At 40.9% G+C, this 130620-nt stretch overlaps 8 protein-coding genes across 12 annotated transcripts; 5 read left to right on the plus strand and 3 right to left on the minus strand.

Moving 5' to 3' along the window:
• Positions 1 to 12680: 12680 nt before the first annotated feature.
• Positions 12681 to 33288, plus strand: cngb3.2 (cyclic nucleotide gated channel subunit beta 3, tandem duplicate 2). The gene is made up of 17 exons (XM_033638322.2): positions 12681 to 13058; positions 13660 to 13717; positions 15640 to 15769; positions 18556 to 18716; positions 18862 to 19385; positions 19464 to 19514; positions 19744 to 19830; positions 19929 to 19993; positions 20156 to 20278; positions 22176 to 22317; positions 22713 to 22872; positions 23052 to 23149; positions 23242 to 23325; positions 23500 to 23618; positions 23843 to 23995; positions 32529 to 32679; positions 32769 to 33288. Exons 1-17 carry the CDS (start codon positions 12954 to 12956, stop codon positions 32790 to 32792), a joined length of 2235 nt encoding a protein of 744 aa, XP_033494213.1. The 5' UTR covers positions 12681 to 12953; the 3' UTR covers positions 32793 to 33288.
• Positions 33289 to 35074: 1786 nt separating this feature from the next.
• On the plus strand, positions 35075 to 49606 carry LOC117264403 (cyclic nucleotide-gated channel beta-3-like). Its single transcript, XM_033638323.2, has 18 exons — positions 35075 to 35275; positions 36840 to 36992; positions 37406 to 37554; positions 40979 to 41136; positions 41220 to 41519; positions 41602 to 41810; positions 41934 to 41984; positions 45006 to 45092; positions 45283 to 45347; positions 45619 to 45741; positions 45865 to 46006; positions 46129 to 46288; positions 46452 to 46549; positions 47838 to 47921; positions 48031 to 48149; positions 48426 to 48578; positions 48686 to 48827; positions 49010 to 49606. The coding sequence occupies exons 1-18, from the start codon at positions 35183 to 35185 to the stop codon at positions 49019 to 49021; spliced, it is 2298 nt and encodes a 765-aa protein (XP_033494214.2). The 5' UTR covers positions 35075 to 35182; the 3' UTR covers positions 49022 to 49606.
• A 1348-nt stretch (positions 49607 to 50954) lies between these two features.
• nsmaf (neutral sphingomyelinase (N-SMase) activation associated factor) lies at positions 50955 to 70062 on the minus strand. Its single transcript, XM_033639084.2, has 31 exons — positions 69935 to 70062; positions 67602 to 67688; positions 65355 to 65433; positions 64774 to 64835; positions 64367 to 64403; positions 64109 to 64159; positions 62652 to 62723; positions 62415 to 62462; positions 62156 to 62208; positions 61921 to 62050; positions 61758 to 61829; positions 61546 to 61654; positions 61045 to 61221; positions 60731 to 60810; positions 60104 to 60194; positions 59646 to 59709; positions 59310 to 59361; positions 58896 to 59016; positions 58276 to 58407; positions 58153 to 58195; positions 57903 to 58069; positions 57347 to 57458; positions 56983 to 57041; positions 55368 to 55435; positions 55212 to 55279; positions 55005 to 55128; positions 54727 to 54810; positions 54191 to 54344; positions 53572 to 53674; positions 52992 to 53101; positions 50955 to 51817 (listed from the first exon to the last, which is right to left on the minus strand). The coding sequence occupies exons 1-31, from the start codon at positions 69970 to 69972 to the stop codon at positions 51723 to 51725; spliced, it is 2742 nt and encodes a 913-aa protein (XP_033494975.2). The 5' UTR covers positions 69973 to 70062; the 3' UTR covers positions 50955 to 51722.
• A 1590-nt stretch (positions 70063 to 71652) lies between these two features.
• On the plus strand, positions 71653 to 82792 carry slc35d4 (solute carrier family 35 member D4). 2 transcript variants are annotated; one of them, XM_033639085.2, is made up of 16 exons: positions 71653 to 71928; positions 74364 to 74410; positions 74760 to 74837; positions 74952 to 75033; positions 75136 to 75213; positions 76808 to 76833; positions 77165 to 77216; positions 77344 to 77392; positions 77564 to 77609; positions 78302 to 78337; positions 79452 to 79486; positions 79615 to 79684; positions 80660 to 80753; positions 80934 to 80998; positions 81518 to 81533; positions 82582 to 82792. In XM_033639085.2, the coding sequence occupies exons 1-16, from the start codon at positions 71857 to 71859 to the stop codon at positions 82753 to 82755; spliced, it is 1020 nt and encodes a 339-aa protein (XP_033494976.1). In that variant the 5' UTR covers positions 71653 to 71856; the 3' UTR covers positions 82756 to 82792. The 2 variants fall into 2 exon arrangements, with proteins under 2 accessions (XP_033494976.1, XP_033494978.1); XM_033639087.2 differs by lacking the exon at positions 81518 to 81533 and having other exon boundaries at positions 71665 to 71928.
• A 78-nt stretch (positions 82793 to 82870) lies between these two features.
• On the minus strand, positions 82871 to 93558 carry rbbp8 (retinoblastoma binding protein 8). 4 transcript variants are annotated; one of them, XM_078162730.1, is made up of 19 exons: positions 93442 to 93558; positions 91022 to 91170; positions 90873 to 90915; positions 90642 to 90737; positions 90471 to 90562; positions 89878 to 89950; positions 89516 to 89697; positions 89326 to 89421; positions 88841 to 88914; positions 88618 to 88685; positions 87686 to 87872; positions 86420 to 86588; positions 86196 to 86284; positions 85812 to 85953; positions 84310 to 84450; positions 84131 to 84185; positions 83924 to 84011; positions 83702 to 83843; positions 82871 to 83557 (listed from the first exon to the last, which is right to left on the minus strand). In XM_078162730.1, the coding sequence occupies exons 2-19, from the start codon at positions 91119 to 91121 to the stop codon at positions 83454 to 83456; spliced, it is 1941 nt and encodes a 646-aa protein (XP_078018856.1). In that variant the 5' UTR covers positions 91122 to 91170; positions 93442 to 93558; the 3' UTR covers positions 82871 to 83453. The 4 variants fall into 4 exon arrangements, with proteins under 4 accessions (XP_078018856.1, XP_078018855.1, XP_033494412.2 ...); XM_078162729.1 differs by having other exon boundaries at positions 84131 to 84176; positions 87593 to 87872; XM_033638521.2 differs by having other exon boundaries at positions 87593 to 87872.
• Positions 93559 to 95490: 1932 nt separating this feature from the next.
• On the minus strand, positions 95491 to 102568 carry fam168b (family with sequence similarity 168 member B). Its single transcript, XM_033638121.2, has 7 exons — positions 102392 to 102568; positions 99692 to 99783; positions 98981 to 99064; positions 98592 to 98734; positions 98262 to 98460; positions 96672 to 96796; positions 95491 to 96023 (listed from the first exon to the last, which is right to left on the minus strand). Exons 2-6 carry the CDS (start codon positions 99759 to 99761, stop codon positions 96684 to 96686), a joined length of 609 nt encoding a protein of 202 aa, XP_033494012.1. The 5' UTR covers positions 99762 to 99783; positions 102392 to 102568; the 3' UTR covers positions 95491 to 96023; positions 96672 to 96683.
• A 517-nt stretch (positions 102569 to 103085) lies between these two features.
• On the plus strand, positions 103086 to 105891 carry fbxo45 (F-box protein 45). Its single transcript, XM_033638406.2, has 3 exons — positions 103086 to 103595; positions 104415 to 104771; positions 104870 to 105891. The coding sequence occupies exons 1-3, from the start codon at positions 103269 to 103271 to the stop codon at positions 105053 to 105055; spliced, it is 870 nt and encodes a 289-aa protein (XP_033494297.1). The 5' UTR covers positions 103086 to 103268; the 3' UTR covers positions 105056 to 105891.
• A 9686-nt stretch (positions 105892 to 115577) lies between these two features.
• On the plus strand, positions 115578 to 122217 carry nrros (negative regulator of reactive oxygen species). The gene is made up of 3 exons (XM_033638413.2): positions 115578 to 115809; positions 117323 to 117437; positions 120170 to 122217. Exons 2-3 carry the CDS (start codon positions 117336 to 117338, stop codon positions 122123 to 122125), a joined length of 2058 nt encoding a protein of 685 aa, XP_033494304.1. The 5' UTR covers positions 115578 to 115809; positions 117323 to 117335; the 3' UTR covers positions 122126 to 122217.
• Positions 122218 to 130620: the final 8403 nt, after the last annotated feature.

The following is a 130620-nucleotide window of genomic DNA, read 5'->3' on the forward strand; positions in this document are numbered from 1 at the left end:
GACATTTGATCTGGTCCGCTTGTAAATGCTGCCGTGAGAACACAAACCAACTCTAAGCAATTATACAACTTTGGAACAAAATTAGTCGCCCCCTATGGATGACAGCGTCCTTAGTATTCGTTTAACTGCCTGTGCCCAGGGCCGGCACTGTGCATGGTATATTCATTAGGTGAAATAGTCTTTTTCAGTGCAGTACATTCATATAAAGAATTACAATAAAAGTGAGAAAATAAAAGCAGCACTGGAGGGTTTGTTGGTGTGCACGTCCACCTGCTGCGCACAGGCCTCAGAAGTTGCACCCTGATAACACTATCATAAGCAAAACAGTGTTTTATCACTTTTAAAAACCCAATTGGAGGCACAATATGTATCCTTAAGCTGAGGTCAACTTCCCTTTGTTAGTCTTTCATGGCTGCTTTATCTAGAGATCGTTTTTACATAAAAGGCAGTGCTACGTGTTACTGTATTTCATGTACACACAGTCTCAACAATGAAAGGCTGCCCTATATTCCTCACATATAACACACACACACACACACACACACACAGACCTGACAGATTACAGTTGGCATCCGTAGCCTAGATATGAAGATAGTCGGTGCTACAGCTCTTATCCAGAGGAAGTGGAGCTCAGCGGGGAGGCAGCCGGGGGCCAGAATGTAGCCGAGGCTCGCAGAGGAGAGGAAAAGGGAGGATGTTATCAGTGTCTCCATCTGTGGAGGGTGGCACAAGACAAGATGAGAGACACACCTTTCATTAACCTTCACCTTCCTCCTCTTGTCCTCGCATGTGTGTGTTTGTGTGTATGCGGTCAGATGGCAGATAACGCTGCTGGAGCAGTGTGTGTGTGGAAAGTTACTCAGAGATGGGAGTAAACCTTGCTCTTAGTCATACAGATATGTGAGATTTATCTTTACTGTATCTCCATTGATCGTGTTCTGCTCGTTTGTCGCATGTTTCAGGCAGATAAGCCCTCTCAGCTGTTCCATATGTTCCATCCTCGCTGATTTATTACACACAGCCCACTATGTGTTAATTAATTTTACATTTAAATCCCATCTAATTCCATTGCAACAGCATAACAAACAATAAAAAAGAAATTAAATGTCCTTATCAAATACACACTTGAACATCTTTACTCATGTACATTGTATAATTTGTTGAAATGACACAACAACGGTCAGTGGAAACCTACTGAAGGCTGGATGTGACTCAGTAGTGTGTGTGGCCCCTGCATACCTGTATGCACTGCCGACAACATCTGGGCATGCTCCTGATGAGTCGGCAGATGGTGTCCTGGGGGATCTCCTCCCAGACCTGGATCAGGGCATCAGTGAGCTCCTGGACAGTCTGTGGTGGTACTTCGTGGTGTCAGATGCACCGATACACAACATCCCATAGGTGCTCAGTTGGATTTAGGTCAGGGGAATGAGAGGGCCAGTCAATGGCATCAATGCCTTCATCATCCAGGAACTGTCTACACACTCTGGTCACATAAGGCCGGGCATTGTCCTGCACCAGGAGGAACCCAGGGCCCGCTGCACCAAGAGGAACCCAGGGCCCACTGCACCAGGAGGAACCCAGGGCCCGCTGCACCAGGAGGAACCCAGGCACCGTTGCACCAGGAGGAACCCAGGGCCCACTGCACCAGGAGGAACCCAGGCACCGTTGCACCAGGAGGAACCCAGGGCCCACTGCACCAGGAGGAACCCAGGGCCTGGAGCTTATTGAGGGTGGTATGAGCCATAGAGTAGACTGTTGCAGCAGTCCAGATGGGAGGTGATGAACGCGTGGATGAGGGTCTCTGCAGCTGAGGAGGTGAGGGATGGACAGAGGCGGGCGATGTTCTTGAGGTGAAAGAAGGCTGTTTTGGTTATGTGTTTAATGTGCTGGTCGAGAGAGAGGGATTGATCCAAAATGACACCAAGAGTTCAGATATGAGGGGAGGTGGATACTGTGGAGCCGTCGATGTTGAGGGTGAAGTTATGGGTGGATTTGGTGAGTGCTTTTGGTCCAATAATGATAATTTCAGATTTGTCGTAGTTTAATTGGAGGAAGGAAGTTGGTTTGATTTTATTTCATTTATGCTGTTTGTCGGGGTTGAGTGGGTGGCAGTGGAGATTGTCTTGGTGGAGATGAGGAGCTGGATATCATCAGCAAAGCAGTGGAACTGGAGACCATGACGGCAGATTATGTGACCAAGGGGAATCGGGTACAGGATGAAGAGGAGGGGACCGAGAACTGAACCCTGAGGGACACCTTGGGGGAGGGGAGCAGTGGAAGGTTTGCAGTTATTGATGGAGATGAACTAAAGTCTGTCAGAGAGATATGATTTAAACCAGTTGGGAGCAGTGCCAGTGATGTTAAAGATGGTTTCAAGTTGGGTGAGAAGGATGGGATAATAAAAAACATCAGTACACCTACAATTCTGACTGAGGCCTCTACAGCAAATTATCCTCACAGCACATCACCCAGCACTGTGAGAGCTCACTATAAACCTTAAGATCATCCAAGAGTTTGAGTCGATACAGAGTATTTTATCATTTTAATTTTCCAAAATGTTGTCATTTTTTTCTAGGCTTTTAATTCTCCTTACTGTATTTGTTTTAGTAGCATTCAGCAATGCCTCACACTGGTGTTTATATATAGAAAGCAAACAGAGAAAATATATAATCTGTGCTCTATATCCTCCAGCTGTTTCCTGCTGAAATGTCCACTTCCCCACACGCATCATTAAAGTTTCATCCCATCATATCCGCCACAGTCAGTGTAACTAATTCAGGCAGTGTTGACCCAGGCAGTAATATTTTTCAGCAACAGTTGACCTTTGTCAGGCTGGAAGTGTTATGATGAGGAGACCTGTAGCTTAACGCCGGCTGACAGCCTTGTCATGTAAGATTTGATTGGTCCCAGGGGGTGTGTCAGACACTGACATGAAAAAGAGAAAAAAGAAATTGGGTTGTTAACATTCATGAGAAATGATCACGATGTCAAAGGGAGAGCATCAACTTGTCATCTGTGCAGACAGCCCTGATCTATTTGACTGTCCGTCTCTCTCCCCCTCAGTCTGTGATGTGTGGACCCATCTCGTCTGCTCTGTCCTTTCTTCCTTTCTTTCTTTCTTTCTTTCTTCCCTTCTTTCCTCTGGCCTCCCTCCTTTCCTCCTCCCCTTCACGCCCTAACACCCTTCCTATTATCCTTCTGTTACTTTCTCCCTTCTTTTTCCTTCCTTCCCTACCGTTCCTTTTCTTCCTTTCTTCCTTCCTTTTCACCTTCCCTCCCTTTGCTTAATGTTGCTTTGTCTCACTTCCCTTTCTTTCCTCCCTTACTCCCTCCCTCCCTTTCTCCACTCCCCCTTCACACCCTAACACCCTTCCTACTATCCTTCCTTTACTTGCTCCCTCCTTTTCCCTTCGTTCCCAGCCCATTCCTTTTTTCCATTCTTCCTTCATTTTCTCTTTTCCTCCTTTTTCCTTCCTTCCTTTCTTTCCTCCCTTCCTCCCTCCATTTCTCCCCTCACCAATTTCCACCTTCATACCCTAACACCATTCCTTCTTTCACTTCCTCACCTTTTCCCTTCTTCCTTTCCCATTCATTTTCTTCCTTTATTCCTTCCTTTTCTCCCTCCCTACCATTTCCTTTCTTTTTCATTGCCTTTCCTTCCTTTCTTTCCTCCATGTCCCCCTTACCCCTTCACGCCCTAACACTTTTCCTACCATCCTTCTGTTACTTGCCCCCTCCTTTTCTTCCTTCCTTTCTTTCTTTCTTTCTTCCTTCCTTTTCACCTTCCCTCCCTTTCCTTGATGTTGTTTTGCCTCTCCTTCTTTCCTTTCTTTCTTCCCTGCCTCCCTCCCTCCCCTTCTCCGCTTCCCCCTTCGTGCCCTAACACCCTTCCTACTATCCTTCCTTTACTTGCTCCCTCATTTTCCTTCCTTCCCTATCCGTTGCGTTTCTTCCCCTCTTTCTTCCTTTTCACTTTCCCTCCCTTTCCTTTGCCTTTCCTTATTATCTTTCTTCCCCTCTTCATACACTCACAACCTTCTTTCCTTCCTTGCTCCCTCCCTTTTCCTTCACTCATTCCCTCCCCCTTCCTTTCTTCCATTCTTCCTTAATTTTCTCCTTCCCTCCATTTTCTTTCCTTTTCCTTTGCCTTTTCTTTCTTTCTTCCTTCCTTTCCTCCACGCCCTTACACCCTATCCTATCCCTATCCTTCTGTTACTTGCTCCCTCCCTTTTTCCTTTCCTCCCTTCCGTTCCTTTTCTTCCTTCCTTTTCTTCCTTCCCTCCATTTTCCTCCGTCCTTTCTTTCCTCCCTGCCTTACTGCCTCCCTTCCTTTCTTCACTCCATCACTTCCCATTCATACCTTAACACCCTTCCTTTTTTACTTGCTTCCTCTCTTTACCTTCCTTCCTTTCCTTTCCTTTTCTTGCCTTCATTTCCCTTTCTTTTCATTTCCTTTTTCTTTCCTTTTTCCTCCCTGCTTCCCTCCCTTCCTCCACTCCCTCACTTCTCCCTTTGCAACCTAACACCTTCCCATTCCTTTTTTCCTTTCTTCTTTCCTTTTCTCCTTTCCTCCCCTTTCCTTTGCATTTCCCTTTTTTTCCTTTCTTTCCTGCCTGCTTACCTCCCTTCCTTCAATCCCCCACTTCCCCCTTCACACCCTAAAACCCTTCCTACCTTCCTTCTTTCACTTTCTCCCTTGTTTTTCCCTCCCTCCCATCCCATTCCTTCTCTTCTTTCTCTTCCTTCGATTTTCCTTTCTTTTCCTTTGGCTTCCCTTACCTTTCCTTCCTTGCTCTCATTTAATGCTCCAATTTTTACATCGGTCTTTCTACCTTTAAAACTGTCCAGTCCAGAGTCAATCTGAGCATCATCATCCTCCCCTGATGACTTTTTGCCGTCACTTTGCGGTGAGATCTGAATCTTCCCACAGTGCACGTATGAGCATTATAAATAGGCAAAGTGGAAAGAGGAACGCAGACTTACTGCAGATATGAATAAATACACCCACAAGAGACGTTTAGCATCACGACGCAGATCTCTAGGCCTGACGTGAAATGCTAAGTGTTAGCGTATCCCTGCTAATCAGCCACCTGTCCATCCAGAACCCTCCGCTCAGCAGGCGGCCCAGAGCACCTGAGCTGCTGGCCGATCCCTCGCAGCCCGAAGCTCCACTGTTGTGACTGCGGGAAACGTGTGACTGTAAGCTTTAATGGGCAGTCTAAATCACAGGCCCGTCACTTTGTGCTTTCATTCAGATTAATGTGCACGGCAAGCGGCCAGGCATTAAGCCTCACAGGCCCTCTCAATGACACACCTCAGTGCTCTGTGGCTCTCTGCTGCGCACCTGCCGCACAGAAATACACACTGCAAACCCACACTGAGGCTCGTCATGTGCTCGCTAAGAGGCACTCAAAACACAAACACATCTTCACCAGGAAAAACCAATAAACCGGCGCTGTGAAACTTTGGGAAGAGATGAAATGGAAAGAGTGAAACAATGGGAATGTCAAGGAATCAAACGTATCTCAACTGTGGCCAATAAAAACACAACTATGACCTCGTTTACCTCAACTCACCCTCTGTTGGCGGCTGAAACACACTTCACGAGTTCCCATTCAACCATCCAGGAAATCTGAAGTTGATTTTTGACGTGACACGAAAACCTGATGTGAATCTGGGGTGATTTGGTGACAAATAAAAGCGGAAGAAGTGGCCCAAGACTACAGAGGAGAAATGCTAATTAGCTTCATATACCATGGATGGAAGCATTAAATTGGAAATTATCTTCAGGAATGTCTCCTCTGTTTAGCCCTCAAACTCCTTTTTGAAACCAAGCCGCTGACACCCAGAATATCAGAAGTCGCAGCCATTGCCCAAAATACGCCTCACCCAAGAGAATCAGATGTTAAGTATTATTTCTTGGGTTCGACGATGAATTAGTGGCTCTTTTTATTTTCCTGGGACAAGTTCTGTCATGCCACCAGATGTTGCTGTCTTTAAAACACTCATAAGTCACACTGGTGTCTACTTTCTTGAAGTTCGGGGTAATTCTCAACAGCAACTGACTAATTGTAATGAAAATGGTTTCATCATCTGCAGGAGAGGAGACGAGAGGCGAGATATGAAAGGATGCTCTGCCCCCATTTGGCAGCAGACGGAAATGCAGCGCTCAGCATTGAGGGATGAGACCTCATATAGCACCAACACTCAGCCCTTTTCAACTTTTCAGACATTTCCTTTGAAGATAAATTTAGTACCGTTCCCAAGCTACACTCAACACCGCCCATGTGCAAAGTGTTTGATCCCCCAGAGTTGAATTATAGACCAATGTCATGATTATAAATGTAAGGTACATTAGTTCTCAAAGGCTGTGAAGTAACCTAAATGTATAATGTGCCATATTATCCAGAAATATATGTGTATGTCCTGACAAATATGAAGCTCTAAACCACTGCATTACACCCAATACTGCTGGTGCACCGTCATTTTTAGCAGAGATGTTATGCAGTAAATATGATGCAAGAGAGAAGAACTTGATATTTAGCACGAGCAGCGAGGGCCACCGTGGCTGATAAGATTAACAGCTATACCTATGAAAGTCAAACTTTCTCAACAGAAAAGCAAAAATACCACAAAATACCAGAATGCTTAGCAACAACATTGCCAAAACACCCCCTACAAGGATTTCAGGGATTATTACTTTAATCCTTGTGGACCTGCTTTGAGGTTTACGATATAATATTTGTCCAGCACCAGTGAGAAAGAGGAAAAAATAATGTTCAACTTGTAACAATTTAACAACTTACAACTCGGCTGCATCCTGAATCCAAATTCATTCCAGCACCCAGAAAAGCAAACTAATAGATGAAGCTGTGAAGTTTCACAAACTTACAGTAGTATCACAAAGCTGGTGGGCAGAGCGGGCCCTACCCATAAAGCGATATAAGCAGCTGCCCATAGGGCCCCTGGTCTAGAAGAGATTTATGTTTTTTAATGGAAAAGGGGCAATAACAAAATAAAAACTGAACCTCCCCAACAAAAAATTGGGCATAGCGTTAGTTCAGACAGGACACAATGTCAAGCTCAGCTCACATCCCAGCTACATCAGCTGATCTCAAACAGCCAATCAACTGATGGAGCAGCTGATTGATGAAGGGAGTCAGCTGATAGATCACATGATTCCTTTCTATGCAGCCAATTGGCGAATCTCATTCGGGGCGCCAAATTTAAACTGCTCTGACCTGCCTACCATTCCTGCTTCCTCTGCAAGCTGCTTTGCAACCCGCCTCCACCCCAGCTCCTCCTTTTCATGCTGTGTCTGACTTGTCAGTGTCATTTCTGTTTGTCATTGATGCTGCCCTGTTCTGTTCCCGGGGGGGTCTTTGCTGCTGCTCTCCCTGACTTTGGCTTTCCATGTAGGCGCATGGAAGGGCAGAGAGGTTTGCTCTCTGTGCCTCAGGCTTTCCTCATTTGAACAAAGTGTTCCTGACTGAGAGGACATTTTGTGCCATGTTTGCCAACAAATCGTAACAAAACAATAAAAACAAAAATCAGTTGTAACACAATGTTAAGCAGAATTTAAACTTCTTTGTCGAATCGACACTGTACCTACAGCATAGGCTCTGTGTTGACGCTGAGCCTATGCTGTACCCTACGCCATAGCCTGATGTGCACCTTCTCAGAAATGGTACTACATGTTGCTGTGATGCAGACCTCCTGTCTATTTATGTAAGCTGAGACCATTTCCCTCAGTGGAAACAAAGCTTTTATTTTCTTTAATTTCACAGATAAGAAACAATAAATTGTGAAGACAGTAAAGCCTCCACAAAAATAGCATTTTAAGTCTTGTGTGTGATTTATCCTGGCTTCATATGAACAGAGGAAATCTCTGCTAGTTGCCAGGCTAATTTATACAATGTAAAACGGCATAGGCTTGTGCTAATAACGTTAGCATGTTGTATTTGTTTGGAAAACATGTTTCGTATAAGACATTTGTTTTGTCTGTGAACCTTGTGAGTTGTAATGGAGCTGAATTTTGTAACGTTACCTTTGTTAAATGTTGCTGTTGTCCCTGGCGTCATTTGAGTAGAGGAAAAGTCCGCTAGCTGCTAGGCTAATTTATACAATGGAAAATGCCATAGGCTTGTGCTAAAAACATTAGCATGTTGTATTTGTGGGGAAAATGTGTCCAGATAAAGACAAGTGTTTGTCTGTGAGTGCTGCGAGTTACAGTGAAGCTGATTTATGTGCTTGTGTTTGAAATTGTTGCTGTTAAGCCATGTTTAATGTGTGTTTAATGTGTGTTATGGGTGTGTTTTGAATCAACTCAACTTTACAGCACTTCACTGAAACCCCACCACTGACTAGTGTTTAGGAGGTGTAACTGCAGAGTGACACAGACACACCACCGCACAAATATAAATGCTCACAACGGCGTAGGGTCTGCATAGAGCTGATGCCCAAATATAAATCTGCTTTTACAACAAATGTACCACCCATGACACAAGCTACTTTACTCGCTAGAAACAACATGGCTTATATTTGACAAACATCAGACAACAGAGTGGCCATCAAAACAGTGTAGATTTAAAGTCAAAGACATTAAAGGTTAAGTTAAGACAGGATGAAGAAAATACTGCAGATTAAAATTTTTTACTTTGTACCTGAGACATCAGTGTGTCCTTTGGCAGGCAGAGAGGAATCATCACAGACCATGTGCAGAATAAGTTTATTGTTCTGTCTCATTTCTTTGTAATTTGAGATGTTATAATTGCCACTGGTCTCCTCTATGTATAATATAAAAAAGGTCACTCAACGTTTTAGTATCTTTCAGCTCATTGTTTTGGTTTTCCTACCTGCAGCTGTGTTGTTGTTTGGGTTTTTCACTCTCACTGCTCTCATCAGGGTTGTTTCCAGCTGTTAAAACCTCAGATAAACCCTCTGCACATTACCTGTCCAGCACCTGAGATTAAGACACCTGAGAGGAGATTTTCAGGGCCTTTGTTGTTGCCCACATCCAAAAACACTTAGAGCTGAAATTAGACAGTACACAGTCACACAGTGCTTTCTGTGGTCATGTGAGGCCACACATACTCAATCACAAGCCGTTTAATCCTTTAATTAAAAAAAATAATTTGTTTAATCCAGTCAAACCAAAGCTGAATGTTTCAGTCAGCTACAGCCAAAATATAAACACATTCAGGCTTACAAGTCAAAGCCTCCTGTCCTCAAATGTCGAGACCTTTTTCATACATGACCATGTTGTTTAGGCCGACTTCATGTAACCCTAAACAAAAACAAAAATAGCCTTGAATATTTCAAACAACCGAAAACCCACTCTGATAAATGTTCTCTTCCAGTAAACGGAAATAGTCCTTCATTCTGCCTTTTTCCCAGAAACAAATCACTGCCACTTTCCCTCCTACTTCTCCGCACTGAAGGGAGACCCCTCACATGGTAACTGAACAGTGCTTGATTTTTATGGCATTGTTAAAGAAGTAATCATTGTGGCATTTGCCACTCTATGAATTGGCCTCCCTTGGTTCGGCCTTCTTATAATTTCCAGACCCCTGGTGGAGAGCAGCTCTGTATGACACCAATTAGAGCGTGAGTCATGTGTCACTGGCCGCCTGAGATGTCAGCCTCCTCCACTTCAGGCTATAAATTTACCTCCAGCCGTTACACTGTCAAGGTCTATTGTCATTCTGCTGCTGACTGACAGCTGAAACTGATCTGTTGCCTACACGCTGGTGTCAGGGCAGCGTGGCGGAGTGCATGGGAGGAGGTGAGAGGTCAGGGTTTTATCGGTATTATATTGCACTTGCCGTCATTCATCCCCGTGAGTCACTTTTCTATTTTGCATAAGTCATGTACCGTCTCAAGATGATGTGCTGAAAGTTCCACAACAAAACAAGTACAGTGAAGGGTTTTCTTCAGCATCAGTAAAACAACAAACCAGACAAATTATTTGCTCTTTTTAATATGAAGAGAGCTCTTCCACAGTGATGTCAGGATCTAGACCCAAACCCCAGAGGCTTAATTAGATTAATGGAAGAGATGGCGAGGATCTAATGACCTATCTCGCTGCATCACTGGACAAAGGAAAGATGGAGGGGCATGAGAAAGTGCATCGCCACTCGCCTGCTTCCTCCTCCACTCATCCTCTCCTCTCTTCTGCCAGACAAGTCAATGGTCCTTGAGAAACGCTCGGAGATACATTACACGAAACCCACGGCTGAGTCAAGCCCCGTCTGCGTCACCGTGGCATTTTGTTGGTCGTTCCCCAGTGTGACAAGAGGAATGGAACACAGAATATGGGCTGAGTGGGTGGGTGATAGTGGTGTAATTTTATTCTTAACGACAAGCGAGGGTATGAGTGTCTTTCTGAGATAAGGGCTGAATGAAAACAGCAAAGTATGCACAGATAATGAAAATGACAATGGAGAGAGATTTCTGGGCGGAAACAGCCACACTCATAGTTTCCCCCTACATGTATCATGCTGATTATGAAATCATCTTAATGTGTACGTGATGTGGTGTCCATTTACTGTGTCACTGTGCAGTTTTGGTGGGCACTGGTGGACGGCTACAATGACAAAGCAACCTCACTGGACAAAGGAAACACAGAGCCTGGAGAGACTTTATTCGTTACCACTGGTGTTGCTATGGAGCAGTGTTTTGATAAGTGGATCCTCATTTGGTTTTGTTCTTGTGCTGCCCACAGCATGTGCACAAACCAAACCTGGTACTTAACTGTACCTAGAGTGTAGGCTCCGCATTGTACCCTATGCCGTAGCCTGACGTGCACCTCCCCAGAAATGTAACTACATGTTGTGGCAACGTGGACTTCCTGTCTTTTTATGTCAGCTGAAACCATTTCCCTCAGTGGAAATGAAACTTTTATTTACTTTAATTTCACAGATAAGAAACAATAAATTGTGAAGACAATAAAGCCTCCAGAAAAACAGCATTTTAAGTCTGTGTGTGTGTGATTTATCCTGGCTTCATATGAGCAGAGGAAATCTTTGCTCATTGCTAGGCTAATCTATACAATGTAAAATGCCATAGGCTTGTGCTAATAATGTTAGCATGTTGTATTTGTTTGGAAAACGTACTCGTACTCGTCGTCCTCCGCTTATCCGGGTCCGGGCCGCGGGGGCAGCAGCCTCAGCAAAGAAGCCCAGACAGTCCTCTCCCCAGCCACTTCCGTCAGCTCTTCCGAGGGAACCCCGAGACGTTCCTAGGCCAGCCAGGCGATGTAATCCCTCTAGCGTGTCCTGGGGCGGCCCCGAGGTCTCCTCCCGGTTGGACATGCCCGAAACACCTCCCAAGAGAGGCGTCCGGAAGGCATCCTTACCAGATGCACCACCTCAACTGGCTCCTCTCGATGTGGAGGAGCAGCGGCTCTACTCCGAGTCCCTCCCGGATGTCCGAGCTCCTCACCCTATCTCTAAGGCTGAGCCCAGCCACCCTGCGGAGGAAACTCATTTTGACCACTTGCTCTTGCGATCTCGTTCTTTCGGTCACTACCCAGAGCTCTTGACCGTAGGTGAGGGTTGGAACGTAGATCGACCGATAAATTGAGAGCTTCGCTTTCTGGCTAAGATCCTCCATCTGCTCCATCCTACCCTCACTCGTGAACAAGTCGTGTTTAGTATAAGACAGTTGTTTTGTCAGTGAACCTTGTGAGTTGTAATGGAGCCGAAATTTAACATTACCTTTGTAAAATGTTGCTTTTGTCCCTGGCTTCATATGAGTAGAGGAAAAGTCTGCTAGCTGCTAGGCTAATTTAAACAATGTAAAATGCCATAGGCCAGGACTGGGACCTCTGCCATCGGATGGGCAGGGATCTCCAGGGGAAGTCAAACAACGTTCATCTGCACACAATAAGATGACACACAGCTGGTTGAATATGAGCAAAGTTTCCCTGCTTCCCTTCACTGGTTCCTGTACAGCAGGGTCGGTCTTTGTTTCACTGTTATAATCATTAAAAAGCAAAAGCAGCATGTGTATACATTCAGTAGGCTATATCTTCAGTAGCTAGCTAGCTAACCCTACACTTTTCAGGGTTTGATTTTGGTTTTGGAACAGGGAAGAAACGTATATCTTTTTCCAACCTCTCCAGGTAACGAGTATCATTAATACATGACGTGCCCCAGGCACAACATTTAGCTCCAAATCCACAAAACCAGTCTGAAAATGATGGAAGTCTAAATCAATGGAGCACAGCTGTGTTGTTTTCAGACCCTGGTCTGAGCCGCCCCGATACTATGCTATGATTGGTTAGCCTGCGTCTGGGGGAGGGACTTAGTAGTGGGTAAATTGGTTGATAGTAAGACGGATTACAAACGCAAACCAGAACACGTCTGATACCCAGATCAGCCTGTTTTCTACAGATTCTGCACACGTATGCAGAAATGTGTTTATAGAGGTTAATACGATAATTAAAGGCTTTCATTTTGATCACTTTTGCTCATCACACTCAGCGCTGTTGTTACAGCCAATGTATGGAGCACATTATATGCTGCAAAGCATTCAACAAGATGTGGGCTGAGGCATGATGAGTAGTCGCATTTCATTCACTATAAGTGCAGGCGTAAATGCAGTCTGTATAGGCGGCCCTTGAGTGTCCCAGCCCTGCTTTAGTGGTCACCTGTAAGCCTATTGGGATCTTATATGAGATGGTGATGGGCTTAGATGCCACTGTTGGTGGTGGTGGTGGGGGCTGTTCTCTGTGCAAGAGTATTAGTGGTGCTAAAAGCAGTAATACCATCGGAGCGAAGTTGGTTATGAGGACGTGTTGCTTTAAAAGAACAGGAGAAGAAAAGGTAGACGGATCGAAAAGAGAGGGTTAATCCAGGAGGGGGATTTTTTAGCTCCTGAGGAAGTCTGACCGTCCCGACATAGTTACTTGCAGACAGCAACACGGATGCACCTTTAGGTTTTTAGACATGTTTGGCAAGTTGAAGGGCCTCCTCAGTGGCCCGCAGTTGCCAGCGGCTTCAGGGACCCCTGACCCAGCTCCAGCTCCAGCTCCAGCTCCAGCTCCAGCCAAGGTAAGACCTGTTTGAAGGTAGAACAAAGAGTGTGCTCTATATTCAGTTGAGTAAATACAAATATTCTTTATAAACTGTAAGATATTTTTATTCATGTAGTGTCTCAGAGAGTATTGGATTCTTGTGTGATGCTCTTGAAAGCGTTCAATAGCTTTCATACTGTTCACTTTGTGTCAGTAACAGCAGTAGCAGCCAAGACTGAAATCGAGCATGACCGCAAAAAAATGAAGTATTTTATCCAGCCTGTAATGCAGCGACTTTGGTTACATTTTTCCCCCTAAGATCACAGCAGTGGCTTCTTATCTGCTCCTCCATCCATTCAATTGCTCAGTACTCTCGCCAACAAAGAATCAAATAAAATTGTTTCATTACACCGACCTCATTGAAATCGCTCATTACCCAACGGGCACTTTTAAATTCATTTCATCTCAAACACAGCTTGTTTTTAAAGGAGTCCATCAGGCAGGGGAGTCATTTGTCAAATGCTAAATTCACTTTTCTTTAAAAAGGCTCTCTAAATTAAAACGTCTCTCTAATGACCGTGGTTTGACTAATGAGGCCGAGCATCTGACTTTGTGGAAAATGTTGATTTGTCTTGTAGGAGGAGAAGCCAGCAGCCGATAAGGAGAATGAGGACAAGAAAGTGGACAAAGCGCCGGGTAAGGCGGAGGCTCAAATGGCATATTTAGAAGCTGAGATATTGCACGTCCCTTTTGCTTTTGTGTGATGTTTCAAATTGAGTTTATTAGCTTTTATGTCTCTTGCACCAAAGCCTATAGGAATATGTTGTCACTCCTTACACTTTCATGCAAGCTCACCAATGTCTGCAGCTGTGCTCAAAGCATTTCAAATGCTTATTACTGTCACTTTTCAAAACAAAAGTCTGAAGTATCGAGCAGCTGTAATCAGCTCTGTGAGCACTTGTAAGGCTGAGATATCGATCAAGAAGAAAATCCGATTATTAAGACACCAGACAACACACAACAATAACACACACTGACTGGTGACAGCTTATCAATATGAAAAGTTCACGTCGTTCGACTTCTCTTGAGCTCATTGTCTGTCCGAGCGTGATCGTGCCTGCTCTCTGAGGTCTATAGCATGAATTGAGTTTCAGCGACTTGTTGATTGTGTTGCTCACAGCTTGGACACCTGTCTCAGAGCGATGCTGGCATCAAGCACAATGGGTGGGTCATCCATCTCGGTCCTGTCACCCAGTACAGCTAATTATTCTCTTACTTAATGTCTCTGAAAACCTGAGAGCTGCAACTCATGCACCAAATCTGGCTATATGGACGTAATATATGTAAAAAAAAAAAACCCATCACATTCTTAAACTACAGTTTATATAATTAATTATACTTCCCTGTAAAATAATTGATACTGGATTGAGATTCTTTAGAGTCACGTGAACTACATGTAGACAGTGTCATTCTGAGGGATTTGTTTTTCAAGGAACTTAAAAACTTGTAGAAACTAGGAAGGTACACTATGCAGGTATTGTCGGCTACTGTTTGTAAACACTATCAGCATTGAAGGTGAAAGTGAAGACCTACAGCTTGGCGTTTGACCTCACTATATATGACTTTTTTTTTTTTTTTTTGGTGCTGTGTACTACTGAATAGTTCTGTTGCAACCTTCATTTAGCTAATTTTGATTTTGTATAATATTTGATTTTGTTTGTATTTGTTTTATTTTATTTTTTATGTATTATTTATTTTATTATTTATTATATTGTTTTATCTTTCTTTTCATTTTATTTTGTCTATTTAATTTTCACACATATATATGTATTTATATTTACATTTTAATAAATGTGCCTTGGAGGGGCCTCATACACACATTAGGTATGTACCTTGTTTATTCATTAATATTATTATTATTATCATTATTATTATTATTTTTGTTTAATTTTTTTTTACTATTTATTTTATTATTTTATCTTTTTAAATTTTATTTTGTCTATTTAATTTTCAACATATATATATTTTTTATTCATTCTTATTATTAATAATCATATTTTTTATTATTATACTTTTATTATACTTTTATGTTTATGAATAATGTGTTCTTTAATATACTTCTGCAATCTTGTGATTTATTATTATATGTACAGGTAACTATGTGTCATGGTGGAGGTTGCTGTTCGCTCATTTTTTTTTCTCTTTGTTCTCAAGAAAACAATAAAAAAAAAGTATAATGTATAAACGTGTAAAAAATAAATTCATAAAGTCCCTGCCCAACTTGCAGCAGGGTCTCTGCAGATGTTTACATTTCCACACACTTCTAGTGGGTCATAAGTGATGATTGAGAGGAATTACGTTCGCAAGAATCTATACATTGCCAGATGCTTCAGCTAACCCACTTTAAACGTAATTAAAAGACATTGTTTGTGTGGCACTGTTTTTTTTTTCAAAAGCAAAGTTACAAAGTGATTTACAGGGAACAAATGTGTAAATGAAATTCAACATGCAAAAGAAAAAACAATATATTTCAGGGGTTTAAAAACCTGCATTCCAAAAGAAATCAGATCTGGTGGAGATGAAATGTAACTATGATTGTTCCCCTCTCTCAAAATCAGACCCGGCTCCAGCTCCAGCTCCAGCAGCGGCCCCAGCTCCAGCTCCAGCTCTGGCTCCGGCACCAGCCTCTGCTCCAGCACCAGCCCCCGCAGCAGCTCCAGCTAACCCTGATCAAGCCAAACCTGAGGGGTAACACCTACACCTTTCTGTAGCTGCATTATTTTACCAACGGTCACACCATCATCATCATCATCATCACCCAGTGTTTCTCCTACCTGCTTTGTTCACGCACGTCTAATTGCAGGGTAGACATTAGATATATATAGCATGGGCAATTAAAGAGAGTAGATGTTGTGTATTTATCCCTCGAGCCTCCAACCTCCACTTTCACTTACCAAAACCCACGCCTGCCAAGACACTGACACCACAAACCAGTATCAGATTAATCACCCAGTGGACACTAATTAATCAGATTCCCTGGTGAGATGACAGAGCAGGACAGAGAGAGCCCTCAGAGATGAGTGCAGCATGTGAGATCTTTATCCCCTGCTGCAACATGCATATAAGGAGGGGGATGACCCCAAAGTGGATTAAAAGCTTTTCAGCTTTTAAGGTTTAAGAAGCTCACCGGGGCTGCTTCTGGACCGGCAATAAAAACCATGAAGGCGACAGATTCGGCTGATCCTCGCAGCTGTAAACACACGTTACTTCTCCAAATGAGGAGACATGTTGTACATGTTTCAGCAGTGGATCATGTGTGGAGCACAGGCAGAGGTGTTAGCCATCATCGTGAGTGACGTGTGGAATAAATAGCTCTCAGCTGTCTTACATACTGTGCTGTGCAGCAGGGCCAGACTGATATAGGTGTGTTATAAAAAGATCTTGTGCACCTCTGCAAAAACTGGCTGATTAAAGATGGGGTATGCAGGTTTTGTTGCTCTTGTTTTGGTGATTTGGGAAAAAAAAACATGTGAGCATATTCTAATTAAAGTTGTGTGACAGAATAGTAGACTTATGCACTTCCTCTTGGCTCAGTTTTCAGGCTTAAGAGAAACCTAACCTGGGGTAGGAGACTCATGTTTATGTAGCTAGCTTTAGCCTCGAATCATAAGCCCTGTTTCCAGCAAACACTTTTGGTATAGTACTGACACCCGTTACCACCTGAGGGTAGACTCAGGTAAAGTTTGGGCCAAAGGAGAGAAGCATCTCACTCACCTTTGAGCTCAGTAGTAATGCCCACTCTCTTTCACTTTGTACCCCAAACTCACGTGGAGCGCCCCACTGTGGAGGACAGCTCTCTACATCAGCACAGTGCACACACAGTATTGTTATAAAGACCACATCCTACACTGTCAGTGGAAACAAGGCGGTGTCATCTTTGTGCCTCTCTGTTTAGCCTGTTGTAAACTACTAAAACATTTTTTTATTGTCTTTCATTTGATTAAAAGTGCTTAAAGGTAGGATCTGGAGGATTTTCAAACACAACAAAACATAGACATATACAAATGAAATCCTGCTTAATCATCACCTATGGGCTTCTACTCATGTGTGGTGGTGACTCTGTTTGCAGAGCTCCTGCCCTTTAACTGTATTTTGATGTTTTTGTGAGCTCGGACCGCTTCTGGGCGGAGATTTCCCCAGCCAGTGAGAGAGCGCAGATGCCGTGCCCGAACGTGTCCAAGCGTGCACCAGCGCGAGCCTTGCCTGAACCTCTTCTGTGAAGCCTTCTTCCGTACCACCGGGCTCCGTACACCCGGGAGAGTTGAGCCTGAGAGGAGGGGCCGAATTTGAATGTGTGTTTACAAACAGCAACTGGAAAATCCTCCAGACCCTACCTTTAAGTTAAACATGTTTCTAAATACTGTCGAGCTTCAGGCAGTTATGACGCACTGCTGATTTATTTCAGATGATGTGACATAAATACATCCACCTCCTTCTGTCAGCCACATGTACTGCTGAATTGTGTCCATTAGGGGGCACCACATGAGCACAGATGCCCCCGTCCTGTCTGTGCTGCTGAAGCTGCCTGTGTCACAGTCAGCTGAGCCTCTCCACTTCAAATGTCATTTCACAGTAGGAATGTCTTTATCTGACATCATAAATCATGATTGATGACCCTGTAGCCATGATATAACGTTCAGATTATTATTATTTTTTTTCAATTTACATTTAGATTTAAACCTGCAGTAACTGATTTTTTTAGCCACTTGCAGGCAGCAGAAAAAAAACTGTGAACACAACAGTGACATATGAGCTTAACTAGATATTTTATTTATTTATTTATTTAACCAGGATCAGTTGATTCAAATTAAACATCTTTTTTTCAGAGGAGTCCTGGCTAAGATAGTCAGCAGCACGACATGTACATGACAAGTACATGTAAACAAAAAGAACAGAAGAACAGACTTTGGGGGAACCAAATGCAGCACAGGCCGTCTTTCAAAATAGATTTAAAGGCATTTGATGAGATGGGCTCATTGAGTTTTAGACCACTTTGCAAATAAATTCCAGTCTGACGGTGTGGAATATATAAAAACCACTCTTTCCACTCTTTGTACGAACTTTTGGTACAGACGACAAATACAAGTCCTATGTTCAAAGAATACTGTCCAGCACATAGATAAGATGGGAGCAGCCCAAGACCCAATGTCACCTCTGTTTCTGGTCTCTACTTTAGCTGCTAAATGCTCCACCATATTCACCAGCTAGTAAATAACTGTGACAGATGCTGTTTGGTGCTGAGCAGGGTGTGCACAGTGGGTTTTAGAGATTTTATTTAAAGCAACAGGTGCCTGCTGTGGCCAGCCGTGCTAAGAGAGAGGTGAGAGCGAACCAGAGCAAAAAAGTTGTGGTGTAGAAAACCAAAACAATGAGCTGAACGATGCTAATTTGATTGAGCATGATCACTTCTGTCTGAGCCTATACATTGTTTTTTAGGAAAATCCTAAATTTCCTGATGTATTTTCCAATTTCAGACAAGAGGAGGCACCTCCTCCACCTCCACCCATCGTCATCAACAAGTACTCTGACGAGCAGCTCAGAGCCATCGTCACACGCATGAGGGAGAGACTGCAGCTCTATAAGGACAAAGTGATTGATCCCCATGCTTCATCCCCAGAGATCACCCCTCCTGTCAGTGAGTACAAACACAGAATTATTGGAGCTTCACTTCAGCTGTGTTAGGAAGCACAAAAACTGATGATAGTTATCATTAGTTCTTCATAAGCCACAAATATTTAAATTGCATCACACATCTCTGAGTCGTAATACTGTTCTGTCAGCACCCCTGCTGCGCAAAGACAACTACGCAGAGGTCATAGAGGAGAGGAAAAGACAAGCAGAGGAGGACCGGATAAAAAAGGAGGAGGCTGAGAAGAAGAAGAAAGAGGAGCAGGAGAAGAAGAAGAAGGAGGCCGAGCAGAAGAAGAAAGAGGAGGAGGAGAAAAAGAAAGCAGAGGGTAAAGAAGAGAAGAAGGAGGAGAAGGACATAAAGACCAAGCTAAGAGAAGCTGCCTGGTACGCAGTGGACACTATGCTGAAGCCAGTTGAGGACATGATGGACCCAGTGCTGGGAAACACCATGGACCCCTTTACAGACCGCCGCTACATCGCCTGGCTGAGCTTGGTGACTCTGGCCTTCAACTACAACACCTGGTTTATGACGGCCCGTCTGTGTTTCCCATACCACACTGAGGACACCATCCCTTATTGGTTCGCCCTGGATGTGCTGGCAGACCTCATCTACCTCGTAGACTCCGTCATCTTCCAGTCACGCAAACAGTTCGTCAAAGGAGGAGACATCATAGTAAGTCTGATGTGACCCTAGGAGATGGAGTCTGATGCTGAGAATGACTTTACGATTTATTTATTCTTTTTCTTTCAGAAAGACAGAGCCATGACGAGGAAGAACTACAGAGAGTCGGATAGATTCATGGTACTGGAATATTCTTTAAACTATAGGCCTGCACAGTCTGTCCAACATTTACCTTCATCACAGTATCAACATGGTATCTGAACCGCAATAATTAGTATGTTGAATGCATTCACACGCTACATGTCAATATATTTGGCCAATCAGACGGAGCCCTACGGAGATTGTGCAGCCCTACTTTGAACCTACAAACTCATGTCAGTGACCTCACACATGTGTCTCTCCCGAACAGATGGACATGGTCTCCCTCATCCCATTCGACCTGCTGTACGTCCAGTTTGGATTCAAATCCATTTTCAGAGCCAATCGCCTCCTGAAGGTGAATTTACTGGGTGTTAGCTCTGCTGTGAAAGACAGTAGTGACTTTGTTTCCTTCCTGTGGTGACCTTGGCTGACATTTTCATGCTCATTCTCAAGGCAGATACGTTTTTTGAGTTCAGCGATCGTCTAGAGAGCATCATGGCCAAGGCGTACATCTGGAGGTCAGTCACAGTTAATAATAATAATGCCATCTTTGTTGTTGTCATACATGCATCATTAAAATAAAGACTAGACTAGGCCAGACAGAAACTCCCCTTTAACTTCATGAAGATGTGGAAAAAGAAACTGAGAAAGAGACAAACTTCTCTTTATTTTTCCATCAGAGTGATTCGGACCATCGGCTATCTCCTCTTCATGCTCCATATCAACGCCTGCTTCTATTACGTGGCGTCAGACTACCAGGGCATTGGGACAACTAAATGGGTCTACTCTGGTCTGGGCAGTGCGTAAGTAAAAAACCTTTATATCCTTACTTGTGTTTGAGTGAATCACATTCTTGTTTGTTTTTTCTCCTGATTGCACTCTTCTTAATACGGAAGCGTATTGCATTCACCTGACAAATTTTTAAAAAATCTGTTTAATTGAGTAATTTCTTCTGTTTTTCGGAGTAATTCTTTTATTTTTCTGTTTTACGGTGTAATATTTTCTGTTTTTTGTGGTAATTTTTTTTCTGTTTATCGAGGGAATTTTGTTTCTGTTTTTCGCGGTATTTTTTTAAATTTCTCAGGGTAATTTTTTTCTGTTTTTCTGAGTATTTTTTTCTGAGTTAAGAGAGCAATAGAACAACAGACGTTTGCATTCCTTTCTTGAGAGCTCGATATAATGGAAGCAAACATGACCCGCTTGTTTAGTTTAATCCAGTTTCACTTTGTTTTGGGTTTGAGACGCTGGGAGATACTCTTGTCTTAACGTCATATAGATGGTGTTATCATTAGTTTGTCGACTTTACGCAGGCACCGGTCATTTGCAGGTGCCAGATGGGAGCTTCTCCCGAGATTTTGAAGTATCTCGTCTCCTCGTTCAGGAAAAAAAATTACCCCGAAAAACAGAAAAAAAATTACCACGAAAAACAGGGAAAAAATTACTCAGAAAAACAGGGCTTTTTTTATTTGTCAAGTGAATGCAATACACTTCCGTATCTTAAACATTGTTCTAAGAACATTTAATGTGCTCTTTCTGACTATAATTTACTATACTATTACTACAGTCACCACTACTAGTAAATTACCATAGGGAGGCCCTGAGAGGCAGGTGGGTGAAAAATATGTTTATCCATTTTCTAAGTCTGATCTAAATTCTCTTTATCCTCTTTCTTTTTATGACTTAAAAAGTTTTTTTTTCTTAGTTCTTTTAATTTTTTTGCCATGTGAAAAAAAAACAGTTTTGCTAGGATCATTTTTAAAGGTTGGTTTGTTGTTGTAATGCTCATTTTGGCCACAAGAGGCTGAAGTGCACCTCCACCCAAAGTTCTAAACAGGCCTGAAAGCAATCTTATTTTCTTCCAGGTGAGTTTTAATTTCTCTATGCAGTCTAAACAAACACACAAAGATAGAAAAATGATCCTGGGAAAAAAAATTCTCTCTTTTTTACTTATTTAATTATTTATTTTTACAGAAAGTCCAAGCAAAACCAAGCAATATCATTTTAATAAATTATGTTTGCGTATTTGTTAAAAATAGCTTCATGTAATTATGTTTTTACGTTGAGTTAGAGTTAAAAAGGTTATCTTTGGCTGTTAAAGACAAAAAACCTGCTGTGTTGATCATATATGGCAAAATGTGACATGAATATCAAAGACAACACAAAGCTTTTAGAATCCTTTCAATGCTTGCTGCACTGCAGCAGAGTGTCAGGTGTTTTCATCTTTGAGACACACACAGAGATTTACAAATTAAAAATGTCCTGTATGTTCCATCTCTGCTGCTGCTGCAGTTACCTCAGCTGCTTCTTCTATGCGGAGAAGTCCCTGCTGATGATCGCTGAGTTGCCATTTCCAGAGACCATGTTCGAACACATCTTTCAGATGACTAACTACCTTTTTGGGGCATTGTTTATGTCCATCATTCTCGGCCAGGTAGTTCATTTGTAATATTATCTTTAATCTTTTTTTTTTGTGTGGCTTTTGGGCAACTTGTTTTTTCGTCTTTCTTTTCTTTTATTTTGCAAGGGTTTTTTTTTTGGCATTTTGCATTTTGGATTTTGCAGCAAGACATCAAGGGAATCAAACTTGGAAAAAAAAGGAGAAATAACAATAATTCCTCCCAAACACATGCACACACACATACATCTATCTACATAGCGTTGTTTGTGACAGCCCCTCTAACGCCCCTATCGTCTCCACAGGTACCTGCGTTGTTACTACCATGCTGTCCGCAGTCTGATCAACATCGGGGGTCTTAGCGAACCCCATACCGTCTTTGAGATTGGCTTTCAGATGAGTAACTTTTTCGTGGGCGTCTTTGTGTTCTCCAGTTTGATTGGACAGGTAACAGAGACACACCCTGCCCGTAGCATGAGTCCCGGCGTTCTCACTTCCTCTGGACACCTGGTAGAAATTAGCATCTCTAAATTAGCATATCTTTTCCCAGTTGTCTCATCAGTGTAGTGATGTAGTGACACATGAATGACACCTGTCGTGTTAGAAATAACTGACAATCCTCAGTCATGTAACCGTAGTATATTCACTAACATCCCATCATCCGTCATTCCACCCATTGTTGTATTTCACTGGTTCCCTGTGGAGTCTTGACTGTCAAAAACCTTGTTAAATGTGCTAAATGTAGCATTTTAACAACAAACCCCAGCTGACAGCAGAAGTTAACCAATTAATCAAAGTTTTCCTCAGGTCATGTTTTGATTCTCACCATCATCTTGCCTCAGATGAGAGATGTCATCGGTGCAGCCACAGCAGGACAGACCTACTTCCGATCCTCCATGGATGGCTGTGTGGCCTACATGGTGAACAACCGCATCCCCTCTTTGGTTCAAAACCGAGTCCGCACTTGGTACACCTACACCTGGGACGCTCAGGGCATGCTGGGTCAGTAATACGGGACAAAGTGTTACTTTGAAAGCCTTGAAACTGACCAAACCACTCAGTCCTTCACATGTCCTATATCACCTTCAAAAAGGGGCACTACTGCCCTCTGTAGCTCCAGACTTATTTGGCACTCACTTATTCCCCACAATAATCTTTTCTGTTTAATCTGATGCTTTCAGATGAGTCCGAGCTGCTGGATAAGATGCCTCTGGTGATGAGGACTGCCATCGCTGTTGACATCAACCTGGCCACCTTTCAGAAGATTGATCTTTTCAAGGTGCCTTTTCAAGACGCCACAAAACATGAATCAAAAAAACATGAATCCTGCAGTTTGGACAATGAGTCAGTCAAATGTCTTTTGTCCCACAGGGCTGTGACCAGCAGATGTTAGTAGACATGTTACTCAGGCTGAAGTCTATTGTCTATTTACCTGGAGACTTTGTCGTAAAAAAAGTGAGTTCATGTTCTTATTATCACTCTCCTAGATTCCAGATGTGAACGTTTTATTTGAATCAATCATCCTTCAAAACCCTTAAGTACAGCCTTTGTGTAAATATCTGCTGTCTAGTCTTCTGTACAGCATTTGTAGTTTTTCGGCATTTGTTTGTGACTTTGCCCTCTCTGCAGGGGGACATCGGTAAAGAGATGTACATCATTAAAAGTGGAGCGGTGCAGGTGGTGGGAGGACCTGACAACAGTATTGTGTTTGTCACACTGAAGGCTGGTTGTGTGTTTGGAGAAATCAGGTGAGAAAAATTTCACCCTTTGTTATTTTCAGACTGAATACACAGTCTAACGACAGAAATCTCAGAGCATTGTAAATTTAAATTTTTACACTTTGATAAACATCAGCAGAGGCGTTTAATGTGTAACGATGTAATGCTCCTAATTAGAAGATAATAGATTAAAATCCACAAACAAAGAACACTGTCTGGGGAACTTTCAGTCATAAAATGTTCTTATTTCTTAGTCTGTTGCAGTCGTCCAAAGATGGAGGGAACAGGCGGACAGCTAATGTCAAGGCCTACGGCTTTGCTAATCTCTTTGTGCTGGAGAAGAAAGATCTGTTTGACATCCTGGTCCACTACCCAGAGTCTCAGAAAGTGTTGGCCAGGAAGGGAAGGTGAGTCAGAGGCCGAAAGGCAAACAGAAGGTCAAGAGGGTGGTGATGCAGTAATAATACCGTAATAGTGGCAGTCTAAACAAATTAGCAAACTAACTGACATTCTACAGACCTTAGGCCTGTAAGTAGTGATTATTTTAAGTATTGAGTAACCTTTTATAATTTTTGCAAATTATTATTCCCCAATATAAAAATGACTTAAAATAATTAAAATTGTTCACCTCCTAAATATCCTCTGAAAGTTGGTAAATTTAGAATTATGTAAAAAAAAAAAAAAAAAAAAAAAAAAAAAAACTGGGAAAAGCATGTATTATTTTCACTAGATAAGTGATAAGAAATTCTTAGAATACTGTGTCATAAAAAAATGACGTAGTGTAGTAAGTCATGAATAAATGCAATATTGTGACATAAATATTCATAAACAGTTGCAGTATTGCATGTTTTAAAGATGTTATTGTATATTATGTCTGAAAGTGTTATTAAAACATCTTAGTGTAGTATGCCATTAAGCAAAGTCATAGTCTAGTACATAATAAAAAAGTCATATAGCATACCATAATGATACAATGGTATGTCAGAAAAGTCATATTATAGTGTGACGTGAAAAAGACATAGTATAGTATGTCATTAAAGGACAAATAAAATCATACTATAGTAAAGTCATCAAAAAGTCATTGTATAGCATATTATAAAAGAATAGTATCGCTAAAGAGTCATAATATACTATGTCAGGAAAGTATTAAGCCTCATAGAATAATATATCACATAATAACTCATAGCATAGCATGTCAAAAAACACTAAAAAAGAAATAGTATATAGTATATATATATTTATAATTGTAAAAATGTCATGTTATGGTATGTCAAAATAGCAATAGTATAATATGTCGTTCAGAACCTTGTCAAAAGGTCATAGTATAATATTTTGTCCCAAATCATGAAAAAAGTCATAGTATAGTATGTCGTCCCAAATCATGAAAAAAAGTCATAGTATAGTATGTCGTCCCAAATCATGAAAAAAGTCATAGTAAAGTATGTCGTCCAAAACCATGAAAAAATGTCATAGTATAGTATGTTGTCCCAAATCATGAAAAAAAATCATAGTATAGTATGTCATCAAAAACCATGAAAGAAAAGTCATAGTATAGTATAGTATAGTATGTCATCGGAAATCATGAAAAAAACTTCATAATATAGTATGTCGTCCCAAATCATGAAAAAATGTCATAGTATAGTATGTCATCCAAAATCATGAAAAAAAGTCATAGTATAGTATGTCGTCCAAAATCATGAAAAAAAGTCATAGTATAGTATGTCATCCAAAATCATGAAAAAATGTCATAGTATAGTATGTCGTCCAAAACCATGAAAAAATGTCATAGTATAGTATGTCGTCCCAAGTCATGAAAAAAAGTCATAGTATAGTATGTCATCCAAAATCATGAAAAAAAGTCATAGTATAGTATGTCGTCCAAAACCATGAAAAAATGTCATAGTATAGTATGTCGTCCCAAGTCATGAAAAAAAGTCATGGTATAGTATGTTGTCCCAAGTCATGAAAAAAAGTTATAGTATAGTATGTCATAAAAAGTTATTTAAAAATGTCATAGTGTACTATGTCGTTCCAAGTCATGGAAAAAAAGTCATAGTATTGTATGTCATAAAAACTTATTTAAACAATGTCATAGTATAGTATGTCGTCCCAAGTCATGAAAAAAAGTCATAGTATAGTATGTTGTTCCAAATCATGAAAAAAAAGTCATAGTATAGTATGTTGTTCCAAATCATGAAAAAAAGTCATAGTATAGTATGTCATTTCAAAACCATGAAAAAAAGTCATAGTATTGTATGTTGTCCCGAATCATGAAAAAAAAGTCATAATATAGCATATCGTCCCATATCATGAAAAAAAAGTCATAGTATTGTATGTCGTTTCAAAACCATGAAAAAAAAGTCATAGTATAGTATGTCGTTTCAAAACCATGAAAAAAAAAGTCATAGTATTGTATGTTGTCCCAAATCATGAAAAAAAGTCATAGTATAGTATGTTGTTCCAAATCATGAAAAAAAGTCATAGTATAGTATGTCATTTCAAAACCATGAAAAAAAAGTCATAGTATTGTATGTTGTCCCAAATCATGAAAAAAAAGTCATGGTATAGCATGTCGTCCCAAATCATGAAAAAAAAGTCATAGTATAGTATGTCATTCCAAATCATGAAAAAAGTCATAGTATAGCATGTTGTTCCACATCATGAAAAAAAAGTCATAGTATAGTATGTCGTTCCAAATCATGAAAAAAGTCATAGTATAGCATGTTGTCCCAAATCATGAAAAAAAAGTCATAATATAGTATGTTGTTCCAAATCATGAAAAAAAAGTCATAGTATAGTATGTCGTTTCAAAACCATGAAAAAAAAAGTCATAGTATAGTATGTCGTCCCAAATCATGAAAAAAAAGTCATGGTATAGCATGTCGTTTCAAAACCATGAAAAAAAAGTCATAGTGTAGTATGTCGTCCCAAATCATGAAAAAAAGTCATAGTATAGTATGTTGTTCCAAATCATGAAAAAAAGTCATGGTATAGCATGTCATTTCAAAACCATGAAAAAAAAGTCATAGTGTAGTATGTCGTCTCAAATCATGAAAAAAAGTCATAGTATAGTATGTTGTTCCAAATCATGAAAAAAAGTCATGGTATAGTATGTCGTCCCAAATCATGAAAAAAAGTCATAGTATAATATGTCGTCAAAAACCATGAAAGAAAAGTCCTAGTATAGTATGTCATTGGAAATCATGAAAAAAACTTCATAGTATAGTATGTCATCCCAAATCATGAAAAAAAGTCATAGTATAGTATGTCGTCCCAAATCATGAAAAAAGTCATAGTATAGTATGTTGTCCCAAATCATGAAAAAAAGTCATAGTATAGTATGTCATCCCAAATCATGAAAAAAAGTCATGTATGTCATCCCAAATCATGAAAAAAATTCATAGTATAGTATGTCGTCCCAAATCATGAAAAAAAGTCATAGTATAATATGTCGTCAAAAACCATGAAAGAAAAGTCATAGTATAGTATGTCATCGGAAATCATGAAAAAAACTTCATAGTATAGTATGTCATCGGAAATCATGAAAAAAAGTCATGTATGTCGTCCCAAATCATGAAAAAAAGTCATCGTATAGTATGTCGTCCCAAATCATGAAAAAAAGTCATGTATGTCATCCCAAATCATGAAAAAAAAGTCATGGTATAGTATGTCGTCCCAAATCATGAAAAAAAAGTCATAGTATAGTATGTCGTTCCAAATCATGAAAAAGTCATGTATGTCGTCCCAAATCATGAAAAAAAGTCATAGCATAGTATGTCGTCCCAAATCATGAAAAAAAATCATAGTATAGTATGTTGTCCCAAATCATGAAAAAAATTCATGTATGTCATCCCAAATCATGAAAAAAGTCATGTATGTCGTCCCAAACCATGAAAAAAAGTAACAGTATAGTATGTCGTCCAAAACCATGGAAAAAAGTCATAGTACAGTATGTCGTCCCAAATCATGAAAAAAAGTCATAGTATAGTATGCTGTCCAAAACCATGAAAAAAAGTCATAGTATTGTATGTCGTCCCAAATCATGAAAAAAGTCGTAGTATAGTATGTCGTCCCAAATCATGAAAAAAGTCATAGTATAGTATGCTGTCCAAAACCATGAAAAAAAGTCATAGTATTGTATGTCGTCCCAAATCATGAAAAAAGTCGTAGTATAGTATGTCATCCAAAACCATGAAAAAAAGTCATAGTATTGTATGTCGTCCCAAATCATGAAAAAAGTCGTAGTATAGTATGTCATCCAAAACCACGAAAAAAAGTCTTAATATAGTATGTCGTCCCAAATCATGAAAAAGTCATAGTATATTATGTCGTCCCATGTCATGACAAAAAGTCATAGTATAGTATGTCGTCCAAAACCATGAAAAAATGTCATAGTATAGTATGTCGTCCCAAATCATGAAAAAGTCATGTATGTCGTCCCAAATCATGAAAAAAATTCATGTATGTCATCCCAAATCATGAAAAAAGTCATTGTATAGTATGTCGTCCCAAATCATGAAAAAGTCATAGTATATTATGTCGTCCCATGTCATGACAAAAAGTCATAGTATAGTATGTCGTCCAAAACCATGAAAAAATGTCATAGTATAGTATGTCGTCCCAAATCATGAAAAAGTCATGTATGTCGTCCCAAATCATGAAAAAAATTCATGTATGTCATCCCAAATCATGAAAAAAGTCATTGTATAGTATGTCGTCCCAAATCATGAAAAAAATTCATGTATGTCATCCCAAATCATGAAAAAAGTCATAGTATAGTATGTCATCCCAAATCATGAAAAAAGTCCGAGTATAGTATGTCATCCCAAATCATGAAAAAAGTCCGAGTATAGTATGTCATCCCAAATCATGAAAAAAATTCATGTATGTCATCCCAAATCATGAAAAAAGTCATGGTATAGTATGTCGTCCCAAATCATGAAAAAAAGTCATAGTATAGTATGTCGTCCCAAATCATGACAAAAATGTCATAATATAGTTTGTAGTCCAAAACCATGAAAAAACTCATGGAATGATATGTGTCATAGACCAGCTCATAAGCTGCAACAGAAACGAGAGACCAAACGAAGTTGCTGACAACAATGATAGTTTAATTACAACAACATGAGTTAGATTAAACAATACAACATGTAGTGTCAGTAGCTCATTGATGAAATACATATGAGGGTGCGTAGCAGTGTATGTGCATGACAAAGAAGAAAACACAGGGCTGTCCTCATGCCGACAGAGTTGGATACTGACGATGGGAGGATGTATTTTTCCCAGACCAGACAGCGGGCCCAAATGTGGCTCAGTCAGCCGTAGACCCTCCTCTCAATTCCTGCGACACAAGAGGAGCACCAGCAACACAGCTATTTAGTGAACAGGAGGACAGTTGTCACATATGTCTTAAAAAAATCATAGCAAAGAATGTCATCAAAAGTCAGTGTATAATATGTCATGAAAAAAGTCACAATATTTTATGTCAAAAGTCATAAAAGAGTAATAGTTTAGTGTGTCATAAAAAAGTCATTGTGTACTATGTAGACCAAAATCATGAAAAAAAGTCATAGTATAGTAGCCTGGAAATCCAGACCCAAATCTAGAAAGATTTAGGGTCTGGCCATGAGTAATGAAAATGGCCCAACTCAAGGGGGGGCACCAAGCATGTATTTGTAAATATCACTGCACGCAATTGGATAACACTACGACCAATCAGAACAATACACGGGGTGACGTATACGCTTAGCTACCAGCGGAGATAACTGGTAGGTTAGACTCTTAACGTATCCGGTCGACAAAACAGCAATAACGTCCTTCTTGCAAAGGAAATACTTGAGCACCGTCTTCTGTTCCTCTTTTAGAGAAAAAGCCAAGTCTAACTCGTTCATTGTAGCGGCCAAAGCCGTTTCAAACAACTGGTGTTCATCCATAGCCATCTTGCAATGTTTACTGACTGATTCCAGACTTCATCATCACAGCGCTGTCGTCATCTGTTTAGCTTGCGTCTGGCCCGCCTATATCAGATACACCGATGTGATTGGTGCAGCTCGGTTTCAAGGGCATACATAATGAGCATCATTACTGATTGCCAGAGTCGTCCCAAATCATGAAAAAAAAGTCATAGTGTAGTATGTCGTCCCAAATCATGAAAAAAGTCATAGTATAGTATGTTGTTCCAAATCATGAAAAAAAGTCATGGTATAGTATGTTGTCCCAAATCATGAAAAAAAAGTCATGGTATAGCATGTCATTTCAAAACCATGAAAAAAAAGTCATAGTGTAGTATGCCGTCCCAAATCATGAAAAAAAAGTCATAGTATAGTATGTTGTTCCAAATCATGAAAAAAAGTCATGGTATAGCATGTCGTTTCAAAACCATGAAAAAAAAGTCATAGTGTAGTATGTCGTCCCAAATCATGAAAAAAAGTCATAGTATAGCATGTTGTTCCAAATCATTAAAAAAAAAGTCATAGTATAGTATGTTGTTCCAAATCATGAAAAAAAGTCATAGTATAGTATGTCGTTTCAAAACCATGAAAAAAAAGTCATAGTATAGTAATTTGTTCCAAATCATGAAAAAAAGTCATGGTATGGCATGTCGTTTCAAAACCATGAAAAAAAAGTCATAGTATTGTATGTCATCCCAAATCATGAAAAAAAGTCATGGTATAGCATGTCGTTTCAAAACCATGAAAAAAAAGTCATAGTATAGTATGTCGTCCCAAATCATGAAAAAAAAGTCATAGTGTAGTATGTCGTCCCAAATCATGAAAAAAGTCATAGTATAGTATGTTGTTCCAAATCATGAAAAAAAGTCATGGTATAGTATGTTGTTCCAAATCATAAAAAAAAAGTCATGGTATAGCATGTCATTTCAAAACCATGAAAAAAAAGTCATAGTGTAGTATGCCGTCCCAAATCATGAAAAAAAGTCATAGTATAGTATGTTGTTCCAAATTATGAAAAAAAGTCATGGTATAGCATGTCGTTTCAAAACCATGAAAAAAAAGTCATAGTATAGTATGTCGTCCCAAATCATGAAAAAAAGTCATAGTATAGTATGTTGTTCCAAATCATGAAAAAAAGTCATGGTATAGCATGTCGTTTCAAAACCATGAAAAAAAGTCATAGTATAGCATGTTGTTCCAAATCATGAAAAAAAAGTCATAGTATAGTATGTTGTTCCAAATCATGAAAAAAAGTCATGGTATAGTATGTCGTTTCAAAACCATGAAAAAAAAGTCATAGTATAGTATGTTGTTCCAAATCATGAAAAAAAAGTCATGGTATAGCATGTCGTTTCAAAACCATGAAAAAAAAAGTCATAGTATAGTATGTCGTCCCAAATCATGAAAAAAAGTCATGGTATAGCATGTCGTTTCAAAACCATGAAAAAAAAGTCATAGTATAGTATGTCGTCCCAAATCATGAAAAAAAAGTCATAGTGTAGTATGTCATCCCAAATCATGAAAAAAGTCATAGTATAGTATGTTGTTCCAAATCATGAAAAAAAGTCATGGTATAGTATGTTGTTCCAAATCATGAAAAAAAAGTCATGGTATAGCATGTCATTTCAAAACCATGAAAAAAAAGTCATAGTGTAGTATGCCATCCCAAATCATGAAAAAAAAGTCATAGTATAGTATGTTGTTCCAAATCATGAAAAAAAAAGTCATGGTATAGCATGTTGTTTCAAAACCATGAAAAAAAGTCATAGTGTAGTATGTCGTCCCAAATCATGAAAAAAAGTCATGGTATAGTATGTCATACCAAATCATGAAAAAAAGTCATAGTATAGTATGTTGTTCCAAATCATGAAAAAGTCATAGTATAGCATGTCGTTTCAAAACCATGAAAAAAAAGTCATAGTGTAGTATGTCGTCCCAAATCATGAAAAAAAAAGTCATAGTATAGTTTGTTGTTCCAAATCATGAAAAAAAGTCATGGTATAGCATGTCGTTTCAAAACCATGAAAAAAAAAGTCATAGTATAGTATGTTGTTCCAAATCATGAAAAAAAGTCATGGTATAGTATGTCATACCAAATCATGAAAAAAAGTCATCTTATAGTATGATGTTCCAAATCATGAAAAAGTCATAGTATAGCATGTCGTTTCAAAACCATGAAAAAAAAGTCATAGTGTAGTATGTCGTCCCAAATCATGAAAAAAAAAGTCATAGTATAGTTTGTTGTTCCAAATCATGAAAAAAAGTCATAGTATAGTATGTTGTTCCAAATCATGAAAAAAATCATGGTATAGTATGTCGTTTCAAAACCATGAAAAAAAAAGTCATAGTATAGTATGTCATCCCAAACCATGAAAAAAAGTCATAGTATAGTATGTTGTTCCAAATCATGAAAAAAAGTCATGGTATAGCATGTCGTTTCAAAACCATGAAAAAAAGTCATAGTGTAGTATGTCGTCCCAAATCATGAAAAAAAGTCATAGTATAGTATGTCGTCCCAAATTATGAAAAAAAAGTCATAGTATAGTATGTCATAAAAAGTTATTTTAAAAAAGTGAAAGTACATTATGTCCTAGAAAGTCATCATATTGTTTGTCAAAAAAGTCATAGTATTGTTTGTCATGAAAAAGTCATTAAAAAAGTCGTAGTATTATCTCATAAAATGTAAAAAAATAAAAGTAGTGTTCTAAGAATTACAATTGTAGTATGTCATAAAAAGGAATTTTAAAAACAACTCTTAAAACAGTCACAGTATATATTTTGCCATACAAACTCTTAGTGTGTGCACTCTTCCTGTGCAGCCCTCAATCATACACTGGCTCCCTAAATTGACACTCAATCATCAAAACTTTGAGGACCCCTGATATATGACATTTATATTTACCAATATATTTCAGTCAGCTTTACATTTTAATGGTAATGGTATCAGAAGACATTTGTTCAGTCATTCTCTCTGTGTCTGTTTGTACAGGAAACTCATGAAGTCCAAGGGTCCAGCAGCAGCTAAAGCAGAAGAGGACAAGAAGAAAGGCCTGGCCCTGTTCGGACCCAAACCGCCCACACCCAAACTGCTGCGTGCTATTGGTGGAAACGTGAACAGGAACATTATTGAGAAGATGAAGGTAACAACATTTACTTTTCAGTCTATATGTGGTCATATAAAAACCATTGCAGTTATGCTGACTGTCACATTTTGTATTGTTTCCCCCAGGCTGCTGCTGCTGGTGGCCAGTGAGAACTGTAGTGGGCTTACTTTTTCTTATAACTCCTTTTTGGGAGTGAATGTACAGTTTTGTTTTGAACATCTTACTACTCTTTTGTATTGAGTGTATTTCAGGTTATGTTAAAATAATGTTTAAAGCTGATTACTTCTGTATTTCCTGGGGTCAGATATCTGGTTCGATATGCTTAGACCACCTGACAAAGCCAAGCTAACTGAGACAACAAGCAGATTTAAACACCAAAACTGTATTTAAAGATATATTTCTAAACTATTATGAGATGTGCAATATTTAATCTGTCTGTGAACCTCAAATACGCTTGTTGTACCTTGTTAACTTTTGTCTGTCTGCTTTTATTGACTGTGTTTATTTGGTTTGCCAATGCACAGTGGTTGTAAAAGCCTAACAGAGATTATCTGTCATGACAATTGGTAACTGTATTGTTCACAATGAATTTGATCGATTTGGTCCCCATCAATATTTGCTTAAATAAATAATTCCCTTGCATAACTTCAGTTTGCTGTCCTATTTGTTTGCTTGTTGTGTATCTGTCTGCCGGCTGTGTATTTGTATGGTAGGAATTACAGTTCAGAGAAAGAGCTGACTAATCCCGTGAGCCAGAAGGAGACACTGTAAGGGTTAATTAACTAAGTGGGCAGAGTGGACTGAAATAACCCCAGCAGGCTAGTTTTACACCAGCTGCTTTCAAATTACTACCACGTAATTCATGTGTTATCGTCATGATTAAATATTGAGAAAAGTGTGCTGTGTTGTGTGTGAAGTGCAGAGGAGTTGTTTTGACTGATTTCAGTAAATTTAATTGTCGAATTAGTAACCAGTTTGTAATAATGATCTAATAAGGATAAGACTGGCTGTTATAATGCTGTCATGACAGCCAGTCTTATCCTTTATGATATCTTAATGACAAATCAAAATGGTACCACTTTACTTTAGGTCAAAGAATTTATTCATTACACTGTCATAATGGTGTCATGACAGCCAGTTTTGTGTCGTATCCTGTCAGACATCTATCTGACCAAGTGTTAGAATCGGTCTGTAACCTTGGACATCTAATTATAACAATCATTATGTCAACTTGTCATAAATACAAAAAAGAGGTGCATTTTTTTTTTTTTTTTTTTGTTAATGTCAAGTTGTCATGACAAAGACATCTTCTGGTAATGTCATTATGAGGACATCCCAAACAAATTTAATGTCAAGTTGTCATGACAAAGACATCTTCTGGTAATGTCATTATGAGGACATCCCAAACAAATTTAATGTCAAGTTGTCATGACAAAGACATCTTCTGGTAACGTCACTTTGATTAATGCCAAGTTGTCTAAATAGGGACATCCCAAACAAATTTAATGTCAACTTGTCATGACAAAGAGAACTTCTGGTAATGTCATCCTGGTCAATGTCAAGTTGTCACAATAAGGACATTCCAAACCAATTTAATGTCAAGTTGTCATGACAAAGACATTTTCTGGTAATGTCATCCTGGTTAGTGTCAAGTTGTCATTATAAGGACATCCCAAACAATGTCAGCTTGTCATTACAAAAACCAAATGACACTTAATGACAGCAGTCATGAACGTTTATGACATGTACATAATGTTTATGACAAGTTCATGACAGTGTCATGTCATTGTTATGACAGTGTCATGTCACCCTTATGTAGATACTTTCAAGTAAAGTGTTACCCCTTAACTATTCCATATGACAACTTTGACCATTACTTCAGTTTTTATATGACGTACACTTTTAGTAATGACTGGATCTTCAAGTGATTATATATATTAATTTTGGTCAGATTATGTGAACTGCATATATTCTGATCCTCACTTGGAGAAAAAAAAATCATTGCGGAGCACCATTACATTTTTATTGGCACTGTTGCGTGCCAGTTTATTTTATTTTCTGTTAATTTATTTTTGAAGCATTCGTAATGTGAAATTGGTGTTTGTATACTGTCAATTTGTGACTGTGTGCTTGATGTTTTAAAAAACTAAACTAAAATATATATATATAAAAAAAACCTCACTGACTTAACAGTGATTCATCTTTTCATTTAGTCACTGATTAATCAGGAGATACGCTTGTAATAATTATTATGATGTGTATTTGCCAACAAATGATAAAGTAATCAAAGGTCTCTAGACTGAAGTCAACACAGGACAGTCGTCTTGCCTGGCAGAGACTGGTGGCTAATCTGGTGGTGACTCCAGGAAAAGGGGAGTGCCCAGAGAGAATTAAACTCTAAGATATTTAATTGCCTCAGTCTGTGGTTTGGATGAGAGACAAGGACTTCTTTTAAGGATCGGAGAGCCACATCAGAAAGTGTTTTCAAGAGGAGGAGAAGTGGATGGCCTGTTCCCTGTAGCCCGCACCAAACCTCACCATGTTCAGCAGGTTTAAAAAGTTACTCAGTGCTCCTGAGCCTCCGCCTGCCCCGGCTGCTACCCCGCCTCCCAGCGCAGCTCCACCAGCTAAGGTAAGGCCTGATATCTTTTTTTATTTCTTTCTGAGTTCTTTTTTCATGCTGTTTTTAACAGTATTTTGTATTTGTTGCTCCCTGAACAGCTGTCTAGCAGTTGCCATGCATGCACCATTCCAACCATTAAATTAATCAGGTTCTGTGCTCAGTAACTACTCGTCACACGTGTTGTTTTTAAGGTCGACCATAGCAGGTGACTTAGACCAGTAAAGCAGCTTGGCACTGATGGAGAGCAGTCACTGCATCTTCACCAGGGAAGCATAGGTGGATTTTCAGGGGGGAACATAAGCAATATTTTTCCTGCTCTTAAGTCTTTAAATTCCGCTCTGAAATCCTTGATTTGGCCAGAGACAGGTCCTTTTAATTCCACAATTAACTTTTTTATCTCCCCATTATTGATGCCATGCTTTCTTTTGGGTTACTTTTATGTTCTTGTCTAATTTCTCCTGTCTTCTCATCTTTTCCTTGTTTTGTTTTTTAACTTCATTCATTCATTCATCTTCTAAACACTTCATCCTCTTGAGGGTCGCGGGGGGGCTGGAGCCTATCCCAGCTGACACTGGGCGAGAGGCAGGGTACACCCTGGACAGGTCGCCAGACTATCGCAGGGCTGACACATAGAGACAAACAACCATTCACACTCACATTCACACCTACGGACAATTTAGAGTTATCAATTAACCTAGTCCCCAATCTGCATGTCTTTGGACTGTGGGAGGAAGCTGGAGTGCCCGGAGAGAACCCACGCTGACACGGGGAGAGCATGCAAACTCCGCACAGAAGGGCTCCCATGCCCGGGGTCGAACTGGCAACCCTCTTGCTGTGAGGCGACAGTGCTAACCACCACACCACCGTGCCGCCCGTTTTTTAACTTTCCTTTTTAAATTTTAATCGTGTTTAGACACTTAATTTTAAAATTTTAGGGATTATTAATTTAATGTTAAAAGTTTGGGAAGTCGAGGACAAAGCATTTAGATGCTGCCGCCATTGATCACGTGACATAAACCCTAGATCAAGTTTTCAAGAACTTCAGTATTTCTCCTGAAGCTGAGGGAGGGGACAGCACTGAGAATGAACTACAAGTTTGGGGAGACAATGGGCGAGAGGCAGGGTACACCCTGGACGGGTCGCCAGACTATCACAGGGCTGACACATGGAGACAGACAACCATTCACACTCACATTCACACCTATGGACAATTTAGATTCACCAATTAACCTGCATGTCTTTGGACTGTGGAGGGAAGCTGGAGTACCTGGAGAAAACCCACGCTGATACGGAGAGAACATGCAAATTCGCACAGAAGGGCTCCCCTACCCCAGGATTCGAACCAGGAACCCTCTTGCTGTGAGGCGACAGTGCTAACTAATGCACCAACGTGCTGCCTCTTAATCATTAGCAAATACCAACTTTAAAGCCCAGGGCTGTGGCAGTAGCATTGAGCACTTTGACTTTTTTGGATCCATGACGAAGTAGATGAGTCTTACAACTGATGATTGGCTGTGTCCTCTTTGTCTCAAGACGTCTGTCTGCTTTTGTTACCATTATTGTGTGTTTACAGGAGGAAAAGCCCCCCGAAAAGAAGGATGAAAAAGAGGAGCCAAAGAAAGATGAGGAAAAGAAAGAAGAGGTAAAGAAAGAGGAAGAGAAAAAAGAAGAAGAGAAGAAAGAAGAAGAGCCCAAGAAGGAAGAGGCCAAACCAGGTGAGAAGTGTGTTTGGATCCAATTCGAATTCATCCATCTCCTTGTCTTTCTGACTAGAGATAAAAGGAATTATGTTATCTTGGCAGAGGACAGGAGACAATAAACTCAACCATGCTATGACCTAATGTGTCTGGGGGATTATCCAGGTGAACACAGATTACATACAGACTAGAAATAGTCTTTGCAGATGATTAACTGATTTCAGGAAGAAAAAAAAGCCATGTACATGTCCCATTATTATCACTGTTTCACCAAGTACAATAAATGCACAGGAACATCGTGTAGTGGCATTAGGACATAAAGTGCACCTTGATCGTACATTTAAGAAAGTATACTCTCTGTTGCTTTAATTTTGATTTCCATGCTAGGACATTATGGCTTTTTGTTCTTCGGTTAGTGTTTGTGTCTAATTGTTAGAAACAGACTAAAGAGTGCTGCTGTGTTTTATTTCCAGAACCTACCCCAGCTGCTCCTGCTGCTCCTGCTCCAGCTGCTGCTCCTGCTCCTGCTGCTCCTGCTCCGGCTGCTGGTCCTGCTCCTGCTGCTCCTGCCAATCCAGAGGGGGCTGAAGGGTAAGAATGCACCATATACTGCATGTATTGCACTTGTCACCCAGTTGGGATCGGCTCCAGTCCTTTGCTACACTGCAGAAGTCAACTAAGTCAGTGGTTCCCAACTGGTCCAGCCACAGGGTCCAGATTTCTCCTTCATCATTAGTTGAAGGTCCACACAGTTAAATACATTCAGCATCTTACTTGTGTTTGGCCATGTCGTCAAGCTAGTTTGCAGTCTCTGTTAAGTAGCTTGTATCATATAGGCTACATTTATCTGCATGTTTCCATTAATGTGCAACAGTGAAATAAGAATCTGTCGACAGTCACAGTCGCAGCATACGTGTGGTGAGGTTAAGCTCACAGCTTGAGCAGCAAGTACATCATACGTTTCTGATGTCATATGAGCAAACCTGGAGATTTGCAGTAAAGTATTGAGGCTATTTTCCTTCCCTTCGTCCTCTTCTAACAACTAGGGCTGCCCCCGACTAAGAATTTTCTTAGTCTACCAATAGTCTTCATTTAGCGCCTTTAGTCGAGTAGTCGCCCACATATTTACGATATTAATTTAATTATTAAGTTATATGTTTTGGGCAGGTCAACACAATGGTTTGAGTTCAAGGTCTGAGAAGCCATGAACGAGATGATATGGCTTGTTTAATTCTTTACAGCATGGTACATTGTGTCCGTATGAGCCAATGTTACAAAGAATATGCAAGAGGAAGATGGAGAGAGATGTTGCTGCTTTGCTGATAGTTGATAAAATGCTCATGCTGAACATTGCTGCCTGGGGACAACCTTGGAAACAAAGACCTACACCTGCGGAAATGAGAGCGCAAATGTTGTGATACACACTATGGTGAATCTTTCCAGTCTGTTGTGTTGCCTCTGACATGAGATTCGGGAGAAGAGGATGTTTTTGTTGGAATATTTAAAGATCAATGAAGAAAATCCTTCTTGAAATTACGTTTGTTTACTGTAGAATAATTGTGAGAGGTGATGAGACTCTCACAGTGAGTAGCAGCTATACAGATAAACTTGGCTGGACTAAGAATACCTTGACCTGGAGCTTGAGCTCTGTCCATTTAACTCTTCTTGCCTCAAGTTTCCAGGTACCAGTGTATCAGCTTCAGTGTAGCACTACACTGTGAATAAGAAGAGCTGTGCCAGGTTACAGTGATGTATTTGGCTTTGTAGCATTCAGCATTTACATAATTACAAAACTTAAAGCATAGCTGTTGCTAATATCTGACATCTAACTTGAAACTGGTTATAAATACTCTCCAGACACACATTAACCATTCTGTACTGATTGTGCAGATGGACAGTTTACTATGAGAGGCTGCTGCAACATCTGCTTAGCTGCACCACCTTTGTTTTGGCTTTGCTAACAAGAAGTACAACGTCTGGACACTTTGTGTGTGTGGCAACAGCAGCCATGATCACACTGCCACTTGCAGCCTGTGATTCCTAAAGTAGGAAAGGAGATTAGGAGCTTAGTGTTATTTGTGACTGAGAAAGATCAGGGATAGTGTTCACATGCAAATAGGAGCTGGTTTCAAGGAAGTGATTTTGTTGATGATTTACACACTATTTGAGGTTCAAATAAAAGTGGAAAAGAAATCCAGCATGTTTGTAGATCTCATGTAGGGTTGTGTGACTGCCTGATTTTCCTCAGTTTCAGCAGACTGACCTTTAGAGACCCACTGTAGATTCTTTTTTAGGAGGGAACAGGGAATCTTTAGGGCAAGACAGCAGCCATATAGAAGTGGTATACATCATTTGAAAGCAGGGAAGATTAGTTTGAGATGCCTGGTGTGTCAATTTATTCTGGCTGTAACAAACACTGGGCCTCATGCAGCAACACTCTCTTAAATTTGTCTCATATTTTCACTTAATTTTCTGTTGCGAGAAAAAACGAGAAGTCAGCTCCAGATACAGCAAAAGTTCTTGACCATGCAGATCTGCTCTGACCCAGGTGCTGAATGATGAATACCACTTGATCATGAGTAACGTATTAGCATAGGTAAAGCCCTCCTAACACTCTGTAAGGGCAGGTGTTGTGCCATGTGCAAAGACTCTGGCACATGCCCAAGAGCTGGAGAGGTGCCACCAAAAAAGGCTGCAAGACGAAGAAGACGTTCTGCAGAAGTGAAACAGATTTAAACAAGTGAACATGTGATTTTCCAAAGTGCAAATGCCATGTCAGCAGTAGTGATGGAGGAAGTACTCAGATCCTTTACTGAAGTAAAAATACTAATACCACGCTGAAAAAGTACTCTGTTACAGGTAAAAGTCCTGCATTTGTTTGTAAACCTCTTGTGCTTTGGACAGGTGCCTATTAATGCTTTGAAAGTCTCGAGTGTGTAGGGGCTTAGAACATTATGATAGAAGTATATGATGGTAGTCAGGCGTTCAACTATGCTTCATAAGATGTTGCATCATGTTTTTGTGTAGATACCATTCGTTACACAGATTTGGTGCAAAATAAAAGCATTTTTGACAATCCAAGAATTGATAAAATTGTCAAAAATCACTCAAAAATACAACATTAAGACTGCAAAACCTTGACAAACACTATATTAAAACCCATGCTCTGATTTGTTATCAAAAACTTCTGACATTTGGAGATTTACAAGGAATGGCAAACACTTCTGTTCTGATCAATATAACTATGAAAGCCATACATTCTCTGAATCCTCCATGTCTCTGGTTTGGCTGTAAAGTTTCACGAGGCTGTGATTATCCCAGAGGTCACAACAGGTCATTTGATACAGTGAGGTCAGGTTCCAAAATATGGTCTCACTACAATAAAATAATTACTATGGGGACTAGCATCATCACACACAAGTAAAGTTGAGCCCAGTGACTCCACAAAACTTTCCAGTCATACCCAATTCATGCAATTCTAATACTGTTTAGGGACCCCAGTATGCAGAAATATTCAAATACACAGTTGTAAGAATATAATGCATGAAAGAAAATGCATGATTTTTGCCAAAAACTGCATGAGACTAACATAAAGTGGGCATATATGTAAAGGAGAGATTCATGGGTACCCACAGAACCCATTTTCAGATATCTTGAGGTGAGAGGTCAGGGAAGGCAAAGGAAAAACTGTGATGGCTAACTCTGGAGTGTTATATAGCCCCCTGTACAACAAGCTAGCATGATATGGTTGGTACCAATGAATCATGCTAGAAAAACAATGGGCGCAAGTTGCGCAACACATCCTCTTAAAGACAGTAGTGTCGGCCGAGATCAGCAGCAGTCCTTCATGTCTTTTAGGGTTAATCGTTATCATACTTGCAAAATTGTCCAATATTTTTGACCACCACTAAAGATTAGTGTCCAATTTAGCCCCCTGATTTCCCTCCTCTTGTATTTAATGTCATTTTCTGTGGTATTCTTTTATTCACCTTTTTTGCTTCTGCTCTGTTTTCAGTGAAGAGGCCCGCCCTCCCACTCCACCTGTTGTCTACTTCCATAACACAGATGACACACTCAGAGCTGTGATCAAGAACATAAGAGAGCGGACAGAGATTTTCAAAGAGAAAGCCATAGACCCGCACGCCTCCTCGCCAGAAATCACCCCACCTGTCAGTAAGTACGAACACTGTCAGACCAACACGCAGACAGAAAACAAGCACGCAGCTATTTAACTCACCGTCACTCTCTTTGTTCAGCACCTATTCTGAGGAAGGATGACTACATCAGACTGAAGGAGGAGGAGCGAATAGCAAAAGAAGAAGCGGAAAAAAAGAAGGCGGAAGAGGCGGCCAAAAAGGCAGAGGAGAAGAAGAAAAAGGACGAGGAGAAAAAGCTGGAGGCCGAGAAGAAAGCAGAGGAGGAGAGGCTGGCGGAGGAGGCCAGAAAGAAAGCGAAGCTCCTCCCCGACATCAGCTTCTCCTGCTTTGATGTCATCTTCCATCCAATCGAGACCCACGTGGATAACATCCTGGGAAACACCATAGATCCTTTCACAGGTAGGTGAGGCACACATGGGAACAGGACAGCTGAGATAAAATGAACATACATGATCAAATGTGTATATCTGTCTCTCTACAGATCGTCGCTACATTGCCTGGATGTCCCTGGTGGCATTGGCATTCAACTACAACACTTGGTTTTGCACCGCCCGGTTGGCCTTTCCTTACCATAACAAAGCTACAAACCACTACTGGATATTTTGCGACATTGTTAGTGACTTAGTGAATGTTATTGACATCGTGGTTTGGCAGTCCCGACTTCAGTTTGTCAAAGCTGGAGACATTATTGTAAGTCACAAAGCATTATCAAGCATCAGTATTAGTAGTCTGTGTCTCATCTTTACCTGTGATACTTCTATGCCTGTTCTTAGATCCACCTGAACTGTGATATTGTGTTTAATTCTCCTGCAGAAAGACAGAGCCTTGACTAAGTTACATTATCGGAAATCACATCGATTCAAGGTGAGAATGACAATTATACGTCTAGTGGTAGAAAGTAACTAAATACATTTACCCAAGGGCTGTACCCCATTTTTGAAAGAAAGGGGACAGAGAGTGTGCTCCAATTATCAGGGTATCGCACTGTTTAGTCTCTGGGAAATGTTTACTCCAGGTTGCTGGAAAGGAGGCTCCGACAGATTGTCGAACCTTGTATTAAGGAGGAGCAATGCGGATTCCGTCCTGGCTGTGAAACAGTGGACCAGCTCTTTCCCCTTGCAAGGCTGCAGGAGAGGTCTTGGGAGTTTGCCCATCTAGTCTACATGTGCTTTGTGGACTTGGAGAAGGCCCACAACCGTGTCCCTCTGGGGGTCTTGTGGGGGGCACTCTGGGATTACGGGGCACAGGGGTCGCTGCTACGAGCCATCCAATCCCTATATGACCAAAGTGAGAGCTGCATCAGCATACTCAGCGTTAAAGGGATAGTTCAACATTTTTGGCAAATTCGCCTATTGCCGTAATCCCTATAGTCATATGGGTAGGTACATTACCTTTAATTGTCAGTGCCTGCAGTTTTGAGATCGGTGGGGCAGAGCTGCCCTCTGAAATGGAGGTGAACGGTACAGCCCCCTCTCTCCCTCAAAACTAATCAAATACACCATCAAATGACTCCAAAACGCTCTAGTGGACAACACATGGCTTGCGCATTCCCCACGCTATGAAATAATGATGTATAATTAAGTAACATTACGACACATGAAGCAAATACTCAGAACTACTTTCTTGAGTAAACCACTGGGCAGAATGACACAGTACGCACCTGAGACAGTGCCGTAGTTATTGCTTGCAGCCTTGCATTTGCGGTATTGTCAGCTAGACGCAGCAGAAAGTTTGAGAAAAGTTTACAGAGTGCTGTTGTAAATCATGGTTTACACATGTATTGTAAAAGGTTGCGGTACCAAGCCGAAGAACAAGCAGAGTTTCACGTAGTACCAACCCAAAATACGGACAGGATGAAACAATGGCTATTTGTGCTGGACATCGACCCCAACACGCCTGTGGAAATGGTCCGGAAAATGTTTGTGTGCTCCTGCCATTTTTTACCGGAGGACTACAGTGAAAGGATGGAGTGCAGAAGCTCAGGAATGGTTCAACCTCCTTTCTTGAGAGACACTGCCATATATCTGTCGGCATCACTAAACGAGCAGACCTGGTAAGTGATCGTTGTGTATTTGCTCAGCAATCTCTCTGCTGTAACGTTACCTCCATGTTGAGTAACATTAGCCTACAACCCAAGCATGGTAAATAAGGCTAAAATGCAAATGTTGTTGTGGTTATGTTATGGATAAGTGCTTGCCCAGAGCATATAGTGAAGTGACTGGCATTACTTCTCATTGTTGGGAATAAACGGACTGCTAGGGAACATTTTATGTTGTTGTTCCTTCAGGAGTTGTGGTGATTTATGAGTGGGGAGTTAGCATGTTCTCCACGTGTTCCGGTGATTATTTTGAGGCGTACTCTATATTTATATTGCACAGGTGTACCTAATAAAGTGGCCAGTAGGCCCCACATTTACACCACCGGCTCTGGGTCTCCCCTCAGCCCCTGGTTGCTCGGCAGCCTCAGCCTCTCTTCTTGCTCTCTCTTCTTCCAAAACGTGTAACTCTTCCTCTGTATATTCTGGCTTCTTCTCAACAAACTTGTTGTTTTGATGACGAGTAACTGCACTAAACATACGCTGTTTGAAATCACTCCGCCCAGCAAGTACCGTATGTCTGGAATGCAGTTCCGGCTCTGCATTTGGCTTCAAAACAACTCTGTCTCGTAATATTACATTATTATTTCATAGCGTGGTGAATGTGTAAGCTACATGTTGTCCACAAGAGCGTTTTGGAGTCATTTGATGGTGTATTTGATTAGTTTTGAGGGAGAGAGGGGGCTGTACCGTTCACCTCCATTTCAGCGGGCAGCTCTGCCCCACCGATCTCAAAACAGCACGCACTGACAATTAAAGGTAATGTACCTACCCATATGACTATAGGGATTACGGCAATAGGCGAATTTGCCAAAATGTCGAACTATCCCTTTAAGTCAAACTCATTCTCAGTGGGTGTTGGCCTCTGCCAGGGTTGTTCGTTGTCACTGATCCTCTTCGTGATAGTCATGGACAGGATCTTGAGGCGCAGCCAGGGGGAGGAAGAGGTCCAGTTTGGGGACCTCAGAATTGCGGCTCTGCTTTTTGCAGATGATGTGGTTCTGTTGGCTTCATCAAACCATGACCTCAAGCATCCACTGGGGCGTTTTGCAGCCGAGTGTGAAGCAGATGGGATGAGAGTCAGCACCTCCAAGTCTGAGGCCATGGTTCTCTGTCGGAAACCGGTGGATTGCCCCCTCTGGGTTGGGAGAGTTACTGCCTCAAGTGAAGGAGTTCAAGCATCTTGGGGTCTTGTTCATGAGTGAGGGTAGAATGGAGCGTGAGATGGATCGGCGGTTTGTTGTGGCTTCTGCAGTGATGCAGGTGCTGTGCCGGACCTTTGTGGTAAAGAGGGAGCTGAGCTGGAAGGTGAAGCTTTCGATTTACTGGTCCATCTACGTCCCAACCCTCACCTATGGTCATGAGCTCTGGGTAGTGACCGAAAGAATGAGATCACGGATACAAGCGGCCAAAATTAGTTTACTCCGTGGGGTGGCTGGGCTCAGCCTTAGAGATAGGGTGAGGAGCTCAGACATCTGGAGGGAGCTCAGAGTAGAGCCGCTGCTCCTTCGCATCGAAAGAGGTCAGTTGATGTGGTTCGGGCATCTGATCAGGATGCCATTTAGCTGAGAGTGGGTGCAGCTCTGGTTTTCTTTTAGCCAGCATTTGACCTTTGTTATGAAGGATTTTAAATCTGTAATCAGTTTCATTTTAGTTGGTAATATATTCCAGAGCCCGTTATGGAAAAGGCTACAATCTACAAAAGCTACAATCTACCACTCACTTTAACCTCAGAGGTACAAAAGTTGTTGTGAAACATAACCAAGTTTCTTTTATTCCTCTGTTCTCAGGCTGATGTCTTCAGCATCCTCCCCTTTGACCTTCTCTGTCTGTACTTTGAGTTCTCCTCCATATACCGATTCAACCGCTTTATCAGGGTAGGCAGCCAACTAACTACTAATGATGTGTGTGTATATGTGTGTGTGTGTGTGTATATATATATATATATATATATATATATATATATATATATATATATGTGTGTGTGTGTGTGCATGTATTTGTATTTGAATAAGCTTCCTATTTTCTAAACAGTCTTTCACCGGTTTGTTTCCTTGTGTGTTCTAGATTGAATCCTTCTTCGAGTTCAGTGATCGACTTGAGAGTATCATGGCCAAGGCCTACATCTGGAGGTAAATGCTGCTGGAACAGTGACAGGAGCAAATCAATACTGTTTTTTTATCTCATTTTAGTTGGCTGAAATTTAAACTTCTGTCATTAGATAAACTGTTACTGTTGAGTTCTTGAGCTGGCTTTAAGCAGAAAAGGATGCTTGTTGACCGTTTTTAAACCACCACTTTTTAAATGCTTGTCTTGTCCAGTGTTCATTTGATTGACGAAAACGATGACAAAAAAATTTCGTCGTCAACCTAATCCTTTTATATGTTTCTCTTTCAAACGCAGAGTGGCTCGCACCACAGGTTACCTGCTCTTTATGCTCCATCTCAACGCCTGTGCATTTTATGTTGCCTCGATACATCAAGGTCTTAATACGACCTCATGGGTGTATGATGGAGAGGGCTCAGCGTACGTACTTTTTACTTTGTCTTGAAGAGTTTGTGATGTTGTGGGAGCTCTCTGTCGTTACATCAGTTACGCAGTGTGCCTTGTTATCACTATGAAATAAAGATGCACCCTGTCCCTTCACAGGTACCTGCGTTGTTACTACTTTGCAGTCCGCAGTCTGATCAACATCGGGGGTCTTCCAGAGCCTGTGACCACCTTTGAGATTACCTTTCAGATGTTGAACTTTTTTATTGGCGTCTTTGTGTTCTCCAGTTTGATTGGACAGGTAGGTCGGAGGAGGGTTTTATTTGTGACTCCAGCATTACACATTTAGCTTAAAGCTTTTGTTCACAATGTTATGTATTCTAATGCAACACTCTCTTGTCCGTCTGTCTTTCTTTCTCTTAGATGAGAGACGTCATAGGAGCAGCAACAGCAGGTCAGACATATTTCCGGGCATCAATGGACGGCTGTGTTGCTTACATGAACACCTACTCAATCCCCAAGCCTGTCCAGAACAGAGTTCGGACCTGGTACAACTACACCTGGGCAGCTCAGGGCATGCTGGGTGAGACTCAAACATTTGTACCAGAAATAATAAACCTGATGAGACACTAAAACTCTCTCCTAAAAACCAGACTAATATTTAACTAACCACACAATTTTTTAGATGCGTTAAGAAAATGCTTTTGACAGCTTACTGTATGATGAGATATTCATGTCTTCTCCAGATGAGTCCGAGCTGCTGGATGCGTTGCCTCTGGTGATGAAAACCGCCATTGCTGTTGACATCAACCTGAGCACCTTCCAGAAGATTGCACTGTTTCAGGTGACTCAGCATTTTTTGTGTCCTCCTGTAATTTGAGACAATTAAATCACATTTTGACAGACATCTGGGGTCATGGATGGATTTCTGAATGGGTCTACTGGGCATAGGTCCAGGGCCCCCCTGGCCTTCACCTGCAAAATGTCACTCAAATTCACATGCACCAGCCAGGAAGAGAGAGAAAAAGACCACAAACAGGAACTGCAGAGACACAAAAGAACTACAAAAAGGGGCAAAACAACTACAAAGAGACATAAAACAACTATACAGACACAAAACAAACAAAAGAAGACACAATTTGACTACAAAGAGACACAAAACAACCACAAGGAGACACATAATGACTACAAGGCAACACTGAACAACAAAGAGACAAAAAATGACTACAAGACACAAAAGAAACACAAAGAGACACAAAACAACCACACAGATACAAATAGATAACCATAAACAGACAAAATAACCAAAGAGACACATAACAAATACAAAGAGACACAAAATTACTACAGAGACAAAAAACAACGAGGCAACACAAAATGACCTCAAAGAGACACAAAATGACTACGAAGAGACAAAAAAAAAAGAGACAATTGACTACAAAGAGCCATAAAGCAACCACAAATAGACACAAAATAACTACAAAGAGAGACAAAATGACAACAAAAAGTGACACAAATCAACCACAAAGACACATAAAACAACCGCGAAAAGACACTTAACAAACACAAAGTGAGACAACATGACAACAAATTGAGTTGTCAACTACAAAGAGACATAAAACATCCACATGGATACAAAAAAATAACTACAAAGAAAGCCAAAACAACCACGAAGAGCCACAAAATGACTATGAGGCGACACATGATACAATGAGACACCAAACAAACATAGAGACACAAATCAACTACAGAGAGCCATAAAACAACCACAAGGACACAAAACTGACACAAAGAGACTATTAAGGACTACGGGGCGACACACAACATGACCTCAAAGAGACATAAAGTTACTACAAAGAGACACCAAAAAAACACAGAGACTTGAATCAACTACAAAGAGACAAAAAACAAACCAAAAAGAGACATAAAAAAAAGATGCATAACAACTACAAAGAGCTACAAAACCACCACAAGGTTTGAGTCTTTTTCCTATATTGGAGACATGGTGGGGCCTCTTCCATGTCTGTGCCCAGGAGCCCATTGCATCATAGCCCACTCATGTCTGGAGTCACACACATCTCTGTGAACACAGCACTGAATGCTCACCTGTCAATCTTCTGTTGCCTCTTCAGGGCTGTGACCAGCAGATGTTGGTGGACATGTTGCTGAGGCTCAAGTCAATCATTTATCTACCTGGAGACTTTGTGGTGAAGAAGGTGAGTATACGAGTTTGTGTTGGTAAAGGATAAACCTCAGTGATCAACATGATATATAGAAGGTTATATCATCTGAGAGTGATGCTGACCTCTGCACTCGCCTCCACAGGGGGACATCGGCAAAGAGATGTACATCATCAAAAGCGGGGCGGTGCAGGTGGTGGGAGGACCTGACAACAGTATTGTGTTTGTCACACTAAGGGCTGGAAGCGTGTTTGGAGAAATCAGGTTAGTCTACCTTTATGTACGACAACTTGAACAGAAAAGAAATACAAGTCACATATTTATCCCTTATTTTCATCATCCTCTCATCCAGTATGTGACACTGATGAGCATGATAATAATAAGTATCATATCTGTAAGGAGAACATATTTACCTTTGCAGTTACCTTGTAAAGACAAAGACAACATCCCTGTTGCGCAGTTTGTTGTCTTTACCCGACCAATGTGATTTGAAATGGACACTCTGGACACGATATATTTTGACTTCTGTCCCCGTCACAGTTTACTACAGTCTGCCAAAGATGGAGGCAACAGGCGCACAGCTAACGTGAAAGCCCACGGCTTTGCTAACCTTTTTGTCCTGGAGAAGAAGGACCTGTTTGACATCCTCATCCACTACCCAGAGTCTCAGAAAGTGCTGGCCAGGAAGGGAAAGTGAGTCATTAACACTTAGAACAATCATTTTGATGCTTCTAAAATCCAATTGTGCAAATTAGATTCTAAAACGCAGCCCATTATTGTCTCTGTGTGTGACTGTGGAGGAAACTGATCAAAGCCAAAGGCCCTGCACCAGCTAAAACCAACGAGGAAAAGCCAAAAGGTTTGCTTTTGTTTGGACAAAGACCACCAACACCCAAGTTAATGAAGCTCTTTGGCAATTTCCGCAAAGCAGAAGCTGCCAAGGTAAAGTCCTAACTGTGATGCAGCATCCTGCATACAGAGATCAGTGGGATAGTTTGATTTGTACTGACGAATAGTCTTGTACTTCTACAGAAAATGTTGGCACTAGATAGCTTAAAAACATGATGTCATCATGGATAATAAGCAGTGACATGACATTGTCTTATTTTGTCTTCTGTCCGCAGAAAAATGCCTAGTACAAGAAATCAAAGCGGGACGTGTGGGGCTGCTCCTGAGCTCCACCACTTCAGCCTGTATCATTATGTTCATTACACCTTCCACTGCCTACTGAAGGAATCACATGAATACAGAAACGGGACTTCTGTAATTATCATCTATAATATTCACCTCGTAAACTTTTGTAGATTCATTAATAGAGTCAAGTTTGACCTGATCAGTGCGAGTAGCCAAATTTAAAGGTTAACATTATGCTACAGAAGGAGCTCGGAGTAGAGCCGCTGTCAGTTGAGGTGGTTCGGGTATCTAATCAGGATGCCTCCTGGGCACCTCCTGTTAGAGGTATTTCAGGCACGTCCCACTGGTAGGAGGCCCCGGGGCAGACCCAGAACATGCTGGAGGGATTACATATCTCATCTGGCCTGGGAACACCCTGGGGTCCCCCAGGAGGAGCTGGAAAGTGTTGCTGGGGAGAGGGACGTCTGGGGTGCTTTGCTTGGCCTGCTGCCCCCGCGACCCGGCCCCGGATAAGCAGATGAAAATGTATGGAAATGTTTGTATGTGTCATTTTTCATATTAAAGAAATTAAAATGTTTACTACAAAATGTGTCCTCAGTTTAATACCTAGAGGATGAGCTCCTCCACACCTCAGACTGGTTTCCAATCTTTAGTCAGTTAGTTTTTAGTTTAAAATTGGACAAACTGGAAAGGTAGTATGTGCAGCAACAGCTCCCATAGCTGAACAGGTAAAGAGCAACACCTACTGTCTGACATTTGAATTTAAACTTCTGTGAAAAGAAAATTAAAGGGAGACTTTCCCTTAAAAAATAAAATGAGATATTCTTCCTCTTATCTGTGGAGCTATTTATCAGTCTAGATTGTTTTGGTGTGAGTTGCAGAGTGTTGGAGATATCAGCTGTAGAGATGTCTCTTGAATATGATGGGACTAGTTTGCACTCAGCTTGTGGTGCTCAAAGAGCCAAAAAAATGAGTTAGAAAAACTCTACAGCAATGTCTCTTTCTAGAAATCATGACCCAGTTACTCAAGATAATCCACAGACCTTGTTGTGAGCAGTTTTTAAATAGGGACTATTTTCTTTGTACCAAACTACACCCACCAACTGTAGCCCCTTTTACACTGCCAGATTTTCCGCGAATGTTGGGCTGTTTTGCCGGCAAGCTGCGAGCGTTTAGACACACAGAGCCAGATTGGCGAGTTGATCTGAGGTGCCCAATTTTCCGCCCCGTAGGGTAGACATATTGACGGAATGCTTTTAGTTTAAAAAGGCCGAGGTGGCCTTCCACAAGAGGAGGGGCTGTTGAAGACTTGTGGGAGGAGCTGTTGACGACGATGCACATGCGAGCCACTGGCGGTGGATAAACAGGAAACAGCTGATAGCAGGAATTAGCGAGCAGCTAGTAGCAACAGGGAAACGCAAAAATGACAGATACTATTGTGCGCCCTGCTTTCCTGCAAATTTGCACAACACCTATTTTCACAGTGCAGAGGAAAGCATGTATCTACTGCTAGCTCACCTAGCACCACCGAACTAGCTAAAGCCGCAGCTCAGCAGAGGCCATTAAATCTTGCGCTGTCATAAGCACAAAACTCTCATCCATGAGTAGATGTACGCTTCCTTCCACAAACTGAGTGCCATCTAGTTCCATCATATTCAAGAGAGGGCAGACATCTCTACAGCCGATATCTCCAACACTCGACAACGCACAGATGAGCTGGAGAATGTGTTGAATTTAGTGTTCGAAACATATGGCACTGCCTATGACATCAGAGAAATGGTTTATGTTTTCATGTTTTTAAGACAGTTTATGGTCACTACTTTTTTCCACTTCCACTTTCCACAACTGGTTGCAGCCTGTGAAGCTGATCATAACTAACTTTCTAGAAATCTGAGGCCTTAAAAAAGGTAACAAACACGAGACAGGAACGATTACTTTTACAGATGCATGTTATTTGGATAATGATAACACCTGAGCAGCCTGAAGCTTTTAAGTCCACTTGCACATAAATCTACAGAGACATGATCACTAATTAAAAAAGGTAATATAACATGATGCATAACAGAAAAAAAAAATCCACACACATTTAAAATAATAAAACTGAAGTGAAATATAAGGCGTTTACATGGTTTCAGCTTCCTGCTCCTCTTCCTCTCTATTTCTGTCTCAATGCATCATTTTGTCATATGGATCACTGAACATTTATTATGCTGATACACGACATCTATTGCACATCTGTCAGTCCTGATCGAGGGGTCCCTCCTCAGTTGCTCCTCCTGAGGTTTCTACCATTATTGTTTTTCCTTGTCTGCCAAGGACAGACAGAGTGATGTTGTATGTATGCTGTGAAGCCCTCTGAGGGCTTAATAAAATAAATTAAATCAAATTGAATTGCTCCCATGCACAAACTGCAACTGGACATTTTCTCTCAATATGCAGCTATGAACTAACATGACTGTATGTGACCTTTTGGTTGGTTTTTCATTAGAGAACAGCTGAGAGAGATTTAAGTCCTCTTCTCCCTCCAACTGCTCTGCGATACTGTACGTTTAAAGTTTGTTTTCAGCTCCTCACAAGTCTTTCATGAGTCTCTGTTCAAAGTCAGATACTGTGGTTGGGTCATGTGGTCTGCAGGATACTTGGCCGGTATTGTAAACTGCACTGGAAGTCTCCCCAGCAGATGGGTCATGCAGAAACGGTGCTTTAACTCTGGAGCTTCCAGAGGATGATCTGTCTGTCCTCTCCGCCTGTGATCACTGTGGAGCACAGCTCACTCATCCACATGGCGGTGACAGCACCTGTGCAAAGACAACATGTTTACAGTGGACATTTACAAGTACATACTTCTCTCACTTAGTCATACTGCAAGGATCTTTATTTACAGGTACTGGCAAGCAGCATAAATACTAGGGCTGCCCAAACATTAATCGGCAAGATTTCATTTGTCGCTTAGTCGCAGACAATTTTTTTTTTTAAAAAAGAAGAAACAATCGTGAAACTCTATAAGGAGCTGCGCCTTGTTAAAATAAATCACATAGTACAGGTGGTTAAAGATGCACCATGGGTACAGCCTCTAGTGTCAGACAGGAAATCCAAAGTGTGGGATCATTTTGAGAAGGTGAAGGACGAACCCAAGGTGATATGTAAACTCATCTTCATTGGTCGACTACAAACATGACGTATCATCTGAAACATGGAAGTAGCTACATGCCCATTAGCCCACAGCGTCATTAACAGGCGGCTCGCTCAGTGTGTGACGTGCACTTGTAGATAAAATATAGGCCTATATTAATGAAGGCTCATTAGTACGGTTTTGTATTTCTCTGTAATGTAGCACAGTGTTAACAATGTTACTGATACTATTCTTTCTCACACCTTCAACTCAAACCACCAAAATATATCATTTAATCATTAAATTAATATCGTAAACATGCGGGTGACTAGTGGACTAATGGCCCTAAATGATGACTATTGATCAACTAGGAAAATTCTTATTCAGGGGGCAGCCCTGATTAATACCTTGAGGAAGTGGTACAAAGGCTCAGTTAAAGCTCAGGTAGGCTGTGTCTCAATCGCTGCTCATTAACTGCAGTCACACTGTCAAACTTGATTCAAGTATGAGTCAAGATTGTGTTACTGCACTGCCTTTTTCTCGCCTCAGATGTTTTCAGAAACATATTTTAGCGTACTGTTTAGCTGTCAAATGAGAACATTTGAGACCCTGCTGCCATGTTGGAATCAGTCAAGCTGAAACAAACTATGAGGAGGCAAAGGAGCATGATTGTTTTCACAGACTGTCTGCCACATGTACTGCTGTCAGGATACATTGAGAGTTATAAAAAATCTTTGTCACATTTGGTAAAAAAAAAAGTAAAAGGTAAAAAGTTGAAATATTGTTGTGAGTGACTCAATATAAGAAGCAAATAGAATATTTACTATATTAGCTGGTGCATGTGAGAAGATGAGGTGTACCTGAGTGTGCAGGGATCCTCTGGGTGACTGTATTGCTGAGCAGGTCCCACAGCAGGAGGTCACCTGACTTTCCCCCGCACAGCACCGAGTGCCCGTCCCAGCAGAAACACCTGGACCCACACACACGTTTGACTTGTAGCATCAGTCAGCAAAGTGAATCAGTTTCTATTTTAAACAGCCAAGAGCTGAGGTGTGAGAGCTCAAACACAAGCCACATCACATCAGTGTCTGTGTAGCTAACGTATTAGTTAAGTTAGTGGCTCCTGTTTCACTTCAGAGCCCTTTAGAGCTGTAGGGCTACATTATGATGTCAGAGCCCCAGTCTCCATTGCTGTTCCTCTAGGAAGCTTGTTACTGTGTGACTTACTCCCACCTCTGGCCGAAACTATGTAGAAACTATTTGACCTAAATACCTGTACTGCAGTGCAGTCTAATCCCTTACATGTACAGTGTAGCTCAAAGAAACCTACTTATGAAAATAAGATTTATAACATACATTCTCAATTATATATATGACTCTCTGGCTTTATAAGGAGCTTCAAATGCTGTGAGCTTTATAACTGTGACTGAGCGACCTCACCTCTGCTCCTCCTCAGCTTTCACAGATGAGATCACCATTCCCGTCTGGACGTCAATAACCTTCATGCAGGAGTCAGCACCGACACTGAGGACGTGTCGGCTATCTGAGGATGTAAAAACCAGAATCATCACTTTAGTCATGGTGTCTGGGTCACTCAGATCTTTGAAATGTTGTGATGTAATTTCTCAAGTTCAGCTTTGAAAACTAGTAATGCAAGAGAAAATGGCCAACTAGCAGACTGTCATATAACCAGGTTTTTATAGGGCTTAGAGACAAAGTTCTACAACACAGATTTCCAGGACTTTATAATGAGGTATAATGGAGCAAAGAGCGCTGCTGGAGATGTATTGTTGCCGTTCTCTCTCCTGCAGTAATGACTCACAGCAACACAAATAAAAGCGCAGCCAGCCACTTGGCTGCAGTGTGATAAAGTTAGTCTGTAGGTGCAAAACAATAAACAGCAAAGCAGAGCCAATTACTGTTCTCAGCACTGACCCTTGAAGGCAACATTTATACTGCACCAACTGAAAGGCTGCTCTGATAAACCAATCAAGAAGCTCCATCAGATAACTCATAACACACACCAGTTTCACATGAGGTCAGATTCTTTGACACATACCAGGGCTAAAGGCCATGTGATGGATGGTTCCAGTGTGGCAGCAGTGGACCTGCTGCAGCGTCCCGTAGCTGCCGGTGTCCCAGATGGTGACGGTCCCATCTTTACAGCCGGACACCAGCAGAGTCCCCGCTGGATTCAGACCGATGGTGTTCACCTGTACATGCACGTAAGAGACGTTTCAGTGTTCAGACTCAGGCTTTGCCACATTTTATTTCCTCCGTGTTATTAAAGTCAAGACTGTTTCACTGTAATTGCATTGCTAGGCAACAGCTTGGGTCCATGGTTACTTCCTGTCAAAGGGACCAAATCATTCAGTTTATGTTTAAGCTTGAAACTGGCCGTTAGTTGTGACATCACAACTTCACAGAAGTCCCGTCAGCTCGTTTAAAGCCACAGTTTCTGATACAATCTGTGAGCATTTCTCTGTGGACTGACCCTTTTCATACTATTAACATATTTTACAAAGGACATGGAAATCAAACATGTTTTTTATAATATGGGATGTTTAAATACAAAGCTAACATCTGTGCCCTCACCCCAGCATCATGTTCCAACTCAGCCAGTAACTGAAACTGGGATCTCTTGTGACTGGAGGAGCTGTCAGAGGCACACTGCCACACCTGTGGAATAACAACATCATCTCAATCAGACACCAACACACCCCAGGAAAAACATAAAAACTAATATCTGCACCACATCTGTCAACAATGATGTCATGTTGTGTTATTGGCATTTTTACAGACTCTCAACTTGTCCAGATATCAAAATGCCTGATAATGTCATAGCTTAACAACAGCAGAGTTTTAGTTTCTACCTTGACGGTGGAGTCCCAGGACGCCGTGTACAGCCGGTCATCAAACCAACACATTTGACTGACGGCATCATCGTGACCCATCAGTGTGTCCTGCCGCCTGCCGTACGGGATGGAGTAGAAATAACTGAGGGGAGAGAAACACGCAGGTCAGTGTGACGTCATGGAGATAGTTTTGAAAATCATTATGTTCATATATGATATACATACACGTTGTTGTCCCAGGAAGAACACACCACAGTTTTACCGTCTGCCAACATCAAACATGAAGATAATGCCTGAAAAACAGCAGAGTGATTTACTGCTCAGAGTGAGTCTGACATTATCAGAGAGGAAGTGAGGTAAACAGCAAATACAGCTTTGTACCATGTTAGAGAAGGACATGCTCCTCTGGAAGTCCTTCAGCTCTTTGGAAAACATCTTAAGTGTGGAGTCTGGAATAAAGAGTGATACAGCTGAGTAAGTGCAGCACAACAGGAACAAGACAGATAAATCAATTAATAATAATAATAAAAGATAAATATATTTTATTTTATTTTTTTTTTCCCCCCGTTAAAGGCAAACTGTGATTTGTGATATTGAGCTTTATAAATAAAATTGATTGAATTAATTTATAAAAAAAAAACCCTAAAAAGAAAAAAGAAGACAATAAATTTAAAGCACCCTAAAAACCAGACAAAAGAAACACAGAAAAATAAAAGAAAAATACAAACATGACATTTATTAACATGAAATGTTAATAAAAAAATAAAAAAAATTAAAATAAAATAAATAAATCTTAAAACTTTTTTTTTTTTAAAGAGAAAGTTACCATACTGTCAAGCCCACAAAGTTAAATCACACTATGTCACTAAATATAATAAATTATAAAACAAGCCCAAAAAATTATATAAATTAGGACTGAGGATCCACCTGCAGGACAGGCCCCGAAGTCTGAAGTTTTATTACTTAAAAAAAAATAAAATAAAATTAAAAACCTCTGAGCTATTAAAATAAAATCAAAATAATTTTAATAATTCAATTATATCATTATTTCATTATTGGTGTTTTTTATTTAGACAACCATTTTCATGTTGACAAATCACAGATATATAGAAGAAACACATCACCGTGTTCGAGGCAACTGATTTCTATGTGGGTGTGTTTTTAACAGTTTTTTAATCACTAATATTTTATAGCACTATTTATAAAAGTATTTACTGTTTGTTTTTTGTTTTTTTTACTTGTTAATGCACTTATTACAAACATACAAGTTGATAATACTTTCTTCTCTATATCTAACAAGACATGGGAACCTGCAGTTTTTTACAGGCATATTAACTCATACTAATATAATTTCAATTTTGTCAATATTGTACGGGGTGACTGTCAATTTAACAGTGCTCAATATCAGTAAACCATTTTGAGGAGGAGCTGTGTAAACAGGACATATTTTGTCTGCCCCTCCTGAGCTGTTGGAACTGTAGAGGTTTTATTTTTAATCTATGAATCAAGCATGGTTTTAACAAAGAGTAATTTTAAAGTATACTTCATATTCATGCCTCCTGTGCCCCACCAAACAGTCATCTATACTGTTGTGCTTTAAACCATAATACATTACAAAACAAGTCTGACTCTGGTTCACAGGTCTATTCTGAATGGACCACAAGAAACACACTTTATTTTGAAGTACAGTGAATTTCTGCCACAGAGCTTTTATTTTGAAGTGCATTTCCTGCTGTAGAGTGAGTGACTAACTGACAGCTACTTGACTGAGATGGTAAACTAGCTTGATGACATGGCCAAACACAACTATGACACAGAGTACATTAAACTGTGGACCTTGATCTAGTGACGAAGGAGGAATCTGGACCAGTTGGGATCCACTGGATTAGAGTTGATCAGGTGACACTTCACTGCAGATCTGTCTTTTGATCCTGTTCGGACCTCTACAATGATCAATATTTGTCTCAGATTTAAGATGTTAAGATATTTTCCAGACCTTGAGATGTGGAGAAAATAGCTGCTCCATCTCGAGTCACGGCGATGCCCGTCAAAGCCCTGCACATTCAACACACAGACAGAACACATGTATAAATACCTACAGGACAAATGCAGAGGGGAGGATGTGCTTAGCTTAATGTAGCAGTCACACTACAATTACTGAAGACAGAACAGACAGTGACCTCACAATACATTTTAATAGGTTTCTATTTTCCTTCCTGCAGCTGCCTGCCGCCTTCGAGCTTTGCATGCACTTCCTCATATTTTCAACAGAGCTTTCATTTCAGCTGTAAGTGGACCGGCACTGCAATTATGTTCGTGCTTTGTCATTACTGCAGCTATTCGGACACATCCTGACTTACTCTTTATGGATCTTGTGGCTGGAGATGGGTTTCAGATTTCCCATGTTTGCCCAGGCTAACTTCCTGCTCTCCTCGGTCAGGTCCTCGAAGGACGAGTCCTCGCTCGGAGAGGCTGCAAAGACACACAGGGATAACTGCAGTAAGGGTATATGGAGACGAAAATGACACTTTTATGTGTTAGATGGTGGTGGATGCTGCTTATGCACATTCACTATGATGATTTTAATCACTGGAAATAAAATAAATCAGGAGATTATTGACTGTTTGTGACTTTATTGGTTAAAAAAAATGGTTTGGGTCAAGTCATGATGCGACACAGAAATTTCTGACCACACTACTCGAACAGGGAGGATTCACTGAAATACAAATTCCCTCCCAAACTGCACGAGTCAAGTGCTGCATTATTCAAAGAAACCTGCACACTAAGGTGTGAATCACCGTCGGCACCATTAGTCGGTTTACAAATATTATAACACAACCTCAAATTTGAAAGAGCAGCCTTGTTCACAAGCTGCTTTGATTCTTTTTAACTGTGTGTGTGTTTCTGCAGTCCTACCTGGAGACAGTTCACTGACTGTTGAGTTGCTGCTGGGGCTCCGAGTTATGTTGTGAAACCTGGGTGTGATCCTCTGAGGGTGGGGGATGGTGAACAGCTGTTTGGGCGTCTGGCCGAACTCCAGGATCTGCGTCAGCATGGCAATCCTCTGGTCGGGGTCCTCGATGCTTTGCAGAGAAATGGAAAGTCAGCTCCACAGTGTAATGTTAAATATCTTTAATAGTGATTTGCGAGTGTTGTTCTTGGATACCTGTCGCAGTCGATGCCTCCTTCGTAAGTCAGTGGGTGAAACACTGAAAGGCAAAGAGATAAATATGAGTCTTTGTCCAGTTTTGGCTGGTGTCATGTTGACAACAGATGGCAGTTATTTTACCATTGTGGGCTGCGACAGATTCACTGCCTCTCTGTTTGAAGCCAAACACCAGGTCGATCCACTCGTGAAGGTGCTCCGACACGAACTGACTCTCCAGAGCCGTCCTGTGCTTCTGAAGAAAATCACTGGTATCTGGAGTCAAGACAAACAGGACGGAGTAAGGTGAAGGAGAGGAAATGACACCTGGATCCAACAGAGTTCACATGCAGACACAGACTGCATGAAATAGTGGACGTAGCTTTGGGGTCTGAAAAATAAAGCCAAAGATGAAGTGCTTTAACATGGTAGTCCTTCTAATGGCCAGCAGGGGGCGACTCCACTGGCGTCAGTAAGAAAATGACCCGACTTCTCACTTAATTTATTTACTCAGTAAACATTTTCCTGATGAGTTTATGGTCCCAGTCGCTAGGTTCAAGTCTTCTTCAACACAGCATGATGCTCATTTTGTAAATTATGGTCCCATTTAAAGTAAAACAGACGGTAAAGCCGGGGATGCTTTAGGGCTATGGCCAAAATGCCGAACTCCTGCTTCCAAACTGTAGTCCACAAGGTGACGTCACGGCAGCTACATCCACTTCTTTAATACAGTCTGTACAGACATACCATGATCAGAAAGTTACCTGAGGCCCACGGTGGGAGAACAACGTCACTGACTAAGCTTCCGTTCTGCCTTCTGCCCAAACTTAGATTCAGTTTGTTTTCCAGGAAGCTGCAGTCGTTCCCATAAAACTCTGGAATCAGCTGCGTTAGTGCAAAGACATTCACACAAAGCACACAAGCCATGAAACACTTCCACAGAAAACATATGAAGACACTCTAGATACTGCTTTGTCAGGGAGACACAGTACATAAAAGTGAAGATGGCAGCATGGATACTGTATATGGATCATTTTACATCGATGACTATGTTCATGTTGGTGTGCAACTCTGATATGTCTGTACTGACAGCACAAACTCTTCACTTGCAGGAAAATATCTGGTGAAGACAGCAGTAGTGTCTCACTGACATAATACACAGCTGAGTCATATTTTACCTCTTTGAAGTCAGTTGCCCCCTCTAAGCAGTTTTTCCATGTATCAGCTATGCTGTAAGAAATCAAAACAGGGCTGTTAATACCAACATGTGAAATCATTTTTCATGTATTAATTAGTTTTCTCCCCTGATAATATTCATAAACTGTCAAAAATAAACATCTAACACAGTATGGGATCAATAAATATTCTTATCATTGACACGTCATCCTAAAAATTCAAGGTTTATCAAATGTGTCGTGGTGACAGACAAGATAAGAGAACAGAAATTCAGCACGTTACATAAATGAACTCATTTAAGGTTTTTCTGAGTGTTTGATTCGACAGAAATAACGTACCTATTAAACATGCGATCTGCGTGGTCGTAGCGTCCGTTCTGGAGACACAGCATGTGCTCTGGAGCTGCAGGGGGGAGGACAGAAAGCATTAACACAATATTAGCTCCATTTTTCAGCAGAAGCAAAGATGGCAGCTTCACATAAACAGGCTCTGAGTCCCAGAATACATTTATATTTGTGTGATGACACGTTAGACTGCTGTAGTGTAACACATAAACAGCTGCTCTGAAAGTTGCTCCACAGAGATTAAAAAAGAAACCCAGAAAAGTGCATTTGATATATTTTTTAAAATCATTTTAATGGTCTGTCTCCAGTGTGTCAGAGAGACAGAGACAGTGTTCTTGCAGCACAGACAAGCATGCAAACAAAAAGAGAAAGTGTCTGACACACTGAATGTACACTGTGTGTTCTGTGCTTCCATACACACTGTAGCTTGTGTGATATTGTGTGTGACATACCGACTCTGACCAGGTAGAAGAGGACGTAGCCTGGAGATGAGTAGTGACTGCCGTACATGAAGCGAGGTTCAGGCATGCCTCTGTAGCGAGCCTGTGGACACAACAACTCTGTTTACTGATGTTTACTGACACTCGCAGCAAAGAAACAATATGTAGCAAATATTTAAATATATCCATAATAAAACAACGATCATGTAATTTCATTCTAACATAGCCCCAAGAAAGTTTGTCACGTAACATAAACAATTACGTAAACCTGGTGTTTCCTGTGTTTCACTCTATTCAGAGCAACTTGAGTGGGTAAAAGGGATTTGACAGCATTGACAGGCGACCAAATGAAACACACTGCTACCTTGAGTAAAGGCCTTTGCACACCGAGTCCGTTTTTTCAGGTCAGGACAGCATTATCAACTGTAGCTGCCACATGAGCGCAGTGCAGAGAGACGGCAAATAGCCAGCCAGAGGGACACACTCACCGAGACCCACATGCACTAACAAGCACATGCAGTTGGACCGTCTACCACATTACTCCACGATATCTTTACATAGTAAATAGTGGTTTGCTGCTGTCCATCCAGTCACTGGGTTACATATAAAAAAAAAGACACAGGAGCAGCAGAGTCTCACCAGCAGTCGGTCTAGTCGCTCCTTGTTTAGGGCTCCCACAGGTTTGCCCAGGTCCCTGAACGTGGCAGCATTTGTCATGTCTGTGAAACAGAGAAAGCAGTTCTGACAGTTGACTACTGATGCATGTCTAATATGAGCCGCAACAGTGAGAGTGAAACCATTACTGCTCCTCTCACTATGTTTTATAATGCCAAACACTTCAAACACACAATATCAGATATGAGAACAATTGTAAGGTAGCTGGGCTCTGATCCTGATCACATTAGGCCTCTGCAGTAACATGTTATGTAAATTAATCTTTGCTATTAACTCACCCAGCTGCGCGCTGGTATAGTCAGCGATGACCCAGGGGAAGACGGGATACTGGGAGAGGTCGTTGCAGCTGCGGTCAGCCAGGTTGTTGAGGTGAAGGAGGTACTGGTAGTTGCTCAGGTGGCCGCGCTGCCACTGCAGCATGTAACTCTCTGCTGTGTGCTCCGTCATGTGGTTCTCTGAAAGACAGCAGGGTTCAATCAGTCATGTTTCACGTTGTTTTATCAGTAACGGTTTCCAAAGGTGAATGCCAATATTTGGATCAATGCTAAGAGCTGAAACTGTCTTTGAAGGCCAGTAGTGTTGAAATGAAAGACAGATTCAATCAATACAAAACTTTCATATCAGAAGTCTGCGAAAAAGGAAAAGCAGCACACAGAGAAACTAACTTACATCCATGAGACCTGATCATCAATACTGTTGACCTTGTTTTTAAGACTCAAGATCATTTTGGAAGTCAAGACTCTCTGAAACAGATTACAAACGGCCTGAAGTTTTCTCACCCAGGAAAGTGGCGATGTAATAGTAGATTTCATCTCTGTCGGCCGTGTTGTAAAACTTCAGGTAGATGTCAGAGCAGAAATCGTTCTCAGTACAGAACACCTCCAGACCCTGGGTGAGGAGAAACATGAGCACAAACATGAGCATTTGAAATTATTAGACCCTTCCTGCCTACATTATTATATATTGACTCACACTGACTAGCTGTACTCACCAGAGGTCTGAGTCCATGCCGTCTCTTGTAGATTCTCCTCACTCTGTGGAGTTTGATTTGAATCACCTGCTCCTGAAATGACAAGCCATAGAAACATGATGTTATTTTATTACCGCAGCTCAATAACAAAGCTCAGCATGTCCACTCAGATGTGGCGGCTCACCGGATATCCATTGAGAGGCTGGAAGTAGAGGCTTTCATCTGTTATGCAGACGTGGCCGGGATTGGACACGAGAGGCGTGACCATCTCCACCACGCACTCCATGTGAGGCTTCTCAGCAACACTCTGAAAGCTTCACACAGAGTCCCAATGTTATCTTTACCAGCTGCATACTCCAACAAATTATTAATACTAAAACTGTAAATGTTTTAAAGCACTTCTTTTTAAGTCAACATACCAGTTTTTGTCGAAGGACGTCCTCGCCAGCCGTGACTGTAAATTGGCTGCAATCTGGAAAAACACAAGAACTGTATGTTTGATCACAGATGATTATATCAACAGTTTAAAAAATATTAATGCACTTAAGGAAGTACGATTAAGCAGAATAAAGTACAAGGAGCTGAGTGGATCTTTAACACTTGTGATTATCATCACTCATAATATCCCAGGCTTTAGATGCCCACTGTGTGTTTGAACTTTAGCACCGACTGACTCACCATTGCAGTCTGGTCTCCAAGTTTCTCCAGACAGGACGCCCTGTGGAGCTGCAAATTTCACCAGTCAAAAATAAGTGGAGCAACACCAACACATACCAGAGCTGCAAGTATCCGAATTCATGTACTCCTGAGTCAAGCTCCATCTAACAGCTCAGTTTATTCAAACAAACACACTCAGTGGGAGTAAATTTATCTCCCACTCCTGCAGCAACTATTGTTTTGAAGTAGCTGACATACCTGAAGTAATGTCTGAACGACATCTTCTGTTTTACTCCAACCCTCCAACTGAAAAGTCACTTTCTTCAACCCCTGTCAAAGTGATGAGAGAAGTTTAAGAAGTTGAATAGATGAGCAAATCTGGAGCCTTTTCCGAGCTCTCAGCACTTATTTTTTTCTTGAAATGTATTCGACTAACTCATTATAGATCTTAATTTTGACATAATGGGTGAGAAGTTGTGTTGTAGTATGAGAATAAGCATGACCACACGACATGAAGCCTAGTGCGATGCCTGGAAGAGCAAAGTTTCCAAATAGCTAAAATCCACATTCTGTGAGAGGCTGCAAGAAGTCAAGTGTGACTAATTGTTTTTCACACACTATTTAAGCAGGATTTATACTTGTGCGTCAGCTCTAAGCAGAGCCTATGCACACCGTTGTGAGCATTTATATTTGCGTGGTGTGTCTGTGTCACTCTGCAGTTACACCTCCAAAACACTAGTCAGCAGTGTGGTTTCTGTGAAGTGCTGTAAAGTTTAGTTGATTCAAAACACACATTAAACACACATTAAACATGGCTTAATAGCGACAATTTCACACACAAGTACACAAATCAGCTTCATTATAACTCGCAGCATTCACAGACAAACACTTGTCTTTATCTGGACACTTTTTCCCCACCAATACAACATGCTAGCATTATTAGCACAAGCCTATGGCATTTTACATTGTATAAATTAGCCTAGTGGCTAGTGGACTTTTCCTCTTCTCATATAAAGTCAGGGACAACAGCAACATTTAACAAAGGTAACAGTACATAATTCGGCTCCATTACAACTCACAAGGTTCACTGACAAAACAACTGTCTTATACTAAACATGTTTTCCAAACAAATATAACATGCTAACGTTATTAGCACAAGTCTATTGCATTTTACATCGTATAAATTAGCCTAGTGACTAGCTGAGATTTCCTCTACTCATATGAAGCCAGGATAAATCACACACAAGACTTAAAATGCTATTTTTGTGGAGGCTTTATTGTCTTCACAGTTTATTGTTTCTTATCTGTGAGTAAAGTAAAATAGCTTTGTTTCCACTGAGAGAAATGGTTTCAGCTTACAAAAATAGACAGGAGGTCTGCTTCACCGCGACGTGTAGTTACATATCTGGGGAGGTGCACTTTAGGGTAAGATGTAGGCTCTACATCGACGCAGAGCCTACGCCATAGGTATGGTGTCGATTTGACACATAAGTACAAATCCCGCTTTACACTCAACAGGACCATCACCCTCCACATGTTTACAAGTAGAGAAAATTAAAACCAGACTAAACTATGATAAATTGTAGATCTGCATGAACAGATTTTCACACTGAGAACAAACAGAAACATATAGAGCACAGTCCATTCTCTGGAAACAGCTCCTGGCATATAAAAAACATCAGAGGAAAACCCCCGTCGAGCTTCAGTTGACTCACCCTTTCATTTCTGTAAGGTGCTATGACATTGCTCTCTTTGATGTAAATAACCTGAAATTAAAGAGGAAGCGAAAGTTGGGTTTTACTTTGAAAAGCCATCATGACAAATAACACACTGCTGAAACCATTAAAGATAATAAATCTGGACAATCAAAGACGAATGAAACAAACTATCACCATTAATTACAGTTCAACAGATCAAGAGGACTCTGAAGATCAACATGTCAAATACAAGAAGAGATTCTGAAGATGACTCACCTGAACACACTGAATAGAGAGGGCAGATGGTCTTGGCCTATGAGTAAAACACAAAAAAGTTAAAACATCACAGTAATTCATCACTTGGAAAGTTTCAACCTAAACTAAATCAAAAATGAAAAAATCTGCTAATGACTTTAGCGATTCTTCTGAAAAACATACAATAACCAACATCAAATCTGCTCCAAACTGAACTACCTGGCGATGTCACCTGAAAGCGGTATCACAGTCTATGTTAGGTCTAAGTAATTCGATACAGTACACTCAATCATTTGTAGATGTTGGTTTCAATATTGGCATCCAGGTTTCGTTAACATTTGCACAACATTTCAAAGTCACCAGACCAGTTCAAGAGTAAACAACAGTGTGTGAGCTGAACGTGTCCGCTGAAGATGAAACCAACTCACTCGTTGAAGGGGTTGTTCTCTCTCTCGATGAACTCGATCTTCTTACAGTCTCGAAGAGGAATCTGCAGAAACAGCAACGAATTATTATGAACCATGATTTACAAAGACCTGGGTACTACATCTACAGGAAAACAGACACACAAAGTACAATAACACGTCCATGCAAAACATGCACAGTAGAAAAGGGATGGGCAATATTTGATTTCATGACATGAGACTAGATTTTGTCTTAGGTTTTCGATACATAAAATCTGAACTGTTGTCTTTTCCTGGCTTTAAAGGCTGAATTACAGCAAAGTAATGTAATTTTCTGAACTTATTTTCTAATGTTCTAGCTATTTTATTATTTTCCTTCATACACTCAGTCATTATATCCACATTACTGATTCTTCTTCCTCCAAAAGCACCAACAGTCACCCCATAATATAGTTGCAATATCAGTATCGAGGTACTTGGTTATAAATTTATGGAAACTTCTCTCTCTTCTCTTCTCTTCTCTTCCCTCATTTTTGGGTTGGAAAAAAACATCTGGTGGCAAGAGTTAAAAGACATGCTATACATAAAATATTATTAAAACAAACCTTTAAAATTGGCTCTCCAAGATCATCTGGATCAAATATGACAGATCTGGAGCAGATCTTGAACGAGCCTCGGACTTTTCTGTAAGGAAAACAGCTAACGTTAGCATGTTAGCACTCTTAGACACAAGACTCTTAAATATATCCACATTAACTGCAGTAAAGAATAACACAAATATAACCTGATACATGAATGAATATGCTACGTAACAAAGAAACCAGTATAGCAAAAAGACATTATTAGCAGTCCTTTTAGAAAAGTCAGGGAAACAAATGCTAATTAAATGCTAGCTTGCTAAAAATATATATTTTCTCCTGAGCCAGAATGAATTCAGACAACAGTTTTAAAAAGCAATATTATAAATTGACCAAGTGCAATCAATGTGCCGCCAGCTGGCCTGCCTCATGCACCTCCCTCGCTACGTGTATGTGATGGAGGTGGCCTGGCCGACCACCTCAAACCCAGGCTCGCGGGAGAAGGGGGCCCGGGAGCCGCCGGCCCTCCCTCTTCCCTCTAACATTTACATACTGTAAAATATTTCATGCACAACAATAGATAGATTAGTTTCCATCCTAGACTTGTATGGCTTTTTAAATTGTTTTATTTAAGGTGTAAAAAAAAGAGAGAAGACGATACCGCGATATCATACCGTCACCGCATCCCCCCAAAATAATACCGTGATATTGATTTTAGGCCATACCGTCCAGCCCTACTCACGAGCCCGTCACGTTTGTATAAAACACACTTTATTTTGAAGTACAGTGACTTTGTGGCACACAGATTTTATTTTTGAAGTGCTGTTTCCTGCTGTAGAGTGAGTGACTGATGGACAGCTACTTGACAGAGACAGCAAACTAGTTCGAGGTCATGGTCAAACACAAGTATGACACTGATTATATTAGACTGTGTGGACCTTGAACGAAAGACTAAGGAGAAATCTGGACCCCAAGGCTGGACCAGTTGGGAACCACCGTTCAAGACGACTCTGACATGTAGTGTAAAGTTCAGTGTAAAGTTCATATCACATGTCAGTGTGAGAACACGTCTTCTGGCATCAATCAATCAATCAATCCATCCATCCATCCATCTATCTTCATTGGCTTATCCAGGACGAGTCACGGAGGCAGCAGGCCAAGCAAAGCACCCCAGAAGTCCCTCTCCCCAGTGACGCTTTCCAGCCATTTCTTGGGGACTGAGGTGTTCCCAGGCCAGATGAGGTAAACCCTCCAGTGTGTTCCCTCTGACAGGAGGCGCCCAAGAGGCATCCTGATCAGATGCCCGAACCACCTCAACTGACCCCTTTCGACGCAAAGGAGCAGCAGCTCTACTCCGAGCTCCCTCCTGATGTCCGAGCTCCTCACCCTATCTCTAAGGCTGAGCCCAGTCACCCCTGTCCCTTCTCCATATTGGACACATAATCCATTCGCTTTGTGCTGTGGAAAAATGATGAACTATATATGAAAATATGTGAATGTCATCATGAATAATAGTAACTGTATGAAGGTATATGATTCATCCATGGTCATGGTTGAGATACTTTCGGAGGCCTCAGAGTCCTTCACTGTCTGCATGCATGTGAGGAGGCTCCAGGATGCCTGAAGGTTAAAGTAAGACAGGGATCTTGTAGATGATCACACACCATCTGTATGACGTGTGAAATACACTTTATAAGACTGACCATGACAATAAAAAAACTGTCTCACTACTCTTGTTCTGAGAGGCTTGTTACTGTTCTCTGGTTTGCTCAGACCTCCATAGCAAGTATCGATGTTTGAACAGCTGCTTCTCACAGGCTGACACAACCGCCTCAAGCTTTTAAGACTTTGTCCACATATCAGTACCTGCAAACTGCAAACACCTGATAAGTACAACAAAGTCCTGCAGGCATATCTGCGCAGTTAACAACTTATTCTGGTTTTTAGACATTATTGAGGTTTGGCATCACCACATGGTGGTCAGGATTATCACATATCATATAATACTATATTATATATGTAGAAAAAGGACATAGAGACTATAGTGGACTGTACAAGATGTAATTTTGGAAGGACTTGTCAATGTGAGTCTCATGTGAGTACTGTGGATCTCCAAGAAAGGAACAGAAACACGAGTCAGAGCCGAGACACCTCACAAACTAAGTAACCGAGGAGACGGCCACTATGCTAAAGATTCACAGAGAAACCACATTCATACAGTCACATATGGTGAAGTGACTGATGTTATTAGTTGACGATGTTAATCTGAATTACCTCTCCTTCTTTGAGCTGGTGGTCACATGGTACGCAGTGTGCTGCTCAAAGTAATACTCCTCCAGATCCAGCAACAGCAGAGAAAATCTGAGGAAAGACAACAGAGGAGTGTGAGATGACATCATCAACAACAACAACATTAGTCATTCCTACAACTTTGTCACGTCACAGAAGGTATTTGGTCAGAAATATTGTTATGTTCAATTTTATCTTGCAGTCCGAGCATTAATGAAATGCTTTTAGGGAGATTTAAAAATATTGAGACATAGCTGTGAAATATCGTGACATGATTTTCAGGACATATCGCCCAGCCCTAATATCCTCCTGAGACTCGAACTTTTGTTTGGTATGCATTTTTAATTTCTCCTAGCTGTTTGGGATCAGTAGGACCCAATAAGTATAAATAAACAAACAATGTCAACGATAAAAAGTCCCAATGTCCTCAAACGAGACGACAATAAAGTCTCAATGTCCTCAAACAAGACGATAATAAAGTCTCAATGTCCTCAAACGAGACGAAAAAATCTTAATGTCCTCAAACGAGACGAAAATTAAGTCTCAATGTCCTCAAACGAGACGACAAAATCTCAATGTCCTCAAACAAGACGATAATAAAGTCTAAATGTCCTCAAACGGGACAACAAAGTCTCAATGTCTTCAAACGAGACGATAATTAAGTCTCAATGTCCTCAAACGAGACGACAATAAAGTCTCAATGTCCTCAAACGAGACAACAAAAAAGTCTCAATGTCTTCAAACGAGACGATAATAAAGTCTCAATGTCCTCAAACGAGATGACAATAAAGTCTCAATGTCCTCAAACGAGACGACAAAAAGTCTCAATGTCTTCAAACGAGACGATAATAAAGTCTCAACGTCCTCAAACGAGACGACAATGCCCTCGTTTGCGAGATAACCCTTGATGAGGGAAGTGAGAAATATTAGGGTGGAGATCTTTCCCTAAGAAAAGAGACGCCACTTTATACAAATCGGCGTGGCCGACGTGCAGGCCTACGTCACACGTAGCAACAATGCAAGATACCGGTAGTCATTCAGATTTGAAAACGCTTGTGTCGTGGCATGTGCTATGTTTATTCTTCTGCGTCTGATGAATCAACGGAGAAGAAATGCTGAAAACAGGAGGCGCCTACGACTTCTAGTTGTGATCGATTTTGTTCGGGTAAGTTTAAATATTTTGACGCTGTGTTCAACCGAGTTGCTGATGACTTTACGCTAGTCCAACCATCTGTTGTTTGTATAGCCTACATTCCGAACGTAGAGTAACAAATTGTCTTCCACCAAAACTTGTCAAAGTTGCTGACTTTGCAAGGTGTTCTGGGAAATTCCATCTTTCACTTCGTTGAAAGTGTGGGTCGGGGCTCCCTTGGAATCCAGGGCGGGTTTTAAGTGTTGGAAACCACTTCCACTACCTCAATTGTGTTTTGGGACACCACTAGCCTAAACGTGAACGCACACAACCATGTGCAAGTGGGTATTTCTAGGGGAAGTGTGGGTATTGGGACAGGCCCTAAGTCTCAATGTCCTCAAACAAGACGACAAAGCTTCAGTGTCTTCAAACCAGACGTCAATAGAGTCTCAATGTCTTCAACCGAGACGACAATAGAGTCTAAATGTTCTCAAACGACTACTTCTTGATTAACAGTGTCTTCGCTCGTTACTGTTGCTAACATTGGTCAAATTTGTTGCCATATCAATCTACAAATAAACCAGTTTCAATCATTAAATGTGATCAGGTTTTGGACCTTGTCCACTTTTGTGTCGGGATCGGCTGCAGACTGACTTGACAGAGATGGCTGCCATCTTGTTTTTACATGGATTAGTGTAGTGTGCTCTTACTACCACTAGATGGCACAAAAAGTGTCCATGAACGAGGACAACAGGTCTAAGTGAAGTAGAATTAAGTATAAGGTCAAGTAAACCCAAAATGTGACGTTGTCATATGAGGACACATGGTCTTAGGGGGACAATGGCCGCCTGAGGGTTTACTTAAGGTTATAGAAAGTCATACAGTACTTTAAAATATGTTTTTACATATATAAGACATGTCCTGACAGGTTACAATGAGCAGACTGGACTGTGTTGTATTAGACTCTAATTTCCTGCTCCTCACAGACGCGTCTCATTGTGCCTTTAATAGCAGGAGTGCATCAGACAGCTGACAGTGAAGCTCTCATTATGTGAGTGTCCCGGCCTGAGGAGGAGCAGGACTCCCGTCTGCAGCCCGACACAAACAACCCGCCGCAGAGCTGAGACTGAGCCCTCAACAATACCGAGTGAAATAATGTCGCGTTAACACCAGCAGCAGCACCAACCTTTCTTTAGTCCGCTCCTGCGTCTTTAAAAAAGCCATGACTGCACACCATCCTCCAGAAACACCGACCTGCCGCCGTCTCTGTTCACATCTCTGTAAACACGGAAACTTGCTGGACACCACGTGACTGACCCTGAGACAGACGATCCCCTGACAAAGGAACGAGGGAGGTATCACTCTGACGCTGTTTCAGGAGACCGTGACGAACTAACAACATTTAGCCCAGGCTGAGGTTTCATGTATGGTGTCCCTGAGGTCCTGAAAGGTGATTTTTTTTTTTTAAAGCTGTGTGCACAAGACCAATTTTATCAGTAACAAAATGACGTAATAATATTTCTATTTTAGTTTTGCACCATGAAGAGTTCGTCTTCAGTTGATTGTTTCTTCTTTAAAATGTCACAAAATACTGGACAATGTTTATAACCACTTTCCAGAGTCCAGATCTTACAACTTGTTTTACCAGCCAACAGTCCAGAATTCAAATAAATTATATAAATACTTATATATTCATTATAGGTTTTACTTTGGCTACTCTTTACTTTTTTAGCTTGTGCATTGACTTTGTGCTGCATTTTGTGTTTGGAAAGTGCTATACAAATAAAGTTTATTATTATTATTAATACATTGAAATTGATATAAAAGTAATAATAACAATAATAAATTAATAAATTCTCATATTTAACAATATTACCACCAAAATGTTAAGATTTTACCACCATAATTTATTCACTTGAGAAAGAAAATTGCCCTGTTTTTCTGAATTATTATTATTATTATTGTTATTATTATAATTATCTTTCAAATCTGCTCTTGTACTTTTGAATTAATGAGATAATAATCTTGATTATTCAGAAATACTAGAATTTATAAGATGATGATCTTGATAATTTAGAATACGAGCACATTTTTTACATATATATATTTTTTTTTCAGAATTCTGAGATGATGATCTCATTAATCCAGAAAAACAGAGTAGATTTTATTTCCATGAAAACTTTTCTGACATTCTACTTTTAGATTTATCACCGAATCATTTTACCACAAAAATGTAAGCAGTTACACATTTTTCTCATAATTCTGAGATGATAATCTCATTAATTCAAAAAACACAGGCCATTTTTGTGAATTAATTACAGTAGTTAAATTTCAAAAATTCTGTGATAATGTCAGAAAAGTTTTTCATAAACAAAAACTGCTCTGCTTTTCTGAATTAACAATATTATTATCTTATAAATTCTTCTTTTTCTGAATAATCAAGATTATTATCTCATTAATTCAAAGATACTTGAGCAGATTTTTTTTTTTACATGTAAACATTTCTCATAATTCTGAGCTATGAAATCTCATTAATCCAGAAAAACAGAGAAGATTTTTTTTAAGTATGTAGTACCATAATTAAGTATGGTGGTTGGCCGATTAATTTAAAAGTAGAATGTCAGAAAAGTTTTTCATTAAAAATAAATTTGCACTGCTTCTCTTAATTATCTCAGAAGTCTGAAAAAAATATGAAAAGAAAATTGCTGGTATTTTGCATTATCAAGTTCATTCTCTTATAAATTCTTGTTTTTCTGAATAATCAACATTATTATTATCATTATTTTGTTAATTCAAAAATACAAGAGATGATTTTTTTTAATATGTAAACGTTTCTAATAATTCAGAGGTAAATCTGACTCTCCAGCAGTGTTCATCCCAACATGTCCTGCAGAGATGTGGAGAAGCGCCTGCAGGAAGCAGCACAGTGACTGATCACCCCGCACATAGACGATCTTGGTCTGACAACGTCTTGACGTGTCATCGGGGACAGTGAGGGAAGTTTCCGATCTTAAAAATGTCTCTAGTTTGAAACAGGCTCACGGTGCATGTATGAAAGTCAGCCTGGTCTAAAGCCATGTCCTCGCTGCAGGCTGTGTGCAGGTCAACATGCAGTGGAGGAGACACGTCACTGGGCTCGCCTTCAGTCTCGTGTTCGTTGTGTCATATTTCACTAATAAGGTGAGTGTGAGAGGATGTGGTGTTTTCCCTGCAGTAGAAACTAAATTATCTCTCAGCAGAGTGAAGAAATACAATCTGACTTTTATCCAGCGGTTTATTTGAATAATGAGAAGCGACAGCAGCACCTCTGTTCCTGATTATTCACCGTGTAATGTTGGAGAGCGTGATTTATTTCCGTGTAAACTGCAGGGCATTGAAATGTAACCCTCATCATCACACCATGAAGTGAACATGATAAAAGAGGCTTCACGAATCACTGTAACTGGGCAGGTATGAACATGACCCATCAGAGCTGCACTACTAACTCACTCAGCTTTTATTTTGGTGGGAACAGCAGCAGGAAATCAGGGGTGGGAATCATCAGAGGCTCCAAGATACGATATTATCACGATATATATAACCTCCTGAGACCCTGTGTCCTTAAGAGGACGTCACATTTTGCGTTTACCTGACCTAACACTTCATTCTACTTAACTCAGACCTGTTGTCCTTGTTCGTGGACACTTTTTGTGCCATCTAGTGGTAGTAAGAGCACAATACACTAATCCATGTACAAACAAGATGGCAGCCATCTCTGCCAAGTCAGTCTGCAGCTGATCCCGACACAAAAAAATCTATAATCGAAACTTGTGTATTTATGATTGATAATGTTTGTTGTTTGATATGGCATCAAAGTTGACCAATTTTAGCAACAGTAACGAGCTACAACACTGTGTCTCAATTCAGGGGCTGCAGTCTTGAAGGACGTGGCCTTTGCGATCGACGTCGGCCACGTCCTTTTAAGACCGTATAAGCCAAACCGAACATTCTCTGAAATGGAACGGTCTGGTCTGCGGAGGATTTCCTGGTTGCATCACCAGTTGCTCTCACCCTGACCCCTTGGTGTTCCTGTTACCTAGCAACCAGTCGCACTTGACGAAAGAATGAGTAAGCTAGTAGGTTAGTTCGCCCTAAATCATGGACCCAGATGTTGATTCCAGACACCGCTGTTTGATGTATTTTGGGCTGATGGATCGTTTTGACATAAACTTATTAAAATTAAGATTGTTTAAACTGTGTGCTTTTAGCTAATAGTAATGTTAACAACAGCTAACCCCTAGCTAGTTAACAACTGTTAGTTAACCTAATATATAATGGTCACCGGCGCGCAGTGCATTTTGGAATAGGCTGGGCCACAAAGGATTCATCCGCTGCATCCTCCAAATTAAAGGAAAGAAGGCTGCATTTCACGACCACATTTGAAGGAGCCTTTCGAAATGGGACAGCCTTGGTCGCACCGATGTGACGCAATCAGTCTTCAGATGCAGCCTTAAAAGGCTGCAGCCCCTGAATTGTTAATTGTAATTGTTAATTAGGAAGTACTCGTTTGAGGACATTGGGACTTTATTGTTGTCTCGTTTGAGGACATTGGGACTTTATTATCGTCTCGTTTGAGGACATTGGGACTTTATTATGTCTCGTTTTAGAACATTGGGACTTTTTATCGTCTTGTTTGAGGACATTGGGACTTTATTGTTGTCTCGTTTGAGGACATTGGGACTTTATTATCGTCTCGTTTGAGGACATTGGGACTTTATTATGTCTCGTTTTAGAACATTGGGACTTTTTATCATCTTGTTTGAGGACATTGGGACTTTATTGTTGTCTCGTTTGAGGACATTGGGACTTTTTATCGTCTTGTTTGAGGACATTGGGACTTTATTATTGTCTCGTTTGAGGACATTGGGACTTTTTATCGTTTCGTTTGAGAACATTGGGACTTTATTATTGTCTCGTTGAGAACATTGGGACTTTATTATCGTCTCGTTGAGAACATTAGGACTTTTTATCGTCTCGTTGAGAACATTGGGACTTTATTATTGTCTCGTTTGAGGACATTGGGACTTTTTATCGTCTCGTTTGAGGACGTTGGGACTTTATTATTGTTGACAATGTTTAGGTTTTTATACTAATCAGGTCCTACTGATCCCAAACAGCTAGGAGAAATTAAAAATGCATACCAATCAAAAGTTCAGGTCTTAGGAGGATATTACCACTAGGCGATATGTCCTAAAAATTACATCATGATACTTGAACACATAATGGATGCATGATTTGAGGTAGCCAACAACCAAAACAACCTGATTTTATACATCTGAAGAACTTCTATTAACAAAATGAACCGCTTGGCAACCAGACCAGGCGTCTAATTGAGACAGGCCTTTATTTGTGTTAAATGTGTAGCTGCACCGGGGGCTAGTAAAGGGGATTGGGCGTTGAATTGAAGTTTTGCGGTAAGTGCCGTTGCAGATATTTATAGACTCGCTGAATTGGAAAATTTGAAAGAGGTTTGGTGCCAGTGGTGGAGCATCTCATTCTCCTTCTGTCAGACTTATAAGTTAAAGTTGTAATGTTGGTTTGCTTATAATAAACCCCTGAATCTTCTCTGTTTTCAGTTTGTCCTGTCGGTGTTAAATTTCACCTACCCAACTTTATTTCAAGGGTGAGTAGCTGAAGGTAAATACCTTTGTGTGTGTCTATCCTGTCCTGGTTATTACAGGCTTTGTGTTAGAACTTAAAAGGTTAAACAAATAATGTAAATCCAACACCATCTGTCCGGTTGTTTTGGCTTGCATCTGAGTGCGAATACTGTGTCCACACCTGCCCAAATAACTGCACTTAGGGGGCAAACGAAGTTGAGTTCGATTGAACCGAACCAAACAGGGCAGGTGTGAAAGCACCCTTAGTTAAAACAGCCTTTTGTGTGCACCCCATAATGAGTGATGAAATACAAACTACACACCCAACAACCTGCTGTTTTTGTTCACTAACACTACAATTAATATTTCCAGATGGCAGACATTTATCGGCGCTGCTCTGCTGCTTCTCTCTGGGAAGTTTGGATGGGTGGAAATGAGCCACATCACCAGGTACTTTTGTTTTTATACTATTTCAGGATTCATACTTGAGTGTTTTCAGTAGCTGCCAATAAGCACATGTATTATTCAGAGCCTTGTTTGATATGTGGTGATGTTGTGTTACAGATCAGCAGCTCTTTCCTGGCTTCCAGGCTCCTTCCTGTTTGTAGGGAACATATATGCTGGTTCGAGGGCCTTATCACGTATAGTACGTCACATAACCTACCAACCCTGAGATGTGGTATCTTTTCAATTACATTGCTCAGTATATATATCCTTGAAATCCTTGTTTTTCTTTTTCTCTGTCCAGGACATTCCTTTTTTCTTCACCCTTCAGAATTCCTCTCATGTTGTTAGCTACATCATCTTAAAGGTCGTCCACAGAGAGGTAAGTGCCTGCTCTGCCTGCTGTATGTGAACATGTACGATTATGTGCAGTACACACCCTCCCTTTGTACTCCTCCATCTTATTGATTGGAAGCAAATGGAGGGAAATGAAGCACAAAGGAGGCAGAACCATCACCGCTTTATGACCTTGGCCTCACTCTCTGTATTGTACAAGTTTTAAAGGGGCAGCATGCGACATTCAGAGCATTAATATCGCAGCAAACCACTATTTGCTATGAAAGGATATAGTGGACTAATGGCGCCTGAGCAGAGAATAATGTCATGCTCCCTGTGTGTGTGTGTGTGTGTGTGTGTGTGTGTGTGCTGTAATCTGAGCTTCTCTGTGGCTTGTTGTGGTGGTAAGTGCATGTGTGTATCCCACTTGCTAGCTCATCACTGCTGAGCTCAAAGTGGTTATAGCTGATTTTGGGATGGTGTTATCGTGCAAGCGTTGCGTCCACCTTTTGGTTCTTACAAGTTACAGTGGCATGCAAAAGTTTGGGCACCCCTTGTCAAAAATGTGTTTACTGTGAGTAGTTAAGTAAGTAGAAGATGAACTGATCTCCAAAAGGCATGACGTTAAAGATGAAACATTTCTTCAATATTTTAAGCAAGATTACTTTTTTAGTTCAACCTTTTACAGTTTCAAAATAAAGAAAAAGGAAAAGGGTCTGAAGCAAATGTTTTTGGCAAGTATCACAGCTTCTAAACACTTGTTGTAACCAGCTGAGATGCTATCAATTCTTGTCTCTGGGATTTTCATTCTTCCTGGAAAAGGCTTCTAGCTCTGTGAGATTCTTGGGCCCTTTTGCACGCATTGCTCTTTTAAGGTCTATCCACAGATTTTATATTTGTACAGGTGCGGCTGCACAGTAGAATAGTGCACCACCTCCAGAGTCTGATAAATCTTCCTGCAGGTCTTTTGCAGTCTAATGGGGGTTGACTTGACCTCCACAGTTCCTGTTAACTGCCATTTCTTAATGACATTACAAACTAAATAAACAGCTATCTGAAAACACTTTGCTATCTTCTTATAGTCTTCTCCTGCTTTGTGGGCATCAGTTATTTTAGTTTTCAGAATGATGAGCTGCTTACAGGAGCCCACAGCTGCTGATTGTTGGGACAAAGTTTCAGGAGACAGAGTATCCATAAAGCTTTGAAAATTGCATCACCTGACCTTTCAGAACAATGATTGTGAGCAAGCCATAGCCTCATCAAGCTAATTATGTTCTAAGACCCTGGTAAAAGTTGTCTGAGAGCTCAAATATCTTGGGGTGCCCAAACTTACTTTTGCATTGTGCTCCTTTCCTTTTTCCCCTCTAAAATTGTACAGAACAAAATAATTCACTGATTTTGAAATGAGTTGAAAAGCATGTTTCATCTTTAACTTCATGACCTTTAGAGATCATTTTATCCTCTACTTACTTTTGACCGTGGGTGGCATAACTTTTGCATACCACTATAACACAGGTGGCTTGTTCAGCACTGTTGCCGTTGTTGTTGCCGTTGACTTGACTTATACGCTCTGTTTTTCGCACCACTATGATGTATCTCTGTCTTTAAAATGTGCCTTTATCTCTCTTTTTAACTGACAGAAAACACAATGGCTGAAACTGATCGGGTTTGTGCTTTTTCATTTTTCACTTCACCCAAGAGTAGCCCAATAAGTTGTATCTATATGGAATGCAACTGTAAAGATATATTTTGCGGCCAAGGTTGCAGGAGATGGGGTAACACAAGGAAATACATAACATTTTAGTGCTCCCATAGAACGAGCATAATTACATAGTAGTAATAATAATGCCGTTGATGTTGATAATGGTAATACATTAATTTGTTAAGCACTTTTCTGGGTCTGGATCAGCAACAGTAATAAATGAAATACAAAGCTCAAGGATGAAATTTTCCATTTTACATGACTACATCTTTAAATGTGCTATTTTCTCTTGTAGTATAAGCTTAATGCTGCTCTCAGCAATCAATCTCCCCGTCTATGATCCTCAGGTAAGAATTCATGATGGTGAATTTCTTATTACAGTTCCAATTGCTACTAGGGAGGAAGACTGAAAAAGTTTTGGGTTTATTCACTACAACAAATCTTTACTTGTTTACATGTTTGCATGTTCTGCAGTTTGACTACAGTGGCTACGTTTGGGCTGTCGGTCATCTGCTCTGTGTCGGTAAGTCTAAGAATACACAGAAATGCTACTCTGTTAACTGTAAAAGCTCAGGAGTTATATACAGAGAAAAACAGTGGCCCAAGGTTTGAGCCTTGAGGGACACCACAGATATCTGAAGGAATATAAAACATCAGTAGAGGATGAGAGTAAGAATGTCATGTCATTTTTCAGGTGCATACAGGGTGTTTCAAATTCACTACAAATCCAGTAATTTGAGGTAAGTGGAAGCACAGAGATTCATAATAATAGAAAACACAAACACTTTGCTTGACAGTGTGTTTCTTATTTCTCATCTAACACAACGTGCCATTTTTCAGCCTAGATTTGTTAAATCACTCTGCTGATTGAATAGGGCTGGGCTATATGTCCTAAAAATGATATTATCGTATTTTACAGCTCTAACTCGATACCTGATATATAGTTTGATATTTTTTAGATCTCCCTAAAAGCATTTTATTAATGCTAGGACTGAGTGACAAATCGAACATAACGATTATTCTGACCAAATACCCTCTCTGATGCCACAGAGTTGCAGCAATGACTGTTGTTGTTGTTGTTTGGGTTTTTTTCCAGAAAATATTAACACAGTGAGATTTTTGATAAATAATCATCAATAATAATGACTAAGGGGGTTAAGGCAAGCGTTAAAACAAACAGAAAAGTCTGATTAGTTGATAGATTTACATCACCTTACTGAAATGCAGCCTTTAAAATAAGGGAAAAACACTATTTATGCCATATCACGATATGATACTCAAAATCTAAGACGATGTATAGTCTCATATCTCGGTAATGATATATCTTCGTAATGCCCAGCCCTAAGAAGAAATGTTGTACTATTTACACAATTAATTTAAAACAGTTCACCAAAGACTTTTGAATTAAACTTTTGTGATGTTTTCATTGCAGTGACCTTGAACAACAGTACATTAACTATTTGTTCAGGTAAGAATAAATCCTTCTAAATAACTGGATGGGATACATAATAAGCACAAGTTAGTTTCATTTAAGGATGAAATGTTCTGCAATGTCTCAAATTATTTAAACTCTCAAACTTTTACTGAATAGCTATAGACCTATATTTACGTTATATACTGCATGTCATAGTGCACTGAGATTTGTTACAAATTGTAAAGCCCTGACTCATCACTGTACGCTTTATTCCAGGGCTAGTCTGTCTTCTTTGACCTTTCATAGTCTCTGTCACTGGTATTTGTTCGTTTATAAAGCCATACTGTGTCAACTCCCTGCGTACATTTGAACTTGGATTGGACAAAGATCTGATTGTAGCACTAGTCTGAGATCTCAAGATCGTGTTTGTTGTCTGAACTGGGAATGAAAGCTTTTATGCGCCCTGCTCCTGTCACTTGGAATAACCTTCAAAAAGAGCTGAAACTATGTGAACTGGTCCCTCTGTCTGATTTTAAAGCTCTGAATGAGTCGGTTTGGTCTAGGTGTTCTAATATTTCTACATGTTAGTGTATATCTTGTGTTTTTTATTGTGTGGTTGCTTGGCTGTAACTCTTTGTGTGCTGCTGTCTTGGTAAGGTCTCCCTTGTACAAGAGACTGGGGACTTGCCTGTTTAAATATGGGTTAAATAAATAAAAATACATTTGAGAAACTAACTGCCTTTCAGAGAGGTTAAGACAACTCAGTCATCTCTAAACAACTTGATGCATCATGCAGATAGTCCATTCATGATAACTGCCCTTCCTGGAGCTCTAGAAGGAGCATGAGGAGTCAAAGATAGCAAGAAAAATCAGCAAATGATAGGTGGGAAGAAAAGCCAATTATTCGAGTTAGGAGTGGAGTTAAAGGTCTTTGCAAGCGACTTTGCAGAAATCAATAATTTTCAATTATATATAAGTTATGGCTTACTCACAGTATTCTGAGTAACTTAAATACTTATAAAGTCTTCTAAAAAAACATTTGCAAAAGGTAAAGTTATTTGCTTGTGCATCCAGAAAGGTTGTAGTAATGCACTGACCTGTGTTTCTTACATTAGATATTGGGTATTATCAGTTACTAATTTCAGTTTTTCCTACCTTAACATAACAGTGTACTGCTGCTGGCCATTGCCGCTCACCCAACAGGTATGAATGACCCTGAACAATGTCATGTATTTCTCGGTGAATGCCGACTTGATAAAAGCAACAACAGCCTAATTTAGATTCTACAATTAACATTTGTGCCTCACAAACATTTCTTTGTCCCTCTACAGGTGACCTCATGGGTGCCTTGGAGTTCCCCTCCCTTCAGTCCTACACATTTCACTGTGGCTGTTGTGCCAGGTGAGACTTTCCAGTCCATGGACACTGTTTCTTTCATAACTACTGTATATTCAATACAGCTACCCAAAGTGTTTGTTATTATGAACATTGGCTGAGGCAAACTTCCATCCATGAAACATTTATGGATTAAAAAAACAGTTACAACAATTATACAGGGTGTATACAGGTGCTTGAAAAGTCTTAACTTGTCTTCAATTCAAATTCGATAGGTCTTAAATATTTTTGGTCACATTACGGCTAAATTTTCTCCAGCCTGTCAGACCCAACAACTGTTTAAAATCATAGGACAGACCGAAGAATTGTAATAATAAAAAGCATTTATGATGGCAATTAGATTTTGTTTTCTTTTTACTTTAAGCACATTAAACTTAAACTGTCATTTTTCCTCACTGTTCATGTTGAAGTGACATCAGTGTGTTTACTTGGAAAAATACTTGCATGTGTGTCTCACACATACACAGTCAGATAGATAGATAGATAGATAGATAGATAGATAAAGAGTATTTCCATTGCAGGTTTAAATGTCATAAGGTGGTATTAAAAAGGTCTTAAAACATCTTAAATTTGACTTGGTTACATCTGCAGACACCCTGATGATTTCTGCTTGAGCCGTGTCAGATAGATGTAATGGTGGTTGTTGAACAATGAAGACAACAACTCCCATGATCCCATGCTACTTCACGACCTCAACAAAGTCCATCTTTTGTTCTTGTTCTGATGGAGAGCGGCAGAAATTATGTACTGGGCATTTACCAGTATCAAATTAGAACATGCTGTATGGGATGGAATATTAGAGAAGTGCAGAACATCAGCAGTTAATTATTGGACCCATGGAGGCCGACAGATACGTGGTTAAAGAGGATCTGTGTTAGAAAGTCCTAGCAACATGTTTCAGTATTAACAAGTATATCTATCAGCCATTATCAGTGTTTGCAGCATGATACCTAGCAGTTTATTGTGTGTGTCATTTCACAGTGCACTGCTGGGTTTTTTGTTGCTGTTGGCCACAGTCAAACTAAAAAGTGGATTGTCCCTCGAGCACTTCGGGGTCTGGATTTTTCTTGCAAAGGTGATGGTTTTTCATATTTTTAGATTCTTTTACAAAAATTAGATTTCATAGTAATTTATGGTGGAACTGGTACCATGAAACGCAGCATCATAATTCACACAGTCGTGACCTGTAGTGATATGATAATTCAAAATTGTTTTGACCCGCGTAACAAGACGTTTTGCTGCTCTTTCCTTCCAGGTTACTGCCATGTGCCTCTCCCCATTTATCTTCAACATGGACATTAATGCTCCATCTCTTAGTTGGTAAGTGCCTCACCCATCTATTTCAGGTACTTACTTACATAGGCCTAAGGTCCTCCATCCTCTGCGCTCTCGTGCCTGTCCAGTTGCTTCCATGACAGCCTTAATCTTGTTCTGTCCCTCTTCTCCAGGTGGACCTAGGTCTTCCTCTCTTTCTCCTGCCTTGTGGGTTCCACGTTGATGCCTGCTTGATTAACTTGTTTTCTGAGTGTGTGGTCTGTCTTGCTCCACTTCCTTCCTGTCATTTGAAGTTCTTTGAGTTTTTGTTTGGTGCGTTCCCACAGGATGTTATTGGAGATGGTGTCTAGCCAATAGATTCCCCGGTGGTGTTGAAGGCAGCAGCTGATGAATGTCTGTAGTTTGTTGAGGATGTTGGTGGTAATTTCCGTGTTTCAGATCTGTATAACAAATTGATTTGACTTTCGTAAAATTTTAGTTTGGTTGTACGTGCTGGGGTGAAAAATGCTGTTCTTTCTTTTCCTATCCTGACTTTGACATCTTCCTCTGCTCCTCTGTCCACAGTAATTATGCTCTCAAGGTATGTAAAGCTGTCTACCTCCTGCAATTGGCTTAGATTATTGGTGCATCGCTCTTTTGTTTTTGATGTGCTGATCTTGAGTCCAAGTGTAGCAGCAGTTCTTGTTAGTTTGTGTGCTTTGTCTGTTGGTGAGTGTTTGTAAGTAGTGCTATATCATCAGCAAATCCAGATCCTCTAGCTGTTTGGTCAGGCTTCTATTTATGCTGGTTTTGCTGTTGTTGGTTACTTGGTTCTAGTCCAGTCTGTGCAGAGGAGGAAGAGCAAACATTCCTGTAACACCCCAGTTAGGACCTCGATCCAAAGTCCAGTTTACACGGGAAAATAGGGTCCAGGTTGAAAAATGTTAAAGTTATACTCTAAGTCTACCTTCTGGGGTTCGTGTGTCTCAGTTTCAGTTGCATCCTTGCTATGACTACATCATGGCCAGACCCATGGTTGGCTCTTCCTTTCACTCTGACATCCATCAGTGGCTGAACTTCCGGTTAATGCAACTGTGGTTGATCTTCTTTGTGGCTGGCTGAAACCCATGTTGCTTTACGGATGTCTTCGTGTGGGAAAAGCCAGCCTCCAATAACTTGGGGTCATGCCTTCCTTTCTTGGTCATGTGATGTAGTTGGTTGTAGAAGTGGTCCTTGACTCACTAGTAGCCAGTTTACTGTGACCTGACAGGAGCCCTCTGGTGTCACATAGGCCCAGGATAGATATTCTGTTCCTCATCACCTCCTCCGTTATTAGTACTGTCTTTCCTCATAGTTCTGACATGTCTTGTTGCAATGATTTGGTTTATTAGTCCCTTCTTGCCTGTTGTCCTCCAGGAAATGGATTACAGTCTCATATCACATGGAACCAGACCAACTGGTTCATGTACAAGCTGTCGCGGCACTATTTTAGGTTAAGTGAATAAAAACGTGAATAATAATTACTAAATGTTTTCCCATCAACTGTCCTTGGTTTTATGAGTTTGTCCTCAATATTTTACGCTGGAACTAAATGGGTCTCTGTCCATAAAGCATTAATGAATTATATTTTTTTCTCTTCTTGACTGCAGTGTGGTCATCAGCCATGTTGGAGAGGCCTTGCTGGTGTATTCTCAGAGGGACTCACAGTTGTGACAAGGAAATCGCAGCTCTCCAGAGAAACCCACGACTTGAACGCCGTAAAGAAATTCTTTTGGAAACGTATTTTTTCACATTATTTTTGTAATTTCTCCCTTCTGTGCTGACAATCTGCTGACCAAATAAAGTTATTTTGTTTACATACTGTGCTTTCTGTGTACTTGGTGACATTGTGATCCTGTTAAATCAGAATGAAGCACTGCAGCATTTGATGAGGTAAAACAACACTTCATCGACATAAAGTCAACTTTATTATCCAAAAACACCCCAAGTATACTCAGTATCTGGTAAATCTTAACTAAACACAAACCTGTCAAACAGTCTTTAGCACAGGTTGGCAACCTTTACTATCGTTAGAGCCATTTTTGGCCAAAAAAAAAAAAAGAAAAAGAAAGGTAACACAGCCTTTTAAGTCGAATTTCGCCTAACAACATTTCTAACAGATAGACAAAAAGGCGCCACGGTATAGTTAAAAAAATTTTTTTAAATTGATGTATGAGCTACACTTATTTACAGTTGAGGAATGTAAGAGTAACCTTATGCCCACAAAAATAAACGAGCCACAGGAGAGGAGTTAAAGAGCTGCATGCAGCCCTGGAGCCACAGGTTGGCTTCCCCAGCTCTACACAGACAGTACACTGACATTAACGACTTGAAACCGAAAAAAAAGACAGCATAAGGTCACTATGTAATACAGAACTTGGTTGTACTCAGTGCAACGCAGTGACGAGCCTGCTCTTTATATGCTGTAGTAGTTTTCTGTGACTTAATCAAATCGAACAGTTCTTACATGAGCAAACATTTCTTAGCTCTCCTGCTGGTTTTGCTTTGGGTTTGGTGAGAACAAAGCGTTGAATGGTTGCCTTCTCCGCATACGTGCCTGGGGATCCTTCTCTTCTTTGATATAGCCTACAAAGAAATCACATCTCAGTATCTATAAGTAGTTTTAATGAATTTTAAGCCATCATGAGATTCTGTGACACTGACGACACTGTGAGAAAAACAGTTTATTGATCCCTGCAGTGACTAAAAAGGTAAAAATCACCTAATTACCTCTTTCAATGCAGGTTTGAGTTGATGGGAATCCAACTTCCCAGAAATGTTCAGGTGTACAAGGAGGAATGTAGAGAAATCTGTGTCTCGAGCAGGAGGTCAGCTTCTTCTGCTTCTCCTCCTCTGGCAGATGGGCGTAATACTGTTGGAAATACACATCCTTTAAAACAGGATCCGTGATAAAACGTGTCTGTTGCTCGGCTCTGTTGTCAAAATACTTACAATTTCACATTCTTTGCAGGTGGTGCCCTTCAGTTTCCGTCTCTCCTCTTTCTTGCGAATTACAGCCATGTGTGCAAACGCTGGACGCCTATCCAAAGAGAGAAAACATGAGACTAATCTTTTTTTCTGTCTGCACACTACCCCAAAAGACGACAGCATTGATTTGAAAAAAGAACCTACTGGTTGTGAGGCTGATGTGTTTCTTACCCTGCTTTGTGCATGTTATATTGGCTCATAGTGTTTTCATGAGGATCTTGTTGATCTTAGAGATTTAAACAAACATGTAACACAAGTTATATTAAAGCACTGACATCTAATGTTAAACAGAGAAATACTGGTCGAATTACATGATGACAAACATAGTTTCTCTACATCTAAAAGCCTACCATCATCCTTCTCTTCATCATCATCCTCTTCACCACAGGGCTGACTCTGGCCCAAGTGTGAACTGTTGTAAGACTTGTACTCCCCGTAAGCTGTCGTGTCGAACATCAGATCCAAACTGTCATTTGCCTTCTTGCCCACTCCTGGAAAAGCACACAGATATGCTGTTAAAATTTTCATTACAACACATTTCACAATATGTTATTAATTACTGCATATGAGACCAATCAGCTTTTGTATGACATCGGCATCCATCAAAACATGTGAGTGAAGATTCTCAGTCATCCAAAGTGCTATATTGTAGGCAACTGGACTTGAGTTTCGTGAGGACCTTTCACCTCTCACCCAAGAGGTTTCATTAGTTCTAACAGACTGGGGCAGAGTTGCAGGCTTTAAACTCTGTGTGGGTGTGAACAGTTTCAGAGTCACTGAGGTCAAATATAAGGCGAAATTTATACTTCTGCATTGAATTGATGCTGTACCTATGGCGTAGGCTCTGTGTCGACCTGACCTATGCTGTAGCCTGACGTGCACCTCCCCAGAAATGTAACTACATGTTGCAACACAGACCTCCTGCCTTTTTTTTGTACGTTGAAACCATTTCCTTCAGTGGAAACGAAGCTTTTATTTACTTTAATTTCACAGATGAGAAACAAGAAATTGTGAAGACAATAAAGCCTCCACAAAAATAGCATTTCAATCTTGTGTGTGATTTATCCTGGCTTCATATGAGCAGAGGAAATCAGACAGTTTTGTCAGTGAACCTTGTGAGTTGTAATGGAGCCAAATTATATATCATTACCTTTGTTATATGCTGCTGTTGTCCCTGGCTTCATATGAGTAGAGGAAAAGTCCACTAGCTGCTAGGCTAATCTATACAATGTAAAATGCCATAGGCTTGTGCTAATAACGTTAGCATGTTTATATTTATTCAGAAAACGTGTTTAGTATAAGACAGTTTTGTTGGTGAACCCTGTGCGTTATAATGGTGCAAAATTATGTACCGTTACCTTTGTTAAACGTTACTGTTGTCCCTGGCTTCATATGAGTAGAGGAAAAGTCTGCTAGCTGCTAGGCTAATTTATACAATGTAAAATGCCATAGGCTTGTGCTAAAAACATTAGCATGTTGTATTTGTGGGGAAAATGTGTCCAGATAAAGACAAGTGTTTGTCTGTGAATGCTGCAAGTTTGAAATTGTCTCTAAACTAAACTAAACTTTACAGCACTTCACAGAAACCCTGTCGCCAACTAGTGTTTTGGAGGTGTAACTGCAGAGTGACACAGACACACCACCACAAGTATAAATGTTCACAATGGCGTAAGCTCTGCTGCACAAGTGTAAATCCCGCTTAGGGGTTCACACCCACACAGAGTTTAAAGCCTGTGACTCCACACCAGTCTGTTAGACCTAAAGAAGCCTCTTGGATATAATATAGCACTTTAGATCGTCAATCAAAGCATGTCAGTAATCAATTACTTAATAAGTTGTGGTTAATATTCACCAGACACGCTGGTCTTTCTGTCCTGTGCATTTTCTGCCCGACCCTGAAGTAAGCTGTGACTGACCCAAGTACAGTCTGTATCTACCAGTTCTCCATGACCCTCTTCTTCTTCTTCTTCTTCTTCTTCTTCGTCTCCCTTTTGCTAAAATATGAACAGACACACAGATGAGCAGCCTGGTGTAAAAGACACTTCTCTCCAATATATCCAGATGAATATGTTCAGATGCAATGTTTTTAGTAGTCATAAAAAATCATGACAATCACAGAAAATCTTTGCAAACAGAAACAGTGGTCACAGGTCGACACTCTTCACCTGGCCAGATATTTAACTAAATGACACTACAAGTTCTGCCATGATGTTTATATCCGGTCATGTGACCGTACCTTGTCTCCTCTCCACTCACTGTCATACATGGACAGGGCGAGCGCAGGGTCAATGCTCCACGAGGACTCCACTCTGTGCTTCCTTTCAGCTGGGAAAGCAGAGTTAGCATGGTCACATGAAGTTCAACAGATTATAAAGAAATACTTTAAACTGTACATCATTCAGCCAACTGTCAGAAAAACAGACTGTCCTTCAAATGTCATTGTCAAACACACAAACTCACCATCTTTTCCTTCATGTTGGTCATGTGAGGCATTCAGACCCAGCAGAGGGGGCTCTTTCTTCCCAACACTGTCCTTGTTTGCTTCTCTAACTTCTGGCCTCTTGAAAACAGGACTTGTACTGGGCACATTCGACCTTTGGTTGGATGTCCCAGTTAGTGCTGGACGAACCTGTGAAATGTTAAAAGAATCACATGACATTTGAAAGCCATATGGAAGAATTGTTCTAATTACATAAAGGGCCGCTGTCAGGGTGGGGTCAAAGGGTTATGAAAAGGTCTATGATTAACCCCTAAATGGGATCAAGTACAACATTTACTTACTGACTTATATCACTGACAATACAAGTAATATGTATTTACATGATAAACAAATGTACCGTTGTCATTAAAAAACCAACCAGTGTGCCATCTGATACTCCCACCCCCTGCAGGTATTGTGAAATGGTGCGGCCCACCTGCCAGAGGGGGTCAGAGCCGATTAAAATCTATCGGTCAGATATGCCAAACACACACAAGCTAAGTCAGAATGCCTCGCCAGAAATGAGGGGCTCCTTAAGGAAAGCCAGGGTACAGAGAGAACAAGAAAACGACAGAAGAAGAGAAGCATCGGCCAAACGTCTGCCTCATTGCCTTTTTCCCCATGTTTTTGAAAGAAATTGCACCAATATGTTCAGAATTCAAAGGTTTCAATACTTGTGAAAGCAGCACAAGAAAAGAGATGTTTCAAAGAGTGTAAAAAAGTATGTAAGTACATACATATGGAGGCCTGACTCGACTCGCCCTATTTGATTTTCCATTATCAAAACTTGTGGATATCACTTGGTACTTTTTTTGGTGCCACCTCCGTTGAGGTTCCAAGCAAGCTGAGCGGATACTAAAAGGAGAGGTTCAAACACTGCAGACCAGTCATTGGTCAGAGAGAAAGGTCACATGCAGTCTGCAGAACCACAGAGTACACTATCCTGTACAATTGACAAAGTCCTGACATTCAGTTGAGGATGAAAGGACTCAGTGAGTGACCTCACGATAGTTTCACGCAGCTTCTCTATGCTGATCAGCTGAGAATCCCATCATCACTGAGGGGGCTCTATCCATGGCAGAAAACAAAATAAAGAAAAGGACATGGTACCAAAGTGATTTGAGTCAAACCATGCAGTGAAAATGAGGCATTACTTTACTGTCCAGCAGCTCTTTGTTGAAGCTTTGATTGCTTAAAGGTGTGGAGGTGTGTTTGTTCAGGTCTGGTTGCTTATGTTTGCCTTCCACCTGTTCCTGGATTCCTTGTTTGTCCTCCTCTTGCAGCTCCTGCTCACTTTCCTCCTTCTTCCGTTTCACCTTGTTAGTGAAGCTAGCCTCTGCAAACCTTTTGACACGTGGGAGAAGTGACGGGGACGTTTCTGTGGTCGAGTCTGGACTGTGGAGCGGCGTGGATGGACCGGGGGAGTGGTAAGGTCTTAAGGCGGGAAAACAAACATGGTTGTGTTACTGGGATGTTTTTAACTTGACTGCACAAATAAAGAACAAAATTCCTACAAAGCATGGTGGTATAGTACTGCAGTGTTAAAACTGGACTAAACACAGTCCGAATTCATGGGGGTTGAGGTGTGGAGGTTGGCAGCATGCATCCCTGTCTGCCACTGTGTCTTTTTCTGACAAGCCAAAGTTGGCAAAGTCTGAATTAGGCCCGGATGGTATCTATTTTTTTCAAACTTTCCTCAGATTTCACCGATGTATACATCAGTCTTGTTAGTTGTCTAGTTAGTTCGTCCACTGTTACAATAATCACAAAGTCAAGAACTGTTTCACCGAGAGTTTGATTCTAAAATATGCTGTTTATCCCCTGCGGTCTCTCTCAGCTGTTTACAGTCCTGTAGCATTATCCCCACTACTAGCAGTCCCCATGTCTGCCAGCTCCTCTAAACCACCAGAGACTGACCTCTGGTGGCATGTGATGTGCACTACATGCAATACATCCTCAATACAGCATCTCCATATGACTTTAAAAGAAAGAGGAATGTCTGTATTTTTGATGACATTTAAAATCATACCATCAAGATTTCTAAAGACCGAGACATAGACTGTTTCAAACTTGACAACATTTACATTCTAAATGGGTCCAAAGGTATGTGCTTTTGTAATGTTTAATGATGCAGCAGCTGACAGGAAGAAGACAGGGACCAAACTGTTGCCATTCTTACCCCAAGCGAACGCCATGCCTCCACTGAGATTTTGAGCTGCCCTGCTGGCCTGCAGTCGTCTCAGTGCTCTGAGAAAAGGCAACAAAGAAAGAAGTTACAGACACAATCCAAACAGCTGGACTAGTTCGAATGTCTGTGCTAAGATTAATTATTCAGTTCACGCAGTAAATTTTCTGCCAAATCTCTTTCATACAGACTTTACATCAGTATTAATCCAACCTACCGTGTGAGGCTTGTCAAGAAGTTCAAGGCCACAGGTTTCTGCTATCGCCTCCTCCAGTTTTAGATTCGAATCCTCTGAAATGAGACCCAACAACTGCCATCAGCAACTTAAATGTTCAATCTTCTTAAACTTAAATTTCCAGAAAATCATGTCGGACAAGATTTAAAAAAACTGATCATGTCTTCCATCCCTGCCAATCTCTGATAGCCAAGATCACAAGGATGTAAGAGGCAGTTTGTTTATTGTAGCTTTGAGTTTTCATTAACCAGTCCTCTGAGTGGAGACGCCTCTTCCTGTGCTGCCCCACAGTGTGAACAAGGCTGATATGATGGGTATGTTAGTGTAGATAAATACTGCCTGGTTGAAAGAAGACAATTTCTACTGAAAGGTTTCCACTTCCTGTCCTCTTAGAAACCACAAGTAGTCTTACTGTTTTTATAATTCCTAATCTTAAATTAACAATATGACAGGAGTACAGTGCTTACCTATGATGTGGGATGTGTCCAGTTCACAGGTGTTGGGTACAAGCACTTGCGTTCGTCCAGGATTCTTTGTAGCGTCAACAGGCTCCTTATCCAGTGCTTTAAAAAAAAGACGTACGTTAGAAAACTTCAGACAGGTGATTCAGATGACAGACATGTGCATTTAAAGCTCTGAACTTTAAAGCTGACTGACCGCTGAAGAGCGACTTGTTAGACTGAGGTAGAGGCATCTCTGCGTAGCGAATGTGCTTATTTTTGTCAACATCTTTTCGTTTCTTCAGTCTGCTCGCCACAGGCAGCGAGCTCGGCAGAACTGGTGAGTCTGGGATGATGCCTTCCTCTTGTTCTGAGGATGAGGTCTGCTGGGGCTCCGAGCTGATGAAAACAACACCTGCGATGTTAAACTAGGAACTGAAACTTTGCTGTAAATGCTTATTCCTGCACAGAACACCACAGCTTCAAAACACTCTAAATTATTGCATTTATTTTAACATTTTTACTATGTCAGAGAGAACATGTTGATAAAACATGACTGTAACACACTGAAGAACCCACCGAGACATCTTTAATTTTTGCAGTTCAGCCTGTAGTTTCCTGTTTTCGTCCTGGAGGCTGTTTCTTTCAGTCTCTGGGGGACAAACAACACACAAAAAAGTATCACACACACTACATTTCAATTAATTACATTGTGCTTTTCAACATGACGGCAGCCATATCCTGTGGTACACTGCAATTGTCATCATAAACCCATGATACACTGTCACACATGCCATGCACTCTCATGAAAACAGGCTTGTTTTTATGCAAACAAGACTGGACGTGTTAAGAAATCACCAAAGTCATTACACAATTTCGTGGCAACCAATTTAATAGCTGTTGAGATGTTTCAATCTGGACCAAAATGGTAGACTAAACGACACTGCCACCTCTGCCCAGACTCTGGGCTACACACTGAAAAGAAAAGAATGTACTCAAAGGGCGTTCTTTTTTTGGTTCATCTATTATTCTCAAAGTCCTTCAAACCGACGACGAAGTCTGTAAGCAGAACATTAAATACCTTCTCTTTTTTTTGCAACAGGGAGGCTGCTAAGCTGCAGCTCATCACATCTCCATGTGAGTAGAACAACAAGAATAATAAGTAAACTCACTCAGTTTGGCGATGAGGCTTAAATTCTGATCCTGGTTATTTTTTAGGTTCTCCTCTAAGGCGGCACATCGCTCACACTCTCCTGCATGGAGCCTGGAACAGTGAAAAAATGCTGCTTATAAAAGTTGTATATTGTTTTGAACAAAGTTAACCATGGTGTGGAGGAAGTTACCTTCCCTCCAGGTGAGTGTTGGCATCCTGCAGCGTTTTGTTTTGCTGCTTCAGCTGCTGAGTGCGATTGTAAAACACCTCGAGTCTCTTTGCATCTCTGTAGAAAACAGATGTAATGACAGGTCGGTCGCTAATGGAGACAAGACTGAAATGATTTTCTAAAGCCAGGGTCAAATATACTCGCTATCATCACTGTCAATATAGTTCAGAGTTCGGGACACATTGTACTCACAGACAGCGCTCATTTTTCAACTTGCTCACTTTTGCCTCCAGCTCTGAAAACAGCAACAAATGTAATGTTGAAGAGTGTAAAACACACTGCCAAAAAAAGTTGTAATTTTTAGTGTCTGATTTTAGTTTAACCAACCAAAGGTCAGTTACCTTGAAGTGCACCTTGATGACACTCTCTGAGCTGTCTCAACAAGTCCTCAAAGAGGTCAGGAGGGTTGGGTGTTCCTCGGCTCTGTCCTGGGCTGCTCATCCTCCATTCACTGCTGAAACCACGCCCGCTCTTCCACTACCTGCCAACACTACCATCACATACAGTGTTCAGGGGTCATTTTTCAAAGGTAATAGGTTATAGATTGCTATGTGACTATTTTAAAAACTTCAAAGTAACATAATATATTACATTTGATTAAAGGAAGTATTCCTACATGGTGAAAAGATGCAAAGCAACAGAATGAATGCCACAATCTACATACGTTTTACCTAAAAGAATAACTTAACTCGTAACGTAACTCCTTTGTAGTCACCACCAGTTTGATTAGTAACTTTAACTTTAATTACATATTTTCCTCAGTAACAGATTACAGTTACACAGGGGGTCTACAGATATCAGACACTTAAATCTAATGCTTTTTAAGACATTTTCAAGATAATTTTTAATCAAATATTAAACTGATTTGTGGACAAATCATCTCTTCTTATTCAAGCATTGCAGGTAAGGAAGTAAAGGTAAGCACTATATATACGATCCTGTGCAGAGACAGGTTTTATGTAGGAATATAGTTATCAGAGTGAGTAAGGTTAATCTACATTCTGCCAACATGTAAGTGCAAGCATAAAGTAAAAAAGCCAGTATTAGGCTCAGTGGAAGTTTTAAGATTTGTTACATCAGAAATGTGGACTTTCACGTAGGAAAGGTCGACATATTTTAACAAAAAAAAATTAAAAGATGGGTAGATTAAATCAGATTGCAAAGTCTGCACCTACTTAGGGCAACAAAAAAGTTTAAATTAAGTGTGTCGGTAAAATGGACGACCAAGAAAGGACGGCTGAGGAGATACCTGCACATCGATGCAACTGGGCTGGAGTCAGACAGCCACAAAAAAGGCCCACAGGCTGAGATCAATGCACAGAAATGTCAGTTTATTTAGAACATCTGTGCACAAAAAGAAGGGTGTTCAAAGTATAGAAAAACAGTAGCTTTGAGCACTGACGAGAGTCAAGGACTGAAATGTTTGCTTCCTTTTTTATTCACTTATTAATATTTTTTGCACTTTGAGAACCATTCTTTTTTTTGCACGGGTGTTCTAAATAACTTGACATTTTTTGGTTTTGACTGTAAGAATAATGAGTTTGTATGATCCCTATACACTGCCCAGAATGATCCGAATTGCTTTCTTTTGCAAATTAAGTAATGGATGAATTACACTTATGTAGTTGTTGCCCCAAACCTCTGCACAGTAATTTAGATATGGAAGAACTAGTGAACACTATAGTATGTGGAGTGACTTGTGATCCAGGACCTTTGCTTTATTTAATATAGCAAAACCTTTTGATACTTCAGTTTGCACATGCTTAATATGTGATTATGTGATATGTAAGAAATTTGATTTCATTAACTATCAGTATTTAACCCATCCAAATGAATCTTTATCCATGTATTAGTTCGGCAGTTCCCAAAAAATATCATTCTCGTTTTGCCAAGGTTTAATGATGATGTGATAATTTATTTCTATCAAACCATACTTTTAATTTACTCAGTTCTGAATTGAAAAATTGCAAATCACTGCCAGATTAAAACATATTTGTATCATCAGCAAATAACACCAGTTTCAAAACTTCTGATACTTGGCATAAATCGTTGATATAAAGAATAAACAATTTAGGGCCCAACACTGACCCCTGGGGGACACCACCAGTAATGTCCAAACACGTTGAACACTGATCACCCAGCTTCACACACTGCATTCTGTCAGATAAATAACTCTTCGCCCAATATAACGCTTTACCTCTGATGCCACACTGTTCTAGTTTAATGAATATGGTTTATTGTGTCAAAAGCCTTTCTTTATGTGTATGAATGTTCCACCTGTATACAGTTTGGGGTCTGGTGAATTTGTGATTTCCTCAACTGTATCTATTAATGCCAGTGATGTTGCTGTTTGATCTCTCAAACTGATCTCTTTTATTAAAAACCAAAGTTAACTACAATCCCATTATGTGAAGAAATAAAGTACAACTCATAGCTAACTAGCTAACGTTAGCATTAAATGTAGCTTTACCTTCAGAGCTAAACGTCCAGTCGGCTCGCGACACTTCACTCTCGACACTTGCTAACATTACTGAGATATTTTAAACCTGTAAACACATTCATACCACACAGCACCAAACACTGAGCTCTTTATATTTCAATGTTATTAAAGAAGCACTGCTTTTACGTTATGCGCATTTAAACACCAACGTTAATTACTTTATATTGTTGTAAACCAATCAACACAACAGCACCAACGTTCTTTAGATAACATTAAACTACACATTTGCAGCAGCCGCCGTATAAAATGAAAAAGACTTACACAAGAGTGTCCGAGATAAACTTGATAGTATAATACTGTTAAGTTAACATGTCAATGTGCAGTATTTCATGTTAGTAACTGCAAAACAAAATCCAAACTCGCGCGCCGGGTTGCATGATGGGAAGTCTTCTTCCGGTCTTCTTCTTCTTCTACTGCTGCCGCTGAGCTGGAACCTTCAGCGCCCTCTGCTGTTCAAACACTGTTACGACTGGAAATAACATTTCTAAAGAATTTGGCCATAATTATATATTTTTTATATTATTAAGTAGGTAGAGCTGAGTATGGAGGCCGTTTGATGACATATTTGGATTTATTTTTAATTCCTAATATGTCCATTGCGTTTTTAGAGCTCAGAAAAACATAGGAAAACCAAAGCCAACAGGTAGAGCACATTAACTGTAACTGGCCACAGGCAGAGTGATCAGTACAAAGTAAAGGAGAAAGAAAAAGGATAAAATAAACACAGCAAGGTGCTTCATCTAAAAAATATTATGACATTAACCTTTGCCCTGAAATAATTTAAGTATAGGATTCCAAATTTTATCAAACACAACACCTCCATCCTCATATAACCATAAATCATTTGTAGGAACAGCGTCCATCTTCCACACTTGTAAAATTAACTTCTTTGCAATCACCATTACAAATAACACAGCCATTTTTTGACTTTTGCTAGCAGAGGATAAGGAGCTAGTTGCTCCAAGGATAAATAGGAGTGGATCAGGTTTCCAAGATTTCCCAAAAGCCTCAGAGAACATCAGGAATAGAGTCTGTGTAAAGGTTTTAACATTCATCCCAGACTTCATCTGTTAGTTCTTTATTCAGTTCGTCTACCCGTGCCTGTTTAATTCCTAAGGTGTCCTGTAGGACAATATATTTTGAAGGGGAACTACGGCCATTATCAGAAATGACGTTATTTCTATGATCCAAGAAAGTAAAAATCTTTATTACATCTTCCTTGGTTTGAAGAAAGAGGTGTAATTACTTGTGTGAAAATCAGGTTTCTTCAATGCCCAATCTTTTGTGGTCATCAGGCTCTTAACACTTCACAACCATCAACCAGTGTTCAGGGACAGGAAGTACAAAATGACAACAATAAAATGGAAACACAGACTCTTCTTATATTTGTTTTATTTTTGGTCTTTCTTTAGAATACAAAACAAGAACCAAAATCACAAAAATAACATTTACAAAACAGATTATTTAACTGAGGTGACTGAGGCAACATAGAAAAGCATGTCAGAAACAGTGATACTGGTGTGTTAGCCTGGAACCTCGAGGTAAAACAGCGAGCGATGTAGAAGGTCAGATATCTTTACTGCTTTTGAATTAGTGCCTTTCTTCAGTAGTGCTATTCACAAATGGAGTTTAACAATATCATGTTTTCCTAGCATGTCCACAGTTAGCAGTGAGTTCATGACGTAGTGCTTTAGACCTACCTAAGGACAAGTTCATTATTGTGAGATGTAGGTCAAATACTCAAGGCGTGTCGCACTATATGGCACCATTCTTAATGGTTTCTATTTCAATCCTCTTCCACACACACACACACACACACACACACACACGACACTGGTCCTGCTCATGCACGCTCCTAACTCTTAAATGGGTGCAAATTATTTCCAACAACTCCCTCCAAGAATGAATCTGGAATTACTGAATAGTTTTAACGTTGATATCGCCTAAAAGAGCAGGAAACAAAAGGCTGCGTGACACTTTTGGGAAAGCTGATACTCTTTTCCTAAAAGGTCTGACAGAGCAGGAAAAATATAAACACTGAGAATGATTAAGTGTTGGAATGGCCGTCAGTCAGAGGCACAAACTCATAAGTCCCATCTCTCCTAAAATACAAAAATGGTAAGACGAAATGCAAACACTGCATCACTGAGAAAAAGAATTCAAACCTAGCTCTGATTACCAAAAACACAAAGCAGTGAAGAGAGTACAGTTTGGTCTGCACGTGTGTGTGCAGGCATGTTTTTGCATGGATAACATTTCTTGTCTTTTCTTCTTTCACATGTAAGACATGGTCACTGGTGATTCAGCATTGCAGATTATTACTTTTTTTTTTTTTAAGTTCCTTTGGATGTGTGCCTTTAGTTGAGTTTGCATCTGTCACAGCAGGTAGATTGCGCTAGCATTACTTCATATATCTATATATACACATGCATTCAACATCATATGTATCCCCCGGATTAAAATGAACAACGAAAAAACAGTTCCTAACTCCCTTTTCACCACTTAATTTGAAGCTATAAAAACCTGCATGACAGTCCACAAAGAAAAGTTTGCATGGAGGCATTGCTGTTTGATGTGAGATATGCAGCAGGTTGTAGAGGTGCTGGCGCTGGCGGGTGTGTGACATGGAATGCAGCCTTATTCCATTGAGAGGGGTCATGGGGGATGGGCCTATTCTTCACCCCCTCCTATTCCGAAAATGGGCCTCTTTCTATGTAGTTGGGTTTTAGATTCACATTATGCTGGAAGAAGAGTAACTGGTTGCAGACGCTGGCGGGGCAGGTCTTCACCAAGAGCAATAAACACTGGAGTAGAGTGTGAATGCATATCTACCATCCTCAGACCTGCAGGGAGAACGACACGGAGGAGTGTGAACTCTAAATCTGGTTTAAGGGAAGGTTTCAGATGGAAGAATATAAAGCGAGAGAGGTGACATGTTAAGTGGTAAAAGTCCTTAACCATCATCAGACTGACGGTGTGTCTCAAATCGCAAACCTCTGTACTGAACACTTCATATTTTTAAGTGTCCTAAGCATGCAAGGCAGTGTGCTACAACAGGGGGCGCTATACATGTTACACTTTTTGCGCTAAGAACCAATACTGTTGTTGAATAGAAGCTGTCAGTGATGTTTGTTGGGTCTGTAATGATTTGGTACCGCAATCCATAATGCGTATAACGTTAGCATTCGCTTGCTAGCTACGCTGTGGCGCAAGTTTGGTTTATGTGTGGGCGGAGATAGCGGCCAAATGTTAGCGATAATGCTCCACTGTCAGTTTACTGTTTAAAAAGAAGATGGCGAAGAAGAAGAGGCAGTTAAAAAAAAGCAGTCGTCACTTACCGTATGTGCAAAACGGCAGTGTGCACTTCTCGACTACACAACCCTGCTGATATTAGTGCCCCACACAAGAAGTACATAGTGCACAGTGTACTAACGGAAGTATGCAATTTGAGACACAATCTGACTCTGCAAATATCAAAGCCTCATACTCACGCTTCCCTCTCTTCACCACTGTGGGGGGACATAGCTGTAGCTGGGTGTGCCAGGAGGTCGATATGTGGGCATCGTGACTTGGTGGGGGGCAACAGACGCTGGTGATGGAGTCGTCAACAAAGTTCCTGAGAAGCAAAGTGACCACAGAGTGAACAAGTGCACACGTATGATACAACAGTCTACTCCTGATGCACCAAATGTTCTGAACCATAAGACTCTCCTCTCACGCAGGTGTGCTGAATAAGGAATCCCACCTGATCAGAAATTGGAGGCATGTGGCCGATTGTTATTAACTTAATGCCTGCTAAACACGATATAAGTGCAGGTGTTGTGTCATGTGTAAATACTCTGACACATGCCTTACAATTAGTGTGATTAGGGCTGGGTAAATGGACGATGGCAGTCAGTCATTAACCACTAAGCCCACTATCTTCATTTAAAAGCCGCCTGTCCGTCCTTCCACACAAACATGAGGGCGCAGGTGTGCGGGGGTGCTAACGGCATTCATTGTGTGCTTAAGAAAGTCCCAATTCTGACTTCTCTAACAGATGAACTGCAGGATGCCAGATTGGCGGAGTGGTACCTTTCGTAGCGAACAAGTCTGACACTGCTATCGTGCAGTCACTGATCAATATCTGCTAACATCCTGTGGACTGACTTTTGTTTGTTTCTAATTCCCTGGTGTATAAATATCATGGGTTCCGGCCGACAGTTTATGAAGTGACAGAGCAGCGTCCTGAGTAAGTTATTAATAACGTGCAGAAACATTGCATGCAATAGTCCACCTTCCCTTCTCCTCTGTCTGTCAAACTCTTCCTCAAACACATACACGCAAACACACACATGTTGTGGCGCTCAGTCCTTGTGACTCTGTCCTGACAGTTGTGTCACTATAGTGAATAAAACAGTTCACAGGTCGGGTTCATGTGGTTGATTTCTATTGTCTTAATTGGGATCAGTGGACCAAATTTAATAAGGCAATCATTATAACTACTTTAAAATGTCTCCTGTTAGTTTCTTCTCTCTTCCCTTATCAAAATGAGGGAGTAGGGGGAGGTAGAGTGTACGGCCTGGTCGGGCAGGGGAGAGTTCAGTCTGTCTATCCGTGCCTCTTTCTTATTTTTCTATCTATCTGACCTTAACTCTTTGGCCCCACTCAGAAACCCCCAGACGGCATTATCACTCCCACTCATAGTCTCAAGTACGTGCATCAAGGAGTTGTGACATCTGGTCCTAAACTGAACTGAAACAGAATAATCTACATGTGATTATATGTTACTTCTGCTTTTTAAGTTCCTCAAATTTAAAATATATGTTTTCCTGCACTGAAGAAACAATGTGCGGACTGAAACCAAGACGTTAGTATTTTCTTGGCAACCATGGCCTCGACCACTGGTGAGATTTTCTCTAACCTAAGAGACGAGCAAAAATAAATTAACGACGGGTTTGTGTGTCACTTCCTGAATGAGACCTAACTGAGACTGTAAACACAAACTGGGGATTTAAACCTTCAACACATGGAGACACAACCTCAGATTAAGCATCTCTACAAAATATAGACGCTGATGAATAATACAATACAATGCTCACCAGCTGACATGGCCATAGTGGTGCCGGCTACCATCCCCATGGCGACACTGTTGTGGCGGGGAGGAGGCATAGGCGGGGCATACATGGCTGCAGGCATCCCATTGGGCTGGACCACTGTAGTGTGATGGATAACATGAGGCGGTGCAGCATACAGCGGCTGTGTGTAGTAAGTGCCTTGTTGTTGTGAAGGTATTAGTGCCTGGATCACACAGGAACACATTAAACAGGACTTTATTAAAATGCAGTGACACTTGATCGACACAGATATCACGAGTCTGAAATCTGGACCTTTGATTAGAGCGCCATCCTCTGGCCAACTTAAATAACTACCTGTGCATAGGGGTTCTGTTGGGGGTAGGTGCTCCTGACCGGGTACACAGCAGCAGGGTAGGGGCTGGGTGAGGAGGAGTACGGCGGGACAGTCCCAGTGTTGGGAGAGCAGGACATTTTGAAAGGAGTCCCTGGAGCATAGCCTGGTGGGAGGAAGAACCCTGACGTTACTCGTGCTGATTATTCAACGTCCAGTCACTTTCAGTCAGTGGGTGTGGATGAAGAAATAAGCAGTGTTGGATATCAACGGTTACTAACTGCATGTTAGGAAAGATGTGCAGACTGAAACACTGGCCAACATACAACCTGTAGAGGTGTTGAAACCCTTGCTACAGCACTAGACTCTCTGCTACCTAATGTCATGCACAAACACAGTGAAACATCCTTACCACTGGAGAAGGCTGCGTTCGCTCCTGCATAGATGTTAGGAGTGTATGCTGGAGCAGCTGCTGCGTAGCCAACAGGGAATCCAGCTGCCATGACGGAAAAGGGGACAAAAAAATTTCAATCAATTTTCAATTATCTTGATTTCAGGGTCATTTTTGCAGTTTGGATATTTGCCTGAACCAGTGGTTTTCAAACTTTTTGTGGCCAAGGCACACCTGTGTTTATATCTGTGCACAACAGCTTTTATAACGTGTGTTATCCTTCTTATCACAGCATAATAAGAAACTAAAATAAGACAGGTTTTCTTTCTTTTCTTTCAGCGGTAGGTCGTCTTCTCTGATGCTTTGTCGTAATTTGCTCCGTACAATAAAGCGATCCATTGTCCCACTCACGGCTTTCTCCTTTTAAATGTTCTCCTCCCTCACACTGGCTGTCAATCAGGCTTTTGATGTGTCGCACACTTAAAATTCTCACACGCAAATGGCAACAAATGGGTTCCCTGTGAAGATTTTTTTTGAATTAAATTGAATTAAATTACAGTTTTTAGCTACGGTTTGCCCCTTTATTAGGAAATGGGTGCACACGACATACTGATACAGTCAATTAATAACACATTTCAATTGAATACTGCAATAATAATGTGTGGTTATCACAAAATCCCACCATTTGAGAACCACTGGCTTAACCCATTACACATCACCACATGAGATTACCTGGGTAGCCTATACCCTTAGTGTTGGTAAAGGGGACCCCTGTTGGTGCAGGGCTGTACACGGGATTCATAATGGACGTCTATTCACTTATTCTGCAATGAGAAAGCACAGACTGTGTGAATTTAAGAGCATTTAAATGACAAAACAACAAATGAAATTTAAGCAAGATCATTTGGGAAAATCTGGGACAGATTCATGAGTCAACAGACACCTGTCCACAAACAGACACCTGTCCACAAACAAAGCATGCTGAGATGTAGGCCTAGCCATTCCCCTGATGCTGCTAATGGCTAAAAATTTTGATTTAATTTTACTTTATAAAGACACATAAAGACAAAAATACAAAACAACACTTAAAATGACTGGTACATATAAGGACAGTGACAAATAATGCATCACTGACATTTCAGTAACCAGAATGACAACAAAACCACCTCACAAGAGATTTCTTCATCTCTCTAGTGCTGTCCACTCACTCATAACTTGCATTACAACATGTTGTGGAAGCAGTTAATATGCATAACTTCACATGAGCCAAGACCTCTGCACCACTTTCAATTTTAGTTTTCAATTTCTCTCCATGTCTCAAGTGAGTATGAGCACTCACTGTTTTTCTGTGTGTGTTTCCACTCACCTTTCATTGTAATTTATCTGTAATCCTGCTCCTTACAATGTATAGAAAAGCTGTAATATACTCAGTGTAGACATTTCTTGTAAAAATAATAATAATACATGTATTTATATCCTCCTGAGACCCTCATATGAGGACATCACATTTTGGGTTTACTTGACCTTATACTTCATTCTGCTTCACTTAGACCTGTAGGGAAATATCTTATATATGTAAAAACATATTTTAAAGCACTGTATGACTTCCTATAACCTTAAAGTAAACCCTCACGCGGCCATTTCTGACCTGACACAGCAACAATAGCCATGTACAGCTGATATGAGTGTCCCTGCAGGGCTTCTGTAGCCTATGTCCCCCTAAGACCATGTGTCCTCATATGACAACATCACATTTTGGGTTTACTTGACCTTATACTTCATTCTACTTCACTTAGACCTGTTGTCCTCGTTCATGGACACTTTTTGTGCCATCCAGTGGTAGTAAGAGCACACTACACTAATCCATGTAAAAACAAGATGGCAGCCATCTTTATCAAGTCAGTCTGCAGCCGATCCCGACACGAGTGGACAAGGTCAAACCTGATCACATTTAATGGTTGAAACTTGTTTATTTATGATTAATAATGTTTGTAGTTTGACATGGCAACAAATTTGACCAATTCTAGCAACAGTAACAAGATAAGACACTGTTATAACTTTATTATGATTGACAATCTTTAGTTTTTTATACTTATCAGGTCCTACCGATCCCAGACAGCTAGGAGAAATTAAAAATGCACACCAAACAAAAGCTCAGGTCGCAGGAGGATACAACACTTTTCAAAACAGATGTTACAAAGTGCTTCACAAGATGATAAATAAGATATCTGCAAATAGTAAAGAGGTAAAACAAGGCGATAAAAACAAATAAATGTGCATAAATATGTGCATGCATCCACACAAATGGGCAGGTACATCAATACGCCCATATGCACACATGCTCTGTGCACAAGCTTTAGCACACACATGCACAAAACACATACAGACACTTCACATTCGACCTTATAGGAGTGCAATTCTTAAAAAAAAATGTATTTCTAAATGTTTTTTAAAGTGGATCATTAAAAAAGTGTCCTAAACATTTTGTGTTGCAGCAGAGGCAGCCTTGGTTTCTGCTCCTCACGATGCTCATTAGCAGTGTTTTCTTCTCGGGCACAGCCATGTCTCTGTGCTGCCCTCTAGCGGCGGTCCCAAAACCATTACATCACTACACAAGTGCTGATTCAAGGACAATTTAAACACTGAAGCAAAGGCACTACTCTAACAGCCTACGTCATTTGGTATTGAAGTGAAGCTAAAACAAGGGCACCACTATTTCTAGTGAGCAGAGTGTTTGCATCTCATGCTGTTAAAGAGGAAGCAACGTTACTACAAACATAAATATATATTATTGTGTGTTTTTATGGAAACCACACAACAAAATATCTCCTGACTGTCTTTAATAAATCGTCATTATCTCATTTTTTAATTAGAAATGCACCAAAACTGTAAGCAGCAATAATTCCGCTTTATTAAAAGATTTATTAAATGATCTTCTTCTTACACTAAAACATCCAGTCTACACAATATGTCATGTTTGCTCAGTGGTTTGCATGTCAGCTTGTTTCCAGGAGGCCTTCACTATAAATAGGTGTTCGCACATTTCCAGGTGACGTTAGACATGTTGCCTGCAAAAATAAAGATGGCAACCTTAAAGTAGAAGAATTCCGAAAGGTGAACGCAGCGGGGGCTTTGTTATAGTCGGCTAGCATAGCTCCCGAGCATCACCAGCTGCACACCCCGCCGCTAGCTGAGCATGTTTGCCATTTGCAGGTCGGTCCCGATGCACAGACTGACCTGCTAATCACCTGTCTGACCGAGTGAAACCACCGGACTGTCCCCGGACAGCAGCCAGATGGGGGCAGCTTGTCAACAGGCCGCATAGCACAGGAGGCAGACAGCCAGACAGCTGTGCTCTGCAGTGACGCCTGTCCCGACACTGAACACAACACACACGTCTCCTTATCTCAGTAACAAGCGACGACAACTTACTGTTCACTGTCCTGACCGTGTCTTAGTCCCCTCCGCTGGTCTTCTGGTGGAAAATGTATTTAAGCTAGCTGGTGTTTTGCTCCCAGATGCTTTGCTGAACTCTTTTGAGCAACCGCGTCACTTCCGGGTAGCGTCACGTGATCGCGTGTAAAAAAAAATAAATAAATAAAAATAAAAATAAAATATTATTTTTTTATTTACGGGGTATTTTATCTGAAAATATAGGTTAACGAGATTTTTTTTTTCGTCTGAACACATCAAAGAATTTTCCCTGATTTTTTAAACACAAGAACGATTTCTAACACGATTAAAAATGAAACTGAAATAACAAAAATTGTCAGATAAAATTATTTACTCGTAAACACTGCCATTATTATTTCATAACGTATTATATATTTATTTTTAGGCTGTTTTTCTTCACCACAGAGTTGCTACAGTTTGACATTACAACAATGTAAGGTTAAATATCCTACACTGCAACATCCGTGAGCTCATTATTATGTCTGGCCTGCGGTCCTTGCAGGCAAAAAAAATATTTAAATTTAGCAAAGGCTTCCGTTTATCTAACAACGTATCAATACTTAATTCAGCTAATGTAGCTCTACACCTAATTTAAACAATGCTTATGCAAATTAATTTCTGAGTTAATTCAACAGCAATACAATAAGTGTCTTTGCTCTTCCAGGACCTTGACGCATCGTTTCCATTCAGCCATTGAACTGGGAAGAGTAGGGTCCATACTGTTGTGGTTTTACTGCGACCTATATGTTGACTTTACAGGTAAAATGTCGCTATTGAACTTATATTAGGAACCATTCTGCGGTGTAAGGTGAAACTATTCGCTCGACTGGTGTCGTCGGTGAAGTGTAGGGGCATAATGTCTGGAGCGGCCGGTGGAGGAGGAGGCTCCTCCTGTCAGGGTGCAGCAGCGGCAGCCAGTTGCAGCTCCGCCGGCTCACCCTACGCTGCTGCAGCCGGGGGAGGCGTAGGAGTGGCCGGGAGGCTGCCAGCTCGGGTCCTGGAGCATGTTTTTTCATATTTGGAGCTCTCCGACTTGATGCGTTGTGCATTGGTGTGCTGGCACTGGAACAATATCCTGGCGGATGAAAACAGCGAGGTGTGGCGCAGCCTCTGCAGCCGGACTTTGAGCGATGAAGCTCTGCGTTCTGATATCCTGTGCAACCTGCCCACCTACAGAGGAAAAGTAGGTCTATCAACATACCGATGTTGTCTCGGGGTTGGGAGAACTGTGATTAATGACGAACCCCCTTGAAAAATCTGGCTGTTACAGTGCTACCTTTGTTCTGCAATCACCTTCGCGTGACGTGACTGATAGTGTAGTAAACAGCTCACTGTCTTCAGGGTGAATCCATAAGCTGCAGTGCTACATGCCAGAATAGCTCAGAGATGCATAGAATATCATTTGCAAACAAAAAACAACTCATGTACAAAGTAAATGTGCATGTTTGCTGAAGCCCAAATTAAATTGGTAGATTTTGAAATGGGGTTTGGTGTAAGGATTTAGCAGGGTGAAAGGTGTTGTTTAATTGCCATTAATTCACACTAGGTCATGGAAGTCAACTTTATCACAGAGGTTACTGTTAGTGTTTAGTATTGCATAACTGGGGGAATGAATGGAACTGTCTGTAGGAAGATCTTAAATAATTTATCTCAAGAAGCCATAATCATATACTTATAAAACTACTTCTGAAAGACCTTATAGAAGCTCTGAGCTCCAGAGACCTGATTGGTGCAACACATTCAGTCCTGCATGGTAGAAAAGCCAAAGTCCATGACCCTTTCTCACCTTGTTTACACATCTATATATAGGATATGTTTCCCAGATCTTTAGAGTTCACCAACAACTACAGTTGGAGGGCTTTTCTTTTAACTCGACAGCAGCACCCAAGACTACCAAAATAGGATTTTATTTTATGTTTTTGCACTGTTATATATAATTTAACAGCAGCATCTTTCATACCCAAATGTCTGTTCACTGTCCCTGTCCGATCTCCCTCTGCAGCTCAAGGCCTTTCAACACGCTCTGAGCTCCCACGACTGCTCCCGCAACGTTTACGTGAAGAAGAACGGCTTCACCCTGCACCGCAACCCCATCGCCCAGAGCACGGACGGGGCACGTGGAAAGATCGGCTTTTCGGAAGGGAGGCATGCCTGGGAGATCTGGTGGGAAGGCCCTCTGGGCACCGTGGCGGTAATAGGCCTTGCCACAAAGCGGGCGTCCATGCAGTGCCAGGGCTACGTGGCCCTGCTGGGTAGCGATGACCAGAGTTGGGGCTGGAACCTGGTCGACAACAACCTGCTTCATAACGGGGAGGTCAGTGGGAATTTCCCACAGTGTAACAATGCGCCAAAATATCAGGTAGGAGCTGGAGCCACACGTGTGTGTACCTTCATCAGATTTTGAGCAATCCAAAAATAATGTGTGGAGTTAATGAATGTACGTTTGTGTGTCCACAGATCGGGGAGAGAATACGTGTGATTCTAGACATGGATGACAAGACGTTAGCATTTGAAAGGGGTTTTGAGTTTCTTGGAATAGCGTTTCGTGGACTGCCCAAAGCTTGCCTGTTCCCCGCTGTCTCCGCAGTGTACGGCAACACTGAAGTCACCATGGTATACCTGGGGAAACCTCTAGACGGCTAGAAGCAAAGTCACCCGTGCCACCATTAAATCCAACAGGCTAGTGGAATGTTCAGGACTTTTCTGGCAACAGACTGCCAACTCTGTTCGGAGTCCAGGGGTTCATGTTCCTTCCAAGCCGAATAACTGTTCACACACACAAAGAGAACTGTTCGCATTTCTACTACAGCCCATCATAAGGAGTCAGTTTTTAGACTGGACAAACTACAGGGAAAAGGAATGTGTCCAGACCATTTCTCTATCATCGTGGAAGTGTCCACTTTTACAATTTAGCTGCTGGACTGTTTTATTTACAGGATAGGGGAACGTTATTTAATGTCATGCGATTCAGGCTCACAGCGCCGAACGTTCACTTGAGATTTTATGTCTGCTTAAACGAGGCCAAAACTGTTCTTAACTGTGGCAAATACTTTAAGACGTCATTTAACAAGTGAAACAGTAGTTGTCATCGATAGTTATCTGTTGTACTGTTTGAATTAACTGAAACAGCTCATTGTGAATTAGCACAGTTTAACTATGATCAACGACTGGATTATTATTATGGTTATATGCCAAATCAATGTGAGCTGATGTTAATATTTTGCTTTAGGCAAACACAGAGGACGTGCGGACCAGGCGCATGCATGTGCATGGATACTGGGGTATGGACCGTAACACCTGACCTTTTAATATACCTTTCCAGTAATGGTGGAAACTATACCTGTATCATGTTAATGTGTGTCCTCGTTAATGTGCTACCGTAGTATTACACACTATTTATTTTTTGTTTTATCTATGGTACTAGAGATTCTGTATAAGGCCTGAAAATAAAGTCTACATGGTGCCACTCTTACAGTAAATATGGTTTGATGTTTGCCTCATGCACAGAGGTCCAATAACACCATGTGTTTCCAGCCAGAATGCTGCAAGATGATTTTAAGTAAAGCTCTGGATCACGTAGATGCTTGAACCCAAATCTAGATCTCTAAAATGTATGATTTTGAATTTATCACATGAGCTGGAGTTGTCCCTTGTCACTGATCCTGTTTGTTATATTCATGGACAGGCTCTCGAGGTGCAGCCGGGGGGGGGGGGGGGGGGGGTCTAGTTTGGGGACCTCAGAATTGCATCTGCTTTTTTGCAGATGATGTGGTTCTGTTGGCTTCATCACACCGTGACCTTCAGTCGGCACTGGGGCTGTTTGCAGCCAAGTGTGAAGAGGTCAGGACGAGAGTCAGCACCTCCAAGTCTGAGGCCATGGTTCTCTGCCGGAAAGTGGTGGATTGCCCCCTCTGGGTTGGGAGAGAGTTACTGCCCTAAGCGAAGGAATTCTTGGGGTATCTCAGGGTCTTGTTCACGAGTGAGGGTAGAATGGAGCATGAGATGGATCGGCAGTTTGGTTCGGTGTCTGCAGTGATGTGGTTGCTGCGCTGGACCATTGTGGTAAAGAGGGAGCTGAGCCAGAAGGCGAAGCTTTTGATTTACTGGTCCATCTATGTCCCAACCCTCACCTATGGTCACGTGCTCTGGGAAGTGACCAAAAGAATGAGATTGTAGATACAAGCAGCCGAGATGAGTTTCCTCCGTGGGGTGACTGGGCTCGGACATCTAGAGGGAGCTCGGAGTAGAGCCACTGCGCCTTAGCGTCGAAAGAGGTCAGTTGAGGTGGTTCAGGCATCTGATCGGGATGCCTCCTGGGCGCCTCCTGTTAGAGGTGTTTCGGGCACATCCCACTGGTAGGAGGCCCCAGGGCAGACCCAAAACATGCTGGAAGGATTGCATATCTCATCTGGCCTGGGAACACCTTGGGCTCCCCCAGGAGGAGCTGGAAAGCGTTGCTGGGGAGAGAGATGTCTGGGGTGCTTTGCTTGGCCTGCTGCCCCCACGACCTGGCCCCAGATAAGCAGATGAAAATGGATGGATGAACATGAGCTGACGTATAAATGGTTCCTCAAGCTGGAAACAGGGCTGTTTTTCTTAGTTTGGGAGATCCAGTACGTGTTATGTCACAGGAGCTATTGGTCTGTGTAGAAAGTTAAGAACGCAAAAGACACATCCAAACTACAAGAGTAACCATGCATTATATAAACTGTTATTTCTAATGAGGTGTAAATGAAGTGAACAATAACATACACAGTTCATAGTGTACTCCACATAAAGTGACTATGCATGAAAAGCAAAGCAAATCAAGGCTTTCCTTTCAGCTTTAAATAGCTGAGCTGTGTGTATTCACTATGTGAGGATCAGAGCTGTACTACTTAAAAAGAATCAGTGCTCAGCAGTCATCTCTTCCTGGATCAATAAAAGTGTAGAAATGGAAGTATATTTCAGTTATGGCTTGAAACATCAGCTATTAAGGGACACAATAAAACCACTCTGAGACTGATGGCATTTCTATTTTAGAAATTAGAGAACAGGAAGTTAAAAGGCTACACATAAGGTTTGACTCTGCAGTCATTTTGAATCAAGAGATTAATATTCTGGTCTACCACATATTAGTCTCTAAGTGTTTTCAAAGGTTCTGTGCATGATATTAACAACATTAATGAAGCAGCGGCTTTTTGCTATGTAAAGATACAGCGCAGTGAAGGCGTCCTGAGCAGAGAATGAAGTCATACTTCCTCCATGTGTTTTGTAATCTGAGTTTCTCTGTTTTTTTGTTGTGCACAGGTTTGATTGTAGTCTACTGTAAATGCGCATGGTTAGCAGCGTGGCTAAAGGAGTAGCAACTTTGGTGAGCCCCTGACATTCTGCTGGCGTCATCATGAGGTTGAAATTTTTACTTTTCAGCAAAAGATATGACAGTTGTTGGAAAGATTTCCATGACCGTTGGTACAGATGTGACCCCATGACACCACCATCAGGTCACAATGTGCCTAGTACTCTGGTTTATGACCAAATACTTCCAAAACCTCCGCCATTCCATCAGCCTCAGCTGTACTTTGTGTTAAGCACTTAATAGCAACTGTCAGCACGCTAACCAATAGATGGCGAACATGGTAAACATTATACCTGCTGAGCATCAGCATGTCATGTCACTGTGAGCATGTGCCTAAATCCAACCTCACAGAGCCGCTGGCATAGCTGTGACTCACAGTCCTGTTTATCTGGAGTAGATCACATGAGGCCAGAAACAGCAGTGAGTCACATTGAATTGAATACCAATTAGCAATGTCTAACAGCTTTGATCTGACTATCACCATTTGAATGAGTGAGTGAAAGGCCTGATTATCGCTGCCTGAACTGCTGCTGGAGGATCATGAATGCTACGACACTGTGTACAATTACAGGAAAAGGCTTCCAAAATGATAACAATATATGCCAAAAGTCAGGAACAAGACTGACTGAAAGGTTGCATCAGGACATTTCCTTTACGAAGTATGGCCTAAAAATAATCCGAATCAACACCTCTGACACCGAGGATTCAGACAACACGTTCAGCTCAGCCCTCATGTGAATGTTTTATAAAGGTAGTGCAACAGAGATTCAATGTTTTGTATATTCACATAAATCAGCTTTTTACTTTTACTGTTGTACACGCTGAACGTCTGGTACGTCTGTTCTGCGAAGAATCCCTCAGTGCACAGGAAGAGATTTCATGCAGCACTTTGTTTTGAAATGTACAGAGCCAAATCATCATGACTCACAAATGTGGATTAAATGTGCACCACCACCCACAGATGCTCAACCTTCATCAACAGGATATAAAAGGAAAAGACATCACAGAAGTGGACATACTATTCTGCAGCGGTGTGTTCTCGCAGGATTACCACCTCAATAAATGATTGATTGAATTTGTGCTGCCAATGCTGAGAGCTTGGCTGCTGTGGTATGTCTGTTTGTCCCTTTCACTTTGAATCTCCCTGAGTGTGAGCGTCTCCTGATGCAGAGCAGTCTCTCTGGTTTCCTGTCACTCTGTCCTGTTCTGACCCTGGATGTCTGTCAGCCAGACTGTCTGTCTATCAATGTCATTCGGTCCGTCGCTAAACACTTTAACTGCCTGTCTGTCACTCTTCCTCTCCTCCTGGCTGCAGTGTCTGTTGACTTGCGTACCTATCTAACAAAGTAAATGCGGAGTTTGGCACCTCTAATTACAGACACCATGGCTGGGTATTATCTGAAATTCCTGCAGTTGTTGTATTTTAATATCCATCCGTCCATCCATTTTCATCTGCTTATCCAGGCCTGGTTGTGGGGGCAGCAGGCCAAGCAAAGCACCCCAGACGTCCCTTTCCCCAGCAACACTTTCCAGCTCCTCCTGGGGGACCCCAAGGCGTTCCCAGGCCAGATAAGATATGTAATCCCTCCAGCATGTTCTGGGTCTGCCCCGGGGCCTCCTACCAGTGGGACGTACCCAGAACGCCTCTAATGAGGTGCCCAGAACGCATCCTGATCAGCTGCCTGAACCACCTCAACCTGACCCCTTTCGACAAGAAGGAGCAACGGCTCTACTCCGAGCTCCCTCCGGATGTCTGAGCTCCTCACCCTATCTCTAAGGCTGAGCCCAGCCACCCCACGGAGGAAACTCATTTCGCCTGCTTGTATCCCCGATCTCATTCTTTCGGTCATTACCCAGAGCTCATGACCATAGGTGAGGGTTGGGACATAGATGGACCAGTACATTGAAAGCTTCGCCTTCTAGCTCAGCTCCCTCTTCACCACAACGGTCTGCTGCAGTGCCCGCATCACTGCAGAGGTCGCACCATCCACTGATCCATCTCACGCTCCATTCTACCCTCATTCGTGAACAAGACCCTGAGATACTTGAACTCCTTCGCTCGAGGCAGTAACTCTCTCCCAACCCAGAAGGGACAATCCACCGTTTAATTTTTTATCTGTACTTCCATATGACAAGAACACGTCTTTTTAATACCACCCCCTGAGATGACTATGATCTCATGGGCTACACTTGCAGTCCTAGTTTTAAATGTGTAATATATCCAGTTTCCACAAGAGTGCAGTAATCCTCTTGTGCTTGCAAATATCTCAAAGCATCTTTATCTCACTTTTTACCATGAATCAAGCAGGTTTTTGTAAATCTATCATTAACCTTCAGCAGTGAAGTGAAATCTGTGGTTAAACAACAGCTTAAAATATTTAAAACAAATTATGTATGCTAGAAAGATATTAGGAAGAAGATAGAAATGATCTGCTGTGGAGACTACTGTTGAGAATACAGGTAAAGACATAGTTTTTACAGCAAAAAAATTAACTCGAGACACTGACAATCCTCAATATTCTTGTATCTTCATATTTCGCAAGTGTTAGCGTTCGCTGCTGTGGTGTTTCTTTTATACTGCAGGGTGTGAATGCCCACATCCCCCTTCACCCATGGGACTTTACACCCCAACTGCCACATCACCTCCTCAGCTTTCAAAAATAGGCTACCAATTTTCATATGGCAGCGTGTCTTAATATATACCGAAACTAACAGATAAATAGATTCCACACTTGTCACCACAAGTCCAGCATGTGAGCTGCTTTCCATCTGTCAGAGAATAAGAATAACACAAGCAACAGTGCGTGCTGAGCTGCAATTGGAAGTGAACATGATGATTTATACAGCTATATCACACGTGTGAAGTTACACCTAAAGCCACTAACAGTGACCTCGCTGGGGTAACGCTGGAGAACAGGTCACTTATACAGCTGAAATATGAAGCACTGTATCTCCACAGTGAATTTGTTTGTTATTAACAAGTCCAGAAACAACCTGAGGTGTAAGGTGAGGGATTTATGGTAATTTAGCTGCTTAAAAGGTTTTTCAATTTCATCATTCATGCAGCATGGGTGAGAATTAACAGTGTTTCTGTTTGTGCTGTGTTTCGTAGCATGTTACCACTACCTGTCACTCAGTTCTCAGGCCTTGTCTTAGTCTTTGATGTAACATTACCCATCATTGTGCCGCTCTCGCATTTGACATGAAGGTAGTAAGGCCCTGATCACACAGACAGAGTTTAAGCAGCTGGAGGTGGCTTTTTGTAATTGTTCTTAATGAGATTTAAGTTTGTGCTCGCGGTTTTTGCGTTGCTATGTGCCTTGGGTTTCTACACTCTGGGCGCCTGGCGTTTTTACTGGAGCGCTCTGAACCCCTCGAGTTCAAAAAATTTCAACTCAGAGCAGAAAAGCACTGATGATTTGAGAGGCGGTGGGTCTTCTGTGGTGGTCACGACAACAAGTTTACAGTTGGCAAACAATGGAGGAGAAACTGGTGGTAGCAGCTGCTGGATACCCAGAGCTATACGGCCCGACGATAAACAGCAGGTTGTCAAACTGCCCCTGAGTCATCCTAAAATATGCCTGGAAACATCCATCATGGATGCGAAGCTCCTGGACCAGCTGGTGGTACTCCCAGTGATCCACCCTTTTTTTTAGAGTCTCATGTACCCACACAGATCTCTGTTTCCTTGTGCTAAAAGCCTCTCACCCTCAACCAGAGCTACAGCAAGTACCCTCTGCCTCAACATTTTAGGAACTACACACTAATTACTGTGAAATAACTTAATAAACGGTAGATCGTACACAAAACTTCAAGCTTTTACTATACGCACAATTGCAGAGAAGCAGTTGTTGGGGGTAAAAATCTCGAGTCTCAGGCTCCCTCTAACAATGCTCATTGTATATTAATATTACAGTATGGAGGTGATGGGGTGGTTGCCTGGCAACAATAAAAAGGCAGTGCACCTTGTGTGTTGCAACCTGCAGTACACTTTCTGCATGCTAAATTCAGTCTTTGGACGATATGATATTTGCTGATATCACAAAGTCTGCCACATGACGATTTTAGTTCGACTCAGTTCAGAGGCCTTCGATCAATGTGAGACCGGATCAGTAAATATCCTTATTGCCTTTTTCTTGGCTGCTTCCCATCATCTGCCTGAGCTGCCAGCACTGTTTGAGTGTTTAGGAAGAACGTGTGCTTGGATAAAACCTGTGACACACATTTCAAAATAAAGGCGTATCTTAACGATGACAATATGTGTCAGCGTTTTCACTTTGCATCCATGATATCGGATCGTCGATTTATTGATCCACATTGATGTATCATTACACCCCTGGAACATACAACACTCCTGCATCAGTGTCTTACCATCTAACATCTTTTTTTAGTGCTTTCATCTTGGTTTATATTTTGAAACTCCTCACTTTCCACAAAATCAATCCATTTCCACTGTGGTGTGGTTCGACTCTTCACCTGTAATAAGATTGTTATTTCAAAAACAGTAACCTCACTTTGAAAGATCAGACCTTGAGAGAGCTGATTGGAACTGGTTTGTCCACACAATCTAATTGTTATTGGACACCCATCTAAACCCAATATTTACTGGTGAAATCATACTGGAATTATACTGTTTATACTGGACAACAAAACCAGACACCACAGCTGCTGTTTGTAGTGTGTGTATTGACTTTTGGACACCAGATGCTAAGTACAACTCTTAGACTGCATTTTCACTGCCAGCAGCTCTTCGAACTCTCTGGTAATACTACCAGGGAATTCTTGTGTGATTTAATCAAGTCATACAAATAAACTCACATCTTCAACAAAATATTAAAGGCAAAACATACTCATATGTCCCTTTAATGCATCAGTCACATTACCAAATTACCCTCAACAGTAATTCAGAGGCTCAAAATGATCAAATCTTCAATCAGAAATAAAAGAACAAGATAAAGATGAAAAGGTTACTCGCCTAGAATACTGGCCATATTTGTGATGCCTCACTGTTGAAGAAATTATTAATAGTGTGACATTAAAATGGGCAAACAGAAGTCTGGTGTGGTCATTAATCAAAATATGAGTTTATTAATACAAGCACCTGAAGAGAGGGCACCAGGGTTTGTGTCTCAGCTGGTGAGTTCAGAGTGACAATAAGAGCAAGGTCACAAGTAGCAAAAGAGAGCACATACCAGAACTGAAACTTTCTCTCACAATGTGCAACACCAAAAAAAAAAAAAAGCTCCAAAGCACGACAAGAGGTCAAAATTTCAGTCGACAGATGACATGCATGCAACAACGGTCCCCGACCAGCCACAAACCACAGACACTGAGGTCCCTGGTTGGCACGTTTGACTTGATGAACGTAGCCTCGGTGATGTCACCCATTGGTTTGTGGACTGTCATTCTAAAGCCTTGGGTTTCGCATTTTGGTCGCCTTCTTGTTTTTTTGAAGCCAGAAGTTAAAATATTTGGATGAGAGGGTGGAGCTAACCGTAATGCTAGTTGCTAGCTTACTTAGCACATGTTAGCATGTTTAGCTGTGATCAGGCCTGCGGTCAGGGGGGGTCAAAGGGTACAGATGGGCCCGGCCCAAGACAAAGGGGGGGTCAATGAAAAGGTCTTTGGCTGACCCTTAAATGACTGACTCTTATCACTGACAGTACAAGTTATATGTATTTACGTGATGAATAAATGTATTTTTTATAGTGATTTGACCACCCAACACCCCAACTCCCACGCCCACTTTTGAAAATGTTCTCCCCTACCCATCTTTCCTAACAGATGGTCTGACTGTGATAATACTTACGCTAATGCTAATTTTGGGTAGGAAAAAACAGACTTAAAACCATGCAAATAAAATGTCGCCCACTTAGAAAAACTGAACTTCCAATGTCTTGGAGGGTCTTTTGGTACAACCAAACACTGGCCAAGACTTTTTTAGGTGACCAAAACATTATAATTACATTCAATTAGCTTGAAAAAACACTGAAATACTGACAGCTACACCTGCACCTATACTCTGTGAATCTGGGGTTATTCTATGGGTGCCCGGTCTCACTTCGAAGTCGCCGAAATCTGGCGCTTGGGCAGTGACTTGCGGTGATAGAAACCAACAAAAAAGGTGTCCTGTTATAGTTTAATGATGCTTGGCGGCGTCTGGGGGAAACACGGCAGGACACAGATGAAAGTTAAGGAGGTGGAAGTCCAAGTGGGGTGCGCAGAAGGGGTGGTGGATGGGTCCCACTTTCACAGGGACCGGTGTTAGTGTCCTGTAAGATTCTAAAGCCAAACCCTGTGTTTGTTCCTAAATCTACCCACTTGTTTTTGTTGCCTAAACCCAACCACGTGTGTTTCGTCAATTCGCAGTGTTTTACCGACGTAGTGCTTTTATTTTGAAAGAGACTGTATGCAAACTGTACATTTCCAGTGAAAACAGAAGTGTATTTTGAAAGACAACAATACAATACAATGTAACAGGCAGAACTTGACACGGCGTTCCAGGATGTCAACAACCAACATACCCAGGGTACCTAACCTTGGACGTTGTATCTGGACGTGGAAATTCCATGACGAAAAGTCGATGTGACGAGGTCGGAGTGAGAATGTGTTGGCCATGGTTACATTACCTATCCATGTTTTGTACCAGGCTGTAAACAGGTTTTTTTCCCTACTATAAAGTCGGCCATTTTAACCTGGGGGTCTATGAGGATTCACTTGCTGTTGGAGCCTCGTGTTGCCATTCAAGGAACTGCAGGTTTTTGTCACTTTGGCACAGGCTTCACTTTGCAGCCCTGGAGGTTGCTGCTTGGTTAAACCCTATGGATGCCCTGAATATCTGTCTTCTGTGTGTCCTTATTTTTGAAGTTGCCACTGTTCTGCCATGGTGCTGACACCGCTGACGAGTACAAAAAGTGTGTGTGTTTAAATCTTAGTATGCAGATTTTCACATGGTGAGCCTCATGTTTGCAATACTTTACGTTTCAGAACAATTTGCTGAATATGAGCATAGAAACAGTTTATTCTTCACTTTGTATAACCAGTTGATACGTCTTGTGTGAAGAGTGTCACACCCTGACATGGGAGTCACGGATTGGAAAATCTTGTTGCCACCCAAACTTACAACAGAGTTAGAAGTGAGAGCTAAAGATGTCCTGTGTGAAAACAGGAAGGAATCACTAACAAATCAACTCTTTAAGGACGGCATCATCACTTCCTGATTCCTAATTCCCTATTCTCTCACCCATGGGTGGCTGCTGAGAAGAAACAAGTTACAAGTGGAGTTAATAAAGTCAGAGAAACAAAAGAGAGCTGGTGCAATTGGTAACTGGACTTTAAGACCCATGCAGTGTTTAGGGAGGGTACATGTTGCTTGAAGTAGCCATGCTGCAAACAAAGAAGTACTGAAAGTAAAGCATGAGAGGACTGCTCCATTACTCAGAGTATGCTGCAGTGTTATCTGTCAATCATCTTGCTCTGAGTTATACGGAGTTGTGATCCTTCAATACACTGCTTCACATTCAGACACCTGACTGTATGTGTTTATGTGTGTTTTGTAATGGCTGCTGCAGTAACAGGCCGAATATCAGGCAGGAAGGGTGTGTGCGTTGAGTGGTTTCCTCTGTTGGAGCTTGGCTGATCAGAGCAAGCCGAGTGTTAAGGGTGTGCTCTCGTTAGGTTTTTGTGGTTGCAGTTGTGCTACCAACCTTAGTTGCCTGCACAACATCACTACTGTCACCGTGTTTGTGTGACGGGGGGTAAAAAAAAAAAAAGATTAAACATGTGCTTAGCTGGCTGAGAGCTGTTGAGCCTGCACTCGCCTTCCTGTGGCCCTGGGCTTGAGAACCTCTTTCTGATTGCAGCTTGTCCATGTGACTTTGGTTTCCGTTGCTTGCCTGCTTCCGTGAATAGTAAAAAGAGGCAGCAGTGCTTCAGTCAGAGCAGAGGAAGGCAGCTGAACCTCACGCACGAGAACACACACTGCAACAGCGAGTCAACTAGCGATATGGTCAGGGGATCAACCGTCAGTGGCTTGGGAAATCCACACCTAACCACCAGAGTAAGTAAATGCACTGTGCACTAATCTAGTACTGCAGTATGCACTAACGCAACAACTGCTAAGAGACGCAAACTGCATGCTTTGCCTTTGAATTCAGACATATTTTGTCTTTGGCGTTTGAAGGAGGTATCTTATTGATCACCTGCTGTTGTGCAAACTAGAAATCCTGCGAGTGCCATGTAGGATCAGTCATAAAGAGTCTTGTTAGAGCATCAGCATGAAACAACAGTTTTCAACATATTTATCAGTGTTGCATAGAGTCATTATTAATGTTTCCAAATTTGTTGGTAGTGCAAGAAATGCTCCTTGAGTTATGGAGTTTAAATAAGTTCAAATAACAAATGTCACCTCAAGTTAATGCAGATTTTCAGTTTCAGTTTATGTGTTAAAATAACATATCACATATTCTATCATTATTATGATGGATGGATGATATGCTGTAATTCTGTGTAATCCATACACAATGTAAGCATGTTTATATTACATTATAACGCCAGTAACACTCCGAAAAATGTCTTTTCTCCAGTGGCTGACCCTTTATAAAGTTTAGAAACTATTGTCAGTAGATTGGTGAGGATACACCGTTTATTTAAACACTTAAACAACAATAAAGTGAATAAAAAGTGAGAAAATGTTATTATATAAAAAAAGATGTCGTGTGAAAAACGGTGAGGGGTTTTAATGACGCCCCCAAAACAACGCACACGTCCACTAAAATGCAAAGATTAAAATGCGTCTTCGCCAAAAGGGAACATAAGGTCATATTCAGTGTGCGTCACGCAGTGGTTTGACTTGAAATATGGGAAATTTCTTTAAAATGTCCAGCTGCTGTTCTTTGGAAAAATACCATATCATAGATTTACATCATGTTATTTAACTCCACTGCCAACTTTACTGAGCTCTATCATTGCGTAGGGTCACAACAGAAAATGCAGATTACATGTTACGGACATCAATAATGAGAGGATTATGTTCCTAAAGCATGAGAGACAAATGAACAGGACAGACATATTGGAATATTTATAAGCACTATAAGAACAATTATGACTAAAAATTAAAAAAAGACACTTAATTTCCTGCATTCAGGTGAAATTCTAAACACTGTAAATGTATTTAATTTCGTCAAAATAAAACTCCTCTGCAACTTTCATGTTCTAGATATTGAGGATGACACGTCCCCTGCATCTACAACTATGGTTTTGACATGACTGTCTACATCCGTGACCTCTATTCTGCTTTAGCACTTTAACGCCAAGCTGCTGCCTCTCTCGTCTGCTAGTCCAGTTTAGAGTGGACAGATTGATTTCCTGCCTGTTGCATGCATAAAGCACATATTTGCATTTTAAGACATCATTTCAAAATGTCATTCTACCATATTATCAGGAAATCATAATGACTATGTTTTAACCTGAGGAAGAGCGAGGCCAACGCTTGCATTCAGTACACTGAATCATCTATGGTCAGCACATGCCCATTTGGCTCAATCAGCACCCTTTTATCACCCTGTCAACAGTGAGGATGTTAAGATGCCAGTCCACAGACTCACTCCCATCCTGCTGTGCTTGTTACCCATGTTGGGAATCCTGACGCCGGGCTCGAGTCATCCACAGCACAGCCGATGCCAGCTGGTAAGACGTCTGTTTTGTCTCAGCCTTACTTATTAAAAACACATCTCGAAATAAACTGAGCTGTCAGAGGGAGTATCTGATGTAAAGGGCAAAACCGTTTCTGTTATTCTGAAGAAAACACTGCACTTTGTGGTAATCTTAAAGCATACGGAGATAACTGCCTTCTGCTAGACCAACTCACACGTATAACTTTGATAAAAAATACACTTTTGTTTTTTAAGGCACCATGACAACACTCATTTACTCTGAAGCTGCGTTCAGTGCTTATCAGATCTTCTGTAAACACGACACTGTGACTGAGATTAAAGATATTATTTTGTGGGCTCGGAAACACAAAGTGGGTTATCCATAATACATCAAAGTTGGTTCGCCACTTCATTGAATATTTGAATTATGAGTCATTTTCACGCTAAAACTATCCACTTTCTAATAAACGATATTGTCTATACAGTGGGGTTTATCGCTCACAACACAATTTCACATATACAACAGTGGATTTCTTTGTCTGTTGCAGTGGAAGAACCCTTTATTATTGACTTGCCCACCTTTTAAAAAGCCATGAACTCGGCATTTGCAAGATTTAATCAGCTCTTAATCATTTGGGTTCAGTCTGGAGGCTGATTGTTTCCCTTAAGATAACTGGTCGTAAGTGGTCAATAGCATTTCTGATGAATTAAGTAGCTAGTTAAAAAGTTTTCACAACCAGGCAATGCCAACATTTATTATTAATATATTAATCAGTAATTAGTCATTTACTAAATACTAATAAAGACAGTTTTTCCAGCTTACAAAACCTTTATAAAGAATGCTGTATTGAAAAGTGGTAGCCTGCCCTACACAATCAACCAAGAAATAGGCAAGAAAACAAAATTTGTTAGGATACGATACGATACGATACAATATGATAAGATACAATACAATATGATACGATACGATGCGATAGGAAAGTATGATATATTGACACCATAGGGAAATTTGCCTTGGACTCACGTGCTGCACAAGTATTGCTGCCTCACATAAAAGTCCAGAAGAAATGAAAAGCATACACCGTGAAAACATAAAAACACATACTATACATAACATCAGCACACAACAGAGCAGCATAAGCAAAACAAGCAACATTATTTAAAGTCTTAATTAACCAGTATCGTCTGCCCGAGGGTACATTTGTTCAACTCGCATTGTGTCCCGAAAGCCTATCAGTGTTGAGACCTAGTTGAGATTCTTTTGATGTTACTAAGAATGAGAAATAAAGGACAAAGTCATTGTTGTCATTTTGTGACCCGGAGCTTTATGACTCAATGTCAGTACTGTACTGTACCGAGAGAGAATAAAAAAAGAAGAGGGGTTGAAGAAAAGTGAGCAAAGCCATAGGACTACATGGTAGGCCTGGTAATATGTAGTCTGGGGCCGTTTAGTGGCCGTTTTGGTAAGGAACCGGAACCAGGGCAAGAGAGACAGGATCCGGAATTCGATGGATGCGCCTTTCCGTGAAAATAAAAGCACCAAGCTAATAAAAATGTGGTGAAACTTTTTAATTTAAAGAATATAACTTACAAGAAAAGCCCCAAGCCATTAAGTTAACCTTTTTCTTTTATTGTAAATCGATGGTGCACCAGAATTTAAAGTTTTACTTTGGTGAACACTTTTACTTTGGTGAATTTCGTGAATTTTGGATCCGCTCTCTAGACTGGAACCAGAATCCAGACAAAATTCAGAGTGAATGGAAACCAGGCTCTTCGCCGTTTGTGAAGAGCCTGGTGACGTGAGGCTAGGTAACATGTAGCCTATTTGGGATTTGTGTTTTGTTGAGTTGCTACTTAACAAAATTTTAAAATTCAATGTGAAAGGTAACAATTGAAGTGAAGTATTTATGCACTGCCGTGGACAATATGAAAATTAAAGAGTGCTTTCATCTCAGCTCACGCTAGTTCAGAGCACAGAACGTCTGTGTTTACCATGTTCACGTGAATCCAGCTATCAGTTTTATGCCTACTTTACTATGAACCAAGTTAGCCGTTAGCTGCCTTCCCCAGTTAGTTAGCCAGCTGCTGTTACGGGAAAATATTTGCCTCCAAAAAACACTTCTGTATTCAAAGTGAACACATCAAGAGTCTATAGCCATGCTGACAGCTCTGTGAAGCTGTGGTGCTTTGAGCTAAATGCTAACATGCTAAAATGCTCATAGTAACAATGCTAACATGCTAATGTTTAGGAGGTAATATCTACCAGTTCACCATCTTAGTTTAGCCTAATGATAATCAACACTAAAGTGTCAACTGAATCTGAGGGGAATGCCATTAGTTTAGCAGGTATTTATAAAAGTTCATAAAGGAAAGTATTGCAAACCAAAGTCATTTCAATTCATCCTCTAGGGACCTTGAGTATGTATAGCTAATTCCACTGCAATCCATCCAACCTTGATTTATTTTACTCTAGATCAAAGCGGTGGACCCACTGACCGACAGACTGACATCCCTTGAGCCATGCTGCAAGTGTGGCTATAAACTAAAAATAGGCCCATGACAAATTTCTGATGCGATACGAGAGGTTACACAGACATTCCCAAAAGAAAGCTAGCTAATAAAACACAAACAGAAGATTCAGCCTTGTGATTTTTGTGCCTGAACCTTGTATAATGTCTAAAAAGGGCAAACAATTCTCTCCCACAAAGACACATTCAATACACAAACACACAAACTTAAAAGTATGTGTTCTCCTTTTCTTCACAGATACAAAGAACGGCTCTCTGCAACAATGGCAAGCTTTCCTTTGTGCCTGCAGGACTGCCAGACAGCCTAGAGGAGCTTCAGCTCAACTACAATCACATTCAAACACTACAGAACAGCTCTCTCCGTTACCCTGCACTAACCACCCTGAGCTTAGCATGTAATAGTTTGGAGAAGTTAGAACCAAACACTTTTCAAGACTCAAAGTTGATAGAAAGCCTTAATTTAGCAAATAACAATCTTCATATTGGCTACCAAGAAACCAGCCTCGCGCTCAGGACTCTGCCCAGGCTCAGAGCTCTGGATCTCTCTGAGAATGAGCTCACTGACGAAATGGCCGCCACTCTCCTCCAAAATCTGACCTCCCTGGAGTACCTTAATCTTTCTGGAAACTTCTTGATGAGACTAGATGAGACGTCGTTCAGGGATCTTCACCAACTCAAAGAGCTCGACCTACAGAGAAACAGCATGTATGAGATCGATGGTGCCTTCGACAGCAACCCCAAGCTCCAGAGACTAAACTTGGCCTTCAACTCTCTGCTTTGCCTAATAGACTTCCACATGGCCCAGCTTGTGGTCCTCAACGCCAGCCACAACTACATTGAGTGGTTCATCTCCAGGCCAGACCTTAACGACACTTTCCAGCTAGAGACACTTGATCTATCACATAACAAACTGCTTTTCTTCCCTTTCCTGCCTAATGACAACCACTTGCGCAATCTTTACCTATCCCACAACAGCATTAGGTTTTACGAACACTTGGCAGACAATAACACATACCCGAACTCGACTACAACTGTTGAGTTCTACAATATGAAGAAGTACACAGGCAACGTGACGGCTCAGCTGTGGGACGACAGCCTTCATGGTGACATCTCCTCTTTGGAGATTTTGGATCTAAGAGGAAACCAGGTGGAGTACTTTCCTCAAGGATTCATCCAGAAAATGCCTGTCCTGTCCAGACTTCAAATGTGCACGAACTGCCTGGAAACCTTAGATCTCACATCAGAGCAGTTCCCTGGCAGCTTGTATGAGTTGGACATTAGCAACAACAGGCTGAACCAGATTGTAGCAGATAGGGGTACGCTGATCACTCTTGGTAATCTGACGTACCTTAACCTTAGCCTTAACGCTCTCGAGGAGTTACCCTTGGGATTTTTTTCCTCGTTGCCAAGCCTCAGGTCAGCGGATCTCAGTTACAACATCATTGACATTTGTCCTGCTGAGGAGGCTGAAACCAGTACAGACACTAGCTCTGGTTGCGCAGATTGGACAAACAGTGTATCTCTAACGCAGCTTTATCTTAAAGGATGCAACCTTCAAAGAATTCCATCGTCTGCATTTGCTGGGTTGTCTTTAACGCACTTGGAACTGTCCGACAACCCTGGAGTCATTGTCGATGAATCAATACAAAGTCTCAGCAGAACGTTACAGCATCTAGGTTTAGGAAACACTCACATACAAGACTTTGACTTCTCCCATTTCCAAAATTTGAAGTATTTAAACATTTCACAGAACTCTCTTGCCCACCTCCCCCCTTCACTTCTAAAACTTGAACTGAAAGTGCTGGATTTGAGGGACAACAGACTGTCCACTATTCCCTCAGGTCACGTCAACGCATTAGCCCCGAAACTGCACACTGTCTTCCTCACAGGAAATCCGTTCAACTGCTGCCAAACCGAGTGGTTCAGGACATTTGAATCAACAAAGACAATCAATATAGTCGGACAATCAGACATCGAGTGTGAGGATCTCATCCAAACGACACACAGAATAGAGCACTCTCAGTCATTTTTGTGTTTGGAGATGGGCGGGGAATCTGTACTCTGGTACATTCTGCTTTTTTTACCCATCTGTCTTTCATTCGTGGGCATTTCGGTTATTGTTCTCCTCACATTTAAGCCCTCAATAATACAAAAGTCAATCAAAAAGAAGTGCTTGAAGCCGACGTCTTACTGATACTTTATAAACCCCAAACAACTGTGTACCGTATGCTGTTGAGAAATGTAACTGAATGTATGTTGGAAATAAAGTCACTGTAAAAGTGTCAACGATGAAGTGAAGTGCGGTTAAAAACCAGACAACAATCCTGATAACCTGATGTAAAAATGTGGCTGCAGTCTTGTGGGACTTGTGTGTGAGTGTGTTAGTGTGTGTGTGAACATATGCAGAAGTAGTTCGATGCAAGCTGTTGCTATAAGCAGCAGAGGAAACATGAAATTTCCTGTTTTGCTAAGATGTGCAGCAACTGCCCAGTTCTGTATCTCAAAGAGGAGGGCTCTGAGGTTTCCTTCCCATCAGAGAAGCACAGATGCAACATAGACATCAAATTCCAGTGTGTCAGTGCTCCTGAGGAGCTGGTTTGGACCTTTCTATTGATACTTGCTCATCTATTTTGCCGTGCACTTGGCAGCAATGCAATAAAACACCGTTAAGTTCAAGCATTTTTTTACAGATATTATCAGAAACATTGCAAAGCAACAGCGTCGTCTAGCACGGAGGGGAACAGCAATGCATTTCTCTACCTTTGTGTGTATGTGGGTAGTTGCTCAGGAGTGGGAAGGCTGGTATATCAGTGTGTAGCTGTGCAGTGTGCTGGAGGCCTAACCAGAAAGTAACCAGAATACCGCTGTGGTGATGCTCAGGGTCATGGTGGTTGGAACATAAAAAGAGAAACCGGAGCGAAGCTGTGTCAAAGCCTAGAAACACTCTAATTTTTACGCATCTTTGAGGACATTAGCTTATCAGTCAGTCAGAGAGTCAAAACATGTTTTCTGGTGTTCATCTGCAGAGAAGGGAGGATCAGTTATGAGCATGTACGTGGATTCAACTCAGGGCAGCAGCTGACTAGAGATAGAGAAACAGGTCTGTGTCAAGAAATCATCATTTGCGGAAGGCGCTTTGCATCCGGTCACAGATTGTTGACCAAGAGGAATTTTATTTGATTACTCAGCTATATTAGGTCAAAAGTTAGAAGACAACTACGGGGCATTCGCACAACATGGCGGACAGACTTAACATGGTGTATAAATGCAGAGATGTGATTGCACAAGCCACAATCAGTGGTGGTCAGGGAAGCAAGCGTGACCACAGACAAACTATACACATGATAGGACCGCCCAGCTAAGTTTGTGGCGTGCACATAGCACAACAAACTTGGAAGCTTTTTTGAATTTGCAAAACAGTTCGGCTGTGGTTATTTGCTCCGTACTTGAACTACATTACCAAATATACACCACAACACTCTGAGCAAGTGATGTGGCAAAAGTGAAACAGGCTTTTTTTCTTTCAAGTAGTGGTCACAGTTTCTCACAGATAAATACACATGTGAACGGAGAAGTGAAATGTGACCTGAAATGATCAAATGAGGTTCTTTTTGGGTGCGATCTGACAGCAGGTGAGCACTGTGGTACCTTTGAGCTAGATCTATGTACAATCTAGATACAGCATATCCGGGTACATTATACCACAAGTGGTCAGGGTGACTAAATGTGTTCCTGGTTGCACTGAGCGGTGCCATGACAACCAATTCTACTGTTGATTATGAACTGTATCTTCTAAATATGATTCTGGGAAACATCTAGCGTTGGTTCACCAGGTTGAGTGTAAACCGTAGAAAAGGTGTATGTATGTATGTAATTGGTCTTATCTGTGATGTCACTGAGGCGCCATTTTGGAGGTATAGCTACAGTGACTGGTACAGTAAACAACACAAATAAGTAAGTTATCCAACCTATTAAACTGTCAATCTGGAGAAACAGAAACACAAATATCGTACTTCTTTCTTACCATATACAATTAATGTCTAAAGTTAGGTACATTACTACTACTACACTTATATGACTAATATTACAGAGGTCCACCGCTAAATTTGGTGTCATATTTTACTCAGTAGAAGTCCCATTTAATAAATCAGTGGTTAAAAAATGTGTATACTGCATTGTCAAGGCAGGCGAGCATCTGGGAAACATTACGATTATTTACTTAACATGGAGCTGAAATAATTACTGAATTATGTGAAATTTTGCAGTATGAGTTAGTGTCTGTTTTAAGTCGTAAGAAATCATAAATCATTTTCTAGAGGGAGTAGATGTTTATGGTAAGCACTCGGCTGGGTTAAACATAGCAAGGCAAACTAGAGATTGCTCCTGTAATCGTACGGGTCCATGTCATTGGTTCGACAGCCCATTGGTTCGACATCCCATTAGTCCAACTGTCCGCGGTGCTGAACGGCTCGCGGCGGGCGTATGGTGCGCCGCGACCGGCTTGAGGCGGAGCAGGCTCACGGCTTATGAGTTTGTCACTTTCTTTTTCATTTTAACCCACACCATGATCTTTTCCTGACCCTAACCAAGTGGTTTTTGTGCCTAAACCTAACCAGACCTTAAGCACAGGGCATCATGATAATTTCAGAACAGACTTCGGAACAATGAGTTTAATATGGTCGGAACAATGGGCTGTCGAACCTATGGGCAGTTCCCAATCGTACTCAGGTTCAGCCGACCAAAGCCAACTGTTTTGTTCTGTCTTTACTCGTCAGGGCAGAATAAACAAAAGACTGTGCCTTATTTTTGTTGTCAATTAACACTCTTATAAAGAAATTAACACATATTCAAAAAGAAGTAGATAGCTGTCATCTTCAATACACAATATAATTACACAAGCATCCTGAAGTTCTTACAGGCTGACAACCACCACGCTTACACTCTATAAAACAATTCAACCAACACATTCTCGCTCTGACCTCGTCACATAGCTATTGACATTTTGGTCATGGACTTTCCAAGTCCCGATACGATGTAAAAGGTACCCTAAGTGTGTTGGTTGTTGACGTTCTGGGACGCTGTGTCAAGTTCTGCCTGTTACATGCATTGTCTTCTTTCATAATACACTTCTGTTTAAACAGGAAATTCACCATTACATACAGTTTCTTTCTAAATAAACACACTGCGTCAGTACAACAATGCAAATTGATGTTTTTTTCCTGCAACAACTAACGCATGTGGTTGGGTTTGGGCAACAAAATTACGTGGTTAGGTTCAGTGCAAAAGAACAGGGTTTGACTTTAAAATCTTAAACACTGCTCTCTCTGGTGAAAGTCGGTGTTTGCTGGACCCATCCACCACCTCTCTCGCCCGCCCTACTCGGACTTTTGCTTCCTTAACTTTCGTTCTTGTCCCGCCGCATTTCCCCCTGATGCCGCAGAGCGCCGTTAAACTAAAATGGCGGCCACTGGCATATCATGCCGACGTCAAAGGGTGGCTTTTTTTCTCACTTCAGAGTGAGACTGGTTGGATTCATAGGGTTAGTAGATAACACTTAAAATAAAGACATTTTCAGTGTAAGAAAATTACATTAGTTTTAGTCAGTTGGCAACTTATTTTAAGAGGCTGATCAAGCTCAAAAACATTTTTGACATTTTTTTGGAGGATGGAATTAAAATAATAAAGTTAGGATATCTTGAATAAAATAATATTTTTATTTGTTTATTATTTTACCATAATATACTTAACATACAAACTATTAGATATACACATGCACAAAATAAAATAATAATATTAATGTATAACATAAAATTGGGATATTGAACAGAATAATGACTTTAGTTGTTGTTTAGGATGTTACATACCTTGACATGTTTCAGCGGAAACTTCCGCCTTCCTCCGAAGTGTTACTTGGTGGTGGTTGTGATGTGTCTTTATCAGCTGATCTGTCAATCAGCCGATATCAGCCTAATATGTCTGAGATAAAAGAACAACTAAAGTCATTATCAGAAACTAAAGACATAATGAACACCATTGAACTGTTGAATAGAATAGTTTGATCACTAAATATCAACACAACTTTTTTTGATAGGTATTAAGTTGATTCAACTTAATTAAGTTTTTTTTAGGTCAAGGCAAATCATAAAGGTTGTGCTAAACTATTTAAGTTTGTCCTATTTTAAAAGACTTCAGGGATTTACTCAAAAATGCCGGAGTTGAAAGTACTTATAAAGATGCATGCAAAGTTTTACCTGTATTTTTTAAGTTGAACCAGTACATAATTTTTTGAGTGTAATGCCCCCATTTTGGAGAAAAAAAAGTGTCCTCCTGCATGCTCCTGAGGTAGATAAAACATTAAGGGCCGTCTACGGTGGCCTTAAAATTAAGAAAATGTGATGCAGTGCCATATAGACTGCCATACATCCCATAGCATGTTTTCTATAGAAATCTTTCTGTGCACTAGTTCCCCACGGCATGCACCTAGTGCCCTTTTTATTTATTTTTACGCCCCTGAACCTCAAACAGCCTGAGTCCACCACTGCTAAATGTTAACATCCTCATTATGATGTTAAGCAGGTACCATATATACATTTTTAACCATCTTAATGTAGCGTGTTAGCATGCTAACATATGCTAAACACAACACACAAACTGCAGCTGAGGCTGATGGGACTATCATTAGTGTCACAGGTATTTAAATCTCCAACCGTCCCACGGGCATTGCCATTCACATAGAGCCTAGCTGCTAGCATGGCTAAAAAACTAAACAGGCCTCTCAGTAGTGACAAAATGTGTTTGACAGTGAATATGGGGTCTACCTGTTACAGTGTGAGGCACCCTCTTCAGCAAACACATCAGATAAGCAGCAGTTTATCTCCTCACTTCACTTTGTCAGAAACTTTCTGCTACATCCAGACAAACTCATTTCACACTCAGACTTTCTCTGTAGCAGTCAAAAGGAATGTGGAGCCGCCTGATGTGAAGTTGTTTACACAGCATTTTGTATCAGCATCCTCTGTAGCTGCCACATGAAAGCCTTCTTCAAGAGAGCCGAAGAGACTAAGCAAAAAAACTGACATTTTGCTATTTCTCACATCACACGGAGTGAACTGTAAGGAGGTCTGAAGTGGCAGATATCATCTTGTATTTTCTGTGCAACGCGTGAAAGAAAATATAGGACTGATGAAAGAGGAAGCGTTTTTTCTCAGGATCACTCATCTGATCTGCGAACTGGTTAAGGCTTACTTTATCTCGCCGGGCGGAGTTATTTTTAGAGAGATGAAGATGTGAAAGATTAGTCAAGTTTCGGAATTGGAGAGCTGAAAAGTTTTGCTCACAGCTGAGCTTTCATTAGGATCAATTAGCCTCAAATATTTGACTTCTCAGTCTAAGTTTAAATTTGGCATCCATGTGTATTAAATATGTTTCCTCCAACACACTTTAGGATTTGTCTGGCTGCTTTAGCTTTTAATACCACACTATATAAAATCTCTTTTGCTAAAAGGTAACACAGGCTACTGAGGTTAAAGGTTAGTGGTTGATGGGCGCGTGCTGGAAAAAGAAAATATTGTCCTGCTGATGTGCAGGAAGTCAACAGGCAGTTTGCAAAACTCCACTTCCTCTTAACCCTTCCTGCTCTTAAAACAAGGGAGGACGAGGCGCTTTGCACTGGACTTATTGTTCAGCCAGGAAGCGTTTAGTGTCAGTTAATTATGTGGCTGCTTTCAAACTGCTTAAAGTGACTAATGACAGAATGTGAGTGCAAAGAAATAATGTTTCGCTGAAGCTGTGGTCAGAGAGGAGCGCTCATTAGTGAGGTCACATAAGGCCGGTTAACTGTGCCCTTTAAATCTTCAAATGAAGAAATACTAAACTGGGTCAGCGTATTCGTATATTCTGGGGATTCGTATGTTTCTGGTTAACAGCTGCCGGCACTGCAGCGTAAAGATCCAGTGGGAGTTGTGGAGGACACTGGGGAAAGGGTCAGGAGAGAGCCTAAAATAACAGCAGGGAGGAGAGGATCTACTCCCCGCCTGAGCTCACCACATTCTCTTTGAATGTGTCAGGGTTATGAAGATGTATCAGGATTTGCATTAAAGTAAAGTGAATAAAAGAAAAAGGATTCGTCCACAAGCAGAAGAGTGAGCTTTCATTGAGAGGTGTCGTCCATATCAGAATAATTTACCCATGGACCAGTGTAGGCATGATTTCAGTTAAAGTGCTTCTATTTTCCAAGAACTGTTTTTCAACTCGTTTGACCTCTTTCACAGGAACTGTGTCACACTGCCACTGTGGCAACTCTTTAACTGTGTCAAAATCTAAAAGCGTTAGTTTTTATATCAACATTTTTTTGTAGCTCTACTACACATTTATGAAGCTTTGGCTTTACTGAGAGCTATTGAGGAGAAAATGGTTTGTTTCTGGAGACATTTATTACAAGTTTTCTGTCATTTTTTGACTGTATTTGAGTGTGTGTCAGTGTGTCCTTTCTGTGTAGCAGCTTTCAAAGGTGTTCAAGCATCACTGACAATTCAGTGGTGGAATGTACCTAAATACACTTACTCAACTACTGTACTTAATAATAATTGTGAATCAGTTTCAGCTGCTTTGGTGCAAATCAAAGTGACAGCAGGTGCAATGGAGAGGCAAAAGCAAGACAAGCCCAAAAAGGGAATGGTTTTACATGTGGTGTCCACAGACAGCTGCTCTCTCCTTATCCTTCCTGACTGATTCTTCTCTAGTGTTGTGTTCTGCTAGTGTCCTTGTCACTACTGGTAGCATGAGGCCGTACCTGCAGCCCAGTCAGGTTGCACAGGCAGTCCAGCTCCTCCAGGATGGCACATCCATACATGCAGTCACAAGAAGGTCTGCTGTGTCTCCCAGCAGTTTCAGCGTAGAGGAGATACCAGGAGACCGGCTGTTACGTGTGGAGAGCTGGACAGGGCCGTAGAAGAGCATCAACCCAGCAGCAGGACCATGTCCTCTAGTGGGACCTGTGCTCACAGCCCAGCACCGTGCAGCTTGATTGGCATTCACTGGAGAACACCAGAATTGGCAGGTCCACCATTGGCGACCCGTTCTCTTAACAGATGAGAGCAGCTTCACACTGAGCACATGTGACAGGTGTGAAAGAGTCTGGAGACACCGTGGTGAACTTTAAGCTGCCTGTGACATCATCCAGCATGACCGGTTTGGTGGTGGGTCAGTGATGTCTGGGGAGGCATATCCTTGGAGGCCCTGGGTTCCTCCTGGTGCAGGACAATACCCGGCCTCACGTGGCCAGAGTGTGTAGGCAATTCCTGGATGACGAAGGCATTGATGCCATTGACTGGTCCTCTCGTTCCCCTAACCCAAATCCAACTGAGCACCTATGGGACATTATGTATCCGTGCAACTGACGACATCAAGTACCACCAGACTGTCCAGGAGCCACAGATATCCTCCTGAGACCCTGAGTCCTCATATGAGGACATCACATTTTGGGTTAACATGATCTTAAACTTCATTCTACTTAACTTAGACCTGTTGTCCTCATGTGTGGATGCTTGTTTTTGTGCCATCTAGTGGTAGTAAGAGCACAATACACTAATCCATGTAAAAACAAGATGGCAGCCATCTCTACCAAGTCAGTCTGCAACTGATCCTGATACAAAAGTGGACAAAACCTGATCACATTTTATGGTTGAAACTTGTTTATTCATGATTAACTAGAAAAGCACTCAGAGTGCAGACCTCCACCAAGTAGGTGATATTCCCTCCCCCTCTGCATCAGACTTTGCAGCCTGCATCACAATTAGGTTATTTGCATCACTATCATTATTAGGTTATATATGCCTTCACCATGGAGACACTGTGGTGTATTTATTTCGTTTTTATTTTGTACCAACACAGAATATAATATGTTTTGTTGTATTTTTCACTTTTTTCCCAACACAGAACATTAATTTCAACTTTAGAATTACAATATTTAGCAAGTAGAACAAGACGTGCTTTCCGGCCACCAGATGGCGCTATTTTCACCGTCTTAATTGCTGCTGAGGCTGTCAGACCATAGACTTTATTTATTATTTTATCCACTTTACTTTAACTGATCACCACCAAAATTTGATCATCTGTTTCATCAAAATATGTTCATAACTTTTTGCAGACAAACAAACAGACCAGCGCCGGCGAAAACATAACCTCCATGGTGGAGGTAATAATGTTTGTAGTTTGATGTGGCAACAAATTTGACCAATCTTAGCAACAGTAACAAGATAAAACACTGTTAATGAGGAAGTACTCATTTGAGGACATTGTTGACAATGTTAACTTTTTTAATACTTATCAGGTCCCACTGATCCCAATCAGCTAGGAGAAATTAAAAATGCATACCAAACAAAAGTTTGAGTCTCAGGAGGAAATGTATTATTCTGAAATGTGCCATTGAGTTGCATTTTAATACTTATGAACTTTTACTTAAGTCAGGTTTTCAATGCAGGATTTTTACTTGTGGCAGAGTACATTTACACTGTGCTAATGCTTCTTTTATTTAAGTAAGGCATCTACACAAAACCTTAGATAAACATCGGTGTTCCCTTTTAAATGAGACAATGTATGAAAATGGAACAACAACAGCTTTCTATTTACTTTGGGGAAGCCTTGGATGGGTGTTTTAGGTGAAGAGTTCAGTTTCTCTAATTCGGTTAA

Source organism: Epinephelus lanceolatus, chromosome 20 (genome assembly GCF_041903045.1).
Source record: "Epinephelus lanceolatus isolate andai-2023 chromosome 20, ASM4190304v1, whole genome shotgun sequence".
Classification (NCBI taxonomy): Eukaryota; Metazoa; Chordata; class Actinopteri; order Perciformes; family Serranidae; genus Epinephelus; species Epinephelus lanceolatus.

What these genes read in the sequence shown, in the direction of transcription:
- cngb3.2 (XM_033638322.2), top strand. Translation starts at nt 12,954, where the DNA reads ATGTTTGGCAAGTTGAAGGGCCTCCTCAGTGGCCCGCAGTTGCCAGCG. An exon ending in CAGCTCCAGCTCCAGCCAAG is followed by an intron (nt 13,059 to 13,659) that starts GTAAGACCTGTT and finishes TTTGTCTTGTAG; the next exon opens with GAGGAGAAGCCAGCAGCCGA. An exon ending in TACTCTGGTCTGGGCAGTGC is followed by an intron (nt 20,279 to 22,175) that starts GTAAGTAAAAAA and finishes TCGTCTCCACAG; the next exon opens with GTACCTGCGTTGTTACTACC.
- LOC117264403 (XM_033638323.2), top strand. Translation starts at nt 35,183, where the DNA reads ATGTTCAGCAGGTTTAAAAAGTTACTCAGTGCTCCTGAGCCTCCGCCT. An exon ending in TCAAAGCTGGAGACATTATT is followed by an intron (nt 41,811 to 41,933) that starts GTAAGTCACAAA and finishes ATTCTCCTGCAG; the next exon opens with AAAGACAGAGCCTTGACTAA. An exon ending in GCCAAGGCCTACATCTGGAG is followed by an intron (nt 45,348 to 45,618) that starts GTAAATGCTGCT and finishes TTTCAAACGCAG; the next exon opens with AGTGGCTCGCACCACAGGTT.
- nsmaf (XM_033639084.2), bottom strand. Translation starts at nt 69,972, where the DNA reads ATGGCTTTTTTAAAGACGCAGGAGCGGACTAAAGAAAG. An exon ending in AGCCTCTCAATGGATATCCG is followed by an intron (nt 61,830 to 61,920) that starts GTGAGCCGCCAC and finishes TTGTCATTTCAG; the next exon opens with GAGCAGGTGATTCAAATCAA. An exon ending in AGTTGGAACATGATGCTGGG is followed by an intron (nt 54,345 to 54,726) that starts GTGAGGGCACAG and finishes GTGCATGTACAG; the next exon opens with GTGAACACCATCGGTCTGAA.
- slc35d4 (XM_033639085.2), top strand. Translation starts at nt 71,857, where the DNA reads ATGCAGTGGAGGAGACACGTCACTGGGCTCGCCTTCAGTCTCGTGTTC. An exon ending in TACAAATCCAGTAATTTGAG is followed by an intron (nt 77,610 to 78,301) that starts GTAAGTGGAAGC and finishes TTTTCATTGCAG; the next exon opens with TGACCTTGAACAACAGTACA. An exon ending in TACATTAACTATTTGTTCAG is followed by an intron (nt 78,338 to 79,451) that starts GTAAGAATAAAT and finishes TTAACATAACAG; the next exon opens with TGTACTGCTGCTGGCCATTG.
- rbbp8 (XM_033638521.2), bottom strand. Translation starts at nt 91,121, where the DNA reads ATGAGCAGCCCAGGACAGAGCCGAGGAACACCCAACCCTCCTGACCTC. An exon ending in AGGCATGGCGTTCGCTTGGG is followed by an intron (nt 87,873 to 88,617) that starts GTAAGAATGGCA and finishes TCCCGCCTTAAG; the next exon opens with ACCTTACCACTCCCCCGGTC. An exon ending in CCAACATGAAGGAAAAGATG is followed by an intron (nt 86,285 to 86,419) that starts GTGAGTTTGTGT and finishes CTGCTTTCCCAG; the next exon opens with CTGAAAGGAAGCACAGAGTG.
- fam168b (XM_033638121.2), bottom strand. Translation starts at nt 99,761, where the DNA reads ATGAATCCCGTGTACAGCCCTGCACCAACAGGGGTCCCCTTTACCAAC. An exon ending in GAACGCAGCCTTCTCCAGTG is followed by an intron (nt 98,735 to 98,980) that starts GTAAGGATGTTT and finishes TCCTCCCACCAG; the next exon opens with GCTATGCTCCAGGGACTCCT. An exon ending in CACTATGGCCATGTCAGCTG is followed by an intron (nt 96,797 to 98,261) that starts GTGAGCATTGTA and finishes TTTGCTTCTCAG; the next exon opens with GAACTTTGTTGACGACTCCA.
- fbxo45 (XM_033638406.2), top strand. Translation starts at nt 103,269, where the DNA reads ATGTCTGGAGCGGCCGGTGGAGGAGGAGGCTCCTCCTGTCAGGGTGCA. An exon ending in TGCCCACCTACAGAGGAAAA is followed by an intron (nt 103,596 to 104,414) that starts GTAGGTCTATCA and finishes CTCCCTCTGCAG; the next exon opens with CTCAAGGCCTTTCAACACGC. An exon ending in ACAATGCGCCAAAATATCAG is followed by an intron (nt 104,772 to 104,869) that starts GTAGGAGCTGGA and finishes GTGTGTCCACAG; the next exon opens with ATCGGGGAGAGAATACGTGT.
- nrros (XM_033638413.2), top strand. Translation starts at nt 117,336, where the DNA reads ATGCCAGTCCACAGACTCACTCCCATCCTGCTGTGCTTGTTACCCATG. An exon ending in AGCACAGCCGATGCCAGCTG is followed by an intron (nt 117,438 to 120,169) that starts GTAAGACGTCTG and finishes TTTTCTTCACAG; the next exon opens with ATACAAAGAACGGCTCTCTG.